This window comes from Pristis pectinata, chromosome 8, assembly GCF_009764475.1.
Source record: "Pristis pectinata isolate sPriPec2 chromosome 8, sPriPec2.1.pri, whole genome shotgun sequence".
NCBI lineage: Eukaryota > Metazoa > Chordata > Chondrichthyes > Rhinopristiformes > Pristidae > Pristis > Pristis pectinata.
In genome coordinates, this window is record NC_067412.1 from 12,035,265 (window position 1) to 12,179,443 (window position 144,179).

At 42.3% G+C, this 144,179-nt stretch overlaps 3 protein-coding genes across 3 annotated transcripts; 2 read left to right on the forward strand and 1 right to left on the reverse strand.

Annotated features, from left to right (window-relative positions):
• The first annotated feature begins 26,066 nt into the window (after positions 1 to 26,066).
• Positions 26,067 to 41,615, forward strand: antkmt (adenine nucleotide translocase lysine methyltransferase). Its single transcript, XM_052021136.1, has 6 exons — positions 26,067 to 26,107; positions 28,271 to 28,431; positions 29,174 to 29,278; positions 32,051 to 32,191; positions 33,485 to 33,535; positions 35,674 to 41,615. Exons 2-6 carry the CDS (start codon positions 28,273 to 28,275, stop codon positions 35,866 to 35,868), a joined length of 651 nt encoding a protein of 216 aa, XP_051877096.1. The 5' UTR covers positions 26,067 to 26,107; positions 28,271 to 28,272; the 3' UTR covers positions 35,869 to 41,615.
• A 2,665-nt stretch (positions 41,616 to 44,280) lies between these two features.
• On the reverse strand, positions 44,281 to 110,951 carry ccdc78 (coiled-coil domain containing 78). Its single transcript, XM_052021252.1, has 22 exons — positions 110,855 to 110,951; positions 109,020 to 109,158; positions 107,188 to 107,317; positions 106,094 to 106,296; positions 104,595 to 104,758; positions 101,968 to 102,111; positions 100,043 to 100,239; positions 97,439 to 97,613; positions 90,671 to 90,802; positions 83,752 to 83,883; positions 82,336 to 82,422; positions 74,939 to 75,118; positions 70,908 to 71,075; positions 63,722 to 63,810; positions 62,812 to 62,890; positions 58,459 to 58,584; positions 57,864 to 58,075; positions 56,774 to 56,948; positions 55,763 to 55,806; positions 53,724 to 53,805; positions 50,541 to 50,641; positions 44,281 to 45,566 (listed from the first exon to the last, which is right to left on the reverse strand). Exons 3-22 carry the CDS (start codon positions 107,307 to 107,309, stop codon positions 45,500 to 45,502), a joined length of 2,679 nt encoding a protein of 892 aa, XP_051877212.1. The 5' UTR covers positions 107,310 to 107,317; positions 109,020 to 109,158; positions 110,855 to 110,951; the 3' UTR covers positions 44,281 to 45,499.
• Positions 110,952 to 118,767: 7,816 nt separating this feature from the next.
• On the forward strand, positions 118,768 to 137,780 carry LOC127573231 (WW domain-binding protein 2-like). The gene is made up of 10 exons (XM_052021254.1): positions 118,768 to 118,826; positions 125,800 to 125,908; positions 125,990 to 126,128; positions 126,863 to 126,955; positions 127,728 to 127,883; positions 130,351 to 130,461; positions 133,642 to 133,731; positions 135,844 to 135,948; positions 137,296 to 137,400; positions 137,677 to 137,780. Exons 1-10 carry the CDS (start codon positions 118,768 to 118,770, stop codon positions 137,778 to 137,780), a joined length of 1,071 nt encoding a protein of 356 aa, XP_051877214.1.
• Positions 137,781 to 144,179: the final 6,399 nt, after the last annotated feature.

Consider the following 144,179-nt stretch of genomic DNA (forward strand, 5'->3'; position numbering starts at 1 on the left):
CTAAGACAAACTAACCCCTTCCTCCCACATATCCCCCTATTTTAAATTCCTTCATACGCTTATCTAACAATCTCTTGAACTTGACCAACGTATCAGCCTCCACCACCACCCCAGGCAGTGCATTCCATGCACCAACCACTCTCTGGGTGAAAAACCTCCCTCTGATAACTCCCTTGAACTTCCCACCCATTACCTTAAAGCCATGCCCTCTTGTATTGAGCATTGGTGCCCTGGGAAAGTGGAGCTGGCTGTCCACTCTATCTATTCCTCTTAATATTTTGTATACCTCTATCATGTCTCCCCTCATCCTCCTTCTCTCCAATGAGTAAAGCCCTAGCTCCCTTAGTCTCTCCTCATAATCCATAATCTCCAATCCAGGCAGCATCCTGGTAAATCTCCTCTGCATCCTTTCCAACGCTTCCACATCCTTCCTATAATGAGGCAACCAGAATTGGACACAGTACTCCAAGTGTGGTCTAACCAGAGTTTTGTAGAGCTGCATCATTACCTCGAGGCTCTTAAACTCGATCCCACAATTTATGAAAACTAACATCCCATAAACTTTCTTAACTACCCTATCCACCTGTGTGGCAACTTTCAGTGATCTGTGGATATGAACCCCCAGATCCCTCTGCTCCTCCACACTCCCCAGAATCCTGCCACTAACCTTGTACTCTGCCTTGGAGTTTGTCCTTCCAAAGTGTACCACCTCACACTTCTCCGGATTGAACTCCATCTGCCACTTCTCAGCCCAGCTCTGCCTCCTATCAATATCCCTCTGTAAGCTTCGACAGCACTCCACACTATCCACAACACCACCGATCTTTGTGTCGTCTGCAAACTTGCTAACCCACCCTTCCACCCCCTCATCCAAGTCATTAATAAATATCATGAAAAGTAGAGGTCCCAGAACCGACCCCTGTGGGACACCACTAGTCACAGCCCTCCAATCCGAATGCACTCCCTCCACCACAACCCTCTGCTTTCTACAGACAAGCCAATTCTGAACCCACATGGCCAAGCCTCCCTGGATCCCATGCCCTCTGACCTTCTGACCATGTGGAACCTTGTCAAAGGCCTTACTAAAATCCAGGTAGACCACATCTACTGCACTGCCCTCATCAATCTTCCTGGTCACCTCCTCAAAGAAACCTATCAGGCTTGTGAGGCAAGATCTTCCCTTCACAAAGCCATGCTGGCTGTCCCTAATCAGTCCATGATTCTCTAAATGCTCATAGATCCTATATCTTAGAATCCTTTCTAACAGCTTGCCCACCACAGACGTAAGGCTCACTGGCCTGTAATTCCATGGACTATCCCTACTACCTTTTTTGAATAAGGGGACAACATTTGCCACCCTCCAATCCTCCGGTACCATTCCCGTGGACAATGAGTTCCTAGCCAACGGTTCAACAATCTCCTCCCTCACCTTGCGATGCAGCCTGGGGACTATTCCGTCAGGCCCTGGGACTTATCTGTCCTAATATTTTCTAGCAGCTCCAACACATCCTCTCTCTTGATATCTACATGCTCTAGAACATTAACCTTACCAATACTGTCCTCAGCGTCATCAAGACCCCTCTCCTTGGTGAATACTGAAGAGAAGTATTCATTGAGAACCTCATCCACTTCCACAGCTTTCAGGCACATCTTCTCACCTTTGTCTCTAATCGGACCAACCTTTACCCTCATCATCCTTCTGCTCTTCACGTACGAGAAAAAAGCCTTGGGATTCTCCTTAACCCTACTCGCCAAAGACTTTTCATGTCCCTTTCTTGCTCTCCTCAGCCCCTTCTTAAGTTCCTTCCTTGCTACTCTATATTCCTCATGAGCCCTGTCTGATCCTTCCTGCTTACACCTTACATATGCTGCCTTCTTCTTCCTAACTAGTTGTTCCACCTCTCTTGTCACCCATGGTTCCTTCACCCTGCCATTCTTTCTCTGCCTCACCGGGACAGATTTATCCCTAACATCCTGCAAGAGACCCCTGAATATCGACCACATCTCCACAGTACATTTCCCTTCAAAAATGTCATCCCAATTTACAGTCTCAAGTTCTAGCCTTATAGCCTCATAATTTGCCTTTCCCCAATTAAATATCTTCCTGTCCTCTTTGCTCCTATCCTTCTCCATGACAATGATGAAGGTTATGGAGCAGTGGTAACTGTCCCCCAAATGCTCACTCACCAAGGGATCTGTCACCTGACCAGATTCATTACCTAATACTAGATCTAATATGGCATTTCCTCCAGTTGGTCTGTCAACGTACTGTGACAGGAATCCATCCTGGACACACTTAACAAACTTTGCCCTGCCTAAACCTTTGGCACTAAGCAGGTGCCAATCAATACTTGGGAAGTTGAAGTCTCCCATGATAACAACCCTGTTATTCTTGCATCTTTCCAAAATCTGCCTCCCAATCTGCTCCTCGGTATCCCTGCTGCTACCGGGGGGTCTATAGAATACTCCCAGTAGAGTAACTGCTCCTTTCTTGTTCCTAACTTCCACCCATACTGACTCTAGAAAGGATCCTTCTACATTATCCACCCTTTCTGCAGCTGTAATAGTATCCCTGACCAGTATCGCCACCCCTCCTCCTCTTCTCCCCCCCTCCCTATCCCTTTTAAAACATTGAAAACCAGGAATATTCAAGATCCATTCCTGCCCTGGTGACAGCCAAGTCTCTGCAAGAGCCACAATGTCATAGTCCCATGTACTTATCCAAGCTCTCAGTTCATCACCCTTATTCCTGACGCTTCTTGCATTTAAGTAAATGCACTTTAGCCCATGAGCTGTCAGCCCATGTGTGTCTCCTCCCACAACATGATGAGCCTTTAGATTGCCATTTTATCCAAACTTGAAGGACTTAATGACTTTTTGGAGATGTGTCAGTATATATACCTTATTCAAGTTTATTGTCACAGGCACACACACCCAGGGTATAAATGCCATGAAAATTAGCTTTTTGCAGCAGCACCACAGTTCATAACAAACATGACAAACATAAGTTAACATAAACTGAAACTAAAGTAAATTATACATTCTAAAATAAAACAAAAACAGAAAATGCTGGAAATCTGAGAAGAGGGAAACAGGGTTAATGTTTCAGGTAGATCATCTTTCATCAAAACCAGGAGCATTTTAGGAACTAGGAATTGTTTAAATTGCAGAGAAGGGGAAGGAGTGGAGAGAACAAAGTGAATGTCTGTAATTGGGAGGAGATGCAGAGAAAATGGATGGCGTATACTAGTGTTGGCTGAGAGAGAGTGGAGAAGGCCTGTTAATGGCAGCTCATCTGTCTAGAGAACAGGAAAGACAGGAATAAAAAAATGCTGGAACTGTGAGATACAAAACAAAGAAGTTTCTGGAAACCTGAAGTAAAGGGGAGTGCTGGAAAACATCCCAAAAGGTCAGGCAGGTAGAAAGGGAAGACACGGGTTCCATCAGAACTGGCCAGGGTCTGAAAATCAAAAGACATTGTAGATGTTGAAAATCTAATAAAAAACCAGAAAGTCGTATCATCAGGCATGATACTGAGTACAGGAACTGGGATGTCTTGTACAAGACGTTGGTAAGGCCACATTTGGAGTACTGCATACAGTTCTAGTCACCCTGCTGTAAGGAGGATGTCACTTAAACGGAAAAAGCGTATAAAAGATGTACGAGGATGTTACTGGGATTGGAGGGTTTGAATTATGAGGGTAGTCAGGGACTTTTTTCCCCCTGGTGTGTAGGAGGCTGAGGGGTGACCTTATCGAGGTTTATAAAATCATGATGGGCAGAGACAAGATGGATTTTCCCCAGGGTAGGGGAGTCCAAAACTAGAGGGCATTGGTTCAAAGTGAGAAGGGAAAGATTTTAAAGGGACCTGAGGGGCAACTTTTTCACACAGACAGTGGTCCATATATGGAACGAGCTGCCAGAGGAAAGCGGTAGAGGCAGGTACAATTACACTTAAAGGACACTTGGACAGGTACATGAATAGGAAAGGTTTAGAAGGATATGGGCCAAATGCAGGAAAATGGGACCAGCTCAGTTAGGCAATTTGGTCGGCATGGGCGAATTGAGCTGTATAATTCTAGGATTCTATGACGCCAAATGCTGGAAAGACCCAGCAGACCAGGAAGGATCTGCAGAGACAGAAACAGAGCTAACAGCCTAGACCAATGACAGCCAGCTCCACCACTACCACGAACAGTAATCAACCCAAAATGCCAACAGTGGCTCCCTGCCCACAGATGCCACCTGACCTACTGAGGACCCCTCGCATGCACCACTCTAATAGCAGAACTGACTAGTTCTGACACAAACTGGAATGGCTGGTTATCTGAAGTTGTTAAATTCATTGTTAAATGCTGGGAGCTGTAAGCAGAAGATGAAAGTTCCTGAAGCTTACATTAGACTCTGCTGAAATAGTGTAAGAGGCCAAACACAGAGAGGTCAGAAAGGGAGTAGGATGGCAAATTAAAATGACAGGAAACTGGAAACTCAGGGTCACCCTTGTGGACTGAAAGGAGGTGTTCTAAAAAATGGCCACCCAATCTCTGTTGGGTTTCCCCGGAGAGCATTGTGAGCACCAAATATAGAACACTAATCTGGAAATGTAAGTGAATTCCCTGCTTCACCTGGAAGAAGTGACTGTACCCCTTGATGGTGGGAAGGGAAGAAGTAAAGGGGTGGGTGTTGTATCTCATGCATTTGCTTGAGAAAGTGGGAATAAGAACAGGCATTGGTACAGATGAAGAAGTGAAGCAATGAGTCACGGGGGAACAATTCCTTCGGAAAGTTGAAAGGGGAAGAGAGGGGGGTACTAATCTGGTGGTGGAGTCATGTTGAATTTGGTGGAGCTTATCAAGGAGAATCTACTGAGTGTGGAGACTGAAGGGGTGAACATAGAACATAGAACAGTACAGAACAGGAACAGGCCTTTGGCTCACGATGTTGTGCTGAACTAATTACACTAGTAATTAAATGCCTAACTAAGCTAATTCTCTCTGCCTACACAGTGTTCATATCAATGTACATTCATGTGCCTATCTAAGAGCCTTTAAATACCTCTTTCATAAATGCCTACGTTACGACCCTGACAGCACATTCCAGGCACCCACCAGTCTCTGCGTAAAACAAACTTGCCACGCACGTCTCCTTTGAACTTTACCCCTCTTGCCTAAAATGCATGCCCTCTAGCGTTAGACATTTCTACCCCGGAAAAAAGATACCAGCTGATTACTCTATCTATGCCCCTCATAATTTTGTAGAAGTTTATTCAGTCTCCCCTCAGCCTACACAGCTCCAAAGAAAACAGCCCAAGTTTGTCCAGCTTATAGCACATGCCCTCTAATCCAGGCAACATCCTGGCAAACCTCTTCTGCACCCTCTCCAAACCCACCACATCCTTCCAATAATGGTGCGACCAGAATTGAATGCAATACTCCAGATGTGGCCTAACCAGAGCTGCAACATAACTTTCTGACTCTTGAGCTCAATACCTCGACTAATAAAGGCACCTTCTTTACCACCTATCAACCTGTGCAGTCACTTCCAGGGAGGGTGGAAGGTGAGGAGTCAATTCTTGCTCTGGCTATTGGAGCTGCCTAGAATGATCCAGTGATCAGGAAACGTGTGCACCCTGACCTTTAACCTTCACAAGAAGGCATAAGTGTGACCAGGGATCATTCAGCAGACTTCCACATGTCTCTGTTATTACGGGCTTATTGTCTGTGATTGTTCATCAGACAAATCAGGGTGGGATGTGGTGTCCGTGAAGATGGCCTGGTAATTGGCTCTTCGCAGACGGATGTGTCTGTGTCATCCAACCTTCCACGAGTGCCTTTTCCCAAAGCCTGCTGTGCTGGCGAGTTGCCAGTGGTTTCACCACTGAGGCACCCCTTGCTAAATCCTGCAATAAACATTAAAAAACCGCAGACTCTGGAAACCTGAAACAGAAACAGAAAATGCTGCAGACACTCGGCATGCCAGGCTGCATCTGTGGAGAGAGAAACAGGGTTAACTTTTCAGCTAGAAGGCTCTTGAGCAGAAATCCTGAAAAGCAAAATCTCCTCTGCTCACTTTGGCACAGATTGTAGACTGTGAGAGGTGTTGAAGCATCTGTTCATTGAGATCTCTGATAGCTTGAATGTAGCATGCTGTGTTCCTGGCTCGCTATCGCATAAAGCAACAATTGAGTTATTAGATGCACCCTTAACACTGCAAAAACATCAGGTGCACTAATGCATTTTGGAACATGAGGTGTCCGGTTCCGTTTTAGGATTGGTATCATTTCACTCAAAAATTATCGCCAATGTTATTTACTCAGTGTCAATTTTGGATTGTGTATCACTGAAGAAATTTCTGGGTACATAACTTAGTGTAAACTTTTATACTAAAGCGTAATGTGGGCAATAGTGAGATAGCAGTTCATTAAAGATCCTTTCCTGTTTTTATTTTCCTGGAAATAAAAATTGGGAAGTGATATTAAACATTCTGCCAACTCTATCATCAATTTTACACTCTAGCATTATGGGCATTCACTGGAACTTAGATTTGACAGCTTTCAGAGGAGTATATTAAACACACCTATTATTTGCAAACGTGCTTGATCTTAATGTGATTAATGATTACTGTGGGCAGTCACGCCACTCCGTGCTTCCCCTCGCATACCTCTGCACGAGGGAGATCTCCTCCTCTATCAGTTAGCACTGAAAGGTCAATAATCTTTACTGTCACTCCTGCAATCTCTTGGGAATAAACAGGTACAACTCAGTAATGAAGAGAATTGATATTAAAGGAATTTTCTGTTGTTTCTTATTACTCAGTGTTGGTGAATAGTTAATGGGAAGTTGCCCTTTAGTTCCTGTGATGTATTAACTTTCCACAATGTAAGGTCACACAGAAGAAACAGAAGCAGCTTCCAACATTTGACTGGTCAGCAGAGTAGGAAATACTCAGGGACCTTTCAGTCAATTCAGCGGCATTGTTGCTGGGTAGGTTACAAGATGAGCAAGAATCTCAGCAGGAGCACCAGGACTAATGACCTCTTAAAGAAGCATCAGTACCCATGTGTGCCAGCATCTTAGCATCCAGTGATGAACTGTATGTACGAGGCTGTGCTTCACCATCAGTGCACGTAATGGCTGCTGTCAGATTTCCACACCAATGGAACCTTTTACATCTTAACCAGAGGTGTCAACTGATTCAGATGGCATAGTGGTTCAGTTACTGCGCTAGTATCCAAAGGATCCAAGGAAATGTTTAAATGCCACCATATCACCTGGGGATTTTGAATTCAAGTAATTAAGTAAACCTGGAGTTTTAATAATCTAGCATGAACCTACAGGATTGTTGTGAAAACCCTACATTAATGGTCTTCAAAGCAAGAAAACCTCCCCAGTCTGGTCTATGTGTAAGTCCAGATCCACCATTGTAGTTGATTTTTAACTTTCTTCTGGAATGGTCCAGAAAGCCCAGCTGAAATGGATAATCAGTCCTGGGTCTGCCTGTGATGTCCACACCTGAATAAAACTGAATATAAAGCAAAAATGTCCTTCACTGATGTATTGCAGAGCAAATAGATTGCTCTCCTTTAACTTGCATGGTCTTGCTCTTGGATACAGAAATGATTGGAAGGCCAATTCCAACTTCCTATAGTATCTGGCATAGCTAGATGTGAAGTCCAGTTGAAAAGATTCCCACTGCTGTTTGCCTACCTATACACAATGTTCTTCCCTTTAACACAGAAAACATCACTGGTACAGACGGCATGTAGATACTGGCAGAAAATAGGGCAAATGCTTGTTTTTTGCCTTAACTGTACATTCAATTCTGGCCACTGTCTGTAAGGAGTTTGTACGTTCTCCCCGTGTCTGCGTGGGTTTCCTCTGGGTGCTCCGATCTCCTCCCACATTCCAAAGACATACAGGTTAGGAAGTGTGGGCGTGCTATGTTGGCGCCGGAAGCGTGGCGACACTTGCGGGCTGCCCCCAGAACATTCTACGCAAAAGATATACTTCACTGTGTGTTTCGATGTACATATGACTGATAAAGATATCTTCTGTTTCCAATATTGATCTGCGATTGTTAATTAAGAAATCAAAGGTCCTCAACTGTTCACACATAAAAGTAAAAAGTAAGGTATGCTCAAGAGCAAAACAGCCTATCAACTCCCCACAAGAGGCAAAAGACTCTGTTTGTGATATGTTCCTCTCTGTTCAATGCCACATTCTAAGAACTGTATAAGAAAGTCTCAGTGGAGGAAAACATATCGTTATTTTCAAAAATAATATACTGCAGGTGCTGGAATGAAACAGAAAATATTGGAAATCGGGCAGTATCTGCAGAGAGAGAAATAGAATTAACGTCTCATCATAACTAGAAAAATTGCAGTATAATGTATTTTAAAACATGGAGAAAGGTTGCAAGGGAAGGAGAAAGCAAAAGGGAAGGTCATGGAATAATTATCGTTTGGCTATCATGTTAACCAAGTAAATTTGCAGTGTTGGTTATTTTTATGGAGAAGGTTAATGTTGTTGTCAGTGTTCATGCTTGCTGCTTGCCATGTTTCTACATTTATTCAAAGTATTTAATTGTTCCTTTTTGCTGTTCATATTGTTGGAGCAATTCTCTTTTGTAAGAGTCCACCTCATCAACAGCAGCAACAACAGTTTCTGTTGGTGTAACAAACATCATTGCCTCTGTACTGAGAAGGATCTTGGAGATCTAGGACTAGTGTGGGAAGTAGTGATCCAACTTCTGGAAAAACATGAAGGATTAATGTTGGGTGGACCACCTGAAATCTTACAGACAGGATTCCCAACCCTCTAGAGTTGTTCCAGACTCTCTAAATATGGAAAATGCTTAGCATCCTATCCCACCCAGAATCCGGGGCCCATTGCAATACAGGAGAAGCATCACAGGGACATTGCACTTGCTTATTAAAATAAGATGGAAACATGGACCCTTTGAGAATCAGGAATCATTCAAGTGAGTAAAAAGAGAGTCTGCTTGATTCCCGATTAACACAGGGAAGTAAAATGCCAAGGAAATGGGCCAGTGATGGAGGTGGAGCAGTAGAAGTCAGGTAATGACATTTCCTGGAATAGGTCTACCCAAAGGCAACGACTTCACTTACAGCAAAGCGAAGAAAAATTTGGAGAGACTGACAAGAAATGTCCACATAAGCCTCGAGCCATACTGTTGAAAATCAAATCCCAGGAGGTTAGATGATGAGTCAATGATTTTATTGGCACACAGTCATGGAGAAGCTTGTAAAACATAACTGGGATAATGACTGCCCAGCTGTGACTACTTGCTGTGAGAAGATAAAGGTGTAAAACTCTTCTAGTAAAAACATAGATCATCTTAATATTTGAAAATTGGTAGTTATTGTTTGAGATATGTTTGCCTAGATAAGGGGTACCTGGAAATACAGCCATAGTAGAGAGAAGGCCATTTCTGATTTAACATTCAGTGCAAAGCTTGAGTTTATGTTCCTTGGATTGTTGCAAAAACATAAACAAAAGAAGCAAAGGAAGTCAGGGAGGGAGAAAAACCTAAGAGGAAATATTGAAAGCAAGGAAGACAAGTGAATCAGGAAAGAACAAAGGTTTAAAAAAAGCTTTAAAACTGCACGGGCAAAATTACTAAATGTGTTTAGCCAGATAAAAATAAATGTGGAAGTAATCCTTATGTCCATTGTGAGAGGATATTGACAGTGAAAATGATCGACCTCCAATATCCACAATCACCTTCCTTGGTGTGAGGTTTAACTCCAACCATTGGACTGTTTTCTCCCTGTTGCCCATTGACTTCTGTGTTATCAGGCCCCCTTTTTGTCACACTCAGTTAAATTCCGCCTTGATGCCATCTTATAGTCTGGAGTTCAGTTCCTTGGTCTATGCCAGTGATGAGGTTTGGAGCCAAGTGGGTTTTGGGCAGCAGTGAGCAGGCTATTGGTGAGGAAGTGACCCTTGATACCACTGTCAGCAACACCTTCCAACACTTTGTTGATAATTAAGAATAGACTTATTAGTAGTGATTAGTTGGACAGGATTTGTCCTGTGTTTTGGAACAGGACAGGCCTCGGCAATTGTCCATTGTGTCATGTTTTTGCTAATGCTGTAACTGTACTGAAGTTGTTTGCAGTATCTCTAGCGCTGGTCTTCAGTATAGTGATCCCATAACTTCTGCTCTCAGATGTTTCCTGATATCATGTGGCGTGAATCAAATTGGTGGAAGGCAGGCTTTGGTGATAGTGGGGATCCAAAAAGGAAGCCTAGACGGATTATCCGCTCAAAGCTTCTGGTTGAACATGGTTGTGAATGCAGGAGCCAGAGCCACCATGAGATGTAGACAACCAAGGGAAGGAAATGATGGCCACAGCTGGTAAGCCATCACAACCATAGAAGGTGAGCATCAGTGGGACAAAATTGTTTGGTTCACCCTATAATGGGAATAGTCTCCTTTTCAAACTAAATAAATTGCCAGTGACGTACTGGGTTTTAACTTTAAATATCGTTGTTGCCAGATGCCGCTGTAACTACAGCAACTGAGTTCTCTTATAATCAGGAGTTCTTAAACTGCGCGCTAGAATGTACTTGTCCATCCGATGGTTTTGGCTGTCAGTTAAGAACATCTACCTAAAGCAACACATAAACCTCTGGAGGAACTCAGTGGGCCAGGCAGCATCTGTGAGGGGAAATGGATAGTCGATGTTTCAGGACAAGAGCTTCATACGGATTGAAGGGTCTCGACCTGAAATGTCAGCCGTCCAATTCCTCCCAACAGATATTGCCTGACCCACTGAGTTCCTCCAGCACTTTACGTGTTGCTCCAGATTCCAGCATCTGCAGTCCCTCGTGTCAACATCTACCTGAATGCCACTTGTACTTCTTAGCACTTAGCTTAGCTAACAAAGACAGCGATTAAAGCAGTAATATTTAATTCATCTCCATTGAGTGAATGGCAGGAAGGGGTTAACATTCTACCAAAGGCTGTGTTGTAATTTCCTAGTGATTGACTCAGGGCATCAGGTCTTATCGATCTGTCCTTCGTTGTTTCTCCTGGATAAGTTTGCCATTACACCAAGTGCATGTTCTCAGGCATTTTCTCCTACTTTGTTTCATGGTTCATGGATTCTCAAAACCATTTGGATTACTATCTCAGATCTGTTAATTTTTCAAGATTCTGAAATGCCCTCTGAACCTTCCTGTCACTATGTGAGACATTTTACTGTTACTGTGTTTTAGACTGAATGATGTGAGTATAATTGACATTGCCAAGCATGCAGTAAACCAGTGGTGTCGACTTTCAATGTCTTTTCCTGATGTTAATGGAGCTGACTGACCTTGAAATAGGGTCAATGGCCTTATTTTAACAGTCAGAATACTAATGGGATCAAACACATCACAAACAAATAGATTACGCATGAGTAAAGCCTATCGATATGAAGGGACAGATTGATGTGGATCCGCGGGACAGGTGCTGAAGGACAACCTGCCTTTCACTTGGGTGAATGAAACGATTAAGAGTCATTGACTACAACAATAAAACCAACTGATTACAGAAGAATTCTTCACTGATAGTGATGCCAGGCCAGCATAGCTCAATGGGTAATACTCTCACCTCTGAGTCAGAAGGTTGTGGACTCCAAAACCATTCCAGAGATGTCACAAACAAAAACTAGGCTGACACTACAGTGTAATACTGAAGGAGTGTCACGCTATCAGAGGTACCACCTTTCCAAAAAGACATGAAATTAAAGCCCTGACTTTTCCCGCAGGTGGACAGGAAAGCTCCCCCAACATTATTTAGGGGAGCAGGGCTGTTATTCCTGGACGATATTTATCCTTGGATCTTTTACTAAAACTGATTGACTGGTCATTTTCAGTGTTGTTTGTAGCACTTGTTCTGCACTGTTTGATTATCATCTTTCCCACAACACAACAGTCAATGCACTTTAAAAGCCATTTGGGATGTTCTGAAAGGGGAGCGAAAATCATTTCAGAAATGTCGATCGTTTCCTTTGTAGGTGATTCCTGGTCCCTCTCCTCATTCTACTAACCTGGATGGCATGCACAAAGAGAATGACAATCAGTAGATTCTTTGCAGTCATGCACAGTACTACACAACATTTGTGTGTACAAGGGAATGCATTCTCCAAAAAGGAATGTATCCATTAAAGCAAAAGAGAGATCTGATAGCAATCCAATTAATGATGAGAGAGTTTGAGAGAACAAATGGCAGTCTGTTTCCACAGGCCAGGGGTTCAATAACAAAAGGTCAGAGATTTAAGATTATTGGCTAAAAATCCAGAAGCAATCTGAGGAAGAATGTTTTCAATCTGTTAGTTGTTGTGCTCTGGAAGGCACTGCTTGAGAAGATAAGGTATCTTTATTAGTCAAATGTACATCAAAACACACAGTGAAATGCATCTTTTGCGTAGAGTGTTTTGGGGGCAGCCCGCAAGTGTCGCCACGCTTCCGGTGCCAACATAGCATGCCCACAACTTCCTAACCCATACGTCTTTGGAATGTGGGAGGAAACCGAAGCACCTGGAGAAAACCCATGCAAACACGGGGAGAACATACAAACTTCTTACAGACAGTGGCCGGATTTGAACCTGAGTCGCTGGTGCTGTAAAGTGTTACGCTAACCGTTACACTACTGTGCCTAACAGCCAACCTTCAAGGAAAAGTTAAACAAATATTAAGAGGAATAGATAGAGTAGACAGCCAGCACCTCTTTCCCAGGGTACCAATGCTCAATACAAAAGGGCATGGCTTTAAAGTAATGGGTGGGAAGTTCAAGGGAGATATCAGAGGAAGGTTTTTTACCCAGAGAGTGGTTGGGGCATGGAATGCGCTGCCTGGGGTGGTGGTGGAGGCAGGTACATTGGTCAAATTCAAGAGATTACTAGGTAAGCATATGGAGGAATTTAAAATAGAGGGATATGTGGGAGGAAGGGGTTAGATAGTCTTAGGTGAGGTTTAAAGGTCGGCACAACATTGTGGACTGAAGGGCCTGTATTGTGCTGCACTGTTCTATGTTCTATGTAAATACTTGAAAGGGAAAAGGCCACAGAATAAGAGCAGGAGAGTGGGATTAATTGGATAATTGGAAAGAGCCAGCACAGGCATGATGGACTTCACTGTTGAGCAGAAATTTGTACTCAGTCCCACTAGTCAGTGAAACCAAATTTCAGAGGTGGAGAAGGCACATACACCACTACATCATGCATTTACTTTGTGAACTGAGGACACATTTATCCATGATTCAAAAATTCTATCAATAAACAGAGCCCAGAGAGCTACACACACAAAATGCTGGAAGAACTCAGCAGGTCAGGCAGCATCTATGGAGGGAAATAAACAGTCGACGTTTTGGGTCAAGACCCTTCATCAGGACAGCCCTCTGCACTTCGATATGCCCTACTTCTCATCTTGCAGGAGAGCTCGCTGCAAGTTCTCAATTGACTAATGATCGGGGTATCAATAAAATATTTCAATTGTTAGCAATGCAAATTAAGGAATGACTGGTTTGGTGGTTCGAAGAGAGGCTTAGGCCTATACTCAATGGAGTTTCAAAGAACGAGAGATGAGATCATTGAGATACACGAGGCCCAGAGAGGGATTAAAGAGCAGATGCAGGAAGGGTGTTTCTCCAGTTGGAAAGCCTACGAACTAGAGGGTTTAGTTGCAGGATATGGTGTTTGTCATTTAAAAGAGTTTCTTTGTGCAGAGAGTTGTCAGGCTTTGAAATTCTTTATTCCAGAGGCTTTTGACTACTCTGAGACCATTCTAGGCTGCAATCAACAGATGTTTTGGACCTCAAGGAGTATAGAGATTAGGTGGGAAAGTAGACAAGGCCCACAATCAACCAGTGTTTTCAATGATGAAGCAGGCTCAAGGGCCTTTATGCTCCGCCCACTTTCATGGGTTTTAATGATCTATAAGTAAGCAAGAACTAGTGATAGTTCTGAAGAAAGTTCATCAAACTGAAACATTAACTTTGTTTCACTCTCCACAAATTCCGCCTGATCTACTAAGCGTGCCTGGAATTTTCTGGTTTTACTTCAGCGGTATTTCTCCATGTTGCAGGAACAGTGAATATTTCCTGTCACTGTCATAGTTAATGTTCCCATGGTCAAGCTTGAATTCCTTTATAACTTAGGAATCAAGGATGATCTCTTCAGTTTTTGTATGGCTAATCATCGGAGTCAACAAGCAAGATAATGGAGCAAACAAAATGCTGGAGGAACTTAGTGGGTCAGCCAGCATCTCTGGAGGGAAATGGACAGTTGATGTTTTGGGTCAAGACCTTTCATCTGGACTGAGAGATAGAGGGGAAATAGCCAGTATAAAGAGATGAGGGGAACCGGTGGCAAGTGATGGGTGGATCCAGGTGAGGAGGGGTGATAGGCAGATGGAGGAGGGAAGAGTGGAGGTAGCGACAGAGGCTGGGAGGTGATAGGTGGAGGCAACAATGGGCTGTGCCAAAGTAAGATATTGGGTTTGTTGGGCTTTGATGATACAAAATAAGGATTGAATCAATCTGTTCAATTAACCAAGGTAAGCCTGACAGTAGAGTGTGACTCAAGACCAGAAGGGTAGTGTGCAGTCAGCAAAACCAAAATTAAACTGTAGGTCTGTATGCATGAAAGCACATGAATAAACACAAGTCTGCACAGGGCCAGAAGGTATTCATGTGAGCTTTAATTGTTCAGAATTTACACAAAGACATGATCCTTGAATGATGTGAAATAAAAGTATTTTCTAGTATTCTGACGTCAGTTCACTATCCATGAGCAATCATACCCAACTTGAGTCAGTTTGTATCACCACGTCTTTTCCCATAACCTACATCATTTCACATGAAAAGCTGCACTGAAATCCAAATATGCATTCTATCAAAACACGTATAATTACTAAGTACATACTTTAGTGAATAGTTACATTTAACTGCAAGAAAAAAATGAGATTGCAGCCACAGCATCAATATAGATGCAAAAACAAGGATGCCACACTAAACTTTTACAAATCTCTGGTCAGGCTGCAGCTGGAGAATTGCAGATAATTCTGGACGCCGAGGAAGAGGGACTTTACTCACATGGGCTTGAAATTGTACATAGGCGTTTAAAATAATGAGGAGCTTTGACAGAATAAATAGGAAGAAACTGTTTCCTCTGGTAAGTTGGTCGGTCCTCAGAGTTCATGGATCTAAACTAGTGGCCAGAAGAACAGGATAAGATATGAGGAGAATTTTTTTCACAGAGGCCTGTTAATATCTGAAGTGCATCACCTGAAAGGTATGTAAAATTAGATCCCACAGAAGTTATTAAAAGGCAATTCGGAGGAGGACTGATGTTTGGGTTTCAGTGGAAAGTGCCAAGATCTGGACATCTCTTCAGATTAGCATGATGTGATAAGTTGCTTCCTTCAGGGATGTTAGAGCCTATATTTGGAATTTAGAATCAGATTTATTATCACTGACTTATATGAAGTTGTTTTGCGGCAGCAGTACAGTGCAAAGACATAAAATTACTATAAATTACAAAAATAGTGCAAACAAAAAAAGTAATAACAAAAGAGTGTTCATGGGTTCATGGACCGTTCAGAAATCTGATGGCAGAGGGGAAGAAGTTGTTTCTGAATCGTTGAGTGTGGGTCTTCAAGCTCCTGTACCTCCTCCCCAGTGGTAGTAACATGAAGAGGGATGATGAGGGTCCTTAATGATGGATGCCGCCTTCTTGAGGCACTCCCTCTTGATGGCGGGGAGGGTTGTGCCTGTGATGGAGCTGGCTGAGTCTACAACTCTCTGCAGCCTCTTGTGATCCTGCGCATTGGAGCCTCCATACCAGGTGTTGATGCAACCAGTCAGAATGCTCTCCGCCGTACATCTATAGAAATCTGTAAGTCTTTGGTGACATACCAAATCTCCTTAAACTTCTACCAGATTTCTATCAACTGGGGAAAACAAAGTGGCAACTATTAGAAATAAAAGCATGAGGGTTATAACCCGTATAATCAGCAAGTTACTTCAGGTGAAATAAATGTGAATAAAATGCCAACAAGATTTGTATTCACACCACCTTCAGCAGCCGGGTGATTATAGAGCTTTCCAGTTCAGCATTGGTTAAAAGTATCAGTGGGGAATGAACCAATAATTATTGTAAACTAGCTACAGAGCAAGCAATAGTAACCTACAGCCAGCACGGATCAAATTCCTTCCAACACTCAAGAAATCACCAAACAATCCCTGTTGGCAGCCATCTCTATTTTCTTGACAGCTTCAGTGAACCATGTGCATTAAGGCACAGGCCAAAGTCAATGTAAATTGGTAAATTGGTAAACCGAGGTACAGTGAAAAACTTTGTTTTGCATGCCATCCATACAGATCATTTCATTACAACAGTGCGTTGTGGTAATACAAAGGAAAACAATAACAGAATGCAGAATAAAGTGTTACAGTTACAAAGGAAGTGCAGTGCAGGTAGACAATAAGGTGCAAGGGCCACGATGAAGTAGCTTGTGAGGTCAAGAGTCCATCTTATTGTACTATGGGACCGTTCAATAGTTTTATAATGGCAGGATAGAGGCTGTCCTTGAGCCTGGTGGTCCGTGCTTCCTTAAAATGTCCAAAGTAGGCATTAGAGTGCACACATCAACATCCATTTCTCCAGTGCTGACCTGCAGCAGGAGATTGAGCCTGCCCCACAGAACCAGCTTCCACTATCAGGCTACTACACTGCTGCATCTAGCTTGCTGCTGTCTCGATTGTTTGGCTGCATCTGTCACATCACACAGAGCAGCTGGACAAGTGTTTGTTTGCTTCTATTAGCCACCGTATGTCTGTATGGCACCTGTATTTCCTGGATCTTTTTATAGTACGAAGCATACAGATTTGCTTGTTACTGCTATTTGTTGCTTCTGTCCATTAACACGTCTGCATTGCTTATATTCCTTTTACTTCCCTTTCTGGTGGCACCACAGTCTCTAATGACCAGAAACTGACTTGCAAGCAAAGCAGACAAAAGCGACCTCCTTCACAGTATGGAATCCAGGTCTGGGCTGCAGTCGTACTCTAAATGCACCAGGAGTAATGGTAGAGATGCAGTTCAGGTTTACTGCTTCATGCCGCCAGGCAAGTCATCAACTATTCTGAAAGGCTCACCAGCACCACCAACAGGAACATGGTGATAGCACCATTGCTTTTGTAGAAATGTGCGTTGTTGAAATACATTTTAGTTATCAATCTAAAATCGAAGGGAGGCAATCAGATTGAAAGAGCGCAGAGAAGATTTATTAGTATGTTGCCGGGTCTTGAGGAGTTGAGTTACAGGGAAAGATTGAACAGGTTGGACTAGGAGCGTAGAAGAATGAGGGGAGATTTGATAGAGGTTTACAAAATTATGAGGGGTATAGACAGAGTAAATGCGAGTAGGCTCTTTCCACTTAGATTAGGAGAGATAAGTACAAGAGGACATGGCTTTAGGGTGAAAGGGGAAAGGTTTAGGGGGAACATTAGGGGGAACTTCTTCACTCGGAGAGTATGGGAGTGTGGAATGAGCTGCTATCTGACGTGGTAAATGCGGGCTCAATCTTAGGTTTTAAGAATAAATTGGATAGATACATGGATAGGAGAGGTCTGGAGGGTTGTGGACTGGGTGCAGGTCAATGGGACTAGCGGAATAAAGTTTCGGCACAGACTAGAAGGGCCAAATGGCCTGATTTCGGTGCTGTAGTGTTCTATGGTTCTAAAATATGAAGGGGAACCATTTGCAAAAACACTAACTGTATGAAATGGAAAAGGAATCAATAATGAAAGATAAAGTTTTCTGCAAATAGTGCATCTCATCTTTCAATTTATAGTTGTTAACAGAAATAATGTAACTAAAAATTTGGGTCCTGACCCAAAATGTTGACAGCCTGTTTCTCTCCACGGATGCTGCCTGGACTGCTGAGTTCCTCCAGCATCATCGTGTTTTTCATCTAGATTCCCGTATCTGCTGTCCTGTGTTTCTGTAACTGAAAATTAATTTGCGTTAGTTGGTAATTGGTTTATTATTGTCACATGTTCCCAAGATACAGTGAAAAGTTTTTGTTTGCGTGCCATCCAGACAGATCATTCCATACATAAGCACATCGAGGCAGTACAAAAGGGAAAAAACCAGAATGCAGAATATAGTGTTACAGTTACAGAGGAAGTACAGTGCAGGCAGACAAACAAAGTGCAAGGGCCATGATGAGGTAGATTGAATGATCAAGAATTCACCTTTATTGTGTTAGAGCTCTGTTCAAGAGTCTTATAACAGCGGGATAGAAGTTGTCTTTGACCCCGGTGGTCAAGCTTTTGTAACCTGCCCAAATGGTGGGGGGGGGGGGGGGTGGAGAAGAGAGAATGACCAGGGTGGGAGGGGGCCTTGGTTACGTTGGCTGCTTTCCCGAGGCAGTGGGAAGTGTAGGCAGAGTCAATGGAGGGGAGGCTGGTTTCCATGACAGACTGGGCTTCATTCACGACTCTCTGTAATTTCTTCCGGTCTTGGGCGGACTAGTTCCCATACCAAGCTGTGACAGATTCAGATAGGATGTTTTCTATGGTGCATCTGTAAAAATTGGTGAGGATCAACGAGGACATGCTGAATTTCCTTAGCCTTCTGAGGAAGTTGATGTGCTGGTGTGCTTTCTTGGTCATAGAGTAAGAACTTTAGCATAGCATCAGAACTTTAGCAAAACTACAACACATTAGGAGCTGTATCGTAAAAAGAGATTATGGTGCAAATATGATGAATGGCCTGCTGATATAGAAACCAGCAGATACCTGGATGGATTAATGAGATAAAAGAGTATCATTAACCACGATGTTCAAAGGGTATAATATATAGGTACATACCACATCAGAGATTGTCTTGAAACATTCAAAGGATGTTCATAACATCCAAATGGAATTTCTTTGCCTTTTTACATTTGTTTTTGCCAAAGGGCAACGTTATGATAAGTGTTTGACAGAGCAATTGGTTTTATAAATGAGTCATTATTTCCACACTGAAGGATTAGCACAATGATGTAATCAATAGAAGTCTACAGAGATAATAAATGGCTGATCACTGGAAAATAACAGTGTAGGTGTGCATTAGAACTTGTGCAAAAATAGCAAGTGTCTGCATGTAATAAATGACTGAAAACAGTTGAAAATACAATATTCAACAATCAGAAAAAAGAGAGTCTACTGAGATGTGCATTGAAACATCTGTTTACTTTGCATAATAAGAATGTTAATGTGGACAGACTTTTACACATTAAGCTATCAGAGGAGCTGATAACTGCAGAGGACTTCAGTAATCTCCATTAGCTTTCACAGCCAAATATCTGCTATCTCTTTCAATTTTCTTATTTGTTAAAACAAGATAAGGAGCTTAATTTTGTGGTTTTACTGTGTCAGTTACCTGCTAGTCTGTGTCAAAGTACATTTAATGAGTTTGAGATTAGTTTGTTTTTCTCGGCCTGTGATACAGAGTGATAGAGTCAGAGAGTTGTTACAGCACAGAAATGGGCCCTTTGACCATCATATCCATGTCAACCTTTTGTCCATCTGCACTAATCCCATTTGCCCGCAATAGGTCCATACCCTCGATGCCTTTTGTCTAAATGTCTCTTAAACATTGTGATTGTATCTGATTCCACCTCTGGCATCACATTCCAGATATCAACCACTCTGTGTAAAAACACTTTCTGTTCAAAGTCCCCTTTAAAATGAGTTATTTAAAGAAAGAAAGAAAAATCTCTATTTCTTTTTAGGAGTTTCTTAAGATCGTCAAGCTATTAAATCAAGTTTATTGTCATGTGCACAAGTACAGTGAGGTACAGGTGCAATGAAAAGCTTGCTTGCCACATCATCACAGGCACGAAGGTACAGACAACACACAGTACATAAATTATACATAAATTTAATATAAATTATACAAGACAGTGAAGAAAAAGACTGTGCAAAACAAGCCATTAGTGCAAAAACATATTTAGAAACGTCCATGGTAGTGCAAGAAGTGGTCCATAGTGTTTTGTTGCTGAGGTAGGATTAGGGTTCTGCAGGTCAGTTCAAGAACATAGAACACTACAGCACAGTACAGGCCTTTCGGCCCACAATGTTGTGCCGACATTTTATCCTGCTCTAAAATCTATCTAACCCTTCCCTCCCACATAGCCCCCCCCCCCATTTCTCTATCATTCATGTGTCTACTTGATGGTTGTAGGAAAGTACCTGTTCCTGAAACTGGTGGTCTGGGACTTCAGGCTTCTGTACCTCCTGCCTGATGATAGCAGCAAGAAGAGGACATGACCTGGATGATGGGAACTGATGAGAGATGCCACCTTCTTGAGGCAGCGCTTCACGTAGGTATTTTTGATGGTAGGAAGGGCTAAGCCTGTGATGGACCGGGCTGAGTCTGCTACTTTCTGCAGCCTCTTGTGTTCCCATGCCAGCCCATGATGCAACCAGCCAGGATACTTTCTACAGTGCATCTGGAAAAGTTTGTGAGTGTATTTGGTGACATACCGAATCTCCTTAAGCTTCTTAGAAAGTAGAAGATTTGTGATTGCCATAATGGCACGGGTTCAATCCTGGCCGCTGTCTGTAAGGAGTTTGTACATTCTCCCCGTGTCTGTGTGGGTTTCCTCTGGGTGCTCCGGTTTCCTCCCACATTCCAAAAAGACGTATGGGTTAGGAAGTTGTGGGCGTGCTGTGTTGGCGCCAGAAGCATGGCGACACTTGCAGGCTACCCCCAGAACAATCTATGCAAAAGTTGCATTTCACTGTGTGTTTCAATGTACGCGTGACAAATAAAGGTATCTTATCTTATCTTACATCTTTGTGCTGGGCCCAGGACTGGTTGTTGGAGATATTAATGCCCAAGATTTTGAAGCTGCCAACTCTCTCCACCGCCGACCCAAAAAATGAAAACTGGCACGTAGTCCCCTGACTCCCCTTTCTGAAGTCAACGATTGCTTCCATTCCATAGACGCATAAGAGTTATGGAGTCATACAGTGTAGAAGCAGATCCTTTGACCCACCATGCCCATGCCATCTATCAGAATCAGAATCAGGTTTATTATCACTGACTAATGTCATGAAATTTTGTCGGTTTGTGGCAGCAGTACAGTGCAAGACATAAAGACAGAAAAATTACTATAACTTACAAAAATAAATAGAGCAAAAGAAGAATAACAAGGAAATGTTCATGGGTTCATGAACTCATGGGTTCAGAAATCTGATGGCAGAGGGGAAGAAGCTGTTCCTGAAACATTGAGTGTGGGTCTTCAGGGTCCTGTACGTCCTCCCCGATGGTAGTAACGTGAAGAGGTCATTTCCCGGGTCCTCAATGATGGATGCCGCCTTCTTGAGGCACAGCCTCTTGAAGATGTCCTCGATTGCGGGGAGGGTTGTGCCCGTGATGGAGCTGGCTGAGTCTACAACCCTCTGCAGCCTCTTTCGATCCTTCACATCAGAGCCTCAGGCCAGTGAAGGATCTGCAGGCTCTGCCACAGTGGGACAGAAGGTGGCTAACAGAGAGGGATCAGTGGTTTGGGACATGACGTGCTCCTTCAATTTATCTATGCTGGTCTTCCACGTGCTCATGATGAAAGAATTATCATTTTTCAGTTCCAACCCAAGTCTCTATTTTAAGCCAGGGGTTCACAGGATTCAGTGAAGATGTTACGCATTTCCATTGAAGCTTTGAGGAAATCCTTGAGCCACCAGGTAACATCTTGCTGGGAACAGAGTCCCTGTTTTCAGGAATCTCCATCGGGCATACAAATGGCATGATCTGCCCAGCAGAACTATCTGTGTGTAATTAGGGCTGTTGGTCTGGAAGTGGACACTGATATTGGTTCACTTATCCTTCCAGTGGCTTGGGAGGATTTTGCAGAGACAATGTCAGTGGTTCCCACTTAGCAGTACCTTCCACAGGTTGTCCAAGTCACAGAAGCACACAGTAGGGCAAGGGGTCACTGCTGCCAGTTGCAACTCTGAAATAAAAACAGAAAGTGCTTAAAAAAACTCAACAGGTCGAGCAACCTCTATGGAGAGAGAAAAAGATTTAACATTGCAGGTCAATGACCTTTCATCAGTGAAGACTTAGTGAAGACATTTATATTACCACTGGCATTTTAGCAAGGTTCCAATATCTGATGAAAGCACATCCACTGGAATGTTAACTCTGCTTTTTTCCACCCATTGATTCTGCCCTGGTCTGCTGACCATATCCAGCATTTCATTTCAGATTTCCAGTATCTGCAGCATTTAACTTTTGGGCCCGAGGACAATTTCTTCAGAACTGTGCCTTGGAAGCTAAGTCCAGCTGTAAGAGCATTGTATCATATCATCTGAAGTACAGCTTTGAGTGCAGAGCACCCTTAGTGAGATACTGGAGTAGCAGCCTAGATTTTTGTGCTCAACAGAACAGAATGAGTGTAATTAGGGACTCAATACTGGGAATATTGACCTGGGAGAATGAGGTTTGAACCAAGTTGAATTTAGTGAAGTGATGACAAGGCCAGGTGATATGCAGGTTCCTGGCCATGCTCTTGCACAGTTCTGATATCTAAAATAACACAGGGCAATATTATCATTGGCTGTTTTGAGCATACGTAATGTGTCTACATTTCAAGCAAGATGGAAATCGATGATCTGTTCTGCCTTCATAAGGAGAGTAAAGTAGATGAGGGACAAGCTAATGGAATGTTACAGGAATTCAACTCAATCCCAAGGTCAATCAATCAATTTATGCTCACAGAAAGACATACTTCCACAGCAACAAGAACAAGTTGCATTAATATAGTGCTTTCAACATCCCGAAACATTTCACGGTGGGCGTTAATTTGACATTGATTCACATAAGGAGATATTAGGACAGAAGACTAAAGAACATCCTACAGGAAAGGAAGGTAGAGAGACTTAGGGAAGAGATACCAGAGCTTGGGGCCAAGGCAGCTGAGACAAGGCTGCCACTGGTGGGGTGGCACTATTTGTAGTAAGAATTCTTCTCCTGTCCAACAGGAATACACGGTGGTGTGCTACAAGAATCAATTACCCCAAGAACATTGCTCAAATACTCGCTGTTCGCCTGGGAGCCCCAGGTCTGACCAGTGAGACTTGGTGGGCTATTTGACTGTGTGAGGCAGTGCATAAGCTGGGTGCTGCCTTCTCCACTTGCACTCAGACATCTCGCACCAAGATTACGCAAGGGAGATTAGGAGCAAGAACCAGGGCCTGCTATTTTATTTTGCAGCTCATTAGACAGGGGCGGACACAGTAGTGTAGTGGTTAACATAATGCTATTACAGTGCCAGTGACCTGGATTCAATTCTGGCCACTGTCTGTAAGGAGTTTGTACGTTCTCTCATTGTCTGCATGGGTTTCCTCTAGGTGCTCCGGTTTCCTCCCACATTCCAAAGACATACGGGTTAGGAAGTTGGGGAGTGCTATGTTAGCGCCGGAAGCGTGGCGACACACTTGCAGGCTACCCCCCCCCAGACCACTCTACGCAAAAGATGCACTTCACTGTGTGTTTCGATGTACATGTGACTAATAAAGAAATCTAATCTAAAGGTTTTGCATTCCTGTTCTTCACGCTGCCTTTGTGAATGAACATAAATTCAAACCAAACTTGCAAAGCAGAAGTGAATTGTTTGAAGGTCAGCAAGGAGACGTGGGTGTATGTGGTGCTTCTAGAACAGGATGCTAGCTACAAAAAAGTAATGAAAATGACTATTGGAGTCTTGCCCTTTACCTCAAGGGAGCTGGAATTCAAAAGTTAGGATATCATAGTTCAGCTGCATTGAGACTTCATCAGACTCCATCTGTGTTCAGTTCTCCATGCCACATCTCAGTAAGGAAGTATTAGCAATGGAAAAGATTTAGTGCAGACTCATCAGAATGATAAAAAGCCTCAAAGAGTTTAATTATAAAGGCACATTGAATAAATTTGGCTTGTACTCCTTCATAATTTCAGTTGAAGAGTGATCTAAAGCAGGTGTTTAAAATGACTAGGGACTTGAAAGGGTAGAAACAGAGTAATTGTTTATTCAGATGCTGGGTGGAGCAGCCAGATGTTAAAGTTTTTTGCTGGGTCATTTAGAAGAGTGTTGGAGATTTGAAACTCACTCTCCCCTTGGGTTGTGGATGCCAGACCAATTAACATTTTCAAGACCGAGATGAATAGATTTTGGTGATGTGATCCATATCCATATCATTTAGCATCAAAGACTTTGGATCAAAGACCAGTTAGTGGAGTGAGGACTAAGGTAAGCTTTTAGGCAATTGTTTGTTAGAACAGACTCTAGCACTGAATGGCTTGTTCACAATCCTAAGATTTCTCTTTACATGTTTCTTTTTCTCTTGTAAGCTTATTAACTCCCGTTTCAGTTTTTAACATGACATTTTAGTTTTAACTCGACCATGCCCGCTGCCTGGAGTCGTCACCCATACAGCCCATGCTTCTCTGGGCTGGATGCAGAGGGATAATTGTACTGGCCTCTGTATCCTCAGCCCAAGAGCAGCAAGGTCCATGTGGTGACTTGGCTCCAGATTCAGACACCAGAACCTGAAAAACTCCCGACAGCTGGGGATGAGGCTCAGACTTCAGACAAAGCCAATTTTGATAGTTTTTAAATATCTCTGACATTTAAAAACTATTAAATAAGTAAGTAGGTAAAAGTTATAAAGAAAATTAAAAAACAAAGATTTGATTCCACCCACCACTATACAGGCAATAAGTCCCAGACTCAGTGCATGTGCAGATATCAGAATCAGAATCAGAATCAGGTTTATTATCACTGACTTACATGTCGTGAAATTTGTTGCTTTGACTCCATCTCCCTGGGAAAAATACAGTATGCATTCACCCTATCTATGCCACTTATGATTTTATACACCTCCGTATCACCCCCCTCCCCCCCCCCCCCCCCAGTCTCCTACGCTCCAAGGAATAAAGTCCTAGTCTGCCCAACCTCTCCCTATAACTAGGCTCTTCCTGATTGAATAGCAGTGAAGCCTTCAAGGGCCAAATGGTTAAATCATATCCTCAGGATTCCATACTTTTTCAGCTTCATCCCCTTTGTAGTTATTCACTTTTGGTTTAGTTTTTAGCTGTAAACACATTGGGTTGGATTTAAACCATCAACTGGTTAATCCGCATCTGGAGTATCGCATTCAATTCTGTTCGCCCCATGAAACGAAGGGCATGGAGTCTTTTGAGAGGGTGCAGAAGAGGTTTACCGGGATGCTGCCTGGATTAGAGAGTATGTGCTATAAGGTTAGACAAAATAGGTTTGAGCGGCGGAGGCTGAGGGGAGACCTGATAGAAGTTTATAAAATTATGAGAGGCATAGATAGAGTCAATAGCCAGCACCTTTTTCGAAATGTCTATTACTAGAGGGCATGCATTTAAGGTGAGAGGAGACAGGCGGGGCAAGTGTTTTACACAGAGTGGTGGGTGCCTGGAATGGGCTGCCAGGGGTGGTGGTGGAGGTAGATACAAGAGCTTGGAGATAGGTACATGAATGTGCAGAGAATGGAGTATGGACCTTGTGCGAACAAAAGGGATTAGGTGTCATTAGTTTAATTAGTTAGGCACAACTTCATGGGCAGAAAGGCCTGTTCCTATGCATTATTGGTCTATGTTGTAATGTTCATCGAAATATGTTATCAGGTCATCGTCACATTGCTGCTGGTAAGATCTTGCTACATGCAAATTCGCAACTAATCAGGAATGCAATGCTTCAATATATATGTCATTGGCTGCAAAAAGGCCCTGAGCTGCCCTGTGTTTGTGAGGGATGTTATATGGATGCAAGGATTTATTTTCAGATGTGTCCAGTAACTCGGGGTACATGAAGGGGCTTGTCCTTTGCAAAGTGACTCACTCGCCCCCAAGCACTTTCAGTCCTCGCTGCCGGGGGCGGGGTCAGTGGGACAAAGTGGACGCTTCCCCCCTGACTTCGGAACCACCGGGTGCGGAACCAAAGTGTGGGGCTTTGGGGGAGAGGTGCCGGCGGGAGCTTCCGGTCCGTCGCGGGGATCGGGAGGATCCGATGTGGAGACGGCGGAGCGGGATACGGTATTCACACCGCCCCCCCCCAGTCACCCCCCCCCCCCCGTCTCCCCCACCACTGTCTCACCCATTCCCCCGGTCTCCCCCCACCACACCCCCCCGTCTCACTCTCCCTCCCCCCCCGTCTCCCCCAACCACCTACCCCCACCCCCGTCTCACCACCCCCCCCGTCTCCCTCTCCCACCCCTCCACCGGTCTCGCCCAACCACCCCCCCACCAGTCTCCCCCACCACACCCCCCCGTCTCACTCCCCCTCCCCTACCACCCCCCCCCCCCCCCCGTCTCCCCCACCATCCCCTGGTCTCCCCCACCACACCCCCCCCCCCGTCTCACCACCCCCACCCCCCCCCCGTCTCCCTCTCCCACCCCCCCGCCGGTCTCCCTCCCCACACACACCCCCCCATCTCCCTCTCCACACCCCCCACCGGTCTCCCCCAACCAACCACCCCACCCCTCCCACGTCTCCCCCCCCCCCCGTCTCCCCCACCATCCCTCGGTCTCCCCCACCACAACCCCCCGCCCCCGTCTCACCACCCCTCCTCCACCACCGTCTCCCTCTCCCACCCCTCCCGTCTCCCTCTCCCACCCCTCCCGTCTCCCTCTCCCTGGTCCCCTTCATGCCTCCCCCTCTCTGACCTCCAGCAGCCCATTCCCCCCCAACCCCTCGAAACATCCATGCTTTTTACACCTTCGCCCTGGCTGCTGCTTCCCGGTCTGTGCAGATTTCTCACTTTAATACGAAAGCATTGTGCTCCAGGCTGTGTGTTTTCCCCTGACTGCAGCCAGCAGTAATCACTGAGCTTTCCATACTTTGCCCTGAAAAGTGACAGCTCATTGTTTTAAAGTGTTCCCTTACAAAAGCATTCATCAAAATTGTATGAAAGATGATAATTTTTGTAAGATTTATTGAAAAATTTTGTTCAATTTAACAAGAATGTGAATATTACTTAAAATTTGAGGGAAAAACACTCAAATTGATCCAGGTATTTGTAGCTCTGATAGTTCTGATGCTAAGGTAGCCAGACTGACCCAAGAGATCTTTGGTTTGACCACTGGCCTGTACTGAGGTGGTGCATCACAATGTTAGCTGGCTCATTCAAGACATTTTAAACCTGCAGCATCTCACCAATGCTGAGTACATATGGGAGCATCACAGGTAAATTATAATCTAGCTTCTGATGCCTCCATGCTGGAATAGTCTGTCAATCTTAATGGTCAAGTCATAGAGACAGTTAGCTGTGGTATTGAGGTGACCAATGCCTGTAGGATCATAGAAATTTGTGGCAGAGAGAAGGCAATACATGCTAGCATGTCCATCCTGACTGGAGAAGAGTTACCCAGGCTTATCCCATCCCAGTACTTCCTCCTCAACCTCATGAGTTACAGCATTTCTTAACTAAATACCTTCCAACTTAAGTGAGAATGAGATCCCAGGAAGACACAAGTCCACAGAAGTGCAAAGGCAACATGGGCAGCAATAGAGGAAGAAAAATTGTTCCGTCTGTGGTTAGGAGCTCTCATTTTTGCTCCTGATGGGATATAGGAGTTATAGGAGTTACAGGACTTGGATTGAGCGATGTTGAAGCAAGTGCAATTATGTTTCCAGTGGGGAATGATGTGTGACTTGGAAGGGACTTGCAGGCAATAGTGTTCCAGTATGCATGTTGTCCTTAAACTTCAAGGTGGTGAAGGGACAGGTTTGGAAGGTGCTAGTGAAGAAGCCTTGGTGTGTTGTAGTGTACTTTGTAGATGGTGCACACTGCAGCCACAGTGTGCTACTAGGTAAAAGGAATGAAAGTTTAGGCAAGGAGGCCCATCTTGTCCTAATGGATCCAAGCACACCAGTTGTTTCATGGGCCGAGGATAGACACGATGGGCTGGAGAGTTATTTATTTTGTAGTATAAGTTATGTATAGTTTATGTAATTTACGTTTGTAACGTACTGTGCTGCTGCTGCAAAAAGCTAATTTTCATGGCATTTATATGCTGGGTGTGTATGTCCATGACAATGAACTGGAACAGCCCCTGTGCCATACGTTTTAATGTTAACCTTGCCATTTGGCAGAATACAGTGTGATCACTGTGTCGCTCAGTGCTGTTCTGCTGTTTGAGTCTAATAACATTGCCTACCCTCATCCATACATTTCAACCCATTTTGATTTTCTTCAGGAATGGACCAGGATGACAGTGAAGGAGAAGCCATCCTCAAGAACCAGTCAGTTGGTGGCTGGGGTTTACTGCAGATTGCTGGATGCACAGGCTTAACTGCCTACGTAGTATGGGCAGGGATATTGATGCCCGGTTTCAGAAGGGTACCTCTAAGGTTACAGGTGGGAGTATTCTTCAAACAGCATTTAGCTCTATTTCATGCAGAGATACTAGCACTGAATGTGTAGTAAACTTCTCTTCTGTTAATCAACAGACAAATGCTGTGAGCTTCAGAATAACATTTTATATTGTGTCTCATCTTACTAACAATGCACAAGTTCCTCCCACTGTTTATATCCCTCTCAGTTTCTTGCAGAGATCACAAACTGAGAATGTTGTCCACAAATTTGACCTAGTTTGTCACTGAAGAGGAAATTGTAATAGTTGTGAAGGAAGATTCAAAACAATACCATCCTTTTCACGTTGTTTCTCTAAAGTAATGGAAGATTACGGTTTTTACATGAAAGATGTTTCAGTTTCCGCACTTACACTAAACTTTTGTTAACAGTGCATTCCCATTACTTAGCATTCAGTTATAATCATTGAACTGACAGAAAGAAATCCAGCCCGTCCCATATTGCATTGTAGCCTCAAGTGCTTCCCAGCCATTGCCAATCACCTGATCTCCCAGGAGAGTCTTTTCAGGGATAGAAAATTGCTATCAATCAAGTGACCAAGTGTCACTCTTGACTATATGGTGCATTGTACATGTGTTTTTTGTTTAAACTAAGGTCTTCAAACTTTCTCTTTTTGGGTGTTTTGTAGATTTTGCAATTTTTTTTCTCACCTTTTGAGGAAATTAAGATCTTTCCTCAGTGACATCAGTTCAGCAGAATAAGGAAATGTGGCTTATCTTTTTACCAGGTACCGTACATACCTGCAAGTCGCAAGCAGGTGCAGAATGTGATGACGTTACTTGAAGGCCGTTCTGGCAAGATGGTGGACTTGGGATCGGGTGATGGCAGAATTGTATGTAAACTCTTGCACTATAAACATCCCGATTCTGCAAACAGTACTTTGATTAACTTTTATAATTGGATCTCACAGCATAGAAAGTGTTAACAATATCATAAAGATCTTTTTTTCTGTAGCCAGATCCCAGAGCTCATTAAGTATGATTCACCTCATTTAGTAAGAGTTATTTAATCATGTTGTTTGATTAACTTTGAAGATGTAATTGGAGATTTTTGTAATTCTTCCTTTGGATTTCTGAACGTCATTCCCAGTTGCCAAAGTAGTAAACAAGCAGTGCCTTAGCTCCTGTCAGTTCTGCCCTGAAACTGCCCTCAAGGAATCATAGAATCATTGGAAGCCATTCACCTCTTTGTATCTGTGCCAATGCTAACACAGTTATTTGGGTTAATCCCAATTCCCAGCTCTGAGATCATCGTTCTGCGGGTTATAGTAGATCAATTGTTCATCCAGGTACTTTCTTAATGTGATGAAAGTTTCTGCCTCGACCACCCTTTCAGGTCATGAATTCGAGACCCTCTCCTTTCTCTGAATTAAAAGATTTGTCCTCAGAAACTCCTTAGAATCATTCTACCTTAAATCTATGTCCCCGGTTCATGATGTCTGTGCTATGGGGAAATAAATCCTTCTGGTTCACCCTTTCTAGGTCCCTCAATACTTTTACATTTCATACTAGATTACCTAGACCTTCCATGGAAAACAACCCCAGCCTAGCCAAGAGAAACAAAGGACTGCAGATGCTGGAATCTAAATGATAACCACTATGATGCTGGAGGAACTCAGCAGGCCAGGCGGCATCCAAGGAGAAAAGCAGAGTCCTGAAGAAGGGTCCTGACCCGAAACGTTGACCGCCTGCTTTTCTCCACGGATGCTGCCTGGCCTGCTGAGTTCCTCCAACATCATCGTGTTTTTCACCCAGCCTAGCCAATCTCTCCTCGCGCTTCAAATTCTCCAGCCTGTGCAGTTTTTCGATCCGAAACGTCAACAATTCCTTTCCTCCCCCACAGATGCTGCTTGACCCACTGAGTATTTACAGCAGATTGTTTGTAACATCATTATAAATCTCCTCTGTACCTTGTCTAAGAGGATGGGAGGTGCAATAACACAAAGTGGACAAGTTTTCTTCTGCTCAGCCCTCCCATTAAATGAAAATGCCATGCCAAATGGGAAAAGAAATTCCCACCAGCCCAATTCTCTTCCATGCTGTCGATTCATTAAAATAAAAGTGAGCGTTGGTGTTTCTATTGTGATGAATCTGTTGACCCAGCTTTCTTCAGTATATTTTAAAATGTTGGAACATCTTATTCTGTAGCTGCAAATTGATTTTCTGTGATAGGGTGAGTTTTACTGTCAGCCCCTGATTTAGCCAATACTGAACCTCACATAGTCCCTTCCCAAGGTTGCGCACCTGGGAAGAGTCAATTATTTTAGGGTGGATCGTGGGCTTAAGTCCATGTCCCGATGCATTTGTTTAAATTTCTCCTGTCTACTCTGTACCTAAAGCAAGCTAAAAGATTGTTTTATTTCTCATGCTGTACAGATGCAGCGCTTTAGAGAGAAGGGAGGAGATCTGATGTATTCCCAGGATTACTCATAAACTCAAATTCCTGGCTGATCGTTGTTTGGTTCCCTGGCCAGGAAGGCATAATGAAGGGAAAAATATGTTGTATTTTAATCTTGCCTTTTTTGTCTACAGGAAATGCCTGGCCCACTCATGTGGGAGTTTTTAATCCCATGTCGTTCCATTCTGTAGTTCTTAGTCGGGTGACCTCCCAGGTTTTAAGGAAAAGCAGAGCAAGTCCCTCTTGAGTACTTCCTAGTAACTGAATAGTACTGGCTCATCTGGTAAACATTACAGTTGGGGTGTTATGTGGGATGACTAACACATTGAGGTGCTTTTGTAGTGTCCTATCATTGTTGACAGTATCATGGTCATGCACCACTTGGCAAACAAAAATTGCATGAATTAGAAGAAGCTTGCAGAAGGTTGTTGAATAATATCATCTCACAGCCCAGAATGGGCCACCATTTGGCTTGTATCAATCTTACCACGACAGTGCGTAACAAAGAAACAAGCTGCTGCTTGTAACACTAAATGTTGAAAATTCATGCAAGATGTGAACTGCTTCATTATAAAGGCAGTGATCAATATTCCTCTTGGATCAAACAGCCCTGATGGTAACTTCCTGTGGAATTTGTTGCCACAGAGGGCAGTGGAGGCCAAGTCATTGGGTGTATTTAAGGCATTGATAGGTTCTTGATTGGTAAAGGAATTGAGAGTTATGGGGAGGAGGTGGGAGAATAGGGTTGAAAGAAAGCTGACGTGACTGAATGGCAGAGCAGACTCAATGGGCCGAATGGCCTAATTCTGCTCACATATATGTTAAAGTCTTCCCATGTGGCCTCAAACATTTCAGTGCCGCTTTGAAAGAGCTGGTGTTGAGTGTCAGCTTCTGAAGTGGAACTTGAATCCACCATCTCCTGATAAAGATGATGGTGGCCCCAAATGAGCCACAACTGATAATTAAAATGATGCAAGGCTTAAAAGTACATTGAGGAGGAAGCTTGTCTGAAGTATGGACACAGGCACAGAGGGCAGTTGGCCTGAATGGTTGTTTCTCTGCAATAAGTTCCATGTAATGTGAAAGAAAAATTGATTGCAGCTGTTAAGTTTTGGTTAAAATCGGGATGAGATGACATTTTCTTTTACACAACCCATTGAACTTTCCATTATAGTATTAATTCACAAAATCCCCTATTACTCCATAGGTTCTAGAAGCTAGCAAGCGTGGCTTCCACCCGGCAGTTGGCTATGAATTGAACCCATGGCTCATCAGATTGTCGCAGTTCCACGCTTGGAGAGCAGGCTACCTTGACAAGGTTTCCTACATGAAACAAGACTTGTGGCAGGTAGAAATAAAATCATTTTGACTTATTGAGAGTGGAAGAACTCCATCACTTGATATTAATGATTGTCCACAAGTTTTCTCAGTCTTAAATATGAACTTACAGAAAAATTGCATCTATGTGAAATTGCATTTAAGTGCTCATTTTCTTTTGGCTATCAAATTCAAGTATAGCAAGTATTATTGTGGTAGTTGCAAACAAGTAACTTAACATTTTGTTCTAGCATAGGGAATGTTTTTGGTCAGTTTCAATTCAGTCTGTGGGCTACCTACCTATTTGTTTAAGGAAATGAACTGATTTTATAGACGGATGTATCAAAAGATTGTCTTGTCTGAAAAGACCAACCATTGATAAGTAACTGCTTGGTCTGATTGTATTACACAATATAACTATCAACATTTGTGCAAGTGCTTTTTCAAGATTTAATATTAAAATTTTGCATTGACAACCATTCTAGTCTGAGGCATCATATAAAAAATATTCAATTGAAAAATATTAATTTGGAATTTGCAACAAAGTTGACTCATTATAGAAGCAGATCAGTGAAATGATAGATTAACCTGCCAGGGCCTTGCTGTAGATTTTGTCATGGGTTCACATTCACAGTTCTTGAAAAGCAGTCTCACAAAAAACAACTGGTAAAGGACATGAACACAGGCGCAGAGCATTTGGGCTGGATGGTCCGCTTCTGTGCTATAAATTCTATGGAATGTGAGTAGGAGAAATCATTGCACCTGTTAAGTTTCAATTAAAATCAGGGTATGGAGCAATTAAAAAAACAACTTGCATTTATTTGCTTATAAAGTGTAATACAGTAAGGCATTCTAAAGTGCTTCCCAGAGCTGCCTTGGACCACTGTTGCTCAGAGGTTAATATCCTCATCATGTCTTTCCTGCCATTACTCCTTTCACCTTTTGTTTTATTTCCATCCCACTCATCCTCTCTCTATCTCTGTACTTGCTGAAAACCTATTACATCTCTAACTTCCAGTTCTGACTAAAGGTCAATGAATTGAAACACTCACTCTCTCAACAGATGCTCCACGATCTAGTGCATACTTCCAGCATTTTCTGTTTTAATTTCAGATCTCCAGCATCTGTGCTCTCTCAATTTTATCCTGCAAGAGGAGCCGTGAGAGACAGGAAAATTACAGGAAAAGCATGGGCTATCAGATAAAGTCTTGTGTGTGAAATTGTTGTCCATGTTTTTTATAATGTTGTAAAATACACATATGTGATGCTCAGAAATAGACTCCTAAATACTGATGAAAATTGACATCATTCTTATTTTCATTAGGTTGATTTGTCACACTGTTCCAATGTCACAGTTTTCCTGGCTCCCAGTGTGGTAAGTGATATGCTATCATTTCTCTCTCTCACTCCACAAATACATTAATGTACATCTTTCTCATTCATGTACTTGCCAAGCTTCTCATTGTATTCCCAGTATTGTTAGAGTCATAGTTCCGAACATACATGTAACCTTTTTGTCTTTTGAATAACCCTGTTATTTCACTGGGTTTAGTGCAATTGGTCACTCTAATTAGACACTGAATCCAGAGAGTAATTTTGCCTGTCAAATCTAGAATATATAACGAAGTTTTGAATGGAAGATCCTTGTCATTACAGTGAATTTTATTGGATTATGTCATATAACTGCTTGTCTTTGATAGGCAGACCACTAACACTCATCAGATTCTAGAAGTAATAAAAACAACTTTATTGTAACATAACTGTAGTAATATCATTCATAATAGAACTGAACAAAAGGAAAAGATTCATAGTTAATGCACACCACACCGATCCCCTCAGAATTGAAACAAGAAAGGGACTTGTGCATTCTCAAAATAAAACTGACTTTGAAATAAACAGTTATTTTTTAAAACGCTAATCACAACAGTAATCTTGCTGTAGGCTTGTACCCTGACTACGTGAGGGTTCTTAGTCAAAACTGTGACAAATGTTTTCTGAATGCATTCCAGGTGGACTGAAGGGGGGAGCTTAACTGCTACTCAGCGAGAAAGCTATCGGCGGTTTAATAAAAGGAAATGTGCACTAATGAGAGATGGCTCGGGGTCCCTAATGTTTGATCTTACTTGAAGGAGAGTTTGGAGAAGGCATTAGCTTTTTCTGTGGGTTAGATTCATAGTCATACAGCACGGAAACAAGCCCCTCTGGTCCATGCCGACCAAGATTCCCATCTAAGCTGGTCCCATTTTCCCTTGCTTGACCCATATCCCTCTAAACCTTTCCTATCGCAAGTAGACAGGGTGATGAAGAAGGCATTTAGCATGCTGACCTTCATCAGTCGGGGCATCGAGTTTGGAGGTAGGGACATTGTGTTGCAGTTATAGAAGTTTTTGGTGAGGCCGCCTTGGAGTATTGTGTACAGTTTTGGTCACCCTGTTATAGGAAAGCCATTGTCAAGCTGGAGAGGGTGCAGAAGAGATTCACAAGGATGCTGCCTGAACTAGAAGGCTTGAGTTACAGGGAGAGGTTGGCCACGCTGGATCTTTATTCCTTAGAGCGTAGGAGAATGAGGGGTGACCTCCTAGAAGTTTATAAAATCATGAGGCTGTGGATAAGGTGGACAGTCATAGTCTTTCCCCCGGGACTGGGGAGTCCAAAACTAGAGGGCACAGATACAAGATGAGAGGGGAGAGATTTAAAAGAGACCTGAGAGGTAACCTCTTTACACAGAGGGCAGTGAGTACCTGGAATGAGCTGCCAGAGCAAGTGATTGAGGCAGGTACAAATGCAACATTTAAGAGGCATTTGGATAGGTACATGGAGGGGAGGGGCTTGGAGGGTTATGGGCCAAATACAGGCAACTGGAACAAGCAGGGAGGATGCTGTGGTTGGCATGGATCAGTTGGGCTGAAGGGCCTGTTTCCATGCTGTATTACTCCATGACTCTATCCATGTACCTGTCCAAGTACCATTTAAATGTTAATTTACCTGCCTTAACCACTTCCTCTGGCAGCTCATTCTATATACTGACCACCCAGAGGGTGAAAAAGTTGCCCCTCCTATTAAATCCTCTCATCTTAAACCTATGCCCTCTAGTTCTTGATTCCCCAACCCTGGGAAAAAGACTGTGTGCATTCACCCTATCTAATTCATCCCTCATTATTTTATACACCTCTGTAAGATCAACCCTCATTCTTCTAGACACTAGTGATAAAAGTCCCAACTTGCACAACCTCTCTCCATAAATCAGTCCCTCAAGTCCCAGCAACATTCTCATAAATCTTTTGGTTAAATTTTCGAGTTATCTCTGCGTTGTTTCCTGCTGAAGAGACTTGACTACTTATCCTTAGAGCAGAGTCTGGCAGAATTTGCATAAAGTCGTATTTTTATAAGTTAGGTTTTCTGTAACCCAGGGGCCCTGTGTAGTTGGGCTGCATAATGGATAATTTTTGTAAGTTATAACATTTCGGTGGGTTAGTCAGTGAAAGTAATTTAAACACACCCCTTTCTGTGCAGCTTTCTTTACTGGAAGCCAAGCTCTTATCTGAACTTCCGGAAGACGCCTGGATTGTTGCTGGTCGATTCCCTTTTCCAAGCTGGAAACCATGCTGCACGGTTGGCGAGGGGGTGGACAGAGCCTGGCTTTACAGTGCCAAAAGGCTACGTCAAGAAAATAAATCCCAAATCGCACAGGAAGGAACAGCAGTGTAACAGCAGCTGTCAGCCGCTAACTGCTGATGCGTGAATTAAAGAAGAGACAGTTAAATTATTTCTTTTATCTTTGTTAGCTACAAGCTGCATCAAAAATGTTTTTAGTAACCACAGCAGTGGGTTTTTTATGTAAATACATTTTTTTATTAGGAACTACCTATTTTCCATCATTCTTCTGTAACGTTATCAAATTAGCGTCTCCAGGGAAAATGGCTTGAATGTCTAGAAGCTGTAGGAATTGCACTTCTAAGGATTTCCACCAAGCTTTCCACACAGTTATAGCAGAAATTTAGAACAGCGCCCATGGAGTTGAGTTGGAATCTATCAGTTGTAAGTGAGAAGTTTTGCAATGTGGGGAAGGAAATTGGGGTTTGATGTTGAGCACCAAAGATTTTCACATTTTAAAAATTATCTGTTGATGTTCTGCCACTTTCTGTCATTGATAGTTCTTCTGAACTAAAGAAATCAAGAGTACCACGCCCTTTATTGTTCAAAATATATAACTAACCTTTATTGGTTTTAGGGATAACAGTTAAAACAGTGGCTAAGTTGATGGGTACGGATAACCAAGAATTTCTATGAAGCACAATGGGTTAAGTGGTATAGATATGTGACTGAAACCTTTTAGAGTAAACAGCTTGTCAAGCTAAAGTGGATTATGCAAAGATATTCCTTCAGATAATAAAATTTTAGATCAATAAACCCTGAGTATAAGAGTTATAGAGCAATACAGCACTGAAGCAGACCTTTCAGCCCAACTCGTCCGTGCCAACCAAGATGCCCATTTAAGCTAGTCCTGTTTGCCCACATTTAGCCCATTTCCCTCTAAATCTTTCCTATCCACGTACCTATCCGAATGTCTCTTAAATGTTGTTATTGTACCTGCCTCAACCACTTTCTCTGGCAGCTCTTCTCCATGAAGTTGTTGGCCCTCAGGTCCCTTTTAAATCTTTGCCCTCTCACCTTAAACCTATGTCCTCTAGTTTTTGATTCCCTTTCCCTGGGGAAAAAGTCTGCATTCACCCTGTCTGCTTCTCATGATTTTATACCCCTCTATAAGGTCTCTATCACTCCTTGGTCTCCTATAGTGCAAGGAATAAAGTCCAAGCCTGCCCAACCTCTCCCTATCGCTCAATCCCTCAAGTCCTGGCAACATTTTCTCAAATCTCCTTTGCACTCTTTCCAGCTTGATGTCTTTTCTATTGCAGGTTAACCAAAACTGCACACGATACTCCAGGTGCGGCCTCACCAATGTTTTGTACAACTGCAAAGTAATGTCCCAAGTACTATACTCAGTGCCCTGACTGATGAAGGCCAGCGTGCCAAACCTGTGACCCCACTTTCGGGGAGCTATGTACTTATACTACTTGATGGTGCTGCAGCCAAGAGTAAAGGCTCCTTGTAAAGTTCCCAGGGTATCCCTCCATCTGGGGTGAATGTAATACATTTTAGAATGAGTACTTATTATAAGTATTTATATGGCTCATCCACAAGGTTAAGTTGGGTGAATTTTCACAACAGTGGGTTGGGTTAGCTGACAATTATGTGTTGGAAAAACACAGGATCGGCTACAACCTCACTCCAATGTCCCAGGGCCCCAAAGTTTCCTCAGGTTTTAGAATTCACCCATTTGTTGAGAAAAAGTGAGATCCATTTATTGTACAGTTATTCGACAATGTTTGCCAGTCTACCCCAGTTGTTCTGTTTTGTTTACAATATATATATTTAACCTCTTAAGATAAACTACTGTGATTTCTAACTTAAAACTCACAAGATATTTGCATTTGTAAATAATAACTGTTTTAATGTGAACCCTTTAAGAATTATTTACCTTTCGATTTCTGATTTCATCAGCTTGAATTGGGAAACCTTGACATTCACAGAGACAGATTTAGAGCCGACAAAGATTTGTAGCAGTTCTTGTGTTTATATCACTTTGATATTGAGGACCATTATGAGACAATTGTTCAGTTTGATTCATTTACCCCTCTTTCCCATTACAGAGCCAAAGAATTTATTGTTAGGTTGACTTGCTGTATTTTTGTTCATTATGTGTTGGAAAAACACAGGATCAGCTGCAACCTCACTCCAATATCCCAGGGTAGGAGACCAAAGGCATCAGTGAGCTAGGTGGCTTTGTACAGCAGCGATCACCATTGTGATAGTAGTTTATTAAAGTTTTGTTAAATATAATCAAAATATTTCCAAGTGTTGTGGTAGGATTCAGACCTGTGTTTCTGGATCAACAGTCCTAGGTTCTGGATCCTAGTCCTATAACTTTAACTTAACCACTATTCTACCATGCCCCAGAAGACTGACGTTGTCTCTGCAACAGTATCTTCTCATTTTTGAAAGGTGTAATCTGATTTCCACTGGGTGCTTAATGATGTCCAGTTCTGCAAACTGAATTCATCCTTCGTTCTTTCTAACATTTTATTTCTTTTCATCTTCTGAACCGAGAGATGTGAAATCATATCAAGTAACCAATAAAAAGTGTTTGACCCATTCCTTTCCAACAAGTTGGGTAAAATATTGAATATTAAGGGAGAAAGTGGCAGAGCCTTGTTTGACCTTTTTTTAAAAATAATATTCATTTCAGTATATTTCCCCCTCTCCTTGGATGGTGTTGATGTTCACGTTTTTATCAGTTTGAAAGACCTGCCTATTGTCCCACCCTGGGAACCCCTTAACTATCACTTTTTGGCCCACAGTGTTGAAGGCCTACACTAGATTCAGGCTAATATCGTCATCTTGGCTTCCTCCATAACGTTTTGAGTATTGATGTGTTTCCATTACATCCAAGTGTAGCTGCTATTAAGTCCTAATGTCTGGGGCTAAAAATAATTGTTTCATACGATTTTTGAATATATAATGCACCAGTGGGCCTCTAGTTAATATTTTTAAGTACTTCTCTGCTTTCTGTCTTGACATTAGAACAGTGAGATGTGATAAAATATTTCTGGAGTTGTTAGGGTTTTAAGCCGGAAAGAAAGGTGTCCAGGTAGAATGTCCATGGCTTTAGGGTGAAAGGGAAAAGATTTAGGGGGAACATTAGAGGGAACTTCTTCACTCAAAGAGTGGTGGGAGTGTGGAATGGGCTGCCATCTGATGTGGTAAATGCGGGCTCGCTCTTAACTTTTAAGAGTAAATTGGATAGATACATGGACGAGAGAGGTCTGGAGGGGTATGGGCTGGGGGCAGGTAAATGGGACTAGCAGAATAATGTTTCGGCACAGACTAGAAGGGCCGAATGGCCTGTTTTCTGTGCTGTAGTTTTCTATGGTTCTAAGGCTAAAATTGGTTCTCTCTGGTTCTATTAGATCTTCAGTGGCTGCTTCATCACAGCCTGGTCACTTGTGTTGGATTTACCTCTGTCTTGTGCCTTCCATTGTTGTCTTAATACATTTGCAAACTTTGGTGGCTGCAGTTGTTAGGTATTTGACAGATTGTTTCTATTTGTGGGTTTTTGTTCTTCCATTAAAAGGCATTTATGCTGGTCCATTTATTGTTTGTCTTGCCAATTTCTCTCTCATTGAAGAATATTTGAGTTATTTTATTGAGAACTTATTTCCCTTGTGTATCTTTTTACTGGAAAAGTTAAAGAACCTTATTTTTTGACTCTTGCTGGAGCTATTTCAGTTATTACCATGTTTAGTTTTATAGTCTGTTAATATTTGAGTTATAAATTCAATAAGACTGCTTACTTTCTGCCTTTATTTTTAAACTTGTTCTGCCACTGTTATAAGTTTCAGTATCTCACTTTCTCTGTTATTGCATTTTGGTGAGCTCTGGTGTTATTGTTTACTCTTAGAACCTGATCTGAGGATTCATAATTATCATCACTTTGGTCTGTGTTCTGTTTCAGGAGCTATTACAAAATTTATCGTTTAACATTTCTTCCTCATTGCTATGATCTCAACTTTTTGTTTTATTCAAGATGTTTCGCAGCTTTCATTTCATCGCTAATTTTGATAATAACGATAGCACAACATTTGTACTTTGACTCAAGTTGTACAAGGAGATGCAATTCCTTATTGATTGCAGTTGATTCTGGCATTTTACTTTCTCTTTTATTGGTATTTTATTGAGAACTGCATGTCCCTGGAATACCTACATTCATTGCCCGTTTTTGATTGCCCTCGAGAAATTAGTGGTGAGCCACTATCTTGAACTGCTACAGTCCTTTGATGAAGATGCTCCCAAAATTGCTGCTGGGAGGGAGGTGCAAGACAATGGAATTATGATGTATTTTCAAGTCAAAAATGTGTGCCACTTGGAGTGAACTTGCAGCTTGTATTGTTATCATGCCTCTGCTGACCTTGTGGTAGATGTTGCATGTTCTGGGAGGCACTATTGAAGTAGGCTAGCTGAGTAACTGCAGTCCATTTTGTAGATTTTACTGAAAAACAGCCAGAGTTCACCAGTACTGGAGGGAATGGATGGAGTGCCAATCAAGTACGCTTCTATGTCCTGGAAAGTGTCAAGCTCTTGGACAGTTATTAAAGTTGCACTTATCCAGACAAGTGGAGATTATTCAATCACACTTCTGACTTTTGTCTTGAAGAGCATCGGGCAGCGATCCACTGGATACCAAGCCTTTAACCTGCTCTTATAGCCACAATATGTGGCTGGTACAGTTGGATTTCTGGTCATTGATGACCCCCGATTGTAGGTGGTGGGGGCCTCAGCTATGGTATTACTTGCCACATTATCAGCCTATGCCTGAATGTTTAACCTAATGCCACAAGACTTCATTGGGTTGTGGAGTCAATGTTGAGGATTCCAAGGCCTGCATACCATTGTCCCAGCAGCTTGGGAGGTGGGATAGGGTAAACCAAGAAGTTGCAATGGAAGAGTCAGTTATAACACGAGAAGAACTATGCTTGACTAGTCTGTGCATAACTGTCCCAGTTTAGATACCAGTACCCAGATGTTTTGAGGAGGACATTGCAAGACCAGGTGGGCTGGGAGTAAATTTGTGGCGTCTAAAATCAGTGCCTGTGTTGATGCCAGATGGCCTGTCTGGTTTTAAACTTTCTCTGTGTGAATCTAGCTGTAATAGTGCAACCGGGTGGCTCGTCAGGTCATTTCAGAGGATGTTTAAGAATTATCCACTGGAGTTAAACTTAGACCACAGATACAGTTATCAGGACAATAGTTAACTGAATGGGTTTAAGGCAGGGCTGTACCCTTAATTAGAATCAGGTAACTTTTGTGGTCATCATCAGGATGTTGTTGTCATTATTTTCCAAATTATCTGAATTTAAGTTCCACAGCTTGCCATTGTGAAACTCAGATCCCTGCATTCTTGGCTCAGTAATTTAACTGCCGCTCCATCGCCATTCCCATCCCCTGGGGATAGTTGATTTGACTCTCATTGCTCAGTTTGGTAAGTTAATGTCTATTGTGCTGCCCAGGCACACTTTTTATGGAATATTTCCAATTGCAGATTCCGTAATTATATTTAACATTTTCCTTAGTGACAAGTAATAGTATTGTAATTGCCTTTTGTATTGCATGTGATGCATAATAGGATTTAATGAATTTTTCCAATCTCTTGGTTTTGTGTACTTTTTGAATATTACTGTGCTAAAGTTCATTGCTAGGAATGCTTAATAATAGGCATCATTGATGGAGTATATTTAAGTAACATGGACATTTGAGATTTGCCCATTTATGCTGATTAAATGTGTCACCGTAAGGCAGCAGCTTCATCTTGAATTTCTAAATAAAACATTAAAGCTGAAGATGGTGGATTCTTGGACCTATTAATTAATAAGAGGCCATAGTGAATACATTAAGTCTAAGTGCTGTTCCGCCTCAAGACGTAATCACCCAGAGAGAAAAAAAGTATTTTAAGGCTTTTAGATGTGTCTATTCTAAAGCATTAATGTTTGTCAGGATTTTCAAGAGAAAATATTATTTGATGCTAAACAGTTCTGACTTCTCAAAACAAGAAAGCAGGAAATAATTTAAAGAGAATCTTGCCTGTGTCACTGCCACTTCATTGTTGACCGAAGTAAAGTTGGAGAAAGTTGCATGGTGGGAAGGATTAAAAATATTTTTCATCAAGTGGAATGGATAGAAAATCATTAAATGTTTGAGGAGGTGATATTACTGTAATTCTGCAATGGCATAAATTTTTGAGTGGAAAGAGGTGGGAATGAAAAATTAAAGCACTTACTGCAAAATTCAATGGATAAATCACATCCCACATCAAGCTTGTATGCCATTTATAAAAGACTGCACAAATTCCATGAGCACATTTATAAATGGTCATAAAAGTGCAAGACAGTAAATATTGGAAGGACTGATGCTTGCAGCAGACATTGCCCAGTAAGTAAGGATCAAAACTAAAGATTTCCCGATCTGCAGTAAAAACACAAGATGCTGGAAATGTCCAACAGGTTGGGCAGCAGCTGTGGAATGAGGAGGTTGAAGACCCTTAATCAGAACTGGAAAAGGTAGTTTTAAGTTGTAGAGGGTGGGGGTGAAATGGATATCTCTGAAAGGATGAGGCAAGAGTTGCTGTGCTTATACATTGCTAGATAGGTTAATGAGGGAACAGAAAGGTACAAATAAAAGGGACATGCATAGAGATAGTGCAGTGAACTGAAGCCAAAGGAGAATGCTGGAAATGCCCAGCAGATCAGGCAGTGTCTGTGGAAAGAGAAATACTGAGTTAATTTACAGTTGGGTAACCATTCAGCAAAATTAGCCAGTTTTGACACACAGGAGAGTTATCTGAAATTGTTGAATTTGATACTGAGTCCTGATAGAAGATGACATTATTGCTCAAGCTTACAGTGGGCTTCATCAGAACAGCGCAGAGGACCAAGGTCAGAGTGGAAGGGACGAGAATTAAAGTGCAGACAGCTGGAAGATAAGGGTAACCCCTACAGACAGCATGAAAGTTGCTGCGCAAAATGTCACCCAACCTGCATTTGGTTTCTCCAATGCAGAGAAGACAGCATTGTAAGCACCAAGTGTGGTACTCTAGTCTGGAATGCAGAGGAGACAGCATTGTAAGCACCAAGTGTGGTACTCTAGTCTGGAAAAAGTGCAAGTGCATTGCTGCTTCACTTGAAAGACTGTTTGGATCTCTGAATGGTGGAAAAGAATGAATAGAAGAGCGAGCATTGTATCTCTTGTTGTGTGGGAAAGTGCTGTGAAAATGGGAGTGATTGGTGAAAACAGAAGATCGGTCTAGGAAGTCATGAAGGAAACAATCCCTTCGCAGTGCTGAAATGGGAGAGGAAGATGTGTCTGGTGGTGGAACCTTGTCGCAACTGATAGAAATTGCAAAATATGATCCATTGAAATGCGGAGGCTGACAGGGTAGAAAGGGAACTCTACCCTTGCTTTAACCAGGATGATGACAGAAAATAGAACAGATGGTTCTGTCAAGTATTATAGAGGGGAAGCCACAGATAAGGAAACAGAAAGAAATCTCAGAGGAACCTTACGGATAGTCTCGTCATTGGAATGGATACAACAGAGATGGAGGAACCAAGAGTCCTTAAAGAAAGCAGCAGGAGGAATCTGTAGTCTTATAATGGATGTTTGTTGCTAACCTGTTCCGAGTCAGACAATGATGTCCAGAAGGGGAAGAGAAGAGTCAGAGATAAATGATTTGATGGAACGAGCAGGGTGGAAATTGTCATCAAAAGTTATGACATCTTTGGGTTCTGTATGAATGCAGGAAGCAGCACTGATACGTTGTCAAATAGTTGAAGGAGAATACTCAAGTAGGACTGAAAAGGGGGATGTTCCTCGTATCTCACACAAAGATGGGCATAGCTTGAGCCCGCACAAGCTCCCATAGCTAAAACTTTGATCTCAAGGAAAGTGTGTGGAGTTGAAGAAGTCATTCAGCTTGAGAACAAGTTCAGAGAGAGAAATGGATGTGTTGGTGGAAAGGAACTTGTTGGGCCCTCCAACCATCCTGATGTGGGATGGAGATGGGGAGGATTGTACATCTGTGGTAAAGTTGAGCCAGTTGGGAACAGGAAATTGGAAACTGTTAAGTGACAGAGGGCATCTGACTGTAGTTGGTTAGGGACCAGACCAGGGAATAAGCAATGGAGTCAAGGAAGGAAGAAATTGGGTGGGATGAGAGCAGGATAAAAAGTTGATCTTTGAAATAGCTGAAAATATAAATTGCCGAGACTATGAATTGCCTCTCACATCCAATACAAGTTGAATGCACTCTAATTTCAAATGAGCAGTAGAGTTAGCTTTAAGTCCCGTGGATACTCGGGCCACAGTTAACAAAGTAGTATGGAGATTGCAATCCCATATGAAGCTCAATTCTCAGTAGAGACAGGAAAAGGTACATCCTTGGAAATGGAGAAGGCCGCAAGAGAATGTTTTGCTTTTACTTTCCGTCAATTATATATTTAAATATTATTAGTACAAATTGAATTGTACAAACTAATTTTCCCCAATCAGTATTACTTTCAGTGATTAATCTTTATAAGCCACTGGCTACAATACATTTTCTGTTGATTATCAGCAGCCTTATAAAGCATCTGAGAGAAATCGACTGAACTCCAGTTATGTCTTCTTGAAGTAGGAAACAAGGACAAAAAATGGTTTTAATATTTTTGCATTCAGGAGAAAAACTTAGCATAATTACTATAATTGCTTTTACAATCTATTAATGATTATTGCAACACATTGCTATTCCCTGCAGTCAGTTATGGAATTGAAAAGTTCACTATAATTGTGCCTTAAATGGACAAGTGAGCATTATTGTGTAATGTTGATATCCACCATAATAAATAGTTATAAAATAGCCTCAATTTGTTGGGATATATGACAGTGAAGAATGGCTATAGAGGATTGATTTCAAGGTTGATCTCGTCCTCGAATCAAGCATAAATTGCTTATAGTTGTGACATGAACCACTCGATATGATTGCTGCACTGTAATGACTTCAAGCTATCCATTATTCTGAATGTAGACTAGTTTAGAAAAGTTAAAAGGAGTGAGGCAGAAAATGCATAGGGCTTCAATAAAGGCTTAATCTAAAATGTTTTGGAAGGAAATTATTTAATACAGATATCATCTTTTAACAAATGCTTTTTGAGTACTCCAAAAGTGTTTTGAAATAACTGATATTAACAAAGGAGATTGAATATAATCTCATTCAATATGTTCAGAATCCAGTATCACCATCTATGGGATATAGAGCTAATTAAAGCTCAGCTATTCAGGAGTGCTGTTTGGAAGCATTAGGAATGCCTCTGGAAAACTCTCTTCCCCAGAAAACTGTTGATGCTGGGGGATTAATTGAAAATTTCAGAAGTGAGATTGATAGCATTTTCTTAGGCAAGAGGATTAAGGGTTAACAAAACAATTTTAGTAAGTACTGTTAAGATACAGGAATATTGGAACAGGCCTTTGCTCCTAAATGGCTTCCGCCATGGTCAATTTGTTTGTAAGTCTATGGGAACATATTAAGACCAGGGGTAGGAAGTACTAACCTTATTGTGTAACATAGCCTTGATAACTTCACTGATCCCAATGTTTCCAGCACCTTGAAATAATCAGAAAATTTCTGACAACATTAGGATTTATTTTACTATTTCTCAGAGCTGAGGTTCTGGTGTTAGTTGTCTGGAGGTTGTCAGCATAGACCTCTTGATTCTTCAGTTCCAACAAGTTTTCTGAGGCGTGTAATCTCCTGTTTGTACCTGGAATTGTTTAAAACAAAGGTTAAATATACAATTTCAATAAGAAAATGGCATTGCAAGTTCAAGCATTAAGAAATACATTCAATAATATAACACATTTATTAAATATCCTTTTTTCAGGTTTCCTTATTCTGAAGGAGATCCAGCCTGGAAATATAGTAAAGTTGATATTGATAGACCTAAATGTTTTTTGCAGTACATTTTATAGTAAATGCTCTTTTTTTGGTCATGGATATGGGAGATTTACAGGAGGTCAAATGACATGTTTAAAAGTCATTTTTAAATAAATGTTCATAGTGAATTAATAATATATTATCTTGACACTTTACATTTTCAGGGTAGCAGAAAAGGAATAAGGGAACTGTGTTCCTACAAATGAGATCCCCCTCTGATTCTTCTAAATCCTAATAAATACAAGCCAATTCGCCACAATTTCTCCTCCTACAACAGTCCTGCCAATCCAGGAATCACTATGGTGAACTTTTGCTGCAATCCCTGCATGGTAAGTGTATTCTTTCTAAGGTAAGGAAACCGAAACTGCACATAATACTCCAGGTGTAGTCTCACCAAGACCCTATATAATAGTAGTAAGACTCCTTTACTCCTGTGCTCCAAACCTCTTGTGTTGAAGGACAACATACCATTTGACTTCATTACTGCTTCCTGCACTTCCCCATTTGCTTTCAGTGACTGTTGTACAAGGAAACTTGGGTCCCTTTATACTTCAACATTTCCCAATCTTTCACCATTTAAATAATACTCTGCCTTTCTGTTTTTCCTACCACAATGGATAACTTCACACTTATCCATGTTATACTGCATCTTCCATGCATTTGCCCACTCAACTTATCTGAATTGCCTTAAATCCTCTTGCATACTTCTTACAATCATAATTCCACCCAGTTTAGTGTTGCTGGCAAATCTGGTATTTACTGCCTATCCGACTTAGTTTATCGGATGTGGACCTTGCGGGCATTTATTGTCCATCACTTAGGAATCAGCCACACTGGTGTAGCAGGAGTCACAAACAGACCAGACTGGGTAAAGATTGCAGATTTTTTTTTTCCTTTTATGTCCATTAGTGAACCAGATGAGTTCTTTTACAACAACCGCAATAATTTCATGGTCACTGTTACTGAGATGCTGTTTCTTCAATAAATCTGAAACTAGGTTTAATTTCTGCAGTGGGAGTCAAATTTGTGTTTCTGGATTAGTGGTTAAACCTCTTGGAGCCCATTCCAGTAACTTAGCCACTATGTTATCAAAACGCCTTGCCCTTCGAGAACCTTTGGAGTCCGTGCTGTGAAGGTATTTTCACAGTGGTGTTAGATGGACCTCTCCAAGACATTGTTCTTCATTCATTGATGGTGCAATGATATATTCCCAAGTTAAGGTGAATTGAAGAAGGTGGTGTTCCCACACAGCTGCTGTCTCTGTCTTGGGTGACAGAAGGCCAAGGAAGCCTTGGCAAGTTACTGCAGAACATTTTGTGCTTGGTACATGCTGCAGCCATGGAGTGCTAGTGCTGGAAGAGGGATAATGGATGGGATGCCTATCAATTGTGCCACTTTGTCCTGGATGGTGTTGAGCTTCTGAAGTTGCATTAATCCAGGCAAGTGCAGAGTATTTCATCACGCTTCTGCTCTGTAGCTAGTGGACAAGATTTGGGGAGCCAGGGATATATTACTTGTTGCAGGAAACCCAGACTCTGACCTGCCGCAATATTTAGTGACTACAGTCTAATATATCCTTTAAGATACTTGAGTTCATAAGCATGAAAAAGATCAGGCTATAATAAATAGGAGAAGGGTCAACTCTGAGGAAATAAGAATGTAACCGGGGAAACAATTGTTCCGTAAAGTCCAGGATAAATAGTTCTGCTAATTAAAAAAGCTCAGCACCAATACATTGAGGGATGAATAAAGACACAAGGGGGAAAAAACAGAGCAAAGAAAGGTATACACTGAATACACAGACAACAGGAGAGAGAAAAATATAATAGGAGAAAATCTAAAAAAACATTAGATTCCCTTTCAGTATTCCTTACCTAAAGAGAGAAAAAAGTCACTATTACACACACATTTAATAATTTGTTAGAAAAAGGTGTAATGATAGGGCACAGAAGAAACCTAATGTTATACCTGTAATTAAGTGAAGAGATGGACCAGGTCCAGGTCATGTCAGACTGTCAGCTTAACAACAGAGGTAGTAAAATAATGGGATCATAACTAAGGGAGAAAAAAAAATCTAGTAACGAAAAATACAAGGCCAGTTCTTGCTAGTTTATGCCTGCAATTCAGAATGGAACTGCTTGGTTTTAGCCAGTGAAAAAGCGGTCTGCTGTGTCAACTACTGTTGATTGAACCTACTGACAGATGCAGGGCCCTGAATCTGCCAGTTCACACCACTTAAAAGTCCAGGATTTGAGGGAATTCAATGGGGATTGTAGATCTGTGGATTAGCAGGTATAGGGAAGGATTAAACATTATTTCATATAATGAAATATTAAATTGTTTTTATTTTTAATTATTCAAAAGTCTTCAATTTCAATAGTTCTTAAATGTCTCAGCTTGTCAGACATTTAAATAACTTTTTTTTAAGAAGTCGCTCACATTATGTGGCTGGCAAATCTGAATCACCTGTCAAAACCCACATGGTAGTTCTGGGGAGGCTAGTTATATACCTGATGCTGTCCAAGCCTCTAGAAGATGGGAGTTATACCCACTCCTTTGCAGCTAACTGAATGTAATTTAATTTTTAGTAATATTTGGCCTTTTACTTCATTACCCCAGTCTCATCAAATGAACATAAATGACTCCTTTTTAAAAGGGCACAATTGATTAAAGTAAAACTAAGGTATAAAATAAAGTTATTGTCACCCACATCAAATATGTTCATCAGTCTCCACAGTGTCTAATATTTACAAAAGACATCAAACCTGTAAGCCTAGATAGAATTGAGAGATTAGGATTTATTGAAATCCATTAGTTTTAATGCAAACACACTGCATTTCTGAAATCCAAACAGATTTACAGGAAACCCCAATTCTGGAAGAGCGTGCACTTAAAAATCATGAGGTAAACCAACAGTAAATCTCTGCTGACACCTTAAGGTGAATTTACCAAGTCCTCAACTACTGTTGCATTTGTTCACAAGTTTCAAGGAACCAGTTTCTGATACACACTTGAGACCTGACACGCACTTGAGATACACACATAAGATCCCTTCTCTTTGGTGAAAGAAGCAGTAGACTTTCTGCCTGCTTCAATGGAAATATTTTCACAACCGCATTTTTCTACAGTTCTAAATGAAGATTAAAATATCTAATTGCTTCAGCTTGGTAGCAGCATGTAATTACTTCAATTAAGTGAGTGTTACCCTCATGAATAAATTTGGTAGTGTGGCAACAGACACAACCACAGTAACTCCACCCACTCAATGGAGCGTGTATGCACGTTGAATGGAGAGAATATGGATTTTGATAAGAAAGAGATCAATAGCTTTGAGTCATGTCAATCAAGAGCTTTTCAAAAAAAGAAAATCACTAATCTGCAGACTAAAGTACTCCAAACTAATACAAAAACAGAAGAGTCAAAAAAAAAACTGCAGATACTGGAAATCTAAAACAATACCCGAAACTGCTGGAAATACTCAGCAGGTCAGGCTGCATCTGTGGGATGAGAAACAGAGTTAACGTTTCAGGTCGAAGACTCTTTGGCCTAATCTGCTGAGTATTTCCAGCATTTTCTGTTTTTATTTCAGATTTCCAGCATTAACAAAGGGTCTTCGACCTGCAACTTTAACTCTGTTTCTCTTCCCACAGATGCTGCCTGACCTGCTGAGCATTTCCTCTTTTTATGAAAAAACAGAGAATGCTGGAAGCACACAGCAGGTCTAGTAGCATTGGTGGTGAGAGAAACAGGGAATGTCTGTGATAGGATATATTGTCCAAAGTTATCAAGGTAACAATTACTGTAAAAACCAGCAACGGGAGACAGAGGGAGAGATAAAAGAAATAAATTGAAACAGAAAGGTACAGCTATATACTCTAAACTAATACTGTCCTCCATAGAAATTCCCTTGTGGGTTCATTGTAGATACATTCAGCCACTGCTAACCACTGTTTACATATCATGGACAATGTAATCTGCGAGTTTCCTTTTTTTTTAAGCAAAGAGACCAAGTCCGTAAAATAACACTAACTAAAAAATGGTATTACTTAACTTTCAAAATAATGTGTGTTTCTTAAATAGGTACAAGTCATATGTTTAGCAAGCTGGTTCCAGCAAGTTCTCTCACGCATTGCCAAGATAATTAATTGCTAAATTACTAATATCAGCCATTTTATTCTGAGAACTAATAGGTCCTATAACATTAAAGTATTTTAAACCTTCATTCATCTATGTAATAAATGTTCATTTTCTAACACTGAACTTACAACAATTAATGTCCTCTGGTACTTACTAATTAATATACTCACATGCAATCATTAAAAACAATAGGTTAATTCTGTAAGTGGCAGGTATGGGAAATTTAGATTCTTACTTGGTAGAAAGCTACAGAAATGATTTTCATTTATTTCATGCTTTTAGTAACTTTAGGGAAAATATACAATTCTGGGCTAAAAAGAGAGTCATTGTTGTTTCAAAGGCAGCACTGTGACCTGTTTAGAACCTTCGGACTGTTTATCAAAGATCCCCTCTCTTGTCTCATTCATCATAAAGAATAACTAGAATCTCTCCCCGGTTAAGTACTATTAATCAGTTTCAGGCTTCCATCTCATTTATATCTGCTTTAGGTTTTATGCTTGGGAAGGGCTACATTTCTCATGCCTCTTATTGTAGGGAGTTATCATTCAGAATAGACAGAAGGCAGCCTAATGGGAAATGACTGTTGGAGAAAGTTGGGAAAAATAGAGATAGATTTGCAGATACATTCAATTACATCTCCAAATGTTGGGTAGTCTGCCTTTACCTGACGAGATGTTTGTCCACATATTCCTGCAGTTCAGCCAGCTGCTCCTCTGCGATGGTGACCCGTGAATACAACTGAGCACGCTCACGTTCCAATTCTTCCTGTGAATAAAATCCAGTGTTGATATATTAGTAGTAGTCAACCTCTGTTTATCAGCACAATACTTCTAATTCCATTCAAAAATTTCTAAGTCTTACAGTGAGCAAAGTTAAGCCAATTTTCATTTGTATTCATTCATGGGATCTGAAAAACACTTATTTTCCATACTATGTGACCCCTGAATTAAGTGGGTTACCAGGTTACTTCAGAGGGCAGTTAAGAGTTAACCACTTTGCTCTGCATTTGGAGCGTTATGCATGCTGCATTTCTTCCCTGAAGAACATTAGTGAACCAAATTTGTTTTTAATGAGAATCTGGCAGTTCAGTGCTCAGCATTTTTGATTCTTGCTTATTACTCCACTTTTGTGTGTTGAATTTAAATTTCTGCTGGTGCTTTGGAAAGATTTGAACTCCTTTCTCCAGATCAGCAGTCTGACTTTCCGGATACTCAGCCACCAACTTCACCACACTGGTTAGGCCACATCTGGAATATTGCATTCAATTCTGGTCGCCCTATTACAGGAAGGATGTGGTGGCTTTGGGGAGGGCGCAGAAGAGGTTTACCAGGATGCTGCCTGGATTAGAGGGGCATGCGCTATAAGGAGATACTGGACAAACTTGGGTTGTTTTGAGGCTGAGAGGAGTTTATAAACTTATGAGAGACATAGATAGACAGCTGGTATCTTTTTCCCAGGGTCGAAATTTCTAATACTAGAGGGCATACATTTAAGATGAGAGGGGAAAAGTTCAAAGGAGATGTGCGGGGCAAGTTTTTTTTGCCCATACAGAGAGTGGTGGGTGCCTGGACTGCTCTGTCAGGGTTGGTGGTGGAGGCAGATACGATAGGGGCGTTTAAGAGGCTCTTAGATAGGCACATGAATATGCAGAGAATGGAGGGATATGGTCCACATGCAGGCAGAAGGATTAGGTGTCATTAGTTTATTTAGTCTGGCACAACATTGTGGGCCGAAGGGCCTGTTCCTGTGCTATACTACGTTCTATGTTCCTAACCCGTTCCATAAACCTATGCCCTGTGGTTAAGGACACTTCTGTTAGGGTAGATAGTAAGAAACTTTTCTGTTATCAATTCCTCTCATTTTTCTATAGCTTATTCAAAAGTTTTTTATGACTTATTCCCCTTCTCAACTCCATAAAAAGCAACTCCAGTCAATGCCTTCTCCCCTCATAGCTGAAACATTCCATCCCAATGTCCTGGTGAATCTTCCCTGCACCCTTTCCAATGCAATCACGCCCTTCCTATAGTGTGGTAACCAGAATTGCACACAGTACTCTAGCTGTGGCCTAACTAATGTTTTATACAGTTGTATCATAACCTCACTGCTCTTTTTCCATGCTCTGACTAATAAAGGCAATAAACCTTATTCCTTCTAAACACCACACATGCCAATGCTGCTGCCTTCAGGGATCCTTGAGCAGGTACACTCTGTTCATTAGTACTTCCTAGGGTTTTGCCATTCATTAGGCATATCCTAGCCCTATTATTCCTCCCAAAATCCATCACCTCGTACTTATCAGGATTAAATTCCTCCTGCCATTGCTCTGCCCACTTTACCAACATCATTCTGTAGCTGAAGGCTACCCTTCTTACTATCAACACCACCGTCAATTTTCGTGAGAACTGGAAACTTCCTAATCACATCTCCTAGGTTCACGTACAGATTGTTAACGTATATAACAAACTGCACTGGTCCCAGCACCGATCCCTTTGTACCTCATGGGACAGAGGTGTGATTGATGCCTTTAATGTTACACCTGTATACATCATTCCCCTTTTTGAATATTGGCAGCACACTGCTGGTTTACTGGTACTCTCCAGTGGCTCCTGCTGCCTTAAAATTATTAGAAATTTTGTCCCTCGTCTCTAAGAATGAATTTATTTAAGTTACTTTTGTCAGTCTAAGGCTTCTACTCCTTTTATATCTGCCTTAGCTTTTACTTCTGAGAAGGGTATGTTTCTCAAGTCTACTGTTGCGAATACTGTACTTATCATTCAGATTATTGCATATTTAATGCTCATACTGTTTTCACACCACTTTAATCTTGTAGACTTAACCTCTGCTTTGTCTTGCTACTATTGGCTCGAGCTACAACAATTGCCTCTGTGATCTGCTTTTAAAAGATTAGAGGTTTTAAGTTCATTCCATTTTCTCCCTATAGGATTTGTAGAGGTCATATTTCCTCTTATTTATGATTTATTCGATAATCCTTTTTTTTTCATTTTTTCCGGAATGGAGATTTCTGCACACACATTACTTTGCCTCTATGGATGTATAGAATGATCCTCTCCAACTAAGGTCTATTATTTGTTCCTTGAACTCCTACAGTTTGACTCTCTAAAATTATTTAATTGGTCTTTAAATGTCTCTGTGCCTCCAATTTAGCTGAGCTTCATCATGCTCACTCATGAGGAATGTTACAACGTCCATTTCCTGTGCATTTTATGCAGATGTCAGATCTAGGTAGCACCATTGCTCATTTGATTGCTCCCATGAAGAAGTTATGAAATTAACATTGCAATCTAAAACTCTTCTCCTATTTACACCATGCTGGTTTAACATTCCCGTTACAGTAACATTCTTACTGTCACATACATTTCCCATTTCAACCTATAGGTATTTAGCAATATGCCTTCTGATGGATAGAACAAGCCTTGTATCAGCAAGTAGCCTGCAGTGCAAACATCCTTGTTAATTAACTCCATGACTTTGCTCCTTCCACAGAATCAGTATATCTCTGACATGGACTATCACATTAGTCTCTTTTCTTTTTTGTGTCCTTTCTCTACAATCAATATTGTATTTATATTTTTAAAAAAGACAAGGATTAATATTGGTCTTAATCATAGCTGGCTTTTTTGTAGAAATTACAATCTCTTTTAACCATTGTATGGTGTGAGAAATGAGGAATGAAATTAATATTTCAGAACACTGCATCTTTTTAGATGGACGTTTGTAAAAATTGGAAAACAGAATTTTTTTTGCATTTCCATTCTAAGAGGTGACTATTGAATATTATAATACATCAGGGGTACAAACAAGTTCCACAATGAGCAGCATCCCAGACCTGTGTGGTAAATGTGAACTCTCTCAGCTGTTTCCTTAGTTCACTCCAGCTTTCATTATCAGATTTGCCACCAGTTTCCAACCTGAAAGTAGATGTGAAAACAGTAAGTTTGACTTACTGATTTTATTAAAAGCAATGACAGAAGTTTCAGCACCAAATGGACTATTCTTGGCTCAAGCAAACCAAAACAAATCCCACTCCCTTGCATTTATTTCCACAGCCCTAACTTTTTCTTGGCTTCAAGTGTTTCACTTGAGCTCCCTTAAAAGATGCACTGGTGTCTGGCTCAATTATTTCCTGGGCTAAACTATTCCATGCTCTAAAACCCTCTGAAACAATTATCTATCCTCTTCCTGTGATTTCAAAATGAATTTTCACATTGACAATATCTCATCAATTGTCTTATCAATCTAATTCAAAAATGCAGAGCATTTTGCCAACACTCTGTTATTTCAGTTTAATGGAGATGTGCCTGTGTGTTCGATCGTACAGTCTATTGTGCGGGGTAAATTTGCGGAGTTAAGTCTATTCAAACAGCAGAGGAAGCAACCTTTCCCTGAAAAGGCAGGTCTATTTCTTCAGAAAAATACAGACAGCAGAATTTCAAATAGAGTATATGCATAAAACTAATAGAAAATGCTGGAAATATTCCACAGTTCAGGCAGCTCATGTTGAAAGAGAAAAACAATGAATGTTTCATTGACCTGAAATATTAACACCCTCCCTTCTTTCTCTCCACAAATGCTGATCGACCTGCTGAGTATTTCCAGCATTTTCCTAATTTCAGATTTCCCAAATCTGCAGTTTCTAGCTTTTCAATCAGTGCATAAAATCAATCTCAGCCAGTTGTAGCAGTGTGGGCAACAAGCAGTTTTCAAAAGACAATTACCCAATCCTCAGTTCTTCCTGGCCATAATTTTGTCACTACATAAAACCTATTAAACTCTATTACACGAAAACAGAAATGCTGGAAGGACTCAGCCAGTCAAGCAGCATCTGTGAAGAGAGAAACCAGAAACCATTTCAGGTCGAAGATCCTTTATCAGAACTGAGAAAGAGATGAGAAGACCAATGCTGCTCGACTGGCCAGCATTTCTGTGTTTGTTTCAGATTCCAGTATCTGCAGTTTTCCAAACTCTATCACACCTCTGTTTAATTGAGATAATCCATAAAATTCAAGCTTTTCCTCATCCTGGCAATGACCTTTTGCATAATATTCAGATTTGATTTCCACCATCCCCGCCATCTGGGCCATGCCATCTTCTCACAGCTACCATCGAGCAGGAGGTACCGAACCCTGATGTCCCATACCTCCGGGTTCAAGAACAGCTGCTTCCCTTCAACCATTTGGTTCTTGAAACAACCAGAACAACCCTAATCACTACAGTTTAGCCACACTATGACAACTTTGCACTAAAATGGACTTGGATTTTTTTTGTTCTAATTGTGTTCTTTCTTGTAAATATTCTATTTATGTTTTTCTTGTGAATGCAGCATATCTGATGCTATGTGCATGTGATGCTGCTGCAAGCAAGTTTTTCATTGCACCTGTGCATACACGTACTTGTGCATATGACAATAAACTCGGCTTTGACCTGGATTCCTGTAATTTATGAAAATTACCCAAGCCCCAAGTACTTTCGAGCCAATTCTGGGACACTTCCTTCCCTCCCTCCCCCCTCACCACACCACACCACACTTCCTACATATTCTCCAGAGCACAAATACCATGGCCCAAAGGATTTGGGATCAATTGAACAAGGTTTGACCAAACCCAAAACTGACAGAGTACACTAACTCTAATCTACCCTACACTATCTGTAGATCCAGATCATGACTTTGCACTTAACATCCTCCTCTCTGTCCACCATTTCTTACTTCACTCATCCCAATCATCAAATGTCACCCTAATCCATCTTCAAGCAGTATCATTTGAGACCACTGCCTCTATTCTCTTATAAGGGGGACAGTATGCAAAACAATCTAAGAACGAAATACCACTACTTTGCCAAAAAGTTAAGAGTCGGTGCAATACTTACACCAAGGAAGATACAGCTGGTGCAGAACTCCCACCCAGTCTTATCTAAAAAAGAAACACAGATTAAATGAGTAAATCAATATGAAATTAAATATATTGAAAAGGAATACACTCTGAGCATGGTATTAAAGATAGCAAAATGGGATCCAAATGTAAAGGCAGTGCATCTGCCTGGTACCAAGATGTGAACTAATCATTGTGCAAAATACTTAATTTGTGATCATGTTTGCAGGCATGAAGATAGTCTTGACTAAAACATTCATTCATAATGGCTGCAGGCTGATGATCACTTTTATTGATGTCATTCATGAACCAGTTTGAGAACATGAGGGGCATGTCGGTTTCCTCCCACATTCCAAAGATGTACGGGTTGGGAAGTTGTGGGCATGCTATGTTGGTTCCTGAAGTGTAGCGACACTTGCGGGCTGCCCCCAGAACATTCTACTCAAACGATATACTTCACTGTGTGTTTCGATGTACATGTGACTAATAAAGATCTTATATAGATAGAACGAGTGCACACAATCTTTTTGCCCAGAGTTGGGGAACAAAGAAGTGGAGGGCATAGGTTTAAGGTGAGGGGAAAGATTCAACAGGAACCTGAGGGTCAACCTTTTCCACACAGAGGGTGGTATGTATATGAAAAGAGCTGCCAAAGGAAGTGGTTGAGACAGGTACGATAGCAGCATTTAAAAGACATTTGGACAGCTACATGGATAAAAAAGGTATAGAAGAGTATGGGTCAAATGCGGGCAAATAGGGCTAGCTTAGATGGGCATCTTGGTCGGCATGACAAGTTGGGCAGAAGGGCCTGTTTCCTTGCTGTATGACTCTATATCTATTACTGTGGGACTGGTTTTTGGCACAAGGCATCAATAAAATCTGTGCAACTAGTAACACCTGAACAAATACAATCAAATATGCATAATGTAGCTGAATGGAAAATGGAATCGTCTTCTGGTTTAAATGGAAGATTTCTTTCCCCCTTCTCTTTTCTCTTCAGAACTCTCACCTTCTCCCGAAGGTCTCGGAGTTGTACTTCTAGACGAGCTTTATCCTCACGTAAGCAGTTCAGCTCCCGACTCTGGCTGTTCAAAAGTTCACTGTCGGTGATCGCAAAGGTTATTTCTGAAGGGCCAGGATCCAAATCCTTGTTGGCCAATGATAAAATCTGTTCTCGCTGCATCCTGTGCCAAACAAGAATGGACTCAGAGATGTGAAACTCTGCTGGTAAGCCTACAATCACTTCAGCAACCTGGAACGTTATTTGTGCAATCTCCTCATCTCACCCCCTCCCAGTTCAAAGACAGTGAACATTACCACAGCATGGTTAACCACTTTCAGGAAGAGAATATTTCACAGAAGTCTATTGTAAAGCACTTAAATTACTCAGGAAACAGAGTCTATTTAAAGAACGGAGAAAGCAGAAACTGCAGCAGCCTCTCCCAATTCATGCTATCTTTCTAGAAAAATATAGCAACTGCGGGAGAGTTACACACAAATTATGAGCATAAAATCATTCTCATTCACTTACAAATGTGAGAGTAACAAAGTTGATTGGCAGGGGAATAACCCAATCATCTCCATCTGGTTGGCCACTGCATTGTCACTAAAATGCAGCCAACTTAAAAGGTTTAGTCAGTATGAGAAGACAATGAAAAAAATGGGATGTAGCTAATGTGAGGTTGCCTGTGCTTTAGGGCCAGAAGAGTTTTGAGAGTGAAAATTAGAAAAGTACAAGAACATGGAAATTCAGCAGATTCAACCCTATTAGAAAGGAAAAGTATTAAAGAACCACTGTGTCAAAGGAATGCATGGAGAGGATGTTTTTCCACAAACGGAGCCTTGTATTTTGTCACTGAACATTACTTATTCTCCCACCTTGAGTCTGGGTCTAAGTTTGAGACTCACAGGTTAATGACGGCAAGTTACTGTGGATGGCTGGTTCCAGCCTCCCTGATATAACAGGGGCTGACATCATGGATCCCAACACTACAGTAAACCCACTAAATTAACAAATCGTTAAAAACTTCCCACGTTAGCAAAGATGTGGGTTGAACTACTGTATTATCATGACTAGAATTTGCCAATTATTCTTTAACCTGTATGCGATCAAGAGATTTTCATGCTTCTTGAACACGTTCTGCATCCTTTTCTTGTAATTTCTGGCTGCCGTAGCCAACTGTTCTTCTCGTGATCTGTAGGCAGCTCGTATGTCCTTGAGCATGCTGTCCACAAACCTCTTCAGGTGAGGTGGGTCTGTTGAGGGTTTAGTGTTGTCATTGCCAGGTTTCACTGAATTATCCACGTAGTCCTTGCACAGAATATTGGGAGCAACACACCATTAGCTTTCCTTTCAACTATTTCCTTATGACGTAGAACGTCAACCTATCTATGCCAACTCTATTCCCTCTATCCTATTCTCCTCATATTCTCATCAACTTCATTCACCTACAGTGGCCAAATAACCTACCAATCTGCACCTTATTGAGGTGTAGGAGGAAACTGGAGCACCCTGAGAAACCCCCACGGTGCAAACTCCACGCAGACAGCACCGCAGGTCAGGAATGAACCAGGTCGCTGGAGCTGTGAGGCAGTGGCTCTACTGACTGTGTCACTGAGCTGCCCTACTATTGCAGACTCCTTTACACAAGCAAGCTCAAGTAACAGAATTACAGCATTCAATTAACTACTTACAGTAACATCTTCAATATAGCGGACAAGTCGCATGCGATATTCGTCATTTAGTTCTTTCAGGCGGAGCTGCAGTTGAGAGTTCTCGGTTTCCATCTCTTTCAGTTGACTCTGGGAACCTAGCAATGCCTATTGGGGATGATAAAAGTATAAGCAAGTTCATGAGGTTTCTATGCTTTAGGTATATCATTCCATATAAAAGAAATGGCAGGCAGATTAGTAAAAGTTTTACAGTTATGGTTAAACACAGCTCTTGTATACAAATTCTCCAACAACGCCAGTGTCGTTGGATGAATCACAGGTGGTGATGAGTCAGCATACAGGAGTTTCAAGAACAGCTACTTCCCTTCAACCATTCTGTTCTTGAACCAACCTGCACAACCCTAATCACTTCCTCAGTAAAGCAACACTATGACCACTTTGCACTACAGTGGACTTTGTATTTTTTTGTTTTGTGTGTTCTTTCTTGTATAGTTTTGTATGGTTTATGTCCAATGTATGTTTTTCTTGTGAATGTCGTCTCTCTAATGCCATGTGCCTGTCATGCTGCTGCAAGTCTCTCATTGCACCCGTGCATTCATGAACCTGTGCATATGACAAGAAATTTGACTTTGTTTAAAAATTAACACGAGCTGGTTGAATTATTTTCGCAGTTGGGTGGCAACACAGAACACCAGAAAATAGGAGTAGGCCATTCGGCCCCCCAAGCCTGCCCCACCATTCAATATGATCATGGCTACTCTATGCTGGCCTCAACTCCTCTCCTATGCCAGTTCCCCATAACCCTCAGCTCCTCGATCCTCCAAATATTTATCTATCTCCATCTTAAATATATCCAATCATCTGGCATCCACTGCTTCAGGGGCAGAGAATTCCAGAGATTCACGACCGTCAGAAGAACTGGAATGACAAACAGAATATTTGCAACGTAAGAGGGCATTCAACCCATCATATCAGCACCTATCAGAGAGTTACCCCATCCCCCCTGCACTGAGTTGGTAGCGCTGCAGACCAAGCCTTTTCAAGTACTGCACCCAAGTACTTTGTAAATGTAATGAGGGGTGTCTGCCTCCGCCAGTCTTTCAGGCAGCGAGTTGCAGACACCCTACCACCCTTCAGGTGAAAAGATTTTCCGTCCTACCATTACAGCTCTGCCCCCTAGTATCAGAATCAGGTTTATTATCACTGACATACGTCATGAATTTTGTTGTTTTGCGGCAGCAGTACAGTGCAAGGCATAAAAATTACTATAAGTTACAAAAATAAATAAATAGTGCAAAAAGAGGAACAACGAGGTGATAACGAGTAGTTTCTGACCCTTCCTATTTACTCTACGATTTAACAGATGTGTAGAATAAGGAAGCAATTGCTATTGCATTGAAGGACATGACATGGAAGTACCATCTCTCTCTAACTTTAAAGCAGACATGGGCCAGTTTCCCGAAAGCAGTCTCAACTGACAGTTTAAATTGGGATTCAGATTCAGATTAGGTCAGTTTATTGTCATATACACCAGGGTGCAGTGAGATTCCTTGCTTATGTGAAACTCACAGAGTAAACGGTATACATGGTAATAATAAATACAACAGATACAGCGATAGGTGCAAAACAACAGAATTGTGCAAAGTATCGCAGTGCAAACTGAGGTAAAGCAAAAAGAAATGCTAAAGTGACAATAACGGAAGAGGTAGAATTCGGGGTTCAAGAAAGTTGCAACACCACTGGGCAGGGGATGTGAAAGAGGTGATTGGTTCAGGAGTCTGACAGCAGTGGGGAAGAAGCTGTTCTTCAGTCTGGTCATCTGGGCTTTCAAACTCCTGTATCTTCTCCCAGAAGATAGAGGAGAGAAAAGGGAATGGCCAGGGTGGCAGGCATCCTTGGCGATACAGTTAGCCTTCCTGATGCAACACACCATGAAGATGGACTCGGTGACTTACCAGCAACAATCAGCTGTCTCTACACAAGACAAAGTACAACTGCAATTGTTATTCACAGGAACAGGCCACTTATCCCATCAGAGCTATGCCAATGTTTATGCTCAATAGTACCTCTTCCCATATTAGTCTATCTCACCATGACAACTTAATCAAGCTACTCAGCTCAGCCACTCCAAGTGGCAGTGAGTTCAGCATTCTAGCACCCTTCCAGAAAAGCAGGTGATTTCACTGAACTTATTAGTGCCCGTTTTATGTTTAGAAGCACCTCACTGAGTCATACAACACGAAAACGAGCCCTTTGGACCAACTGGTCCATGCCAACCAAGATTCCCATCTCAGCTAGTCCCATTTGCCCGTGTTTGGCCCATGTCCCTCTAAACCTTTCCTTTTCATGTACCTGTCCAAGTACCTTTTAAATGTTGGACCTATTTTGGATTCATTCACAGGTAGAAAATCTTCTCCATAAAGACAATACAGAACAAACCTTAAAAAGGTGTACAAAATTAATAAATAGAACATTACAGCACAGTATAGGCCCTTCAGCCCACAATGTTGTGCCAACATTTTATCCTACTTTAAGATCTATCTAACCCTTCCCTCCCACATAGCCCTCCATTTTTCTATCATTCATGTGCCTATCTAAGAGTCTCTTAAATGTCCCCAATGCATCTGCCTCCATAACCTCTGCCGGCAGTGCATTCCACGCACCCACCACTCTGTGTAAAAAAAACTTACCTCTGACATCCCCACTATACGGTACCTTTCTCCAATCACCTTAAAATTATGACCCCTCATGTTAGCCGTTTTCGCCCTGGGAAAAAGTCTGACTATCTATTAATCTATGCCTCTTATAATCTTGTAGACCTCTCTCAAGTCACCTCTCATCCTTCTTCTCTCCAAAGAGAAAAGCCCTAGCTCGTTCAACTTATCCTCATAAGACATGCTCTCCAATCCAGCCAGCATTCTGGTAAATCTCCTTTGCACCCTCTCTAAAGCTTCCACATCCTTCCTATAATGAGGTGACCAGAACTGAACACAATACTTAAAGTGTGGTCTAACCAGAGTTTTATAGCGCTGCAACATTACCTCGTGGCTCAATACCCTGACTAATGAAGGCCAACACACCATATACCTTCTTAACAACCTGATCGCGGCAACCTTGCAGGATCTATGGACGTGGACCCCAAGATCCCACTGTTCCTCAACACTGCTAAGAGTCCTGCCATTAACCTTATATTCTGCCTTCAAATTCAATCTTCCAAAGTGTATCACTTCACACTTTTCTGAGTTGAACTCCATCTGCCACTTCTCAGCCCAGCTCTGCATTCTATCCATGTCCTGTTGTAACCTACAGCAACCTTCTATGCCATCCACAACACCACTAACCTTCATGTCATCTGCATACTTACTAACCCACCCTTCTACATCCTCATCCAAGTCATTTATAAAAATCACAAAGAGCAGGGGTCCCAGAACAGATCCTTGTGGAACACCACTGGTCACCGACTCCATCTACAACCACCCTCTGTCTTCTATGGGCGAGCCAATTCTGAATCCACACAGCCAAGTTTCCCTGGATCCCATGCCTCCTGACTTTCTGAATAAGACTTCCATGAGGAACCTTATCAAATGCCTTACTAAAATCCATGTACACCACATCCACTGCTCTACCTTCATCAACATGCTTTGTCACATCCTCAAAGAATTCAATCAGGCTTGTGAGGCACAACCTGCACCTCACAAAGCCATGCTGACTGTTCCTAATCAGCCTATGCTTCTCCAAATGCTCATAAATCCTGTCTCTAAGAATCTTCTCCAGTAATTTGCCCACCACTGAAGTAAGACTTACTGGTCTGTAATTCCCATGGTTATCCCTATTCCCTTTTTTGAACAAAGGAACAACATTTGCCACAGTCCAATCATCTGGCACTACTCCTGTGGCCACTGAGGACCCAAAGATCATCACCAAATGCAGCAATCTCTTCCCTCGCTTCCCGTAATAACCTTGGATATATCCCGTCCAGCCCTGGTGACTTATCTATCCTAATGTTTTTCAAAAGTTCCAGCACATCCTCTTTCCTCACCTCGACATGCTCTAGCCTATCAGCCTGTTGTACACGATCCTCACAACTGTCAAGGTCTCTCTCTCTGGTGAATACTGAAGCAAAGTATTCATTAAGGACCTCCCCTACCTCTTCTGACTCCAGGCACATGTTTCCTCTTTTATCCCTGGTCGGTCCTACCCTCACTCTAGTCATCCTCCTATTCTTCACATACGTGTAGAAGAATGTAAATGTTAGAATAACATTCACATCACTCACAGAAATGGCCATGGAGAGATAATTGATATTACTAGTGGTGAAAACTAGAAAAGTCAGCATGATTGGTAACTATAACTGCAAACTCTTCAACAACTCACCACTGTTTGCTCTGCCAGTTTGTGCTGTGTGTTTCGAATAGCTCTTTTGGCCTCTTGAAGTTCTTTGCCCATCTTAACACTGAAGTAGAGGTTGCAGTGAGAATTTAAGTTCAACACACCATAAACCAGAGGTTTGCAAGCAGTTATACAGCAATGAACCAACAAAATCTCCCTTTTACCATCAAGTTGTACAAGTAGACTATGAAACTTACAGGCAAGCATACACTGGGATAGTAAAGGAGTTACGTTATAATGGATATCGAGTTACATTAAAGACCCAGTGTTTCTTCCCTTCCACACACCATCTCCCCAAACCACATTTAGTTTATCGATATGCTCCTCCCTTAGTAGGAATAAGATGGACCCTTGATCTCATAATGTACGTCATTATGGCCTTGCACATTATTGATTGTTTGTACTGCACTTCCTCTGTAACTGTAACTCTTTGTTCTGCATTCTGTTATTGTTTTCCCTTGTACTACCTCGCTGCACTGTTGTAATGAATCTGTATGGATGGCAGCCAAAACAGAGTTTTTCACTGTAGCTCAGTACATGTGATAATAATAAACCAATTTACTCTTTTCTATGTGTAGGCATGGATCACAGATCCCTGATCTGGCATAGTTAGTTGAATCTCAACCTTGGGGAGAAACCAGCGAGATGTTAAATAATGACCTTTTGGGCTGGGATTGACAAGAAAAAAAACATTCCCATGTGTTTTCGATTTAAGAGATTTCCACATATCTTGATGAAACAAGCTGTTAGAAACTTGGGAAGATTAAATGTGGTGTAAATAACAGCAGGCTATCAACCAATATCATTACTGCACAATGCAAATAAACTGATCTCATCTAATCATAACAGTGCAATCCTTGCCAGTTTGAACACTACCCCATCATGATGCACTTACATGCGTTCTTCCATTGCATTTTGCTGCTTTTCGTGGTTTTGCTTCATCACTTCTATTTGTTCTTTGATCTGATCCTGGTTACCTAACAACTAAGGTAAAAGCAAGAGTCTTCAGTGATTTTAAACAGTGAGAACGCACAAGACAAAAAAAGGCATGTTGTTCAACAAGTTCCAAAGGTAATTTAAAATGTACCGTCAGGCTGCCAAATATTTTAAAATGTCATACATTTTCTAAGTCATTTTCTCCAATCTCCCTCCACTTTTACAACCAATGGCTCCATTGCCCCTTTGTACAGGAGTCTTAAAGACCCACACTCCACGTTTTAGGAACAGCTTCTTCCCTTCCACCATCAGATTTCTGAACGGTCCATGAACCCATGAACACTACCCCCTTATTCCTCTTTTGCACTATTTATTTATTTTGTATCTTAGAGTAATTTTTACGCCTTGCACTGTACTGCTGCCGCAAAACAACAGATTTCACAACATATGTCAGTGATAATAACCCTGATCCTGATGCCACCAATAATCCCATCATCATTCCATACCAAATAGTATTTCTTCCCTCAGGGTAAGACGGCCAGTGATGGAATCCTTTGCCTGACCAACTGAGCCAGTACAATTTGCCCACCAATTTCCTTCTCTCTACTGCTTGGCAACCCATAAGGATATATTGTGCAACTAAATGACTTAAACATTTCTGGATATATATTCTCTCAATTCCTGATCATTTATTGTTGGTGAAGAATTGTTGTTGACAAGCCATGGCACTTGAAAAGGGCTTGCAATACAGTGCCAGTTTTCCCTCAGCTCGAGATGGAACTGTGACCTGTGACCTTTGATGACAAGTGTGTCTTGTTTCACATAAGCCTGAGCAGGCTTTTTCCACTTATTTAGACTTAAAATTTTGAAGCTTTTTAAGATTTAAAAGGATTGACTGTTTCAGGGCAAACATGCATATGAATTCAAAAGTTTTATGTTCTATGTTCTAAACCACTGCGGATACTGTATAGCTGAAATAAAAAAGGCCTAGTGGGTTAGGCAGCATCTGTGGAGAGAAAAACAAAGTTGAAGTTTCAGGGTGATGAGTTCTGATGAAGTGTCAATGACCTCAAACGTAAAATCTCTCCATTTGATACTGTTGAGTCATTTCCAGCATTTCATGTTTTTAAATACAAGTTGCAATCACTAATCATCATTCAAATAGTTTAGCACACAAAATGCTGGACGAACTCGGCAGGTCAGGCAGCATCTTTGGAGGGAAATAGATAGTCGACGTTTTGGGTTGAGACCATCAGGGCTGGAAAGTAAGAGGAGAGATATGGTTTATTTTCTTTTGAAAATATCGCAGCTCTGATTAAATCCAGAAACAAGTTACTATTACAACACGCACAAAATGCTGGAGGAACTCAGCAGGTCAGGCAGCATCGATAGACGCAAATAAACAGTCGACGTTTCAGGTCGAGACCCTTCATCAGGACTCATTTATTTCCCTCCATAGATGCTGCCTGACCTGCTGAGCTCCTCCAACATTTTTTGTGTGTGTGTGTGTGTTGCTCCAGATTCCAGCATCTGCAGAATCTCTTGTGTCTGAGTTACTATTATGTACTTCAACTGAAGCAGGCTGTATGAAACAAGTCAACCTTAAAGTGAAATTGCCACATCTTAACACAAGCGTTCATGCAAGGCAGCTACAGGTTCAGAAAAATGCTGCATTTTAACACCTTTCAATTAACACTTACATTTCTCTCAAGCGTGGCACACTTGTATTCTTTGACATCTTCATTCTTGACGTTCCATAGATGTAAAGGCAAACTGATTAACATCACTGCAAGTTTACTACCTAAAATACAACTGATTGGCTGTGAAGATTAATGTTTAATCACAACTGCAGAAACTTTCAGGAGCTTCAGTGGAATCTGGCAGAATCTTCATCTTAGAACAGGGAATCCACCGAGGCATGAGGCTTGCAATTTTGCCTCAAACTGTTAGGTTGCCACAGACTAACAATATTTCATTAAGGTCATAACTATGAAGAGGTCTGGTCTCTGTGTCTTAAAAAGAACCTTAAGGCGCTGAAGAAGGTGCAATAAATATTTACTGGAATGAAACCAGAACTGCAAGGTTATAACAATCAGGAAAGATTGAATGGGCTGGGGCACCTTTCTCTGCAAAAGGGTGACCTGATGTCTTCAATATTAACAAAGGCTACCACACAGTATTTGAGAAAATTAATGTATTAGGGGAAGAATCAGATTTATTATCACTGACATATGTCGTGAAATTTGTTGTTTTGTGGCAACAGTACAGTGTAAGACATAAAGACATAACACGAGGGAGAAAAGGAATAGCAAGGTGGTTGGGTGGCAGTTAATGCTACTGCTTCACAGCTCCAGCAGCCTAATGTTATCCTGACCATGGGTGCTGTCTGTGTGGAATTTGCACGTTCTCCCTGTGACCACATAGGTTTCCTCCTGCATCCAAAAGATGTGCTGGTAGATTAATTGGCTACTGTACATTAACCCTTCGTTATGTAAGTGGTAGAAGAACTAAAGGGGAATTGATGAGTGTGCGTTAGAGAATAAGTTGCAAAGCCAAAGGGGAACGGGGCGAGAATGGGGTTGCTCTGCTGGAAGCTGGCATGCACCCGTTGGGCTGCATGGTCTCCTGTGCCTTGATAAGGAAGGGAGGATCCATTGATGGGATTAGATAAAGGAGGTTTAAAGGGGGCTGCATGGTCTCCTGTGCCTTGATAAGGAAGGGAGGATCCATTGATGGGATTAGATAAAGGAGGTTTAAAGGAGGTTCAGGTGGTGCATACATACTAGCATTGACCTGATGGACCAAATGGCCAGTTTCGTAGAACATAGAGCAAATGTAGGCCCTTCAGCGCATCAAGCATGTACTGACCATCAACCACCTCTTTACACCTATATTAATCCTTTTTATTACTCTCCTCCCCAGAATCTGCCATTCATTTACAAACTCAGGGCAATTTACAGTGGCCAATTAACCTACCATTCCATTTGTCTCTGGAATGTGGGAGGAAACCAGAACACCTGGAGGAAGCCCACGTGGTCGGAGGGAGAACATGCAAACTGAACACAGACAGCACCCGAGGTCAGGATTGAACCCAGATCCCTGGCGCTGGGAGACAGCAGCTCTACAAGCTGCACCACTGTGGCTGATCCTCTGTCTCAATGCCATATTCCCACTTTATCTCCAAATTCTGTGCTGCCCTTTATCTACTGCTTTCTTAAATATACTCGGCTAGTTGATCTCCACTTCCTCTTCGCTGTGGCAAAGTTCCACACTACATCATCCTGTGAGCGAGGAAATTTCTTCCCATCTCCATCCTAAATATCCTACCCTGTATGCTAAGATTGTGACCATTGGTTTGAGACTCCAGCCACAGACAGGGGAAGCATCCTCCCTGCATCCAATCTGTCAAGACCTACCAGAATTGTGTTTGTTTCAACAAGATCCCCTCTCATTCTTCTAAACTCTAGAACAGGCCTATTTGACTAAGTCTCTCCTCATGCTACAGTCATGACAACTCAGGAATCAGGCTGGTGAACCTAATTTGCACTCCCTCCATGATAAAGATATCCTTTCTTAAGCAAGGGGAGCAAAACTGTGCACAATACTCCAGGTCTGATTTTATTAAGGCCCTCTATAATTGTAATCGAACATCCTTCTCTTACAATAAAGCCCAACATACAATTTGCCTTCTTAAGTACTTGCTTCACCTGCATGTTTGTTTTCAGTGACTGGTGTACAAGGATACCCAGATCCCCAAGTACATCAACATGTCCCTGTCTCACTATTTAAATAATTCTCTGCCTTTCTCTTTCTCGTACCAAAGTGGATAACTCCACATTATCCATGTGATACTGCTGCGTCTGCTGTGTATTTGCCTACTTACTCACTTGTTTCAATTGTCTTGAAGCCTCTCTGCATTCTCCTCACATCTGCACCCATTCAGATTAATTCAGAGAGATTTAAACCTGGAGAAGCACTGGGACCACTGTTTTAGTGCCATTTGCAATGGATTAAGAGGTGTTTTGCAGGTGGGAAATAAAGTGATAACGTAGTCTTTGTACAGGTCACACCAGGTGAGCAGGTTACAACCAGAGAACCTGCCCAAGAGAGAAGCAGTGCAGCTTGAGGTATGGAAGGGCTGCGGTTGACAGGTGTGTGATAGCTGCAGGCCAGACAAATTAATATTAAGGATGATGGTCAAACAATCAGAATACCACCACTGACTTCAAATGTTGTATAAATCAGCTCGAAACTGCCACCACTTCCAAGTTCCTGTTCAAGTCATGCAGTGTCTGTCTTGGAAACGTATCAATCTTCCTTCATCATAGGTGTACAACATTATCAGGGGTTTCCTATAGATTATAGGAAACATTTCCCATAGCAGAGGTGTCGAAAACTAGAAGGTGTACGTTTAAATCATAGAATCATACAGTACAGCACAATACGGGCCCTTCAGTCCACAATGTTGTGCCGAACTTTAAACCTCACCTAAGACTACCTAACCCCTTCCTCCCACATATCCCTCCATTTTAAATTTCACATGGTTGAAATCTGCCTGAGTGATGGCAGTACTTTAACAACATTCATTAAGTATCTAGATTAGCACTTGAATTGGCAAGGCTGTGGACCAAGTGCTGGTAAATGTGATTAGTATAGATAGATACTTGATGGTTGGCATGGACACAGTGGGCCGAAGGGCCTGTTTCAGTACTGTACGACTCTATGACTGTTCGATCAAAATCCTGGAACTCCCCACCCAACTGTACTGTGGGAGTATCTACACCACAAGGACCTCAGTGATGACTCACCATCAACTTCTCAAGGGGAATCTGGGTTGAGCATACGGGAAATAAATCTGAACCTTGCCATCATGATGCACACCTCAAAAAAAATGAACAAATGAAGAGAAAGAATGCAGGAAAAAAAATGAGGTACAGCATCAATTTTAACAAGCAACAGATCAATTCATTTTGTTTTGGACGGGAGATTATGGAATTTCACCAAAACTGACAATGGAGGTTCTGGACAATTTGGTGTCATGCACGCAAAGGAGTCAAAGGTTTCTTGGGTGTTGAAATATACAAAGGCAGGAAGGCAAACTCGATCTGCTAAAGTCAATGAAGACAGTACGTCTATGGAATTAGAGGCTAGGAGAATAGCAAATTCCATCTCTTAAAAAAAAATCAGCTGAGTTTGTTTCCAATATTTATGTGATATTAGTGTTTTTAATTAACTATCAAAATTTTTGTTGGGATTGTTGGAGAAAAAGATATAACTTTGAAGGCTTCTGATTTATACATTCTGGCTTTTATTTCTCTTATAGCCAGGAGAGCTGTATTGCTTAAATGGAAGGAAGTTACTCCACCTAGGCATGTTCAATGGTTACGGGATGTTATGTCACACCTGAATCTAGAGAAGATTCGCTGTTCTTAGACTAACTTAGACTTCCAAACCTTGTGGGGACCTTTTTTGAATTATTTTCAAAATCTCTGATTTGGTGACTAAAACACAGATATTGGCTGACACTGTTATGTTTTTAAGAGTTTTTCCTTGTTTTTTCCATCAAACAGCTTCGGTTTTTGGTAGTGGGAGTAGATTTTTTTTAATAATAAAATATTTCAATTTTTTTCTTGTATTAACTATTATATGTGATTATTTAGAGTATTGTGATCTTAAGTTATGATTTAACACAACGTATTCAGTAATATTTTTACTCTCTTTTGTGATGCATGTTCTCTGTATTTTTTTCATGGATTTAATAAAAATATTGTAAAATAAAGAAAATTTTTGAATTATTAAATGTAATTTTAAGAGCTTTTATGGGTCTCTAAATGTCCCACATCAGAACTAGTAATTACAGACAGATTTAGAGGGGATCTGAGGAAGAATATTTTCACTCAGAGGATGGTTGAAATCTGGAATGCGCTGCCTGAGAAGGTGGTTCTCTCACTACATTTAAGCATCATCTGGACCAGCACTTGAATCAACCAAGGCATAGTTGGCTACAGACCAAGTGCTGGTAATTGGAATTGGTATAGAGAGGTACGTGGTGGTCTGCATAGACATGGTGGGCCAAGTGGCCCATTCCTGTGCTGGATGGCTCTATAACTCTTGCATCTTTGATGGCCTAATCTCAGATTTATACCACAAATACAGTGCCCTCTAGAAACTACTTGACCAGTGCTTATTGCATTTATGCAGCCTTTATACCATCATAGAGTAGTACAGCACGGAAACAGGCCCTTTGGCCCAATTTGTCCATGCGACTATGGTGCGCACCTAAACTAGTCCCATTTGCCTGCTTTTGGTCCATCTCCCTCTAAACCCCTCCTAAGTACTTATCCAAATGTCTTTTAAATGTTGTTGTTGTAACTGCTTCAACCACTTCCTCTGCATGAAGAAGTTGTCCCTCATGTCCCTTTTAAATCTTTCACCTCTCACCTTAAACCTACACCCTGGGAAAAGACTATGCGTGTTCCCCTATTTATGCCTCTCCTGATTTTATATACCTCTATAAGGTCACCCCTCAGTCTCCTATGTTCCAAGGAATAAAGTCCTAGCCTGGCCAACCTCGCCTTTTAACTCAGACCCTCAAGTCCAGGCAGCATCCTGATAAATATTCTCTGCACTCTTTCCAGTTTAATGACGTCTTCCTTCTAACAGAGCAACCAAAACTGCACACAATATATCCAAGTGCAGTCTCACCAATATCTTGTACAACTGCAACACAACGTCCCAACTCCTACACTCAATGCTCTGACTGAAGGCCGGTATGCTACATGCCTTGTTCACCATCCTGTCCACCTATGATGCCGCTTTCAGTGAACTATGCACTTGCACCCCTAGGTCCCTCTGTTCCACAACACTCCCCAGAGCCGAACCTTTCACTGTACAAGTCCTACCCTGGTTTGACTTCTCAAAATGTAACATGCACACTTATCTATATTGAAAGCCATTTTGCCAATCCTCGGCCTGCTTACCCAGCAGATCAAGATCCCCCTATAATATTTGATAACCTTCTTCACTGTCTACGATACTATCTATATTAGTGTCATCCGCAATATCTAAGGGTGTGAGACTGGGTGGGCATAGGCATCCCAGTGAATAAAATGTGACCATGTTCTTAGCAAAGAGGTTGCCTTCACCTTCTGGTTGCTGAGCCTAGCCACGAGATCCTTTACTCTGCTTAACTCCACTGCAGCTTCATCATAGATGGCTCGTGATTTCACATACTGGTCCTGTTCCGTAATCAGGGAATTCCTGGAGTTGGCCAAGTTCAGGAGCTCCGTGCTCAGTTCATCATTTCTTGCAACCTGAAACAAAACAGATATTGCTCTTAATTAGCTCAATCCATCAACGCCTCTGGGAGTCAAAAGTCTATGGTAAATCTTAATAGAAATTTCACTATTTAAACTTTAATTCTCCTTTTTATGACCTTTTCCTTCCAATCTAATGTTTAAAATATTTATTATTTAAGTAATATTTTTAAAACTACCTTTTCTGTTCTTTCCTTGTATCTGATATTTAAATAACATTTCTAAAGCTTCAATTATACTTTCTTAAACTTTTCTTCCTGTCTAATAAAGGGTTTTTAAAACTTTAATTAGCTTTTTATACTTTTCTGATATTTTTAAAATTTCATTGTCCTTTTCAAAACTTTTAAAAAATGTAATTGGCTTTTCTTTACATTTGATATTTAAATAATGTTTGTAAAACTTTGTTTCAACTTTTCCTCGTATCTGATATTCAAGTAACCTTTTGTGTTCAAGTTTGCAAAGATTTAAGATTGACATCAGGGGCGGATTCAGACCTGGAAGTGGGATGCCTGATCTCCCCGTTGTCCTCAAAACCAAAAGTGCACTTCATTTCATCTTGCTGTCCAACTCCAGTAAATCCCACAATCCCCAGCACAACGGAGGCAAGAAATGTTGTCTAGGAGCATCATTCAGCAACCCCCAATCAAACAAGGTAATTACCCAACAAAGGTCATCGTGAATCCCAGCAACAGGAAGCAAATGGCCTCACTTATAGCATGCACAGGATTTATCTACAGGGTGAAGTGCTGACAGTTTTAACTGATGCTTTTAATGAATGTAAACGAATAGAGTGGAAAAAAAATCATTCTCAACTTTATACCAACCTAAAGATAAGATATCTTTATTAGCCACATGTACATCAAAACACACAGTGAAATGCATCTTTTTGTTTTGCGTAGAGTGTTCTGGGCGTAGCCCGTAAGTATCGCCACGCTTCCGGCGCCAACATAGCGTGCCCACAACTTCCTAACCCATACGTCTTTGGAATGTGGGAGGAAACCAGTTTTAACAGGTCATTCAACAATTTATTGCCAGAGGAATTGAAGACAAAAGTAGGGAGGTTATGCTTCATTTAGTAGGGGATTAGTGAGACCACATCTGGGAATGTATATACAGTATCGTTCTCCTTACTTAATGAAGGATGTAAATGTGCTGTGTGGAGCTTGCATCCCTTGCTTGTGACCGTGTGTGTTTCCCCCAGCTTCTACCCACATGCCAAAGATTGGTAGGTTAATTGCTGTAAATTGCCACTGGTGTGTAGGTGAGGAGTAGAACCTGTGGGGAGGGAGGCTGGAAATGATGGGAAGATAGGAAAATCAGTGGGGAAATAGGAATGTTCTGTGAGCAGGCATAGACACAATGGGGTAAAATTGTCTCCTGCTATGTCATAAGGAAATATGTAAAAATACAAGCCCCTGAGGGGTCTTGACAGGGTAGATGTGAAGTGGATGTTTTCTCTTATGGGAAAATCTAGGAGTTACTGTTTAAGTAAAGGGGTCATTCATTTAAGATGGAGATGAATTAAAAAAATTTCTCCCAGCAGGTCGAGGGTTTTTGGAGCTCCCTTCCTCAAAGGGTGGTGGGAGCAGAGTCTTTGAATATTTTTAAGGTAGACGTATTGGTTTATTATTGTCACTTGTACCAAGGTACAGTGAAAAACTTGTCTTGCATACCGTTCATACAGATCAATTCATTACACGGTGCATTGAGGTAGTACAGGGTAAAAACAATAACAGAATACAGAGTAAAGTGTCACAGCTACAGGGAAGTGCACTGCAGGTAGGCAATAAGGTGCAAGGTCAAACAAGGTAGATTGTGAGGTCAAGAGTCCATCTCATCATATAAGGGAACCGTTCAATAGTCTTATCACAGTGGGATAAAAGCTGTCCTTGAGCCTGGTGGTACGTGCCCTCAGACTCCTGTATCTTCTGCCTGATGGGAGAGGGGAGAAGAGAGAATGACCCAGGTGTGTGGGGTCTTTGATTATGCTGGCTGCTTCACCAAGGCAGCAAGAGGTATAGACAGAGTCCATGGAGGGGAGGCTGGTTTCCATAATGCGCTGGGCTGTGTCTACAACTCTCTGCAGTTTCTTGCAGTCCAGGGCAGAGCAGTTGCCATACCAAGCCATGATGCATCTGGATAGGATGCCTTCTATGGTGCAGTGATAAAAGTCGGTGAGTGTCAAAGGGGACATGCCAAATTTCTTTAGCCTCCTGAGGAAGTAGGGTATGGTGAGCTTTCTTGGCCGAGGTGTCTATGTGGTTGAATCAGGACAGGCTATTGGTGATGTTCACTCCTAGGAACTTGAAGCTCTCAACCCTCTCGACCTCAGCACCATTGATGCAGACAGGTGCATGTACACAGGTAGACAGATACTTGACAGGCTGGAGGGTGGAAGGTCACTGGGGAGTTGACAGCAATGTAGAGCCATGATCTCGTCAAATGATTGGGAAGGCTTGATGTACTGAGTGGCCTTCACCTGTTCCTAATTTGTATGTTTATAAAAGATCATTGCCTCGTGTGAAAGAAGTTCTTGATGTACTTTCCATTGTTACAAGATAGAGGTTGATTTAATTAGTGGGCCAGAATTTGATGGACCCAATCACTATATAAATGTAAATTGTTGTGTATTTGTGATCTGGGTTGTGCAGAGTTAGAATAATGTATACAGCATCTAGGAGCAGATGTCAAATTGTCCTGAATATTGTGTAAAAAAAACTAAGGTTCAAGGGTCTGTTTCTATTTTACAGTTAAAAGCTTTTGTAGTTCCAACTCAAACCCCTGATCTTTGCCAACACCTTGCTACTATTTAGGTATTTCCGCCCCTGAAGTCCACTATCTGCATCTTTTGTTTTTGTATTCACTCAGTCCTTGCTGATCTACTAAGTTCCTGTGCATAAGAACAATAGAAATAGGAGCAGAAGTAGACCATCTGGCCCATCGAGCCTGCTCTGCCATTCAATAAGATCATGGCTGATCTGGCCGTGGACTCAGATCCACCTACCTGCCTTTTCCCCATAACTCTTAATTCCCCTATTACGAAAAAATCTATCTAACTGTGTCTTAAATATATTTAATGAGGTAGCCTCTGCTGCCTCCCTGAGCAGAGAGTTCCACAGGTTCATGACTCTCTGGAAAAAGCAGTTTCTCCTCATCTCCATCTTATATCTATTCCCCTGAATGAGTGCAACATACACTGTGTAAAATCTAACTCATTGGCTGCTGGTATCTGCTCAGGCACTTCACTTAATCACTCTCAACTCATCAGATTCTCTAAATTTCCAACCCAGCCTTTCATTGTTACCTTTTCAGTGTGTCCCTTTGAAGTAACAATCTCCTCCTCACATCTCCTGTTGAGGAATGGGAGCAGCTGAAGGTTAATCATCAATTTACCTAATATGTATGAATATGGCAGTACAGAGCAGGACTTTTACAACAGTTGTTCTCTCACATGTAATCACGTCTCTCCAGTTAATTCAAACTCCAATGCAAGTGATTGCAGAAAAAGATCAATTTAACAATTTCATTTCAGAAAGAGTAACTCCACAGTCATCCACCACAAATTAAATTTACAGAACCGATTTGGTACACTACAGCAATTGCAAAATAAACTAATAGCCTCTAGCAACAGAAAAATTCCACAGCAGTAGCTCTTTTTCAAAAAAAATGTCATTACTACAGAAAAGGAAAAAGAAAATTGCCTGAGATGGTCCACTTAAGATCACTGTATTTTCCAGTAACTGAAAATTAATGTTAAGAATGTTTTGCCATGCTGACAAAAATCTGCTCAAATCGGATAACTTGAGGTACAGTGTATAATATTAAGGAACTCCACTAGACCACTAGTTAAATTCACCCACCTCATTTTCATGCCGTTTACTTAGTGCCATATAATTGCTCTTCAGAACAACATATTCATCTGCTAGTTCCTGACGATTTTTCTCCAGTGCCTTCAGCCGATTCCTAGCCATCTCATATTCATTCACACATTTGTTTCTCTGCCCTTCCAGTTCCACCGTTCTGTTTTCAAGAATTAAAATCTGCAAAGTGGCAACATCAGCATGATTGACCGTGAAATGCATCCCGCAATTGTTGTTTCAGAGTCCTGTGAAACGTGAGTAGTTGTAACTGGACGGTGATATTTATCTTCTAAACTGTGCCAGAAGTCAAAGCTTCTGCATAAAATTGACTGAACCAGCAAAGGATCGTGGAATATTGAACAAGTTATGCCAGTACATACAGGGTCAAATTCCTGTGATCTTTTAGGGGGGTTCAATAGTTAATTTGCCCTAAGCATTTGATAATCGAGTACAGGCCAGTTTAATCTAATTAAACTTGTGTGAGCTTACTAACAGGAAAAGTGAGAGGGAGAAAACCAGATACTGAGTCAGAAAGGAGAAATATAAATAAATAAATTTGCAAAGTTTTGGGATGTTTATGAGAGATATGAAAAAAAATCGAAACATCCCAAAACCTTTTCTATACAGTATTGAATATCATTTTTAAAATAGGAAAGTTTTTTTTTCTGCTGCCGCAAAATTATGCCACAAAGTTAAGGTCTTCTGAAGTGATACTTAAAATAGCGCAATTTAACCCTGATTTGCATATATTCAAAAGTATTCACCAGAATAGTATAAGGAGCTTAAAGAGGTTGCAAAATCAAATAAACGTTTCAAACTGAAAGTGCTGGCAGCACCCACTTACTGGTAAAGCAACAAGGTTTGAACCTGATAAAGAAAGGAAGACGTGTATTTATCTTGTGCCTTTTATATCAGAATGTCCTGAGGCACTTCACAGTAAATGAAATACATTTTGAGCAGTAGTGTAGGAAACCTGACATTCAATTTGCCAGTCTCTCACAATCTGCAATATGACCTAGGGGCGCAGGTACATAATTCCTTGAAAGTGGCAACACAGGTAGACAGGGTGGTGAAGACATTTGGTATGTTTTCCTTCGTTGATCAGGATGTTGAGTACAAGAGCTGGGATGTCATGTTACAGCTGTACAAGACATTGGCAAGACCACATTTGCAATACTGTGTGCAGTTCTGGTCACCCTGCTGAGATGTCACTCAACTGGAATGGGTGCAAGAAAGATTTGCAAGGGGGTTACCGGGACTAGGGTTTGGGCTGTGAGGAAAGGTTGGATAGGCTAGGATTTTTTTTCCCCCTGGAGTGTAGGATGCTGAGGTGGTGACCTTATAGAGGTATATAAAATCATGAGGGGCACAGATAAGGCAAATAGCCACAGTCTTTTCCCCAGGGTAGGGGAGTCCGAAACTAGAGGGCACAGGTTTAAAGTGAGAGGGGAAAGACTTAAAAGGGACTTGAAGGGCAACATTTTTTCCCCACACAGAGGGTGATGCATACATAGAGCAAGCTGTCAGAGAAAGTGGTAGAGGTAGGCACATGGATAGGAAAGGTTTAGAGGGATATGGGCCAAATGCAGGCAAATGGGACTGGCTCAATTAGGTAACTTGGTTGTCGTAGACGAGTAGGGCCGAAGGGCCTGTTTTCCATGCTGTATAGCTCTGTGACTCTATGATAATCACCGGATGATCTACATTGTCGCAAGGTGTTGGCAGGGGTTTGAATTGGAACTCTACTTCAATGGCTTTAGCTGCCAATGGTCTTGACAGAGGGGTAAATATTGGGATGGACACCAGAGACAATTCTCTGGTCTTTTGCCAAACAGTGCCATGGGCATTTGACCTCCACCTGAGGGGACAGTGGTGGCCTCAATTCATCATCTCATCCGAAAGGCAGCACCTCCAGAGGTGCAGTATTCCCTCAATACTTCACTGGAGTCTCGCTTAGGTTTGGGGCTCAAGTCTCTGAAGATGGATTTGAACCCACAACCTGCAACTTGGATAAGACTGTCAACCACAGAGTCACAGCTGATGCCAAGATGGGTGAGGTAAACATTCCTTTGCTGCAATTCAGAATGGCATCTAAAGAAAAGATTCTGGAAAACACAGCCTGTTTTTAGGACATATTCAAAAGGGTTTGTAATAATGCCCTTCACTCGTTTTTTTGTTCACTTCACTCACGTACGTTGCTTTATACTTGTATTCCGGTTTTCCACCACAGTTATTCTGTTTAGTGTTTGCTGTGGGAACAAACTGATGATTTTTCCCCTTTATTTCCAGATATTCTCCAGGTGACTGAATACACTTAATCTCCAGGAATCCAATTCTTTTGATGTATTATCTCTTTCACTGACTATACACACACAGTAAATGAACTCTTAACAGTCAGTTTTTTTCCATCAACGGTTAACACTGGGGGAAATCAAGATGCAATTCACAGCCAAATTAGCAGCAATGACTGAAGCTTAAAGATGTAGGTCTCAAATCACAGTGATCCAAATCAACTCTTATCAAAGGGAGTAATGCAAGGTCTCCATGTCAGTGGCTGCACTTCTAGTTGCTATGCAACCTACTAATGTCATGGAGAATTCGTTCCCTTTCTGCAGATTGTAAGCCAGGACTTCAGATCGCACTTCCCGCTTCTATTTCTTCCTGGCGGACTGACCTCCACCTTGCAAAGGCCAGGTGGAAGCTCTCTGACGCCTCTTTGTACCTACCCCTGGACCATGACCCCACCAACACCAGGCCACTGTCTCCTGCACTGTCACAGACCCCATCACATCAGGAGATCTCCCCCTCCAAAGCCTCCAACCTGACAGTTCCTCAACCCCACACTGCCTACTTCTACAGAACATGGAACGGTACAGCACAGGAACGGGCCCTTCAGCCCACGATGTCTGTGCTGAACATGATGCCAATTTAAACTAATCCCAACTATCTGCACATGATCCATATCCCTCCAGTCTCTGTCTAAATAACTCTTAAACATTGCTATCATATCTGCTTCCACCACTTCCCTTGGTAGTGCTTTCCAGGCACCCACTACTCTCTGTGTTTAAAAAAAACTTGCCTCATAAATCTTTAAACTTTCCCTCACTTTCTATCTCCTCCCAAGAATGAAAGGCTTAATGTATGAGGAGCATTTGATATCTCTGGGCCTGTACTTGCTGTACTCGATGGAGTTCAGAAGGATGAGGGGGGATCTCATTGAAACCTACCAGATACTGAAAGGCCTGGATAGTGTGGATGTGGAGAGGATGCTTCCATTAGTAGGAGAGTCCAGGATCTGAGGGCACAGCCTCAGAATAGAGGGATGTCCCTTTAAAACTGAGACGAGGAGGAATATCTTCACCCAGAGGGTGGTGAATCTGTGGAATTCATTGCCACAGACGGCTGTGGAGGCCAAGTCATTGGGTATATTTAAGGCAGAGATTGATATGCTCTTGATTGGTAAGGGGGTTAAGGGTTACAGGGAGAAGGCAGGAGAATGGGGTTGAAAGAAAAATCAGCCATGAGTGACAGAGCAGAATCAACGGGCTGAATGTCCTAATTCTGCTCCTACATCTTATGGTCTTACCCACCTCCCCTGTTTGCTTAAGATCTTTTACAAGGCAGATTTAGTGAAAGAAATACAAAAGAAAACTACCATGGATGCTGCTTGGATTGGGGAGCATGCCTTCGGGGTAAACCTAGTAATTTCTAAGGTAGGGACATGTTCATTACAGCTTTGTGGGCCGAAGGGCCTGAATTGTGCTGTAGGCTTTTCTATGTTTCTGTGGAGACTGGGAATCTGAAATAAAATCAGAAGAGGCCAGAGACACTCAGCAGGTCAAACCCACCCTCCCCTCACCCACCTCTATCACCCCAACCCATTCCCTCTATGCTCCAAAAATGTCCAGAAGTCCAAATAACCCAGCATCCACCATCCTCCGGGAAAGGAAATGTAAAGATTCAGAGCCCTCTATGTAAAGAAACCTCATTCCTAAATACCCAACCCCTTATCCTGTAACGTGGCTCCCAAGATTTAGATTCTGCAGATGTGACAAACATAGAAACAGAAGCAGAATCAGTCATTTAGCCCCTCATGCCTGCTCCACCATCCATTAAGATCACTGCCAATCTTTTACCTCAGCACCACATACCTGTACAAGTGTGAAGTGTTACCAAAGTAAGTTAAACCTGGGCAGGATTTACACGGTAAATGGCAGGGTCCTAGAGGCCGTTGTAGAAGAGAGATACCTAGGAGTATAAGTACATAGTTCCCTGAAAGAGGCGACACAGGGTGGTGAGGATGACGTTTGGAGTGCTTGCCTTCATCAGTTAGGGCAATGAGTGTAAGCGTTGGGACATCACAGTAAATGCAGGCTCACTCTTGAGTTTTAAGAATAAATTGGATAGATACATGGCCGGGAGAGGTCTGGAGGGTTATGGACTGCGTGCAGGTAAATGGGACTAGCAGAATAATGTTTTGGCACAGACTAGATGGGCCGAATGGCCTGTTTTCTGTGCTGTAGTGTTCTATGACTGCACTGTGAGACCACACTTGGAGTATTGTGTGCAATTCTGGTCACACAGCTATAGGAAGAATGCCGTTGAGCTGGAAAGATTGCAGAAAAGATTCACAAGGATGTTACCCAGACTGGAAGGCATGAGTTATCACGAGAGACTGGATAGGCTGAGACTTTTTTCCCTGGTGACCTTATAGAAGTATACAAAACCATGAGGGGCATAGTTTAGGTGAATGGTCACAGTCTATTTCCCAGGGTAGGGGAGTCTAAATCTAGAGGGCATAGATTTAAAGTGATAGGGGAAATATTTAAAGTGGACCTGAGGGGCAACTTTTTCCACACAGAGGGTGGTGGAACAAGCTGCCAGAGGAAGTGGTTGAGGCAGGTACAATTACATTTACAAGACATTTGGACAGATACATGGAGAGGAAAAAGGGCCAAACACAGGCAAATGGGACTAACTCAAGGAGGCAACTTGGTCAGTATGATAGGGCCTCTTTCCGTGCTGTGTAATTCTATAATTCTAATCGCATATCTCTTCATTCTCCTAAAATCAAAAAGTCTTATCAATCTCTTTTTGGAGCATACTGAATGTCTGAACATCTACAGTTCTATGGGTAGAGAATTCCAAAGATTGACTACCTTTTGCATGAAGACATTTCTTCTCATCTCAGTCCTGAAGAGCCTACCCCAGCCAGAGTAAATATCAACTCCTCTGTGGAGCCCCTTTACCCTGTAAACCCCCTTTAGAATCATGTGTTTCATTGAGACCACCTCTCATTCTTCTAATGAGCTACACTGACGCTTGTGAGAGAGGTGGGTACATTTATAGAAGGTGGCTCAGGCCATGGACTTCTACTCAGAAACCAGTGTTTTCATGCAGGGGAGGGTGGAAAACAGAAAATTTACTATATTAAGTATTTTTGCAAGTATTGTTCGTCCTTTCATCCATGCTACAAGTCCATAAGATACAGGAGCAGAATTAGGCCATCCAACCCATCAAGCCTGCTCTGCCATCCAATCAACGCCGATTTTTTTTCCAACCCCATTCTCCAGCCTTCTCCCTGTAACCATAAATCCCTTTACCAATCAAGAACCTATTAATCTCTGCCTTAAATACATCTAATAACTTGGCTTCCACAGCCCTGCATGGTAATGAATTCCACAGATTCACCACCCTCTGGCTGAAGAAATTCCTCCTCATCTCAGTTTTAAAGAGAGGTCTCTTTACTCTGAGGCTTGTGCCCTCGGATCCTAGACTCTCCTACTGATGGAAATATCCTCTCTACAGCCACTCAATCCAGGCCTTTCACTATATCCGCGTTTCAGCATACAATGTAGAGATGGTGGTTCACTTGCACTAGTTATTTCTACACTTGTGTGGATTGTTTCTGAATTAACGTCCCGCACCAGTAATTATTCAGTAAACATTCACACACCAGTTACTCAAGGAAAAGTCTGTCTGGACCAAGGATGCCCCAAAGACCTTACACAGAGTGTTAATCACAGTTTACAAACACACAAAGCTCCAGGCACAAAATGAAGCCTGACACTCCTTGCAACCAGAGGGTGGAGGGTGGAAAATTGACCCTAATGAGGAGGAGTTGATTCAGATCACATATCAGAATGGAAAAACTTAACTTTGGACCAGGCAACAGGAATCCCAATACTAACACCATAAAACACATGGCTCACTAAAACCTTTAAGGTAAAATTGTTATGTAACTGTCTTGTGACTGCTAAGCTCCAAGGAGCTTAAGCCTCACACTACACTTATCTCTACATATGATGAGTGCAGCATGTGTTGAGAACATGGCCCTTTTTTTAAACTAACAACATCAGCCATTATCCTGAACTCATACAGAAATGACCTGATTCACTTTCATTTTCTCAAACAAGGTTAAAGAAAAACCCCAAAAATATCAACTAGACAAGACTACATCTGAGCCATGCAAGAGCCTAGTGTCATAGCATTCTATTGACCTTTCTGAGAGGGTCGTTAGCAAGAGATGGAGGAGAAGCAACTTCTTGGCATCAGCCCTCTCAGAATATTCTATTTCTCAATAAGATCATTTCTTATTCTCCTAAACTGCATTGTTTGATATTTTAGAAACCTACTTCTCATCAACAACTTTCTTCTCAACACTTCTGACAAAACCCCTAGCTGATTTAATGAAAAGTTGATCCCTGAAGGCGATCAGATGGATTTCAAGAGATCACAGTGATGGAGAAGGTATTGTAGAGAGCTCTAAGACAGAGTTTGTGTCTCAGATCATCAGATAAGGCTTCCAGATTACCAGCACACATAACCATATTGCTGCCATACCCCAAGTATGATGACTATCAAGAGGGACTGATGATCGATACAGGGACAGACTATCTGTATCAGTCTGTATACAGATACAGACTGATGTTACACTGTATAATCCCCTGGTATTATACAGCGTAACAGTACCAGGGGAATGGTAGTGTAGAGATTATGTGAACTAGTTATTCAGAGGCCTAGATTAATAATCCAGAAAACTAAATTCAACTACTAACGCAGCTGGTATGCATCTTATAAATAAATCTGGAACCAAAAGCCTAGCATCAGTCAGGATGATCCATGAAGTACCAGACTGGTGCAAAAACTCATCTAGATCACTAATGTCCTTTAGTGAAGGAAATCATCCTCACCTATTGACTCCAGACCTAAAGAAATGTGGCCTGCTCCACAATGTCCCAAAAAGCCATACACTTCAGGGCTAATTAGGGATGGCAATAAACGCAGGAGAACACATATCCTCTGAACGAAAATACAACTGTGAATGAGGCAAAGTCACATGAGTTGATCAGCCTTCCATCACAGAAAAGAATAGGTGTGTTATATGGCTATAGTACCTTGTTCTTAAGTTCAAAGTTATCAGCTTCATATTGTTCTCGAATCTTGTTTGTCTGGATCTGCAGGTCAATCAAGTCCTTGGAAATCTAGATAGGCAAGAGGAATCTCTGGGAATGAATCAGCAAATTAGTCCAAAACAGATCAGGTGTAAAATTTATATAAAAAATTACATAGTTAGTTTGGAACAAAATTAAGATTTTCTGAAAACCAACAACTAAGTTATTACTGAAATTATTGCTCAGCAGACTGCTCAGGATTTGGGTTTAAAGTCACATGACCAGGCTGGTGCTATGTTCATTCCCTTCATTTACGCTGAGAAGGTAATAGGGGAACTTCAGCGGTGAGGGAGCCGGAGACTCATTCAAGGTTTCAACCCCTTACCTACGTGCAATGCCCCCTGCTGTAAGAGACATGTGCAAGAACCTCAGTTTAAAATAGGCCCTGCCTTGGCAATACCAACTATAAAGTCATTGAGGTGTAGAATCACACAGTGCCAACCATCAAGCCTCCATTTACACTAATCCCATTTTATTCTGCCTGTATTCCCATCACCTGTCTCCAGATTCTGCTGCTCACCCACATACTCAGAACAGTTTACAGTGGCCAATTAACCTGCATGTCTTTGGGATGTGGGAGAAAACCAGAGCACACACAGAAAACCCATAAGCAAACACTAACGACACTGGAAGTCAGGATTGAACCGGTGTTGCTGTGAAGCAGTAACACTATCAGATGCATCACTGTGCTGCTCCTCAAACCTGAACCTGCCAAAACATATGGGGAGAAATTGTACAAATTAGTAAATCATCCCAAGCTGCTAAATTGCCGCTGGATGTCCAATTGGCTTCCACAGCTCACTGGTAGTACATCAGTGCAACCCAAGTCCCAATTTAGAAAAGACTTTCTCCGCGACTTCTGTTGTGCACTTCAACAGATCACTTAGTTCAAGCTCAGCAAATGCCTAAAACCCCATTTCTATTCCCTTTCTGTCTGAGCTTACACACAGCTATTAGAAAATCCACCTTGGTGACATTTTTTAAAATCCTCTTCAGGATGTTTTCATGTCAATCAATTGTTACTCTCACCTAGCCTTAAAGAAGAGTCTTTGCAGAAAACCCAGAATGAAAAAAAATAACAGAGGTCATCACATTATCTGGTCCCTACACCATATCATTAAATCTTTCAGATGTGATGCTGGTAGGTTAATTAGACTAGTGTCTGAACTCCAGGATGAAGAGCATCCTGAACTGAGAGAAATGTTTCCATTTCTCTTGGTTCAGGATAATCTTCTTCATGGAATTCAGATACAACAACAAAAGTCCCAAACCACTTGCTGCTCTTCACCCATTGTTCCCATTCCACCCAAATTAACACTCGAGTCTGGTGGACTGAACTTTAGATGTTCAGAACCTCACCTTCAGTTTCTCCTCCTCACTGAAGACCAGTTTAGATGAAAGATCGGTCTTCGACCCGGCCAGCTGTCCCATCTTACCCTGGAGCTCTCCTAGCTTGGTGTATAAACGCTCGTTCTTATCACGAAGGTGCACCTGTAGAAACAGTAGATGTACCAAATCATGGCAGTGAATAACATTTCCTGGTAAAGGACTGATCACATGAAACATTGTCTCTGAAAGCAGGTTAATTGCATTTATTAGCCCTTCAATTGTCCTTAATTCGCTCCCACCTTTTGCTCTTGTTAAAAGAGTGATGAACTTTCCAAAGTGTCAACTTAGCTATTCCACGTTTACAAGATGTGGGGATATTGCAGCATTTATTGTGCCCCTAATTGTTCATGAACAGGGGGTTTGGAAGGCCATTTTAAAGCTTTGGGTCTGACCAGACCAGGTAAGGACAGCTGGTTTCCTTCCCTGAAGGATGGTCATAGACTTGTTAGTTAATTAACTGAACTTCAATATTCTAGTTGCAATGGGATTTAATATAAGCAACGTGTTCACTTGGCCATACAGGTCCTCTATTGATCCCACTGTTCAATAAGCAGATCTGACCTTTGGCTTCAGTTTCACTTTATTTGCTCCATAATTCTTGATGTCCACATGCTCAAGACCCTAAGTTACAGTACAATATTTCACATTATACGACATCAGGCCTCTATGGCAAGGAGACAGAGCATCCTATCTGGTCCTGCTCCCAAGCTCTCTGACCTGCCTTTCACCTGATGCTGAGATATCTGCCTTCCCTCTTGAATACTTCCAGGCTCCCCTCTCAACCACTCCCTGGCCCTCCCAGGTCCCCTGCCACCACCACCCATTTTGACTTCTCCAAAGCTCCACAGCTACCGCTCCACAGTTATGATTATACAGGAAAAAAATAATAATTAAAAAAAATTGCGGGTGTTGGAAATCTGAACTAAAAACAGAAAGTGCTGGAAATATTTAGCAGGTCAAGCAGCATCTGTGGAGAGGGAACAGAGTTAATGTTTTGGGAATGTTAAATTTATTTCTCCTGCCACAGATGACTTGCTGAGTATTTCCAGCTTTTTCCATTTTTGTAACATTAATTAAAGTTTTTTTCCATTCTTCTGCTAATTTATGGACATGCAAATAATTTTTCAGAGCATACAGAGTAGAAAAGGTGTGTATTTAAAGAAAGCTGAATTTAGTGAAATACCACTGTCTAGTAAAGTCCTGTAAAGTAGGGGCTGGTTTTAACAATGCATAAAGGAGCACTGTCAATTTCAAAGAACTAATTCTGACTAAAACTCTTACATTTAAATACCTAATTCAAATAATAGAACATAGAACAGTACAGCACGGTGCAAGCCCTTCAGCAGACGATGTTGTGCTGAACTATATGAACACCTCCTCCATGATCAATCTAACCCTTCCCTCCAGCACAGCCCATAACCCTCTATTTTTCTTACTTCCATGTGCCTATCTAAGAGCCTTTTAAATGTCTCTATTGTATCAGCCCCCGACAGTGCATTCCAGGCACCCACCACCTTCTGTGTAAAGAACCTACCTCTGCCATCTCCCCTGACCTTAAACGGATGTCCTCTGGTATTGACTATTGCTGCCCTGGGCAAAAGGTGCTGGCTGTCCACTCTATCTATGCCCCTCATAATCTTATATACCTCTATCAAGTCACCTCTCATCTTGCATCGCTCAACCTTTCCTCATAAGACATGCTGTCCAATCCAGGCAGCATCCTGGTAAATCTCATCTGCACCCTCTCTAAAGCTTCTACATCCTTCCTATAATGAGGTGACCAGAACTGAACACAATACTCCAAGTGTGGTCTAACCAGAGTTTTATAGCACTGCAACATTACCTCGTGGCTCAATACCCCGGCTAATGAAGGCCAACACACCATATGCCTTCTTAACAACCCGAATGCGGCAACCTTGCAGGATCTATAGATGTGGACCCCAAGATCCCACTCTTCCTCAACGCTGCTAAGAGCCCTGCCATTAACCTTATATTCTGCCTTCAAATTCAATCTTCCAAAGTGCATCACTTCACACTTCTCCGGATTGAACTCCATCTGCCACTTCTCTGCCCAACTCTGCATCCTGTATATATCCTGTTGTAACCTATGACGACCTACTACACTATCCACAACACCTCCAACCTTCGTGTCATCTGCAAACTTACCAACCCATCCCTCTACTTCCTCATCTAAGTCATTTATAAAAATCACAAAGAGCAGGGGTCCCAGAACAGATCCCTGAGGAACACCTCAGGGCAGAATATTCTCCATCTACTACCACCCTCTGCCTTTTGTGGGCAAGCCAATTCCAAATCCACACAGCCAAGTCTCCATGGATCCCATGCCTCATGACTTTCTGGATGAGCCTACCATGAGGAACCTTGTCAACCATTTTACTGAAGTCCATATACACCACATCCACTGCTCTACCTTCATCTACTTGTTTTGTCACCTCCTTGAAAAACTCAATTAGGTTCGTGAGGCACGACCTGCCCCCACAAAGCTATGCTGACTATCCCTAATAAGACTATGCTTCTCCAAATGCTCGTAAATCCTGTCCCTAAGATCCGTAAATCCATAAAATCCTGACAGCTTGCCCACCACTGACGTAAGACTCACTGGTCTATAATTCCCAGGATTACCCCTATTTCTTGAACAAGGGAACAACATTAGCCATCTTCCAATCCTCTGGTACCACTCCTGTGGCCAGGGAGGATGGAAATATAATATCAACACCCCAGCAATCTCTTCCCTTGACTCCCGTAGTAACTGGGGTAAATCCCGTCCGGTCCCAGGGACTTGCCTATCCTAATGTTTTTCAGAAGCTCCAACACTACCTCTTTCTTTACCTCAACATGCTCCAACACATTAACCTGTTCTATACTGACCTCACGTTTGTCAAAATCCCTCCCCCTAGTGAACACTGAAGCAAAGTATTCATTAAGATCCTCCCCTACCTCCTCTGCCTTCAGGCACATGTTTCCTCCTTTATCCCTGAGCAGTCCTACCCTGACTCTAGTCATCCTCCTGTTCCTTAAGTACGTGTAGAACTCCTTGGGATTTTCCTTAATTCCACTCACCATGGCCTTCTCATGTCCCCTTCTAGCTCTCCTAAGTCCTTTCTTAAGCTCCTTCCTGGCTACCTTATAATTCTGAAGAGCCCTGCCTGATTTTTGCTTCCTAAAGCTTAAGTATGCTTCCTTCTTCCTCGTGACTAAATATTTCACTGCTCGTCAACCATGGTTCCGTTACCCTGCCATCCTTTCCCTGTCTCAGTGGGACAAACCTATCCAGAACCCCGTGCAAGTGTTCCCTAAACAGTCTCCACATTTCTTCTGTGCATTTCCCTGAGAACATCTGTTTCCAATTTACGCTCCGAAGATCCTGTTAGCCCTCCCCCAATTAAAACCTTTATCATATTGTCTGCTTCTATCCCTATCCATGACTATGCTAAAGGTCAGGGAGTTGTGGTCGCTGTCTCCAAAATGCTCTCCCACCAAGAGATCTGAAACCCGATCAGGCTCATTGTCTAGTACCAGGTCCAGTATCTCCGAAATGCTTGCCCACCGAGAGGTCTGTCACCTGACCAGTTCATTGCCTAGTTCTAGATCCAGTATGGCCTCTCCTCTAGTCGGCCTGTCTACATACTGTGTCAGGAATCCTTCCTGGACACACCGAACAAATTCTGCCCCAGCTAAAACTTTTGCACTAAGGAGGTGCCAATCAATATTAGGGAAGTTGAAGTCTCCCGTGACAACAACTTCTGTTATTTTTGCACCATTCCAAAATCTGCTTACTTATCTGTTCCTCCGTGTTCTGGTGGCTATTGGGGGGCCTATAGAATACTCCCAATAGAGTGATTGTTCCCTTCCTGTTTCTGACTTCCACCCACACTGACTCAGTAGATGATCCCTCCACCATGTCCTCCCTTTCTGCAGCTGTGATACTGTCCCTGATTAGCTATGCCACTCCCCCACCTCTTTTACCTCCCTCCCTATCCCTTTTGAAACATCTAAACCCTGGAACATCAAGCAGCCAATCCTTCCCTTGCAACAGCCAAGTTTCTGTAATGGCCTCAGCATAGTAATTCCACTTACTGATCCGTGCTCTGAGTTTATCACCCTTATTCTTAATACTTCTCGCATTAAAGTAAAGAAATTTCAACCTATCCAACTGACTGTGTCCATGACCTATCCACTGAATAAAACATTTATAAAAAATACTGAACTCCAGCTTTGCTGGATTAGTTCTCTGGCAACTGGATCATTCATTTTTTTTATTACAACTATGAATTATCAGGACAGGTTTTGATGAGCTCTTTAAAAAATAATTCTTTAGAGTTTACAACATGCTGAGTTATTGTCAGCCTATGGATGGGTTTTACAGCAGGTCAAGGAATCAAAGTTTAGCTCAAAGAAAGAGTGCCAAGTGCTTGCATTCTCTGAACAAGTTCCAACTAACACAGGGATTTCCCTATATCGCAGGCTTTCAGAGACTGCACTCATGTCCTTGGTGTGCCTCCATGGAAATTTGCTGCCAGGAGAATTTGGCTTTAGCTCTGGAGATCCTGGTCTGCCCCCTGTGCTAAATCATTCCTCTGCCCTTCATTATTGAAATCCTAAGTTGGTAACATGTGCCTCTCTTGAATAGAAGATATCCCTCCTGTGGGTCCACGATCTGCATCTCCCCGTTGCCACACTTCAACTCCCTGAACCACACTATCACTGACATGTCAGTCCTCGGCCTCCTTCACTGCCAGGGGAATTCCAAGCGCAAACTGAAGGAACAGCACCTCATTTTCCGCCTTGGAACCTTGCATCCTAACGGCATGAACGTTGAATTCTCCCACTTTAAGTAATCCCCACCCCCCTTCCCCACAACACCACCACCCCCCCTCCCCCACCCCACCATGCTTCTTCTCTTCCTCCCATTCCTGGCATTTTTTTCCCCCCTTTTTCTCCTAACCTTTGACCCATCCCCCGGTGGATCTGCTCTCCCCTCCTCCCCCGCACCTGCCCATCACTATCTCTTACCTGCATCTACCTATCACCACTTTGTGCCCACCCCACCTCCCCTCTTTTGTCCACCTATCACTGCTCTGCTTTTCCCTCCTATATATTGGGCTTCCCCTTTTCTTATCTTCAGTGTTGAAGAAGGGTCCTGCCCGAAACATTGACCGCCTGCTTTTCTCCACGGATGCTGCCTGACCTGCTGAGTTCCTCCAGCATCATCGTGTTTTTCATCCCTCCTGTGGGTCATGTGATCGACCAGCTTCTTGACATCCCTGTCAGTAAAAATAGAATCCCTCTCCCTGTCCTTGGGAAGTACTGGGACAGCTACGATGAAGTGAACAAAAGCTTTCAGTAACTGGAAGAGAACTGGTGGTTTTGAGCGTCCTTACAAATTGTCAGCTACATGTCTAAGTGCTGGAAGCACTGAGAAATTTAACGTTTGCCAGAATTTGGCAGTACTGTTCCCAAAGCTCTGGGAATTGATGCTATTTCTCAACTGGTGCTGACGAATTCCATAATCTCTTAAGGACTTTAAAACAACAGGTTCAGAGAGCTATGTATTGACATTTCAAAAACAGCAGAGATGGATTTCAAGGCCAATCTGTTTCATAATGTTGGTTGAAGGTTAAATATTAGTTCAAGGAAGATAGCTGAGGTTTCCCTCAGAGCTTTAACTGAACACTGGTTGGAAAATCTGGACCCATAGAACCAAAACCCATCCCTCACACCTCATTCAAAGGGACTGCTATTATTACAAACACAGAAAATGCTGGATATGCTCAGCAGGTCAGACAGCATCTGTGGGAAGAGAAACAGAGTTAACGTTTCAAGTTAGAAATCCTTCATAGAACCTAAATGGAGACAAAAGCAACTCGTAAAGCTGCAGGAAGGTCTATTATTGTCCCGCTTTCTAAAATTTCTTCAAAAGTTACCCCAGATTAAAAAAATAAGCATTCCAAAGTTCCACATTTTGTTGATCATTTCTATGTTTGGAGCTGACATGACTGACAACAGATGGGTATTTCAGCACCACGACTCCTCTCCCAGTATTACTAAACGTGCCACCAAGAACACTGGAGCATTACTGATGCTGACTAAAACACTTACTTTGCACACTCAGCATTGCCAAAAGCAACTCCTGGCAGTGTGAAAGCACATGAAAATCAGTACTTCACGTGTGTCTGTTTACTTCTGTATAACAATTGCATAAATAGCTGAATAACACTGCCGAACAATGACTGGAAAAGATTCATTTCTATATAATTTCTGCATTAGAAGGAGGAAAGTTTTGCAATTATTGGTGGCTTTCATAATTTCAGGATCTCCCAAAATGTTTTACAAAGGAAAGCTTTTAGAAGTTTAGTCACTACCATAATGTAGTAAATACAGCAATAAATTCGCAGGCAGTAAACTCCCACTAACAATGTATGATTTTAACTAATTTTAAGAGTGTTAATAAGGGATAAAGTAGAGCTGAACGATAGAGGAAGTTCTTCTTCTTGTTTTCAAAGTAGTGCCATAGGATCTTTTATATCTGACGAGAATTAACTTTGATTTGGAGTCACAGCATCAGCCACCAGGTTCTATCTCAGATCACACCATAACCTTGTAGAAGAACAAAACTCAGTACCATGACTCACTGCGATACCCATTACAACAGCAAGAAATATAAATAAAGTCAATTTAGTGTTAAAAATATGAAATTTAACCCTTTTACACATAATGGTTGAATGTTTTCAAAAATAATGTAGAAATACATCATATTAATTGGGATGGGATTTGAGTCTTCCATATTCAGCTGGCCAACAATGGTGTGTTTGCCATTCGGTTTAAGACAGTTATGTACTTTAGAGCAATGCTCAAACTGGTATCTTACGTTTTCGTTGCTCAGTCGACGAATTTGATCCTTGAGTGCATTGGTTTTCTCACTCCCAGCCTTGGTGCCCATATCCTCGCCAGAATGGTATTGCAGTGCCAAGATCCGTGCCCGATACTGGGTCAGCAGTGACTACAGTCGATCGGAAAACAGAGTCAACGCATGCCCACACCCCTTCACGACAAGTCAGCTTGCATCTACAGGCAAGACTGAGTGCACAATCCCTCTGTTGCTATAAACAGTTTGTTGCTACCTCTTTTGTTACTCTGACTGGTTGGAAGCAAACTGCCCCCCCCACCCCCTTTCATTGAACCTTAAACAACACGGAGGTGGAGCAGACTGATTGAACTCCGGTTACCCGTGAGATGGCGAACCTGCTGCTGGAGGCATTGTGCTACAGACAAGATCTGGCTCATATTTTTCAAATAAAAGATCGTGTCATTGAGAAAGGATCACATAACAGATTCTATTGTGAGGGTGTAAAATCCTCATAAGAATACAGATCATACTGCACCTAAAATTGTTCACTCTAGTTCTACAAAACACATTCCAAAAATATATTCCCATGCCTAGAAATTCACCCCTCATCTGTAGGACTGATGTAGTGCCAGCAGATTGTACTCTGCCTTAAAGTTCAGTACCACTGGCAGGACACAAACAGGGCATTTAGTTTATTAGAGATATCTTTATTAGTCACATGTACATCAAAACACACAGTGAAATACGTTTGCGTAGAGTGTTCTGGGGGAAGCCCACAAGTGTCACCACGCTTCCGGCACCAACATAGCATGCCCACAACTTTCTAACCCGTACGTCTTTGGAATGTGGAAGGAAACCGGAGCACCCGGAGGAAACCCACTTTGGGAGGTCTGTGCTGGGATTTGTTGCACACTGGTCTTCTCCTATCCTGCTTCATCACCTTATCAGCTTATCCTCCTATTCCTCTCTCCATCATGGACTTACCTTACATACTTCTTCGCAATTCCTCGTTACCTCTCCATGTATTTGTGAGCTTCACATTCTGGCCACTGTCTATATGAAAACGATCCTCCTCAACTTGTTACATTTATTATTGACCGCATTCTGCTTATGACTCCTACTTCTGGATTCCCTTACAAGTGGAAACATTTTTATGTCCACCCTATCAAGCCCCTTTATTACTTTTAAACATACTTTTAGGTGACCATCTCAGCCTTCTCCAGAAGAGAGATCAGAAATCTAATAAGCTCTCTTCTGGTTCCATCTTGACAAAGTTTCTTCCATCCTCTTACTATGGAGAGGTGAACATAGGAGTGGTTTAGATCATGAAGTCTCTCAAAACTGCTTGGTCATTTAGTAACATCATAGCTGAACCTTTAGCTGATTTCCACAACCCTTGGCTCCTTCAATGCCCAAAAATTGGTTCGATCTCAGCCTTGACTTTGCCCCATGACTGAACAGCCACAACCCTCTGAAACATGGAATGACACATATTCATAATTTCCTGAGGGAAGAAATTTTTTCCTCATCACCTTATCCATTTGTTCAGCCACTCTCAATGAATTATTGACTTGGATCCCAAGATCCCTCTGTACTTCAATGCTATTAAGGGGCCTACCATTAACTGTATACTTTCTCCTTTCATTTGACCTCCCAAAGTGCAACACCTCACACTTATCCAAATTAAACTCCATTTGCCACTTCTCTGCCCATATCTGTTATGAATATTTTGCACTATTTATTTATTTTTGGTAACTTATGGTAATTGTATATCTTTGCACTGGACTGCTGTCGCAAAACAACAAATTTCACAATATACAAGTCAGTGATGATAATTCTGATCCTGAGTTAATCCCTTATCCTGTAAACATGTCTCCCTTGTTCTGGAATCCCCAAGCCGCAGGAAATAGCCTCCCAACATCTGCCCTCTCAATTCCTCCCAAGAAATTGATACATTTCAATGAGCTGACCTCTTGTTTTTCTAAACTCCAAAGCATAAACACCCGTTGTACTTAATCTCTCCTCACAGGACAGCTCTCTCATTCCAGGGATCAATCTAGACAAGGATATTGTTCCTTAGGGAAGGAGACCCATGTGTTGTCTCACCAAACTAACTCACCAAACTAAAAGACAACACCGCCAGTTTTGTCACACTCCAACACTACTACAGAGGAATGCCAGCCTAGAATTGTGTGTTCAGGTCTCAGGAATGGGAAATGATTCCAAGGGAGCCTAAAGTATGCAACCCAAGTTTTAACATCGAGGATTTATCATGTTCTATCTAAGGTAAGCTCACAGAACCACATTTTAATTCCACTTAGGATTCCCTGATTTTTTAAAAAAATTCATTCAAGGGATGTGGGCTTTGCAGACTGAGCCAGCATTTAATTGCCCATCCCTAGTTGCCCTTGAGAAGGTGGTGGTGAGCTGCTTTCTTGAACCTTGTAGTCCTTGAGGTGTGGGTATATCCACAATGCTATGAGGGAGAGAGTTCCAGGGTTTTGACCCAGCGATGATGAAGGAATGGTGATATATTTCCAAGTCAGGGTAGTGTGTGGCTTGGAGGGCAACTTCCAGGTGGTGATGTTCCCCGTGCTTTTGCTACCCTTGTCCTTCTAGCTGTTCGAGGTCATGGATTTGGAAGGTGCCATCTGAGGAGTCTTGGTGGGTTACCGCAGTGCGTCCTGTAGATGGTACAAACTGCTGCTATTGTGTGTCGGTGGTGGAGTGAGTGATTGGTTGTGGATGGGGCGCCTACCAAGTGGGCTGCTATGTCCCGTGTGGTGTCAAGCTTCTTGAATGTTGTTGAAGCTGCACTCATCCAGGCAAGTGGAGAGTGTTCCATCACACTCCTGACTTGAGCCTTGTAGATGGTAGACAGGCTTTGAGGAGTTAGGAGGTGATTTACTCACTGCAGGATTCCGAGCCTCTGACCTGCTCTTGTAGCCACATTGTGTACACGGCTACTCCAAATACCAGCTCTCAAGAAGGTGGTGGTGAGCCATCTTCTTGATTCATTGTCCTTCTTCTTGTGGCAGTGTTGTTCGGCAAGAAAATCCAAAATTGAGATTCAGCGACAATGAAGGAACAATGATAGATTTCCAAGTCTGCCTAACCAGCCATTAAATGGCAGAGCAAGCTCAACGTGCTGAATGTCTACTCCTGCTCCTAACTCATACATTCATACGCAAGTCAGCATGACTTAGAAGGTAACCTTCAGTTGCTGGTGTTACTGTGCACCTGTTACCCTTTAGGTTGAGAGATTGGGGAGGGCGGTGGCGGGCGGGGTGCAGTCAGAGTAGCCTAGACAAGCAACTGTAGTGCATCTTGCATACGGTACACAATGCTGCTACTGTGCAGTGTGGTGAGAAAGTGAATGCTTAGGATGGGGTGGATGAGATGCCAATCAAGCAGGAAGCTTTTTCCTGGATTGTGTTCTTGAGTGTTTTTTGAATTGCACTCATCCAGAGACAAATCAAGAGGATTCGGTGCATTATAAATGGAAGAAAGACTTTGGGGTGTTGGGAAATGAGTCATTCATTGCAGGATAGCCAGCCCCTCACCTCCTCTAGCAGTCACATTATGATGGTTGGTCCAGTTGAGTTTCTGGTCAATGGTGCTAATGGAACCATCATTTGTAAATGTCAGTGAATGTCAAGGGTAGGTGGTTAGACTCTGTTGGTGATGGAATAACGGAAAGCATACAGTTAATAGGAGTGATTCTGACTTTGCAATCGTGGATTTAAGGTTTGCATAATCTGGACTTGTGTTTTCCCCAGTATAGAAGATGAAGAGGGGATCTAATTAAGAGACTCATGGATCCAATGGAGATTATTTCCTTGACAAGAACTTAAAATTGGATGCAGACCATACAGGGGTGATATCAGGAAGCACTGAGGGAGGTTCAATCACAAACTTCAAAACAAAGATTGCTAAATTCTTCCAAGGCACGGCCTTTAAGGTTGCAGAGGACAGGTAGGTAGACAGACAGGCAGGTCAGATGTGATCCAACTGGTGCTACAAGGGCTAGATGGTCTCCTTCTTTTCCTATACAATATACCACACAATTTGTTTATATGTTATGACTTCAAATAGAAGTAAATGTTGGGCCATTTAAACAGACTGTTGATATGCTATTGCCTGTTTCACACCATAACAGAGAGTCAAGAAGTCTCCAATATCATTTTAAAGATTAAGTGTGATTCACAGAGAAAACATTCAATGAAGGAGCTGTGGCTTTTTAACTACAAGACATGGTTGAATGTTGCCATCTTCTGGATATCACATGCTCCTACAGTATATAAATCAGCAGCTCAAGGTGTACAGACGTCTCAAAGCCCAGGCTTCCAGTCACTTCCATAATGGGCGGTAGTGAAGGCAAGGATGGGAGGTACTGTTTCCCAGTAGGTGACTCCATCGGCGGGTTTGGAGAGCGGTGGATGACAACAAATTGGAAGAATCTAGCAATCTTTGTTTTGAAGTTTGTGATTGAATCTCCTTCCAATCTCAGTAGACTTTTCAGGAGGAGGAAGAGTCCCTGAGTGCTATTGCTTCCTGATATCACCCCTGTATGGTCTGCATCCCATTTTAAGTTCTTGCCAAGGAAATAATTTCCATTGGATCCATGAGTCTCTTAATTAGATCCCCCCTTCATCTTCTATACTGGGGAAAACACAAGTCCAGATTATGCAAACCTTAAATCCACGATTGCAAAGTCAGAATCACTCCTATTAACTGTATGCTTTCTGTTATTCCATCACCAACAGAGTCTAACCACCTACCCTTGACATCCACTGACATTTACAAATGATGGTTCCATTAGCACCATTGACCAGAAACTCAACTGGACCAGCCATCATAATGTGACTGCTAGAGGAGGTGAGGGGCTGGCTATCCTGCAGTGAGTGATTCATTTCCCAACACCCCAAAGTCTTTCTTCCATTTATAATGCACCGAACCCTCTTGATTTGCCTTTGGATGAGTGCAGTTCAAAAAAAACGTTCAAGAATGTTGACACAATCCAGGAAAAGGCTTCCTGCTTGGTTGGCATCTCATCCGCCCCATCCTAAGTATTCACTTTCTCGCCACACTGCACAGTAGCAGCAGTGTGTACCGTATGCAAGATGCACTACAGTTACTTGTCTAGGCTACAGCATTCCTCTCAGGAGCCACATCCAACAGATTAAAGAGATTCAATGACGTCACACGTGGACCAAGCTTCAACAGAGGTCTTCAACTCTGCAGCCATCTCAAGACCACCTTAGCACACTCCTCGTTCATTCTGAGTGGCCCCTCAAATTTCAGTAATTCCCTCGCCTGCGTTACATCTATCAGAATGCAATCACAGCACATTGCAACATCCCTCTCACTCTGGGTACATTCACCTCTTCATTTCCCTTCACATCTCCCACACGGGACCATCCTCTTCTGACATAAACAACCTTTAGTTATTGGATGAGGAAGAGAAGGCTGGGCTTGTTTTCCCTAGAGTGAAGGAGGCTGAGAGGTGACCTGATAGATAGATATGAGATTATGAGAGGCATTGATAGGGTAAATAGTCAAAATCTTTTTCCCACAGTAGGAGTATCAAGAACAAGAGGACATGGTTTCTAATGTGAGAAGAAGGAATTTTAAAGGGGATCTGAGGGATAAGTTTTTTTTAAACAGAGAGTGGTTGATATCTGGAACTTGCTGCCAGAAGAGGTAGTGGAATCAGATGCAATCAATACATATAAGAGGCATTTGAGCAGACGCTTAAATAGTCCATGCGTACAAGGATATGGTCCTAATGCAGGCAAATGGGATTAGTGTAGATGGGGAGAAAGGTCAGTGTGGGCGTGGTGCACTGAAGGGCCCATTTCTGTCCTGTTTGACTCTATGATTCTAACCACAGCCCATCACTGTGTCCATGCCCTTAGCTTTAGACCACCCAACAAGCAGAAATAATTCCTATCTACCCTACCAGTTCACCATTCCATTCCAAAGACTTCAAGCCTCCAAGTGAAGAAGCTTCTCTTCAGATTGATCAGATGGCCAACCCTTTGCACCAAGGCTTTATTCTAGCACCCCGATCTCCAATTCTACACTCTCCAAAGCAACACACAATGTGAGGGATATAAATAAAAATGATGGGGGTCTTCCGCACACTCAACCCACTGGGTCCCTAACCCCTTCCCCTACTGTTCCCATCTGCCCACCATCCCTCCCACTCAGCACTTCCCTTTCTTATCAGATTCCATCATCTGCAGCTCTCTGTTTTCTCCACCTATCACCTCCCAGCCTCTGTCACCATTCTCCACCCTTTCCTCCCCCACCTGGCACCATCTGTCCATGAACGCCTCCTCACCCAGATTCACCTATCACTTGCCCTTCACCTCTTTACACTGGCTATCACCCCCTTACACTGGCTATCACCTCTTTACACTGGCTATCACCTCTTTACACTCTCAGTCCAGACACAGGGTCTCGACCTGAAACATCGACTATCCCTTTGCCTCCACAGATGATGCCAGACCCACTGAGTTCTCCTAGCAGCTTGTTTTTTTTGTTCCATTTGTTATCTGCTTATTAACCCTTCAATTCTTTGCACATGCACCTCACTCCACCATTTCAGGCTGCAGTTTCCAGATGGCCACTTTAAATACCCAGCTTCTACCCGTCTGGCTTAACAAAACATCTGCATCACCAGCCTTTGGCGGAACATCCAATGGATGGTTTCAAGGCTGTAGGATGTAAAGAGAACAGTGTTTGGTGACTGCTCCGTAGTGACTAACGTTTCCCAGTGCATACCTCAACAAAGTGGTCATTTAACACAGGGAAATTTTTCACTTGAGAAAGGGTAGCACACGTTCGTAGGACAGCAGAAAGACGCTGAGTTTCCGGTTTAGGGGGCAGGCAACAAATAACCCGAGTCTTGCAGTTCCCTCCAAACGCATCTTGGGTCAGCTGAGTTAGTTTGGATTCACTGCAATGCACAAATACAGGAAGAAAGTAATTGATAATCAACATTCACTCTCACAATATGTGACAACACAAACAGTAATGATATAACTTTTTAAAAAAACCATAAACGGTTTGAGATTGCAGAGCTCTGAGATGCAGAGGGATCTGGATGTTCTAATTCTTGGTTCACAAAGGCTGGTTTACAGGTACACTAAGTGATTGGAAGACCCAGCAGAATGTTATCATTTATAATTGAGGAGTTGAATACAGAGGTATGTGGGTCTTTCTTCATTTATAAAGGCACTGGTGAGACCACGTCTGAAGTAATCTGTACGGAATTGGTTTTCTTATCTTAGGCAGTATGTTAATGCATTAGAAACAGTTCAGAGAAGGTTTACGAGATTAATATCTGGAGTGACGGGTTGTTTCATAAGAAAAGGCTGGACAGGCTTGGCTTGTGGCCACTAGAGTTCAGAACAGTGAGGACAACTACATTGAAACCTCAAAAATCCTTAACAGTCCTAACAGGGTGAATGTGGAGAGAACTGTTCCTGTCACGGGAAAATCTAAAACTAACAGTTACTATTTAACTTAAGACAGAAATGAGGTTAAAAAAAATCTCAAAGGGTTGAGAGTCTCTGGAACTCAAAGAGAGACAGGAGCTAGTTATTTGAATATTTTTAAGGCTGAGAGAGATAGAGTCTTGATAAGAGTCTTAATAAGGGGTGAAAAGATACCTCAGAAGTATCAGACCAGAGCTGAGGGCTCAATCAGGTTTACTGAGATTTTATTAAACAGTGGAGCAGGCTCCGGGGATAAGTGAGGAATTCATGTTTGTATAACACAAGTACTAAATTTCCATTGAACTACCAGAGGAATGGAGCTAGGTTTAATTTCTTGGGCATAACTTAACACCAAACCCAAGAAGGCAAACCATATCGTGCAAGACTCCAGTTGATAAAGCACGATACTTGGATCAGTTAAAGTCTCAGATAATGTTTACAATATATTGGCCAGAAAAAAAGACTTCTATTTATAGCTGATATTGCTCAGCTCTGGTTCAATTTCACAGACAACAATATACTTTCAAAATGCTGTTAACAATTGCTTTTATGGGCAAACATGGCAACCATTTTGCACTCAATGTGTAATTATTTATTTGTTCCTGAGATATAGGTTTCAATAGCAAGGTCACCATTTAATGTCCATATCAAACTGCTCTTGAGCTGACCTTGAACTGCTGTATTTCCTGTGGTGAAACTACACTCATAATATTGGGAAGGAAGTTACAGGACTTAGGCCCAGTGATAGCAAAGGACCAGTGCTACATCTCCAAGTCAGGATGGTGTGCTATCTAGAGAGGAACCTGTAGGAGGTGGTGTTCCCATGCACCTGCCACCCTCGTCCTTCTTGATGGTAAAGGTCACAAGTTTGGCCAATGCTGTTAAACAATGTTGTGTGTGTGTGTGTGTGTGTGTGTGTGTGTGTGTGTGTGTGTGTGTGTGTGTGTGTGTGTGTGTGAGTGAGATTTTGTGTGTATGTGTATGATTGTGTGTGTGTGTGTGTGTGTGTGTGTGAGATAGGTCTAAGCCTCTCCTTATGACCCAAACCCCCCCCCCCCCAGCCATGTGTGTGTATCATGAAGTCATAGAACACAAAAACAGGCCCTTCAGCCCATCATATTCATGCCAACTATCAAATACCCATCTATACTAATTCTACTTACCAACACTTGGTCTGTAGCCTTCTATGTGTTGGTGATTCAAGTGCACTTCTACATACTTCTTAAATGTTGAGAGAGTACCCGTCTCCTCCACACACCTGGGCAGTACTTTCCAGATTCCAGTCACCCTCTGGATGAAAAAGTTGTTCCTCAAATCCCCCCTAAACCTATTCCCTCAAGTGTTAGATATCCCTGCTATGGGGAGAAGTTTTCTATCTACCTTATATATGCCCCTTATCATTTTTTATACCTCTATCAGATTCCCCACTCAGCTTCCTGCGCTGCAAGGAACATGAACCCAACCTATCCAGTCTCTCCTTGTAACTGAAACATTCTGTCCCAGGCAATATTCTGGTGAATTTTCTCTGCACCCTCCCCTGTACAATCACATCCTTCCTACTGTGCGACGACCCAGAACCTGACACAGTGCTCTAGCTGTGGCCAATAACCTACCAGTGCATCTTTTGGGGCGTGGATAGAAACTGGAACTACTGGAGGAAACCCATGGGGTCTCAGGGAGAACTTCAACCTCCACAGGTACAGCAGCGAAGGTCAGGATCAAACCCAGGTCGCTGGAGCTGTGCAACAGCACTAATGTCAGATTTGATCATATGGTCAAATAAAAGGTGAAGTCTATTAGCAATGGTATTCCTCAATTCACAGCCATTTTGATATCAATCATATCTTTATTGGTCTCAATACATATTAAAGTATTACCCTGTTCTTACCTGTAGTTAATAACTCTGTCTGGATGGGGTGAACTGGCCAGATTATTCACTACTTGCAAGAAAGCAAGAAGTGATTTGTTAAGCAGGGAGCCTTCTTGAAAGTGTAAAGTGTTCTTGTCTTCTGCGAGCACCTCTGCTCCTGGTAGTTCAACGATCTGCAGGGTTGACTTGGTGGGATGGAGCGCATTTTGGTCTTGCTGCAGTATTTACATTCAGATATACAAATCAAGTGTCAGTAAAGAGAGCGGAAAATGGAGTATGTGATAGTGTATTGTATACATACAGCCTACAGAAATGTGATACCTCTAGGTGAGGAGAAGAAATGGACTGCTCTCACGGTACATTGGGTATGAAATAGTTAATAAAAGAATGGTTTCCAACTACACTTTGTCTCGCTCCCTGGTCAAAAAGGCAGTTTTATCAAAATGATCAAAGGGAACACAAGCAGGACTAGGCATGCCTGATCTGCCGTTCAATAAGATTATTGCTTTACCTCCATTTTCCTGCCCACTCCTCACAAACCTCGATTCCCATATGAAGTAAACTTCTGATAATCCAGGACTTTGGTGGTACTGAACCAGCAGATTTTCCAGACTGTTGGATATTACTCCTAATAATACCCCAACACACTATCGTTTCATTTTTTTTGACATGTTACACAGTAATAATTATTCCAGTGAACCTGGTGAGGTTAAAGGGAGTGGGAAATATACAAGTACTCCAGAGCCCAGTTCTGGCCACAAACACACCCACGTTCCTGATCTCTAAGAGTTTAAAGGGAGCGGGGAGTATACAAGCACCCCAACCCCAGATCTGTCTGCACACCCAGCCCTCAGTCCGGACCCCGGCCCTGGTCCCAGTTACACGCTGGACCCTCACCTTTGTCTGCACACCCTGCTAGCTGTCTGAACCAGCTCACACTCTAATGAGTGAGATGTTGAACTAATTGATGTCAGATTATTGGAGGTTTAGTGTTGTCCAAAACTCTCCCTATCTTTAATACACTTAACGATACCTGGAGCTTGAGGATTTCCAAATATTCACAATGCTCCGCAAGAGGAAATTCCAACTCATTGGTCTTGGCCTAATCCTTATCCAGAAACCATGACTGGTCCCATTTTAACTGCCCTCACCCCAGCCTATCATTGCCCTCTCCACGAGCCTTCCCCCAGTCAATAGATGTCTCACACATTGTTGGAGGCGAGGGTAGAAAGGGCTGAGAGGAGGGGTTATGATAATGATTGAGAACTTTAAAATAAAAAAGCTGTGGCCTCACTTTACTCTCCAGGATTATCCCGGAATGGTGAGTGGTTTGGACAGAAAATGGCACTCAATGTGTTCCAGCCATTACTGATGATGGGTGGTGCCAAATGCAACCAAGTTAAGATCCATTGACCTCAAGGAAGTGAAGCTGGAGACTATCCCAGAAGGAAGGCAAACCAATGGCTTTGTTGGTGATAAGGGAAGCTATGAAGGAATGCTGAACTTTGTGTTCATTACTGTATTTACAGGGATAGACGGTACAACAGATTAGCGATGCAGAGGTATGATCCAGAGGCAAGAGTTGAAATACCCTCCAGGGCAGCTGGGGACTTAACCAAGTAAATCAATTAAAACAATGGGATTCATGGAGTTGGTCAATTATTAAATAAAAGCTGTTTTTGAATGAACAGACTGCATAACTGGTGCTTTTAAGACCAATTTTAAAAGGAAAATTTCCTCTAAACTCTAAAGATTTGTGAACCAATTTATCAATGTACCTCTTCCATCTTTTGACTGGAGTCAAGTGGATGAAAGACAATTTCCCAATGACCCATCTGTGGAACGTTGGGAGCACTGTGCTTCCCAGCATCTGGGATGTGTCTCCAGTTGTAGTTACAGAACTTGAAGCAATCTTACTGAGATTAATAGTTCAGGGATCTCACCACCAGAAGGTTCAGCTGTGTCACAACAGTAGCATGGTTGGCCGCAGGTCCAAAGTCCGTTACAGCCCCTGTGCGACGCGCCCAACCTTGCCGGAAAATGGTGGTGGCATCGGCTGCTGAGGAGACGGTGATACGGTTCAATCCCTGAAATCCAACATATTGCAATCTTCAATAGTGCGTTCCCTTCCTATACACAATTACCTCAGTACCAAGACTTTTGACTGAGAAAAATGGCTTGACTCTTCTATATTCTTCAGCCACTTGTCATAGAACTATAAACTATAAGGAGAGGTTGGGCAAACTTGGGTTGTTTCCTCTGGAGCATCAGAGGCTGAGGGGAGACCTGACTGAAGTATATAAAATTATAAGAGGCACAGATAGTGTAGGTAGGCAGAGTCTTTTTCCCAGGGTTGAAATGTCAAATACTGGAGGGCATAGGTTTAAGGTGGAAGGGGAGAGTTTAAAGGAGATCTACGGGGCAAGTTTTTGTTTCACAGAGAGTGGTGGGTGCCTGGAACACACAGCCAGGGGAGGTGGTGGAAGCAGATACAACAGTAATGTTCAAGAGGCATTTGGACAGGCAGGGAATGGAGGGATACAAACCACGGGCAGGCAAGGTGGGATTAGTTTGATTGGCATGGTCAGCACAGACATAGTGGGCCGAAGGGCCTGTTCCTGTGTTGCACTGTTCTATATTCTAATCCTCTCATCCCAGTGAATTGCTTTTGGACTGCCTTTAATGCCAGTGTATCCTTTTTTAAAATAGGGAGACCAAAACTGTACACAGTACTCCAGGTGTGGCTTCACCAACACCTTGTACAATTGTGACAATACTTCTCTATTTCTAAATTCTAACCCCTATGCAATAAAGACCAATATGTCGTTTGCCTTCCAACCACTTGCTGCACCTGCCTGTGACATTTCTCCCATCCGTGCACAAGAACACCTCTAAATTCTGTCCCAGAGTCCCAATATCCTCATCAAAACATCGCCTCCCACCTATTGCAATGTCATCGGCAAACTTGGATACCATACACTTTTCCCCTTCTCCAAGTATACAATTAATATAAATCATAAATAATTGAGAGCCACAAGTTGATCTTTGGGGTACTCCACTAGTTACATCCTCCAGCCTGAAAAAGGCCTGTTTATTCCAACTCTGTCTTCTATGCAATAACCAATCTTCATTCTAATGCTAATACACTTTCCCTAATACCTTGGATTCTTGTCTTGTGCACCAGCCTTTTTATGAAGCACCTTGTCAAATACCTTCTGAAAATCCTATTACACCACATCTACAAGTTCCCCACTATTGGCTCTGCTCTTTACAACCTCAAAGAACTCTGGCAAATTTGTCCAACATACTTTACCTTTCAAAGAATCGTGTTGACCTTGTTTGATTAAGCTTCTCTAAATAACTAGCTATTTCTTCAATGATTATGGATTCCAGCATATTTCCAAAAACAGATGTTACACTATCAGGCACAAGAAATTCTGCAGATGCTGGAATCTGGAGCAATACACAAAAAGTCGACTGTTTATTTCCCTCCATAGATGCTGCCTGACCTGCTGAGTTCCTCCAGTGTTTTGTGTGCATTACGCTATCAGGACTTTTGTTATCTGGTCTTTGTCTTCCCCTTTTCTTGAACACTTCTTTCTTGTGAATGCTGCTTGTCTGATGCTATGTGCCTGTGATGCTGCTGCAAGTGCACCTGCACATACTTGTGCATATGACAATAAACTTGACTTTGCCGTTGACATTGGCGTTACATCTGTGGTTTTCCAATCAACTGGTGCCTTCCTGCAGCTTAATAAGGTTAGAAAAACCTCAGCCAATGGCTCCACTATCTCTGTAGCCAGTTTCTTTAAAACCTTCAGGTACAAGCCACTGGGACCTGGCAACTTGTCTGTCGTTAGTCTCGGTGATTTTTCCAATACTTGTCCCTCATGATAATGATTGTTACAACTTCTTCCATGTTGTTTGAAACTAGCCCATCAGAAGTCCTTGGGATACTTGCTATGTCCTCCACCATGAAATTTGATGCAAAGTATTAATTTAACATCTGCCATTAACTTGTTTCCCCAGTCTTGATCTCCAGGGACCCCACATTCACCCAAACTACCTTCTTGGTGTTTAGAGGTTTATAGAAGCACTTGCTATTTGTCTGGCTATTACTTGCCAACTTTTATCTCATGATTAATTTTCTCCCTGCTTATTAACCTTTTAGCCTCTTGCTGGTTCTTGTAAAATTCCCAGTCCTCTAGTCTACCACTAGCCCTTGCCACATTGTATGCTCTACCCTTTAAATATTTTCCTTGACCTTCTTTGTTCATCACAGATGATTCATCTTTCTTCTGGGATCCCTCTTTCTAAGTGGGAGAAATTTCTATTGAGCTTTGTGAAGTAGCTGTTTAAATATCTGCCACTGCTCACCCACTGACCTATCCCTGAGTCTATTTACTCAATGCGCGCCAGACATATCTGCCTTCATACCATTGTAATTCCCTTATTAGGGTTACGGACACTGGTTATAGATTTGCAGAATGGTTTTGCAGAATTACCTCTTATGGGTAACCTTTAGTGATTATCTGGATTCCAGGTGATGCTATGACCACAGCAACCATACCTTTATGAATGTACCATCCTGTGCAGTACATGCAAGCCTTAACGTGACAGGATCCAATCCACTAGAATGTAACAAATCCTTCAACGCCTCAGCATAAATCTCATACATAGACATCGATAGAGACCACATTGCGGTAACCTGTAAATTCTGCAAGTTTGGTTTACCTAGAGTTGTAACAGAAATAGAAACAAAATACATTAACAACAAAATTATGCAATCAAGTAATTTTGGTGGGAGGTGGGCCTATCTTATCAATAGAAAGACTAGCATGAAAACTCCAAATCTATATCACAATACTTCGACCCTGATGCATGGTCAAAGGGCCCAAGGTGCCCTGTTAGATTTAAAACGTCTGACTGACAATTGGATTGATCTATATGCTTTGTGTAACTTCCTCCAGGCGTACAACCCCGTGAGCTCTCTGCGTTCCTCCAGTCCTGGCCCTGGATTATCCTTGGTTGTAATCACTCTGCCGTTGGAGATTATGCTTTCGTAAAGTCATATAACTCAAAAACAGACACTTTGGCCCACCACATCCCTGCTGAGAGTCAGGCACCCAAGTACACTAATCCCTTCACTAGCACTTGGTCCGTAGCCTTCTATGTCTTGGCTGATTCAAGTGCCTGTTTAAATACCACTTAAATGTTCTGAGAGTACCCACTTACACTTTCCAATCACCAAGGGGAGACCTGATAGAAGTTTATAAAATTATGTGAGGTATAGAGCCATAGAGTAGAGAGCCGGCATCTTTTCCCCAGGGTTGAAATGCCTAATATTAGACGGCATGCATTTAAGGTAAGAGGGCAGCCCATGAGTGTTGCCATGCTTCCGGCGCCAACATAGCATGCCCACAACTTCCTAACCTGTACGTCTTTGGAACGTGGGAGGAAACCAGAGCACCCGGAGGAAACCCACGCGGACATGGGGAGAACATACAAGCTCCTTACAGACAGTGACCAGAATTGAACCCAGGTTGCTGGTGCTGTAATAGCATTACACTAACTGCTACACTACCGTGCCTGTCTGGAATGCACGGCCAAGGGTGGTGGTGGAGACAGATAAGACAGATGTTTAAGAGGCTCTTAGATAGACACATGTATGTGCAGAGAATGGAGGGATTCGTTTAATTAGGCGTTATTAGCTTAATTAGTTGGGCACAACATGGCAAGTCAAAGGGCCTGTTCCTGTACTGTACTGCTCTATGCTCTACACCCCTAAAGCTTTGGAATTCCCTCAACCCCTTTGCCTCTCGCTCCTTCTATAAGATTCTCCTTAAAACTTGCACCTTTGATTAAGCTTCCCATCACCTCCTGTGACATCTAATCTTATGCTGCTTGGCCTCAAATTTTGTTTGATGACTCACAACGAAGCAACTTGGGATGGCTTAATATGTTACAGGTGCTCTGTAAAGGCAAGTCACAGTCATGTAAATTAGTTATGCAAATTAATTATTACATTTAATGGCCTGGGTCTCTCCAAGTCAGAACCCAGCAACTCACCAAAGATGTAATCAATCGTTAAGGGTATGATTGCAAATCGGTCATTCTTTTCTCCGATCAATGTGTGTGACTTTCCAGAGTTGGTTTCACCAAACACGGCAACACATACGTTCATCCCTTCCGTGAACACATTGATCAGGGGCTCCACGGTCTTGGTGAATATTTCCCTAGTGGAAACCCTCTGGTCAAAGACCTCTTGAAAACTGGAGGATGGAAATGACACACAGTGAGGTTGACAAGAAGACTCCTGTGTCACAATGCTAACAGATAACCTGATGCCACTGGTCACAGATGGCAACTTGCAGGAGGGGAGAGGTACAGTTGGGGAGTGGGAGAGGACCACTGAGTAACTTGGGGCTGTAGAGCAGAGTAGTCAAGCAGATTTGGAGTTGCAAGAGCTCCCTGACCCCAAGGTAAAGCTGAGAGAGTAATGGGGTCACTTTTCCCTTAACTATCAAGGATCAAAGTCAAAGGTAGCCAAGGTCAAGGTCCTGATGCCAAGATCAGGATGAAGGCTGGTGAGAATGACAAGGTCCACTCTGTACAAAATATTCCAGGGCTTAAAACGGAAATGAGTCTAGAGATTTTTTTTATTTATTGATCCCCTGGATGTGTATTGCTGACTTAATGCCCATTGTTAATATTGCCCCTCAGCTGAGTGGCTTTTAGTGAGCAGTTCAGAGAGCAATGAAAATATCAATTACATTGCCATGGTCTGGAGTCACTTACAGGCCCACACAAGGCACTGGTGGCAGATTTCCTCCCAAGAAAGGCCAGATGTTTTTTTTTCCCAATAACTCAATGGTTTCATAGTCATAGCTTTGAATTCAGGAACTTAAATTCCCCAGATACTGTGGTAGGATTCAAAATCCTGTCTCTAAATCAGTAGTTCAGCCCTTTGGATACTAGCCCCGTGATATAACCTTCTGATGTACAAGCCTGGGATTCCCATTGAAATCAATGACACCTCAGATGCTGTGGGTAAATGTGTTTGTCTTTGTGAAATATTTACATCTTTAATTTCTCAATACTTTGTCTTGGCCATTAGAAATTTCACACATGGAGAAAATGCTTGTTCTTGGCCCACAATATACCTGCAAGAGGCTCCTCCTCCTAAGGCTGTGTATATTGTCCTGCCTTCTGCTGAGGTCTGCAAACTGTGGCCTTGTTCTGGTCTGCGAGCTGGTCGAATCCGGCCCACCACGTCGATGTTCATTTTGCAGCCTGTGAAGGGGCAGAGATAGCTGAATGAATGGATGCAGGTTGCATAAATCGGCCTCTGTTCATTGCTACTCCATTATGTTATTGCTGCACAGAGCCATTCTCCCAGTGCAGTGAATGCATCATTCAAGACATTCAACAACTTTAATTGTCTGTCCTTCGGTTTCTAACCTCAGCAAACATTTTGGGAAATACATGCCTGGAAATCCAGCCGCAGAACACTTTTTTGTTTGTGTTATGCAGTCAAAAATCACCTCTTTTTCTGGAGTGAAACACAATGACGGACATTTCCAAGTCATTTCACATCACCTGGAAAATTCAACTTCTTGTTATCAGTCCGCCTTCCTAACCCAGAACAATATCAGTGTCAAGCCTGCATGGATGGCATTGTTCTTCAAGCAATACCTTTTTTGGAGCCTTGGACCATATCATCCTGGGCATCATCCTTGTCCATGACAACAGGGCTTCACTTCCCAGCACTGGACTGAGATGTCTACAAAGTAAGTATCTTATTTATCTAAATCCTTGGGACCACATTCCCTACAGAAAGATGACCCCAAACTCCACCCCTGATCACCAGGTGGCAGGGCAACTCCACAAATTCCCTCACTTTGCTGACTGATCTCAGTCCCTCGAACGATCTGATAATCACTGATCTCCCACCTCCCTCCCCATATGGTCCAGGTGAATTTATCCACCAAGCTAGCCACCCTTTCAAGTACCTCCTCCTTATCTATATCCACCCATCCATTGCCTCTGCGACGTCCTCTCCACTTAAGAGCTTGGTGGAATGCTGCCAGTCCTCCTGTCCATTCTTGGCAGCTCTTCTCATTCGCCCCAGAATCTCTTGTAATTTGTGATAGCAACTTGTGACTTGGGGATGACGTCAGGGTCCCTGCAGGTGAAGAAGCTCCCTTCCCTCATACACGTGGGTTTTCTTGGCACAGCTGAGTGAGGTACCACCCAAGACTGCAAACCCCGGACAAAGTGCTCTGTACACAGAACTCAAGTCCAACCCTGAAGCAGGATTTCTAGCAATCAACTAGCATTGAGACTGAGTACTGGCACTAAATATGAATGTTGTTCTACTCTAACCCCACCACCACCAACACCATGTCCTCCAGCCACCTCAGCAGAGACCTGGTGCGTCGACCTGGAGTCATGAGGTTCAATCCCATCCCAGCAGCTGGGAATCTGAAGTGGAATAGAAAACTATTTAACATTGATGACCATGAAAGAACTTGAATGTTGTTTAAAAACCCACCTGATACACTGATACCCTTCAGGGAAGGAAGTCTGCCATCTCTACCTGATTTGGACCCAACCACTGTGATTGACTCCTAACTACCTCACCAGTACAGGAAGATTTCATCCTTGGGTCTTAAAAGAAGTGGCCAGTGGGATAGTTGAAGCACTGGTTTTAATTTTCCAAAATTCCCAAGATTCAGGGAAGGTTCCACTAGTTTGCAAAATAACAAATGTAACTTCTTTATTGTAAAGGAGAGGGACACAGAAGACATGAAATGACAGGCTTGTTAGCTCAACATCTATCATGAGGAAAATATTGGAAGTTATTACTAAAGGCATTATATATTAAAGTTATTATACAGGACATTGGTGAGACCACATCTGGAGTAGTGTGTACAATACTGGTCTCCTTATTTAAGGAAGGAAGCGGTTCAGGGAATAATTATTAAACCAATACCTGGGTAGACTGTCTTAACAGGAGGCTGAAACTGTATCCACTGAGGTCTTGAGGAACGAGAGGGAATTTGTAACAAAAAGGATCTTGAGAGGTCTTGACAGGATGGATGTGGAGATGATATTTCCTCTTGTGGGAGAATCTAGAATTAAGGATCACTGTTTAAAATTAGAACATAGAAAAACTACAGCACAATTCAGGCCCTTCGGCCCACACAGCTGTGCCGAACATGTCCCTACCCCGGAAATTACCAGGCTTACCCATAGCCCTCTATTTTTCTCAGATCCATGTACCTATCCAACAGTCTTTTAAAAGACCCTATCGTATCTGCCTCTACCACCGTTGCCGACAGCCCATTCCGTGCTCTCACCACTCTCTGAGTAAAAAACTTACTCCTGACATCTCCTCTATACCTACTCCCCAGCACCTTAAACCTATGTCCTCTTGTGGCCACCATTTCAGCCCTGGGGAAAAGCCTCTGACTATCTACCCAATCAATACCTCTCATCATCTTATATACCTCTATCAGGTCCCCCTTCATCCTCTGTTGCTCCAAGGAGAAAAGGCCGAGTTCCCTCAACCTACTTTCGTAAGGCATGCTCCGCATTCCAGGCAGCATCCTAGTAAATCTCCTCTGCACCCTCTTTATGGCTTCCACATCCTTCCCATAGTGAGGCGACCAGAACTGAGCACAGTACTCCAAGTGGGGTCTGACCAGGGACCTATATAGCTGCAACAATACCTCTCGGCTCCTAAATTCAATTCCCCAATTGATAAAGGACAATACACCATATGCCTTTCTTAACCACAGAGTCAACCTGTGCAGCCGCTTTAAGCGTCCTATGGACTCGGACTCCAAGATCCCTCGGAGTCATCTACTCAATTCACTGAATTCAAGAGTCATCCACTCAAGATGGAGATGGGGTGAATTTTTTTCTCTCAGGGAGTCTCAAGTCTTTGGAAATTGTTTCCTCCAAAAGGTTGTGGAAGCAGAATTTCTGGATATTATTAAAGTAGAATTAAGGCTACAGAGAGTGGTGGATTCGGTCAGTTCCATCACGGGAACAGCTTTCCCCACCATCGAGGACATCTTACAAGAGGTGATGTCTCAGGAAGGCGACATCCATCATCAGGGACCCCCACCACCCGGGCCATGCCCTCTTCTCGATGCTGCCATCAGGCAGGAGGTAGAGGAGCCTGAAGGCCCACACCTCAAGGTTCAACAACAGCTTCGTCCCACTGCCATCAGGCTCGTGAACCCACCTGAAAAATCCTAATTCCGCTTCAAACTATATTTCCCTCAACTTGCATTAATGTCATTATGTTTAGTTTTGTCTATTTTGTCATGTGAGTTAGTATAATTTATGTTAATCTAAGTTTATGTTAACTTATGTTTGTCGTGTTTGTAATGCACTGTGCTGCTGCTGCAAAAAGCTAATTTTCATGGCATTTATACCCTGGGTATGTGTGCCCATGACAGTAAACGTGAATTTGAGATTCATGGTAAACAAGGAGTGCAAAATTACTGCAGTGGACAGGAATGCGGAGTTGAGGTCATGGTCACATAAACCATCATTTTATTGATTAGTGGAGGAGGCGTGAGGGGTCCTAATTTGAGCTACATGAGCTCCTAATTTGCTTGTAATAAATACACATGCCATGAACAAATAGAGAAAACATTGAGGCCACTCTCGTGGCAAGCTAAAGCCTGTGGCCTAAAAGAACTCAACACAACCTGAAAGCAAAAGCTTCAGCCCCAAAAGCAACTCCCTTTGACAACTTCCTGTCCACTCCAGTCCACCGTGTATGACTAAAATTTAAAACAAATATAACCTTACCTTTAAGCTTTAAACTCTGCTGTTTGTAAAGGTTTCAAACTTTTGTCTCTTATTCCTTGGCTTCCAGTCACCACAATGTGTAATATGTGTTCTGCTGTTCCCCTGGCAACACCAGAAGGGAGAGAGTGAACCACCTCCTAATCTCAGTGGAAGAGATCCAGCCCAGTCCAATTGCTATAGGCTTTAGCTGCTCACTGGGGCCCTCTAGGCAGAATGATCCACAATCCCAACTGGAAGAGAAAGGTCAATGGAAATAACGGGAGAACAAACAGTTTCGGAGAAATATTTCGGTCCTTAATCCGGTGCCAGTCTGCGGCTAAACTTTCTGAGCCTGGTGTCTTTGTCGGCAATTCTGTTCAAAATGGGAAAGCAGAAGTTACTCGTGGGGATAACTTAATAGGCTAATTTGGCAATCTAAAATGCCACAGGCTGTAGCATTTGATTCCCACCTGATGAAGAACGTTATATGGTATTACATTTCATATACATTAAATTCTGTGGGAATTGATCAGCTCAAATCCAAGTTCTGTAAATAGTTATTTTTAACGTGATTTCCGAAAAGTGTGGGTTCAACTTGGCAGAAAGATCTAAGTGAGCTCTCCAGTGGAGCACGGAGGAAATGCTGCACTGTTTTCTGGACAAGACATTGTACTGGATCAGGTGGAAATAAAATGATGTCAGGAGAGGATGAGAGAGTTTTCCCCAGGGAACTGCCCAATATTTATCTCTTGATCAACCTTTCTAAAACAAATCATCTGGTCATATTTATGTTGATCACTGCATTTCCTACATTATAACAGAGGCTGTAATTTTTTTTAAAAAACCCTCATTGCTTCTGTAGTATCTTGAGACATCAAGAGTTTGTGAATGGTTCTTTATTAATGCAAATCAATCTTTCTTTAATAAATCTAAACTGGGCCCAGCTTTGTTGAATACTGCATTCTGGCTAGATTGGATACTGTCCAATCCTGAGTAACTTGTTGGGGCAATATCAGACTGATCCATCAAACAATCTGCTGGAAGAACTCAGCAGGTCAAGCAGCAGCATCTGCGGGAGGAAAGGAATTGTTGACATTTCAGGTTGTAACCCTGCATCAGAATCAATACAGGATTTCCTGGTAGCAAGGGCCGTGACTTGGAACAAGAAGCAGGACTCGGTGCGAGAAGTCGGAGCCACATAAAGAGGTGAGTGTCGGGACCCAGTTCTTTTCCAAGTAGCAAGGGCCATGACTTGGTGCGAGAAGCAGCACTCTCGGTCTCTAGTGCCTAGCTGAAGTAGTGACAATGGATCCAGGATCAGTAGTCTGTTCTTCCTGTCAGATGTGGGAGATCTGGGAGCTCTCATCTCCCTGATAGATGCATCTGCGGGAGGTGTATCCAGCTGCAGCTCCTTACAAACTGTGTTAAGGAACTGGATCTGCAGCTGGATGGCCTTCGGCTCCGATGGGAGAATGAGGAGGTGATAGATAAAAGCTACAGGGAGGCAGCCACACCTAAGTTGCAGGAGGCAGGTAGCTGGGTGATGGTCAGGAGAGGGGAAAGGAAAAGGCAGGTAGTGCAGAGTACCCCTGTGGCCATTCCCCTCAATAACAAGCATATCGCCATGGATACTGTTGGGGGGGGGGGGACAACCTACCAGGGGAAAGCAGTGGTAGGTCATTGGCACTGAGTTTGGCTCTGTGGCTCAGAAGGAAAGGGGGGAGAAGAGGAGAGCAATAGTGATAGGGGACTCTATAGTTAGGGGAGCAAACAGGAGCTTCTGTGGACATGGAAGAGACTCCCAGATGGTTTGTTGCCTCCCCAGTGCCAGGGTCAGGGATGTCTCAGATCGGGTCCACACCTTTCTAAAGGGGGAGGATGAGCAGTCAGAAGTCGTGGTACACATTGGTACCAACAACGTAGGCAGGATAAAGCAGATGAGGTCCTGAAAAGTGAGTATGGGGAACTAGGTAGGAAGCTGAAAAGCAGGATCTCAAGGGTAGTAATCCCTGGAATGCTGCCTGTGCCACGTGCCAATGAGGGTAAGAATAGGTTGATTTGGAGAATGGATGTATGACTGAGAAATAAGTGCAGGGGGCAGGGTTTCAGATTTGTGGATGATTGGGATCTCTTCTGGGGAAGGTACGACCTGTACAAAAGGGACGGGTTGCACCTGAACTGGAGGGGGACCAATATCCTTGCAGACAGGTTTGCTAGAGCTGTTGTGGAGGGTTTAAACCAGTTTGGCAGGGGGATGGGAACCGAGTTTTAGGTCAGAGGATGGGGCAGTTGGTGTACAGGTTGACCCAGCATGTAGAGACTGTGAGGAAGGATAGGCATTTGATTGGGCAAAATTGCAGTCAGTTGGGTGGGCTGAAGTGTGTCTATTTTAATGCAACAAGTATCAGGAACAAGGGTGATGAACTTAGAGCATGGGTCCGTACATGGAACTATGATGTTGTGGCCATTACAGAGACTTGGCTGTCACAAGGGCAGGAATGGCTGCTGGATATTCCAGGGTTTAGATGTTTCAAAAGGGGCAGGGACGGAGGTAAAAGAGGTGGGGGAGTGGTATTGCTAATCAGGGATAGTACCACAGCTGCAGAAAGGGAAGACATCCTGGAGGGATCGTCTAATGAGTCAGTGTGGGTGGAGGTCAGAAACAGGAAGGGAGTAATCGCTCTATTGGGAGTATTCTATAGAGCCCCCCAATAGCAGCAGAGACACTGAGGAACAGATCGGGATGCAGATTTTGGAAAGGTGCAAAAATAACAGGTTGGTTGTCAGGGGTGATTTCAACTTCCCTAATATTGATTGGCACCTCCTTAGTGCAAAAGGTTTGGATGGGGTGGAATTTGTTAGCTGTGTCCAGGAAGGATTCCTGACACAATATGTAGACAGGCCGACTAGAGGAGAGGCCATTCTGGATCTGTTACTAGGCAATGAAGCTGGTCACATGTCAGATCTCTCAGTGGGTGAGCATTTCAGAGACAGTGACCACAACTCCCTGACCTTTACCCTTGCCTTGGAGAGGGATAGGAGCAGACAGTATGGGAAAGCATTTAATTGGGGGAGGGGGAATTATGATGATATTGGGCAGTAACTTGGGAGTGTAAATTGGGAGCGTAAATTGGGAGCAGATGTACTCAGGGAAATGCACAATGCAAATGTGGAGGTTGTTTAGAGATCACTTGCAGGGGGTTCTAGATAAGTTTGTCCCACTGAGGCAGGAAAGGGATGGTAGGGTGAAGAAACCATGGTTGACATGTGGAGTATCTAGTGAAGGCAAAGAAAGAAGCTTACTTAAGGTTCAGGAAACAAGGATCAGACAGGGCTCTAGAGAATTACAAGGTAGCCAGGAAGGAACTTAAGAATGGACTTATGAGAGCTAGAAGGGGGCATGAGAAGGCCTTGGCGAGTAGGATTAAGGAAAACCCCAAGGCGTTCTACTCATATGTAAAGAACAGGAGAATGACCAGAGTGAAGGTAGGACCGATTAGGAATAGAGGAGAAAACGTGCCTGGAGTCAGAGGAGGTAGGGGACATCCTTAATGAATACTTTGCTTCGGTATTCACCTGTGAGAGAGACCTTGAGTTTGTGAGGACAGCGTAAAACAGGCTGATAAGCTAGAACATGTTGATGTTAAAAAGGAGGATGTGCTATGGAACTTTCAAAAAACATTAGGATAGGTAAGTCCCCAGGGCTGGACAAGATATACACCAGGATACTACGGGAAGCAAAGGAAGAGATTTCTGAGCCCTTGGCGATCATCTTTGCGTCCTCACTGGCCACAGGAGTAGTACCAGATGCTTGGAGGTTGGCAAATGTTATTCCTTTGTTCAGGAAATGGAGTAGGGAAAATCCTGGGAATTATAGACCAATGAGTCTTACTTCAGTGGTGGACAAATTATTGGAAAAGATTCTTAAGGACAGGATTTATGAGTATTTGGAGAAGCATAGTCTGATTAGGAACAGTCAGCATGGCTTTGTGAGGGGCAGGTTGTGTCTCATGAACCTGATTGAATTCCTTAAGGACGTGACAAGACACATTGATGAGGGTAGAGCACTGGATGTGGTGTATGTGGACTTTAGTAAGGTGTTTGATAAGGTTCCTCATGATAGGCTTATTCAGAAGGTCAGGAGGCAGGGGATCCAGGGAAATTTGGCTGTGTGGGTTCGGAATTGGCTCGCCCATAGAAGACAGAGGGTGGTGGTAGATGGAGACTGTTCTGCCTGGAGGTCAATGACCAGTGGTGTTCCGCAGGGATCTGTTCTGGGACCCCTGATCTTTGTCATTTTTATAAATGACTTGGATGAGGAAGTGGAAGGATGGGTTAGTAAGTCTGCAGATGACAGGAAGGTTGGTGGTGTTGTGGATAATGTAGAAGATTGTCGAGAGTTACAACTGGACATTGCTAGGATGCAAAGCTGGGTTGAGAAGTGGCAGATGGAGTTCAACCCGGAAAAGTGTGAAGTGATTCACTTTGGAAGGTTGAATTTGAAGGCAGAATGCAGGGTTAATGGCAAGATTCTTAGCAGTGTTGAGGAACAGAGGGATCTTGGGGTCCAAGTCCATAGATCCCTCAAAGTTGCTGTGCAAGTTGTTAGGGATGTTAAGAAGGCATATTGGCCTTCATTAGTCGGGGGATTGAGTTCAAGAGCCACAAGGTAATGTTGCATCTCTATAAAACCCTGATTATACCACTCTTAGAATATTGTGTTCAGTTCTGATCACCTTGTTATAGGAAGGATGTGGAAGGTTTAGAGAGGGTGCAGAGGAGATTTACCAGGATGTTGCCTGGATTGGAGAGCATGTCTTATGAGGAGAGGTTAAGTGAGCTAAGGCTTTTCTCTTTGGAGAGGAGGAGGATGAGGGGTGACCTGATAGAGGTGTACAAGATGATAAGAGGCATAGATCAAGTGGACAGTCAGAGACTTTTTCCCAGGGTGCAAATGGCAAACACAAGAGGACATAATTTTAAGGTGATTGGAGGAAAGTACAGGGGGGATATCAGAGGCAAGTTTTTTTTTTACACAGAAAGTGGTGGATGCGTGGAATGTACTGCCAGGGGTTCTGGTAGAGGCAGATACAATAGGGACATTTAAGAGACTCTTAGACACATGAATGATAGAGAAATGGAGGGATAGGTGAGAGGGAAGGGTTAGATTGATCTTAGGGTAGGCTGAGAGGTCGGCACAAAATCACAGGCCGAAGGGCCTGTACTGTGCCGTAATGTTCTATGTCCCACAGACGCTGCTTGACCCACTGAGTTTTTCCAGCAGATTGTTTGTTGCTCCAGATTCCAGCATCTGCAGTCTCTTGTGTCTCCAGACTGATCCATGTTGGGTCAGAGGGAAGTCATAGTGATAGCGGAATCGAAAATTCTGAGCAGTGTACTGAGATTTTCTATCAGAAATATTATAAAATTTTGTAAAGTACCCAGGATACATGGTGAAGAGTTTGTTTTAATTTCAAAAACAATTTAAGTAACCAGAGTCTTCATATAATCATTGGCCTGTCACAGAGCTGTAATGGATCAGGTATGCTGAAGGTGCAATCAATCCTGGGCCTAAATTGTCTTTAAAATCACACAAACAGCTGCCTCTGCACATCATCAATATTGACTTAAAGCTTTAACTTGCTAATATAGACTTCAGGAGAGCCTGCGATGGGATTGGTGGGAGAAGCAATCAGGAGGAAATTTGAGGGAGCGCTGACAACAGTCTACTCAAACCCAGAGAGAGAGAAAGAGGACCATGTGGAGCAGAAAGTGCATTTGCTCAGTGCCCACCTCACAGGACACTCAGCTGCCTGGTTTTGTCTACAAAACAGAAAACAGTCAGCAGAGTTCCAGGCCTGCAAAAGTTCGGCTCTAATGTAGATATATAATAGCAACAGCACAGAGCTTTGTGTCATCGCTACACTGACTGTATGGTGCTGAAACATTCAGTGCAGGGCTGGTGGATGTGAAAGGAATCGCCGGCATTCTGTCGCTCCCAGCTAAGAAAGTCCTGGATCTACAAAGACTCGTTGTAAAACTGGGAGAGAAGTCCGTGTATCTGTCACTCCTGCTCCTTCACCGGAATCTACATGGAGTCCCATGGCGGAGCCTATCTTGCCAACGTTCACACTGAGGAAACTCCTTGTGCGACACTAAGTCAGCCTGACCCAGCGTAGGACTGGAGTCACTGCAATGGGAACCTTACCTGGAGACTTGAAGGAAAAAAGGCATGCTTTTTTTCAAAAAAAAATTATTTTAATGCATTTAATTAAATCTTATTTACTCTGTTTTATTTCATTTTACTTTTTAAATATTGCAATTATTACTTTTTAACTATTTCAATAATTTTTAGATTTTACACCAACCAGGGTTTAAGGGTTACAGGGAGAAGGCAGGAGAATGGGTTTGGGGAAAAAAAATCAGCCATGAGTGAATGGCAGAACAAACTCGATGGGCCAAATGACCTAATTCTGCTATTATATTTTACAGTCTTATAGTCTTCAGTGAATATCAGAGACTCTCACATACTTTCAAACTGTTGTTCTGACTTTGAGACAATACCCAGTTTCAGCCCCTGTCTTGTTTCCCACTAATGGCTGTCAGGGAATTCTGGGAGCTGAGCCACAACAATGCCATGCCTGATGACTGGTCACTACTGCTGCCCCATAATGACTTTCCAGGCACATTCTGGGTGACTAGGGTCAGTTTAATTGCCCCACCATGTCCAACTCAGGCAAACTGTGGGCAAGCTGGCTGTGTTCAGCTCCATATGGCCCTTTAAAGTAGCCTCTGAAGTCAAGACTCAAGCCCACACAAGGAACTCCATGCACAGGGAACAGAAAGCTATGTTGCAGCCACAACAAGTAACAGGGAAGGAAAATGGCACTTGGAGGAAGGAAGTCTTGGTGCAGCTCTGAAGGGCTTTGAGGAGACCACACCTGGATTATTGCAATGACTTTTGGTCCCCTCGTTTAATGCAGGATGCACTTGCCCTGAAGGCAAGGTAGTGAAGGTTCACAAGACTGCTTCCTGGACTGAGGGTCTGATATGGAATAATTGAGCAGAATGTGGTTATACTTTCTGCAGTTTAGAAGAATGAGAACATTTGCAGGGTAGATATCGTGCACATCTTTCCCCTGGTTTAGAACCATGGTATTATAGCCAAGGTCAGGGGTTAGCCATTTAAGGCTTAGATATGAAAGAATTTCTGCTCTTAGAGGGTTGTGAATCTTTGGAATTCTTTCTCCTAGAGTGGGTGTTGAGTCATAAACTATATCAAAATCTAAAATAGCTTTTTTGAGTACCAGTGAAATCTAGTTTATGGCGATCAGAGAGGAAAGCCATCGCATTGAACAGCAGAGCAGACTCAAGGGGTCACAGGGCTTACTCCTGCATCAAGTTCCTGTGTTCCTGTTTTCTCCAGAGTGAAACTCACTGAGGGGAGGAGTTGTGTTTCATTGGATGGAAAGTTTGGCTCTGCACATCCCATGTACACTCTATGTAATTCAACAATGGTGAAAAGCCAAAACAATCTGAAGCCCAACTACATTACAATTTAAATGCATGGTAAAGACAATAGAAACTGTCATTTCTCACATGAACGTAATTTCAGCCACTTTCTATCTCTAAAGGGACATTGGTACATTCATGTCACCCTGAAATGACAAAATTGCCAACGTGCCTTTACCACTTTAAACCTGACTGGTGACATACCAGGGTGTAGCTGATTGTGACACACTGGTATGTTACATGGAGAGAGGCAGAGAAAAAGAGCCAGAGAGAGAGGAGGGGGGGGGGGGAGAAAGAGAGAGATGAAAGGGGGGCAGAAAGAGAGGAATGTCAGCAAAAGGAGGGGAGAGGGAGAAAGATAGAAAGAGAAAACAATGTTAACAGAAGCAAACATGAGAGGAGCTTGAAGAGAAACAGAGAGAATGGCACTTAACACAGTTCATTCCCAGAATGGAATGCCAGCTCTGGACAGCCAAGAAAGGTAAAGATTAAAAAGTTTAAACAGTTGTCTAAAAGAAGCCAATACCTACAAATATGTAGTAAATTAAACAGTAGCCCGTGAGGTGGCTCTGCAGCTTTTGATAACGTTAACATGTATTTGAAGAAGAGAAATCCAACATAAAATGACAGAATCCAAATGAAAGCAAGAATAAAAGTTAGAATTTAGCCTGAATTACTGAGGAAATGCTTATTTGCTTTCTATAATGCAGGAGCATCATAAAATGCTGTAAGGTATTTGAAACCTTTTAGAAACAAAAAATTGCAGTTATTAAGCACTTTTTTATTTCAGAATGTTCCAAACTGTTCAACAATTAAACATTCTCTTTAAGTGTTATTTAATTCTTTAAACATTTCCCTAAAAACTCTTCAAGTCACAAAGTCACACAGCATGGAAACAGGCCCTTTGGCCCATTGTCTGTACTGACCACCAAGCACCCATTTACAGTACTCACTGTTGTAATATAGGAAATACAACAGCCAGTTTTTGCAAAGCAAGTTCCCACATCAGCAATGAGATAATGGACAAATTATCTGTTTTTAGAAATAATTACACATCAGGAGCATTAAATCCTCTGCATTAGGGAACAGAAAGGCTCTCAAAATATTCAAAGGAAAAGGGATTTCAAATCTTTTTAGAAATTATTTTGGAAGGGTAATGTATGATGTTTCATCACCTACCTTAATAATCTGTTCCGAACTTTACTTAGCACTTTGTATGTTTAAACAATTAATTAAAATTTGTGCTTTCAGTTACACAGTCCATGAGAATTCTTGAACATGACGGGCTGCTCAGGCAGTTTCATGACATTATTGCTGCTCGGCACCATGAGTCCTCTGAACTGGTAGCGAGCAGCAGACAGTTCTCACTAGAGATCACTAGATTTCCGTGGGGATATGTCTTCGTGATCACAGCAAGCACCATAAGTATAAGGCTATTATGGAACTTCAGAACTGGATATTCCATTTGCATGAATAGCATTTCTTCAAGAAACAAGTACAGATTAAGTAAATTGAGATTTGGTGCATAAATTATACTATGTCCCTTAAGAGATCAGTTCATGTTCAGCCTAGGAGAATTAATTTTATTTTTCATCTCATTGTTTTATCTCTGGCCCTGTCATTTCCACTCCTCTAGCTATTTTCTACTGCTACCTCCCTACGCTGTCAAGTCAAAAAATTAGGCAGAATAGATCAAGCTTCACTTGTTTGCTGATTATATCAAAAATACCTAAGATTATTTTTACAACTGCATCCCATCAAATAGTATCCTGAAATTTAGTGTTCAGTAATTGAACAGCATCATAGACATTAAAAAAAACTACAAACAATAGTGAAGCATATTAAACGTTCTAATTATTATGAAAAACATTCTTAGAATTATTCATCTAAGCTGGGTGTATGCCATGAAATACAAAAGAACAACAGGAAGGTTGGTATCTAAATAGATACCTACAACTAGATAGCACAGTAAAAGTCTGGAAGCAAGAAGTGTGCAACTTTTTACTTCAGTTTATCTGATTGAATGGGTGATATTAATTTTTATCTCACAAAAATATATTATGTTCCTCATTATTTTACTGTTCCCAACTGTAGCAGGAACACCTCCACCAAGACTTTACCAATTTTAAGAAAGTTGCATCATTGCCAGATCATGGCAGAGGATAATATCACCTATATGCCCTGAACAAATAAATCCATCACCTCTATGCTTAATAACATGATCCCCTGAACAAATAAAGCCATTACTACCACTCGTACTAACCTGCTCCTCATTCAACCAATGAGGCATTAGTAAAAGCCACATTTATAGGTGGCAAGATCTCATCTGACCTGTTCTTTTAGCCTAAAGTTCAAGTGTTTCTGATTTAAAGATCTTTGGATACTTTATGCAGAAGTAGAGTGAAGTATCCAGACATGGCGGCAGATTTTTGTTTATGACTCATTGCTATGATGCACTGATAAATTTCAACAAGCAGCAAACATCATATCACAATGGATACTGTATGTGGTCGCTCAGTCTTAAGGATGAACAGATCTCTCACACAGGGCATGAGGTCACATTAGAGATGAGCAAGCATGAGTTTACAACTTTCTGTTTAGAGCCTCTGAAGTTTACCAGAAAGTCAGAAGACGTCAACACCCCTCAGATATCTGAACCTATTCTCCAACAATAAGATCACCCAACAGAAGGACAAATTACTAGTTGTCTTAATGAAAATTTTGTCTTGTTTATATCTGCCAATGTCTTTATTAACACAAAATCAGTCATAAGTGTTAGCATTTGTCCACAATCCTAAAATACTGTTTAAACAATATCCCATTTAGGTCACCTTCAGAACCAAAATTACCCACATTAGAATTTCTCTGATGAATTTAAGCGTACACCCCTATTATTAAATGTTTTGATGATTTTTAATAAAACAAAATGTCAGAGCACTATATTGAGGAATGAGTAGAGATTTAATCTTGCAGTCACAACAAGCTGAATATCAAGAAATTTGAAGCAATTTCCCATTCAATGATCATTCTGTAGTCTCAAGCTGATATATCAATGATCCACACTGTACTTAACTGCTTTTTCAACATACAATGTACTTCATTAACAAAAACAAACGACAGCTCTTCAAAATAGTCTCTCCTTCTGAGCCAGAAAATGATAATGACTACTGAACCTCATACTCAATTTCAATGTGCGATCTTGCACATACCAGTAATGGCAATGCACAGAGAGCGACAGTGTAGATCTGAACAGATGATGTTAGAACTCCATCACTATGGCCTCGGTAATTGTTCTGCCTTACATCAGTGATGACCTCAGAATCTTCTTTTATTAGGTCTTGTAGTTATTCTCCTGCATTCAGCCACCATTTTCCTTATTCAAGTAAAGTCAAATTGAGCTTAAGATAATTAAATAAGAGCTGCTCACAATCCTTTTCCTGAAAGAATAATTTACAAAGCCATTTACTCTTAAATGGCAATGCATCATACATTCTGTTAGCTATGAAAAGGCAATGCATCATTCAGTCACTGAGTGGGGGGAGGAGGAGTGGGGGGGTAGGAGGAGTGGGGGAGGGGAAGGAGGAGGGGGGAGAGGAGAGGGAGAAGACGAGAGAGGGGGGAGAGGAGAGGGGGAAGAGGAGAGGGGGGGAGAGGAGAGGGGGGGAGAGGAGAGAGGGGGGAGAGGAGAGGGGGGGAGAGGAGAGAGGGGGGAGAGGAGAGAGGGGGAGAGGAGAGAGGGGGGAGAGGAGAGAGGGGGGAGAGGAGAGAGGGGGGAGAGGAGAGAGGGGGGAGAGGAGAGAGGGGGGAGAGGAGGGGGGGGGAAGGTGCAGAGAGCTATAAATGCACTTTGGTCTGCCTGAAATTTGTGAGTCTTCCAGTGCAAGGAGATGTCCACACATGATTGCTGAAGATTGGCACATTCCAAGGTGTAAAGAGATACACTGAAGCCTGGTGCAGTCACCATGGACACACTGTGAAGAAAGACCATGCTTATAGGACCCATCACTGGACACTGAGAAACTGGGCTCTGTGTAATAACATATCGAACGACTCATTGATGGAATGCTTGGAGATGGAACATCAGTAACACGTTTACATGCAGAAAATATTGTGAGCGACTCCAAGGATATACTTTAAAAAAAATCCCCTGGATGCCACTTTACACTTTCTTCCTTATTCACAATCCCACCTGGTATAGTACTGTCAACAAACTTGACAATATGACATTGTGGTCCAAGCTCTGATCCCTGCAGTACTCAGTTCGTCATAGCCTGCCGGCCTAAGAATGACCCATTAATTCTCAGGTTTACAAACAATTCTCAATTCATGTCAGTATATCATTCCCCATTCCATGTGCTCTAACTTTGTTGACCTATATCCTGTGTGGGATCTTTTGTCAAAAACTTTCTGAAACTCCAAATACACCACATCCATTGGCCCCCTCATGTCTATTCTACGAGTAGTTTTGTCAAACATGTTTTTTCTTTCACAAATCAATGTTGATTTTGTTCAACACTATTAATTTTTTCCCTCCCCAAGGTGCTTTGTTCTTACATTTCTGGCATTGTCCCTACTACTAACAAGAGGTTATCAAGTTGATAGTTCCCAGTTGTCTGCAGTTATTACATAGAATTAGTATCTTAATTTTATTATAATCAAACACCAAAACAATCTTGTTTTCTCATTCATAAAATTGAATAATGTTAAAAGTTCTGAAGGTCAAAAAGCAATGGCAAGCATTTAAAGGAATAATTCAATGGATATGTGTTTTCACAGAATCATAGAACAGTACAGCACAATACAGGCCCTTCGGCCCACAATGTTGTGCTGACCTTTAAACCTCGCCTAAGACTATCTAACCCCTTCCTCCCACATATCCCTCTATTTTAAATTCCTCCATATGCTTATCTAGTATTCTCTTGAATTTGACCAATGTACCTGCCTCCACGACCATCCCAGGCAGCGCGTTCCATGCCCCAACCACTCTCTGGGTAAAAAGCCTTCCTCTATATCTCCCTTGAACTTCCCACCCATTACTTTAAAGCCATGCCCTCTTGTATTGAGCTTAGGTGCCCTGGGAAAGAGGCGCTGGCTGTCTACTCTATCTATTCCTCTTAATATTTTGTACACCTCTATCATGTCTCCTCTCATCCTCCTTCTCTCCAAAGAGTAAAGCCCTTAGTCTCTCCTCATAATCCATACTCTCTAAACCAGGCAGCATCCTGGTAAATCTCCTCTGCACCCTTTCCAACGCTTCCACATCCTTCCTATAATGAAGCAACCAGAACTGGACACAGTACTCTAAATGTGGTCTAACTGGAGTTTTCTTGAGAAATAAAACTCCTTTGGGGAATGGCTAACTAGAGATATCGAGGTTAATATTAGTTTGAAGGGGGATTAATTTGACAAAAAGAATTATAAGGTTGAGGATGAGGATTCAGCAAAGGTTTGACCAAAACAATGACTGTGACAAAATAGGACTTAGGAGTAAATTAGCAAGGAAGATAAAAAAGATTGTAAGGGGTTTTATAAGATGATAAAAGGGAGGGAGTTCCCTCTTATGTTTGGAAGGAGATGACATTTATTTTGCCAAAGAGCATTATGTATCTATGCAACTTATTGAGTGCTCTGAGCACTAAGGAGATCAGAGGATATGCAGATTGAACAGGATAATAGACTTGAGGTAAAAGATCACCCATGATTTTATTGAATGGTCAAACAGATTGGGGGTTTATCAAAATCAAAAATCCCAAAATTGCAGGGTATAACCATTGAACTAGAAAGGTAGACTTGCATTTATATAAGGGCTTTCATAACCTCAAGATGTCCAAAAGAGCAATACAGCTAATTAAACACTTTTGAAATAGAACATTATAGCACAGTACAGGCCCTTCAGCCCACAACGTTGTGCCGACATTTTATCCTGCTCCAAGATCTATCTAACCCTTCCCTCCCACATAACCCCCCTTTTTTTTAATCATTCATGTGTCTATCTAAGAGCTTCTTAAATTTCCCTAATGTTTCTGTCTCCACAACCTCTGCTGGCAGTGTGTTCCACACACCCACCACTCTCTGTGTAAAAAAACTTACCCCTGACATCCCCCTTATATCTTCCCCCAATCACCTTAAAATTATGTCCCCTCGTGTTAGCCATTGTCGCCCTGGGAAAAAGTCTCTGACTGTCCACTTGGTCTATGCCTCTTATCATCTTGTACACCTCTATCAAGTCACCTCTCATCCTCCTTTGCTCCAAAGAGAAAAGCCCTAGCTCACTCAACCAATCCTCATAGGACATGCTCTCCAATCCAGGAAACATCCTGGTAAATCTCCTCTGCTGCACCCTCTCTAAAGCTTTCACATCCTTCTTATAATGAGGCAACCAGAACTGAACACGATCCTCCAAGTGTGGTCTAACCAGAGTTCTATAGAGCTGCAATATCACCTTGCAGCTCTTGAACTCAATACCCCAACTAATGAAGGCCAACACACCATACGCCTTCTTAACAACCCTATCGACCTGTGCAGGAAGCTTGAGGGATCTATGGACATGGACCCCAAGATCCCTCTGTTCCTCCACACTGCTAAGAGTCCTGCCATTAACCTCATATTCTGCTTTCAAATTCGATCTCCCAAAGTCCATCACTTCACACTTATCCAGGTTGAACTCCATCTGCCACTTCTCAGCCCAGCTCTGCATTCTATCAATATCCTGTTGTAATCTACAGCAACCTTCTACACTATCCACAACACCAGCAACCTTTGTATCATTAGCAAACTTACTAACTCACCCTTCTACATCCTCATCCAAGTCATTTATAAAAATCACAAAGAGCAGGGGTCCCAGAACAGATCCCTGTGGAACACCACTGGTCAGCGACCTCCAGGCAAAATACGCTCCATCTACCACCACCCCATCTTCTATGGGCGAGCCAATTCTGAATCCACACTGCCAAGCTTCCCTGGATCCCATGCCTCCTGACTTTCTGAATAAGCCTTCCATGAGGAACCTTATCAAACACCTTACTAAAATCCATGTACACCACATCCACTGCTCTACCTTCATTGATGTGCTTTGTCACATCCTCAAAGAATTCAATCAGGCTTGTGAGGCTGTTACATTGGTTACCAACTTGAAATGCTTGAATTGAAATGCTGTTAAATTGGCTACCGACCAGTCAATTTGCACATGGGCATGACCCCACAAATAGCAGTGGGTCAATGGCCAGGTAGCATATTTCAATGATACTCCTAGAGAGATGAATATTTTAAAATATTAAGCTAGAACCATGGCAAGTATTAGAATAGACTAATCAAAATAAAGATGTGTACATGATTTTCTTTAGGACCAAGAATAATATGCATTTTTGTTCATTAATATTTTTATCTTTTAACGCCTTGCATAATGAATCTGTTCTATAAAATTATGAAGTAAACAAATGCCTTAATCTTTACAGCATACTGTTGAATTATAAAAACGTCCAGCTGACATTCCACGATATGAAGCCAATCCCCGATGTGATGAAAGGCAAAATGAAAGGAGAGGTATTTCTCATTCAGTCGAGGGTAGGTATTCTTAATCACATCCACAAAGAAATTGCTTTATTTTGTGCTGCATGCTGTCAATATTGTTTCTCTGTTCATCAGGTGATATTCTTGGCAAAAGATCAGTCCAAACCACTGAAATCTTTCTCAATGCCATTTCATCTCATTGAAGGACTTTCTGTTGAACAGGGCATCTTCTCTGCCAATTACATCAGGGGCAAAATTAATGCTCAGTCTGAAGGTAAGATGCAAAGCGATTCTGCTGCTTCAAAAATATTAAAATGTTTGTTCATTTGTTCCTATCTTTCTGAAGTTATGCCTGATCAACACAGGGGCGCAACTGTAATGGAACAGGTACCGCTGCTGTAGCCTGGATTTGATCCTGACCTCTGATGCTGTCTGCGTGGAGTTTGCATGTTCTTTCTCTGACTCTGTGGGTTTCCCCGTGTTATTTGGTTTCCACTCACATCCCAACCATTTGTTAGTCGGTAGGTTAAATGGCTCCAGCGTACCTGATGGCAGGAGAACTAGGGTGAAGTTAATAGGCGTGGGAGAGGAAATAGGTTACATGGAAATAAATGGGAGAATGGGATTGGTGGGATTACTCTGAAAGATGGCATAGACTTGGTGGGCCAAATGGCTTCCTTTCATGTTGTATGAAAATATGAAGGAAAAAATATGAAATGATTAAAGTTCCTCATTATACAGAAAATTCAACTGCCATTGGAAAAAATGTTGATTCTGTGCTGGTCAATATTTTGCAAGTAATATGCAATGCCTAGCTAAGAATAGGTTCATCAAAGGCCATCAATTACTTCAGGATAAGGTCTTGTCAGGCAGAGTTTGTAATTTAACTAATAAATACAGACCATGCAAACAATCAAGACCTGAAACTGCTGGAAAGAACCAGCAGTGATTTACTTATTTGAAGATGTGCGATACAAACCATTTCTCACAGTTTTGTTTTCTAAGCAGGTGGCTGGGAAGGAAAAGCAACTTTCAAATTGACATTCTATTCTGGAGGAGCGATTGAGTTTGGAAAAGCAATGATCCAAGTAGCCAATCATGGTAGGCAATGGGGATGATACCAACATCCCTCAGGGGCATGATGTGGGATGGGTCGCTTTGGGAAATGGTTACACGTCTCCAAAATTAGATACATCTCAAGAACCTCAGATAGTCGCAGGTGAATTCTCCCTTTGGTGTTGTTGGTTATGGCCGTACTATTCATGCTGGTAAACACTTCCCAACTTCCACACACCAACAACTTCCTTTTGTATAGCACCTCTAACAAGGTGAAAATTTCCCACAGCATTTCATGGAAATGATATCCTACGAAAACTAAAGCCAGTATGAAGGGTTTGGTCTCACATATTGGCCTCAGCAGGTAGAGAGGATGTCCTAATTAGTGAATTAGATATTTTTCTTAATGACAGAACAGTGACCTTTCAACTAATATCGATACAAGCTTTTTAATTCCTTTTTTTTTAAACTTGAATTTAAATCCCACAGTTACCATGGTGAAATCCAATCTCATATCCCCAAGCCAATAGTGCAGGAACCAGGATCCTGCCCAGTAACTTAACCACTTATGCCATTATACTCATGATATATCCGCTATGTTTACAAGAACATTCAGATGCTCAAAGTTATAATTAACACATTTTATCTCAAATGCTCCACAAACTGGATATTGGCACTTCTAAGTAAAACATAAACCTTATGGGACACCATGAAACTTGAGGGTACATTTCACTATAAAACATTGTTTTATGGCATTTGCTTATGATGTTTAATTGGTAAGCATGCTGTTGATTTCAATTTTAATTTGGCCTTGCAGCATCAAGAGGTCAATCACCTTACAGTCCTGTGGTCTATGTCTACGAATCAATTCGTGTGATACCATTAAGAAACAGAAACCTTTTTAGCTATTCTGGTCCAACTGCAGATGAGAGGAGAAATTATGCATACGTTCCTGGGCCACCACCTCCAGCAGGTAGTATCATTTTTAATCATTTGTTTCCATTGTCAGAATCTAGCATAATAGGTTAGATTGTTGATTCTCAGTAACATCTTCTCCTCGCTGACAATCAACACAGGCACACCTCAAAAATGCATGCTTAAGCCCACTGCTCTACTCCCTCTACACTCATGACTGTGTGGCTGGGCACAGCTCAAATCCCATCTATAAATTCGCCGATGACACCACTGTTGTTGGCAGAATCTCAGATGGCGATGAGGAGGTGTACAGGAGTGAGATAGATCGGCTGGTTGAGTGGTGTCGCAACAACAACCTCGCACCCAACGTCAGCAAGACCAAGGAATTGATTGTGGACTTCAGGAAGGGGAAGTCGGGAGAACACACACCAGTCCTCATTGAGGGGTCAGCAGTGGAAAGGGTGAGCAGCTTCAAGTTTCTGGGCGTCAACATCTCAGAGGATCTATCCTGGGCACATTGATGCAATCACAAAGAAAGCACGCCAGCAGCTCTACTTCATTAGGAGTTTGAGGAAATTTGGTATGTCATCAAAGACTCTTGCAGATTTCTACAGATGTACGGTGGAGAGCGTTCTGACTGGTTGCATCACTGCCTGGTATGGAGGCTCCAATATGTAGGATCGAAAGAGGCTGCAGAAGGTTGTAGACTCAGCCAGCTCTATCACAGGCACAACCCTCCCCACCACTGAGAACATCTTCAAGAGGCGGTGCCTCAAGGAGGCAACATCCATCATTAAGGACCCTCACCACCCGGGACATGCCCTCTTCACTACAGGGAGGAGGTACGGAAGCCTGAAGACCCACACTCAATGTTTCAGGAACAGCTTCTTCCCCTCCACCATCAGATTTCTGAACAGTCCATGACCCCATGAACATTCCCTCATTATTCCCCTTTTGCACTATTTATTTATTTTTGTAACTTATAGTAATTTTTATGTCTTTATATCTTGCACTGTACTGCTGCTGCAAAACAACAAATTTCACAACATACATCAGTGATAATAAACCTGATTCTGATTTTCGGGAAAGCCATTAGTTACTCTCCAAGCATTATCCCCACCAAAAATAACTATACAATGATCATCTCATATTCTGTTTCATTTTTCATAATTCCATACGACAGAGGAGGAGGCCATTTGACCAACTGAGTCTATACCAGCTCTCAGAGCAATTCCATCAATCTCTCCAATTATTTCCCTGTGACACATTTTCAATCTCATGCCCATCAAACCCTGATTCTTCTACCACGTCTTTGGGATAAGGGAGGAAACCCGAGCACCCAAGGGAAAACCATACAGTCACAGGGGGAATGTGGAAACTCCACTCCTGCAGCACTGAAGATCAGGAATGAACCCAGATCACCAGAGCTGTTAGGCAGCAGCAGTACCTGCTACACCATTGTTTAGTTTTTGTCCAAAAAGGTCCAACTTCACGGATCGCCTCCTTCGCTTGAAGTTATGCATTTAATTATAGCTATTGTTGTCAATCTCCTCATTTGCTAAAACTAGATTTCTGCAGAGTCAGCCCCTGATTACCACTTATGAACAGAATGTCAACACCACCTCGCAAAGAATAATTGAAACCAAGATATCTGGAGGTTTGTTTAAAAATTACTCACCATTAAAAATGGAGATGTCTGCAGTTAACAGTGTACAGGCATTTCATTTTGGTCAAAATATATTAAACCGCAACAGCTAAGCTCAAAAGTCTTTTTGACCTGAAGTATTAATGCCGTTTCTCTTTCCACAGACGCTGCCTAACACGCTGAGTGTTTCCAGCATTTACTTTTTATTTCAGAAGGGTGTAAGTGTTACTGGCCTCTACCCAAGTAACTCTGGAAGCAAAAGTACTGTGGGAAAATAAATACCAAATGACCTGAGGTAGATGGAAGCTGAGAGAACAACACCAGCAACAAAATAAATCAATAATATGGTCAGGAATAAATACCTACTGGATGTAAATACAGCCTAGTGAGCAACAGGATCTAACAATTTAAATGGCTGAACAACATTTGCCGCAGGAACTCAGCGGGTCGAGCAGCATCTGTGGGAGGAAAGGAATTGTTGTCGTTCAGGGTTGAAACATTGACAATTCCTGTCCTCCGATAGATGCTGCTCGATCCGCTGAGTTCCTCCAGCAGATTGTTGCTCCAGATACCTGCATCTGTAGTCTCTTGTCTCTCCAATTTAAATGGCTAACTTTGTGAGGAGGCTAACGATAGGAACCAAGGGGAATGGCTCCTCGCAAGATCGGTAGTTAAAGGGGAGGTGGGGTCTTTGATGGCAGGAGTGGAAAGAATGGGCAGAAAGCCCCAATGATTCCTCCAGAGGACTAGATCATGGTGGGTACCCCTAAAGCTTTAAGTTGATCTTGATGAAAGTGGGAAACCAGAAGGCCACCTGGCAGATTTCAGGGCTGCCATTTGCTCTGTGCCATGCATCAACTGAATGGTTTATTTTCTACAGGTGGTTACTATGTACCAGTTCCTTCAATGAACAGTCAGTATGGATATCCATCTCCAATGTACTATGGCTCCATGCAACCCTCTCCTTATTCTATTCCAACTGGAACTCCGGGTAAGAAATCTGTGTCATTTTGGGCATAGTCTGGGCCATTTCTCTCACAAGAACTACTTGCCAAATAACCCCTTCAAGATCAACATAATTTCAAACAAAATTAAAGGCAACTGGATTATAAGGTTATAAAATATTTATTATTGTATTGCTTTGGATGAAACATTATTCTAAGGTGCAGTGTTCCCTCTCAAATCAAATGCAGGGCATTATTTGAGGAGCTGGCAAGGTCTCCTTGGTGAACATTGTTTAATACTGAACTAATAACACTAAAGTAAGTCAACTGCCTTCTACATCTTTGGCAGCTTGCTCTGCACAAATTGTCTGCTCCACTCCAGTACTACAGAAGTATTTCATTAGCTGACAGGGACTTCGCTTTGCCCTAGGGCAGTAAATGTGGAAATCGAATATGGTCACATACATTTTGCTAATCCTACATTATAATGTAAACTTAGGGGGCAGAGGGTGGTGTAATAGATTTGGATCCTGCTTTCATCTCAGAGTCTGGAGGTCAAACTCTGACTGATAATAGAAAAGAGTTCTCTAACAGGCCAGTGATAAGGATGGTAAATGAAGTAATTTTGAGTAAATAAAGTATTAAAATGTCAACAGTGAATCTACAATTGTGAGTTGCAGTGAAAGCAATGGTTATTTGCTCTGGGCTTCTTGGAGTTCTGTTGGGATAGTCTCAAGGCAGTAGGTCATTGTATCCTGTCTGTGGTGTACTACACAAACTGGTGGTGTCGTTCTGAACATTAATCATTCAAATGTGGAACACTATTAGTGCCATTATGGCAACATTTATATTCATCACCCCTTCCTATGGTTCAATAAACATTAAACCCAACTGCAATAGTTTCCCTTGCACGGTTTCCTCTCTCGTTGTCACTGATGTCGCAGAGCAAGACACAGAGACAGGCCCCTCAGTCCACCAATTCCATGGCAACCATTTACACTAATCCTACACAAACACTTTTTTTTATTTTCCCACTTTCCCATCAACTCTCCCCAGTTTATACATAGAGTTAAAGAGTTGTACAGCCTAGAAATAGGCCCTTCATCCCATCACATCCATGCTGGCCTTTTTGTCCATCTACACTAATTCCATTTGTCCATGTTAGGTCCATATCCTTCTATGCCTTGACTATTCAAATGTCTGTCTAAATATCTCTTAAACATAGTCATTGCATCCAGTTCCACCAACTCCTCTGGCAGCACGTTCTGGATATCAAACACTCTCTGTGTATAAAAAAAAACTTTCCCCTTTAAAACCCCTTTCTTTCACCTTCAATGTTTTTGATACCTCTACCATGGGAAAAAGAGTCTGATTATCTACCCTATCCACACCTCTATCAAGTGACCCCCTCAGCTGCCAACGGTCTAGGGAAAATGAGGCTAGCCTATCGAATCTCTCCCCATCACTAAAGTCCTCCAATCCAAGCAACATCCTGGGGAATCTCCTCTGCATTCTCTCCAGCAGAATTACATCTATAGTCTGGTGACCTTACTATCCACAGTACTCCAACTGCGGTCCAACCAGTGCATTGTAAAGTTGCAACATTACATCCCAACTTCTATATTCCATGTTCCAACCTATGAAGGCAAGCATACCATATGCCTTCTTTACCAACCAATGCCATTTTCAGGGAACTATGGACTTTTGAACTCCAAGGTCCCTCTAATCATCAACATTTCTTTGGTGCCCTGCCATTTACTGTAAATGTCCTATTTGACATCCCAAACTGCATCAACTTGCATTTGACAGGATTAAATTCCAACAAACTGCCCAACTTTCCATTTGATATATATCCTGATGTAACCTTAGACAACCTTCTTCGTTCTTCACAGCACCACAATTTTTGTGCCATCCCCTATTCATATCCAACTCATTAATATATTTCACAAACAACAAAGGTCCCAGTACTGATCCCTGCAGTACACCACTGGTCACAGAATTCCAGTCAGTAAAACATCCTTCCACCACCAGCACCCACTAAGCCACCTATCACCAAGCCAATTTTGGATCCAATTAGCCAGCTCACCTTGGATCCTGTGGCATAACATTCTAGACCCAGCTTATCTTGTGGGATCTTGTCAAAAACCTCACTAGAGTCATACAGACAACGTCTACCACCCTGCCTTCAATCTTCCTAGTTACCTCCTCAAAAAAAGTTCAAGTTAGTGAGACCAGATTTCTGCCCGCACAAAGCCATGCTGACTATCCCTGATCAGCCCCTGCCTTTCCAAATGTACATAAATCCTACCCCTCAGAATTTTTTCCAATAATTTTCTGACCATTGACATAAGGCTCACTGCTCTGTGGTTATCTGGCTTATCCCTGCTTAAATAAATAAAGAACATTAGCTATCCTCCAGTCTACTGGTACCACACATGTGGCTAACGAAGATGCAAAACTCTGTGTCAGGGCCCCAGCAATCTCCTCCCTTGAATTCCCATAACATTCTGGGATAGACCTCAACCAGCCCTGAGGATTTGACTACTCTTATGCATTCCAAAACATCTAACAACATGACTCCAGTCAGGGATTGTGATCATCTGGGACACCCAGGGTAAACTCTAAACCTGTGCCTTCATAAACCATGGGAGATGCACAGTGGGTCAGCACAGTGGCGCAGTGAGCAGAGCTGCTGCCTCACAGCTCCAGTGACCCGGGTTCAATCCTGACCTCGGATGCTGTCACTGTGGGGTTTGCACTTTCTCTGAGACCACACGGGTTTCCTCTGGGTGCTCCTATTTCCACCCACATCCCAAAGACGCACAGGTTGGTAGATTAATTGGCCTCTGCAAATTGCCCCGAGTGTAGGTGAGTGGTAGAACATGGGGAGAGCAAATGGGAATGTGAGGAGAATAAAAGGGGCACTTGATAGCATGGAGTCAGTGGGCCAAAGGACCTGTTTTCACACTGCATGAGTCTATGGCTCCATCCAATTCCCTTTTAAACGTTCATATTGAACTAGTTTGCACCAATTTAAGGCAGGGTATTCCAGATCATAATTGCATAAGCAGTTTCTCATTATCCCTCTTGCTCTTTTAAAATGTATCAGTTCTGGTCACCATTTGTACGACCAGTATTTCCTCTATTAAAACCCTACATCATTTTGAATAGGAACTTTCAATGCATTGTTAGTTATGAAATTATGGATAACTATGTTCTCTACCCAGCCATGCCTCCCGTGAATATTGGTTTCACACCGCCAGTTTACACTGGATACACAGAGTCCCCTCCTGTGACCACTGCAGCCGGAACAGCAGGTAGGAGGCTATTCCTGTTTACCTATTGGTGGTCGAAAACAGATATAGAAAGAGGGGAAAACAAGAGGATGGAAAGGGCAAAAAAGAAAGAATTGCATTTATACAGTGAATTTTACAACTTCAAGAGTTCCAAAGTTTAACTGCACTGTGTAATGAATTGACCTGTACGATCGGTGTGTAAGACAAGCTTTTCACTGTACCTCAGTACAAGTGACAATAATAAACCAATACCAATACCTCAGAGTCAGTGCAGTACTGCTTGAAGTGTGGTCACTGTGGCAATGTTCAGAACTGGTAACTTGCATCGACAAGGACCTACAAGCAGCAATGTTATCATGACACAATCAATGATCAGATAGGTGACCGTTTCGCAGAGCACCTGCACTCTGTCCGTAACAGCAACCTGCATCTCCCTGTTACCAGTCACTTCAACTCCCCCTCCCACACTATCACTGACATGACAGTCCTCGGCCTCCTCCACTGCCAGGAGAATTCCAAGTGCAAACTGGAGGAACAGCACCTCATTTTCCATCTTGGAAACTTGCAGCCTAACGGCATGAATATTGAATTCTCCCACTTTAGGTAATCCCCACCCCTCTTCCCCACACCACACCCCCACTACCCGAACCATGCTTCTTCTCTTCTTCCCTTTCCTAGCCTTTTTTTCTACCACTTTTTCCCTCTTTTCTTACCTTTGACCCATCCCCCGGTGGATCTGCTCTCCCCTCCTCCCCCGCACCCGCCTATCACTATCTCTTACCTGCACCTACCTATCACCACCCTGTTTCCCCCCCCCACCCCCCACCTCCCCCTTTTGTCCACCTTTCACTGCTCTGCTTTTCCCTCCTATATATTGGGCTTCCCCCTTTTCCTATCTTCAGTCCTGAAGAAGGGTCCTGACCCGAAACATCGACCACCTGCTTTTCTCCACGGATGCTGCCTGGCCTGCTGAGTTCCTCCAGCATCATCGTGTTTTTCATCCTTCTCAATGATCAGACAGTCCATTTAAAGATTATTGAGCTGGGAGGTAACAGAAGGCTAAGGCCCTAATGGGATTGCTCCCTCCAAAAGGGGGGCTCAGTCCTTAAGCTATAAAGAAAAGCAAAGGAAAACTTAGATTCACATAGTGCATTTTCCAGCATTAGGACAGTAAAGAGTTCACATACTTATGAAATGTGGAACAGAAATCAGATCGCTGGAAGAACTCAGCGGGTCAAGCAGCATCTGTGGAGGCTAAAGGTGTAAGTCGACATTTTGATTCGAGACCCTCTCTTCCCTCTCAGACCATACAGTACTGAGAGGGAAAAGGAGAGATTGCCAGTTTCTAGCAGTACATGGGGGGGGGGGGGGGGGGGTAGAGGCTGATAGGCGAACCGGATGGGGAGGGGGATGATGGGCAGATGGAGGCAGGTGGGGGAGGGCTGCAACTGAACAGGGGCCGGTAGGTGACAGGTGGATAGATGCTTTGTTGTCTTCATACTTTTTTGAAATGTGATCACTGTTGTTCCATGGCCCAGAGATCTACCTATTTTCTTTAAGGTTAGAGAGAAACAAGATTGAAGATGAAGTTTTTGTGGCTGGTTATAACGATAAAGAAATCACAAACATGGAACATTATAGCACAGTACAGGCCCTTCGGCCCACAATGTTGTGCCGACATTCTACCCTGATCAAACAAGGGGTACAAGTTTGTGGCTGTTTTACCCAGGGTAAAAAGAAGACATCTGAGGGACAATTATAATGGAGAAGGAGTGGTGGAATGAGACTGACAGGATAGCTGCCTTTAGAGACGGTGTAGAATGCAATCAGCCAAATGGCCTTGTCTTTGCCCTAGGAATCTGTGATTCTATGAAGGATGTGGGCCTTCACAGGATCACAGGTTCTCCTCGTCAGTAGTTACACATGGCAATGTGATGTGGAGCCAGGCAACTGACTTAGCTCCCGTCCAAAGGGAATAGAAATTAAGGTCAGCAAAGGTACGGGCAAAAACACAGCTGAGAGCTTCATTGCCACATTATCCTTTCCATTTCTTGGCTTCCTCTCTGTGGAAGTAACCCCTGACCATCACGTACTTTACTTATGTTCTGTGCATATCTATTTATTTATTTACAGGTAGCTCAAAGTTGTTTTTACTTTCCTCAGCTCCTCAAACATTTACCAATGAGTCATCTTCACTGAGCAACCCGGTCCCTGGTACTTCAGCAACACCAATATCAAGTAAGAAAACCATATAGGTTTTACTCCGTTGGAAGCACTATGCACTCCAGGATTTTCAGTGCTCAATATTTCATTGGGTTAAGAATCATTGACAATCTGGCATTAATCACAGCAGCCCCACCCTCCACACCAGAGCCCCCTCACCACCAAACAGATTTCACATCCCTCTGAACCACTGCATGCCTTTACTTGCATGCTATCTAAGTAAATATTCTTGTCCCTACAATACGTTCCAGTAATGCGCTGCCACAAGATCTCTTTCTCTTCAGCGAACATAATATTCAACTCAAATCAAAACCACTAGACAACTTGTAACGTCGAAAAAGTAAAAGTTAAGGTTAAGTCCTGATATTTGGATCCTACGTTGATTCATCCATGTCATCTGGTTCATTTTAGGCTGGAACCACCTGGCACAAGACAGTTAAAGTCTTTCTGATCAGTAATTTGCTTTTACTGGCATCAGCGTTCCATCAGTAACTCACTGGATAGACTGGAACATGGTATTGAGGATACTCAGTTAGATCAGCCATCATCTTAGAAAATGGTGGAGTAGGTGCGAGGGGCAAGAGACCTACGCCTAAATCAGTGTTCCTAACTTCCCCTCCATCTCTAATTTGCCTTCTGTTTACAATATATTTTGCTAGAGTTTCACTGTCACATGTTTCTAACCTGTTCTATTATTCATCCTTACTGAAGTTTAGCTTGTAATTAGTGACAGATAAAGATCGATTTCTCCTCCCCAGCTCATTACATGCTGTCTAGCTGAGTGTGAGGAATATCTGATCGGTGTTGTGTGAAGTGTTTGATTCCATCAAGATAGCACCACTTTCCTATAGCGTAGATACAAAGTCATAAAGTGGCTGACACATGTTATAGAGTCACACAGCATGGAAATGGAAGGATAGAATGTTAAGCCATTTTAGATTAATCTTTACATCAGCAGGCTTGGGGACAAGGGTGTTGTAGTTAAAAAAAATTATTCCAGTGTAATCATTGAATGAACACCATAGAACCACTGCGCATATTTATACACATGTACAGCAAAACTCAAAAGTCTTCAGCCAGCATTATATTCAAGTTAACTCCTTCCGAATTTGCAATCCCTCACCAACCTGCAAAACCTTTGCTGAAATGCATACTTCTTTGATACAAAATAAAATAAAAAAATACATTCCCCACATTACTTGATTTAAATGAGCTTTTATTTAACTATGCTGATAGTTTTTTTTCTACTTGGGCTTACAGAAAGATTTTGCAGCTGTCATTTTAAAAACCTGATCTTGCAAATAGTGTTGCAACATGTACAGTGTGCAACATGACTTATTTCCATTGGTTTTCATTTCCAAGGTAATTTCAACCCATCCACTTCTTCAATGCAAAACTACTACATTCCTCCATGGCATTCAAGCATCGAGCAGCCCCAACCGGTTTCTCCTGCTGCTGAACCACCAGGTAAGATGACACTTAGTTTCACTTCCATTACAAACAAAACAGGGATTAAAGTTGTATCAGCATCAAACCTGCCCCTGAGTTCTCAAAGAGGTAGGGTGTATTGTTATGGTGAGATACACTCAAAGGAAAAATTAAATTTGAGAGCAAATTTCTCAATAGTTTGAATTGGAGCTCTTAATCATAATAAATTTCCACGCATCAGATACTGTAAAGCATGAAGAGAAGTTAATATTTCCATGGTACATTGTGATTTTTTATTTTCCTTTCTACTTCTAGCAAAGTATCAACAAATAAAGGATTTTCATTTGTTCAGTTTCATGACAAAGGAACACAAACATCAGGGCCTGAGCTTCACATTCTCAGATTATGATCAAATGTAATTTGTAATGTTTGGAATATTCACTTCAATGGATTTTTTAAAAATGAGATGCTTAACTTGAATTCTATAAATAAAGAGCTTCCTAACTTCTGTCTGTTGTTCACAGGGAACCCTGGACCCCAAAAGTAGATGTTACCAGAACTGACATATAATGTGACTTTAATGGTCTCCAACAAGTATGCACAGTGGTACTTGTGGTGTTATATCACTGCTTTCACAGCAATCGTGACTGAAGGGAAAGAAAATGTGAGGCATTTCTGAGATGCGGACATGCCAGTGGAGACTCCAGCACATTAAGACAACTAATAAAGGTTTGCACTCTCGGATATCTTTACATGGTTGCTAACTCCTCCGACCTTTTTGGTAAATGTGCACATACGTAAATGACAGAAAGGAAATGACTAGTTTTGTCCACCAAATCTGTCCCATGCAGCTGTGGTGCAACTAACATCATAAGAACATAAGAAATAAGAGCAAGAATAAGCCGTCTGGCGCATCGAGCCTGCTCTGCCATTCAATAAGATCGTGGCTGATCTGGCCGTGGACTCAGACCCACCTACCTGCCTTTCCCTATAACCCTTAATTCCCCTACTATGTAAAAATCTATCTAACTGTGTCTTAAGTATATTTAATGAGATAGTCTCTACTGCTTCCCTGGGTGGAGAATTCCACAGATTCACTACTCTTTGGGAAAAGCAGTTTCTCCTCATCTCCATCCTAAATCTATTTCCTGAATCTTGAGGCTATGTCCCCTAGTTCTAGTCTCATCTATCAGTGGAAACAACCTTGCTGCCTCTATCTTATCTATCCCTTTCATAACTTTATATGTTTCTATAAGATCCCTTCTCATTCTTCTGAATTTCAGCGAGTATAGTCCCAGGTGACTCAATCTCTCCTCATAGGATAATCCCCTCATCACCGGAATCAACCTGGTGAACCTCCTCTGCACCGCCTCCAAAGCCAGTATATCTTTCCTCAAATAAGGAGATCAGAACTGCATGCAGTACTCCAGTTGTGGCCTCACCAGTACCCTGTACAGTTGCAGCGTAACCTCCCTGCTCTTAAATTCAATCCCTCTCGCAATGAAGGCCAGCGTTCCATTTGCCTTCTTGATAACCTGTTGCACCTGCAAACCAACCTTTTGCGATTCATGCACAAACACCCCCAAGTTCCTCTGCACAACAGCGTGCTGCAATCTTTCACCATTTAAATAATAATCTGATCTTCTGTTTTTCCTTCCAAAGTGGATGACCTCGCCTTTACCAACATTATACTCCATCTGCCAGACCTTTGTCCATTCACTTAACCTATCCATATCTCTCTGCAGACTCTCCGCATCCTCTGCACAATTTGCTTTTCCACTCAATTTAGCGTCATCAGCAAACTTAGATATGCTACACTTGGTCCCCTCTTCCAAATCGTTAATGTATATCGTGAACAGTAGCGGGCCCAGCACCAACCCCTGCAGTACCCCCCTCACCACTGATTGCCAGCCAGAGAAACACCCATTTATCCCAACTCTATGCCTTCTATTGGTTAACCAATCCTCTATCCATGCTAATACATTATCCCCAACTCCATGCATCCTTATCTTATGGATAAGTCTTTTATGCGGCACCTTATTGAACACCTTCTGGAAATCTAAGTATACAACAGCTACCTGTTCCCCTCTATCTACTGCGCTCATTATATCCTCAAACAACTCCAATAAGTTTGTCGAACAGGACCTGCCCTTCCTCAATCCATGCTGTGTCTGCCTGATGGAACCACTTCTATCCAGATGTCTCGCTATTTCTTCCTAATGATAGCTTCAAGCATTTTCCCGACTACAGACGTTAAGCTAACTGGCCTATAGTTACCTGCCTTTTGCCTACATCCTTTTTTTAAACAGTGGCATGACATTTTCTGTCTTCCAATCCGTTGGGACTTGCCTAGAGTCCAGAGAATTTTGGTAAATTCTCAGAAGTGCATCTATAAGAACTTCTGCCATTTCTTTCAGTACCCTGGGATGCATCCCATCAGGACCAGGGACTTGTCTACCTTTAGGCCCACTAGTTTGCTCATCACTGCCTCTTTAGTGACAGCGATTGTATCGAGGTCCTCACCTCCCATCACATCCATGACATCTCTCTTTAGGATGTTAGACATGTCATCAACCGTGCAGACCGACACAAAATTGTCGTTCAAGGCTTCAGTCATTTCCACATTACCCAATATTAACTCCCCCTTCTCATTTTCCTAGGGACCTGCGTTCACTTTAAGCCACCCTTTTCCGCTTTATATGATTATAACAACTTTTACTATCTGTTCTTATATGTTGTGCTAGTTTACTTTCATAATCTATCTCCCCTTTCCTTATTGCTTGCTTTGTGGTTCTTTGTTGCTTTTTAAAGTTTTCCAAATCTTCCAGTTTGCTACTACTCTTGGTTACTTTGTATGCATGAGCTTTTAGCCTGATGCCTTCTTTTATTTCCTTCGTTATCCAAGGCTGGCTCTCCCCACCTTTACTGTCCTTGTTTTTAACTGGAATATACTTTTGTTGAGCACCGTGAAAAATCTCTTTGAATGTCTTCCACTGTTCCTCAACTGCCCCACCATATAGCCTGTTTTCCCAGTCTACGCTAGCCAACTCCTCCCTCATCCTGTTGTAGTCTCCCTTGTTTAGGCATAATACACTGTTTTAGATCGAACTATTGCACCCTTCATTTATATGAGAAATTCAATCACACTATGATCACTCTTTCCAAGAGGATCCCCAACTACAAGGTCATTAATTTTACCTCTCTCATTGCACAGGTCCAGATCTAAGATAGCATTTTCCCTCGTAGGTTCACTAACATGCTGTCCAAGAAAGCCATCACGGGTGCATTCTATGAAGTCCTCCTCAAGACTGCCTCGACCAACTTGATTTGCCCAATCTATGTGGAAGTTAAAGTCCCCCGTGACAACTGCTGTTCCATTCTTACATGCATCAAATATTTCTTGGTTTATTGCCTGTGCCACTGTAACGTTATTATTCGGTGGCCTGTAGACAACTCCCATCAGTGATATTTTTTCCCCTTTCCTAATCCCTACCCAGATGGACTCAACATTCTGCTCCTTGGATCATCTCTATCGCCCTGATCTCATTCTTAATTAAGAGCGCTACCCCACCTCCCTTACCTTCCTGCCTGTCCTTCCACATTACCAGATACCCTTGGATATTTAATTCCCACTCATCTCCACCCTGCAACCACACTTCAGTAATGGCCACTAAATCATACCCCCTAAATCATAATGTCATGTTCCTCAGTCCAATCATCAACCATGTCATCTCCTGGGAAAGGAGAACAAATAATGGACTGAAATATTCTTTCTAACTTTCTAAATCATGGATTTCAGCAAGGCGTTTGATAAGGTGCCCCATGCGAGGCTTATGGAGAAGGTGAGGAGACATGGGATCCAAGGGGACATCGCAGTGTGGATCCATAACTGACTGGCCCACAGAAGGCAAAGAGTGGTTGTTGAAGGGTCATATTCTGAGTGGAGGTCGGTGACCAGTGGTGTACCTCAGGGATCTGTACTGGGACCCTTACTCTTTGTGATTTTTATAAATGATCTGGATGAGGAAGTGACAGGGTGGGTTAGTAAGTTTGCAGATGACACAAAGGTTGGGGGTGTTGTGGATAGCTTAGAGGGCTGTCAGAGGTTACAGAGGGACATAGATAGGATGCAGAGTTGGGCTGAGAAGTGGCAGATGCAGTTCAACCCAGATAAGTGTGAAGTGGTTCATTTTGGTAGGTCAAATATGTTGGCAGAATATAGTATTAATGGTAGGACTCTTGGCAGTGTGGAGGATCAGAGGGATCTTGGGGTTCGAGTCCATAGGACGCTGAAAGCGGCTGCGCAGGTTGACACTGTGGTCAAGAAGGCATATGGTGTATTGTCCTTCATCAATCAGGGAATTGAATTGAGGAGCCAAGAGGTATTATTGCAGCTATATAGGTCCCTGGTCAGACCCCACTTGGAGTACTGTGCTCAGTTCTGGTCGCCTCACTACAGGAAAGATGTGGAAGCCATAGAGAGGGTGCAGAGGAGATTTACAAGGATGCTTCCTGGAATGCAGAGCATGCCTTATGAAAGCAGGTTGAGGGAACTCGGCCTTTTCTCCTTGGAGAGACGGAGGATGAGGGGGGACCTGATAGAGGTGTATAAGATGATGAGAGGTATTGATAGGGTAGATAGTCAGAGGCTTTTCCCCAGGGCTGAATTGGTGGCCATAAGAGGACATAGGTTTAAGGTGCTGGGGAGTAGATATAGAGGAGATGTCAAGGGTAAGTTCTTTACTCAGAGAGTGGTGAGTGCGTGGAACGGGCTGCTGGAAACAGTGGTGGAGGCGGATACGATAGGGTCTTTCAAGAAACTGTTAGATAGGTACATGGAGCTGAGTAAAATAGAGGGCTATGGGTAAGCCTAGTAATTTCTAGGTTAGGGACATGTTCGGCACAGCTTTGTGGGCCGAAGGGCCTGAATTGTGCTGTAGTTTTTCTATGTTTCTATGAAAATGAAATTTCTCTCTGATCCTTGAAGCTGATCAGAACAAGTTCCAGAAGATCACTTGAGTTACATCATCAAATATTTCACCCTTCTCTTACACACTGATCACTCAACAACAGCCAGGAATTCATTCAACTGACCTTTGCATGTTTGAAGTATTTCACATCATTGCACAGCCTGGAACTTGTTCTAAAAGTTAATAACCTTATGAAAGGGGAAAAAACTTCCTGCCATCAATTTTAAGATCAACATTTACACAATTTATGCAAGTTTTCCTGATATTCCCTAAATTTACTTCAAACAGTCTATGCATAGAAACATGATCTAATGCCTTCATTATTTAAAAAAGTTATCAATCAAATTGGATGACATAGACCAGATGCTTCATACAGTGCCCTTCTCTACCAATTAATTCCAACCAAAGGTCAATGCTTTTCTTAAACATTATAATATTATAAACCCATTGCCAGTGTATCATATTTTTATATGTGTACCTGCCTCATTTCCACCATCTCCAACAGGATTCAGCCGCCAGACACATCTTCCCCTCCCCTCTCGGCATTCCAAAGCAACTGTTCCGTCCACAGCTCTCTGGCCCACTCTTGCATCTCCACAGCCGCTCCCCTCTTGCAGCACATTCCCACGCAACAGCTGCCCTTTTACCTCTTCCCTTCACAGCATCCAGCCAGCCAATCAGTCCTTCTGGGTAAGACAGCAATTCACTCCCACTTGTTCCAATTCAGTGTACTACATTTGGTGCTCACAGTGTGACCTCCCTCACAATGGAGAAACCAAATGCAGACTGAGCAACCACTTTGCAGAACACTCCCATTGAGCTGCGAGGGTGACGCTGAACTTCCAGTTGCCTGACAGTTTAATTCTCTGACCCATTCCCAATCTGACCTCTTGTGTCTTTAGCCTTCAACATTGCTGCAATGATGCCCAACAGAAGCTCAAGGAAAAGCAGCTCATCTTTCATCCCCACACGGAAGCAGTTGGGACTTAATATTGGATTTAAAAATTCCAGGCATCAATTCCCTTTTCTTAAACTCTCTCCAGAGATGTGGCTGTACCTTTAAGCTTCAATTTGTTTCTTTTTTCACTCCAACTTTAATTAATTGTAATTAACTGTAAAGTAATTGTTACCTTGACAACCTTGGTCTGCACCCTATCACAGACATTCTCTCCTCTCGTCAACACGCATATTTTCTCTTTGTTTTTAGTTCTGATAGTTCAGTCTTTGACCCAGAACGTCGCCTTTGTTTTTCTCCTCACCAAAGATGCCGTCCAACCTGCTAAGCACTTCCAGCATTTCTGGCATTTGTTCAGAATTTCCTGCATCTGCAGTTTTTTGCTCCCTTTATATCTAGATAAGATGCTAGTTATTTTTTTCATCCCAGGTTCTAACATTCACACAGGTACCTCAATCAGCCAGGAACCTCGGAACAGTTGCACTGACACATTGACCCAAATCATTAAAGACTCAAGGACCACTGCCCCACACACTGACTCCTACAAGGTTCATCAATGATGGTGTCCATGCAGGATCTGATATCATTTTCAGAATTAGAAGGCTGTCATTAAAGGCAATGGCTCTGCTAGATGCTTATTGCTTGTGAACTATCACAGTAATCAGTATTCAGACTACTGATCTTCATGATGTTTGTCGATGAGTTCCGTGAAGAAGCTGGGGTAACCAGGGTTGTATCCTCTAGAATTCAGAAAGTTAAGGGTGATTACATCAATATTATCAAAAAATTATGGGGATGTGAGATTGTAGATGAGAGATACTATTTCCATGGCTGAGAGGTTTAGGACTCGATATAACCCAGCATTTCAAGATGAGATTAGGAAACTCTTTTCA

What these genes read in the sequence shown, in the direction of transcription:
- antkmt (XM_052021136.1), top strand. Translation starts at nt 28,273, where the DNA reads ATGGACCAGGATGACAGTGAAGGAGAAGCCATCCTCAAGAACCAGTCA. An exon ending in TGAAACAAGACTTGTGGCAG is followed by an intron (nt 32,192 to 33,484) that starts GTAGAAATAAAA and finishes TATTTTCATTAG; the next exon opens with GTTGATTTGTCACACTGTTC. An exon ending in TTTTCCTGGCTCCCAGTGTG is followed by an intron (nt 33,536 to 35,673) that starts GTAAGTGATATG and finishes CTTTCTGTGCAG; the next exon opens with CTTTCTTTACTGGAAGCCAA.
- ccdc78 (XM_052021252.1), bottom strand. Translation starts at nt 107,309, where the DNA reads ATGAACATCGACGTGGTGGGCCGGATTCGACCAGCTCGCAGACCAGAA. An exon ending in TAAATGACCACTTTGTTGAG is followed by an intron (nt 90,803 to 97,438) that starts GTATGCACTGGG and finishes GATCGACTGTAG; the next exon opens with TCACTGCTGACCCAGTATCG. An exon ending in AATCTCTTGATCGCATACAG is followed by an intron (nt 56,949 to 57,863) that starts GTTAAAGAATAA and finishes TGTTTGGCACAG; the next exon opens with GATGCAGCGAGAACAGATTT.
- LOC127573231 (XM_052021254.1), top strand. Translation starts at nt 118,768, where the DNA reads ATGGCACTTAACACAGTTCATTCCCAGAATGGAATGCCAGCTCTGGAC. An exon ending in TATTTCTCATTCAGTCGAGG is followed by an intron (nt 125,909 to 125,989) that starts GTAGGTATTCTT and finishes TCTGTTCATCAG; the next exon opens with GTGATATTCTTGGCAAAAGA. An exon ending in TATTCCAACTGGAACTCCGG is followed by an intron (nt 130,462 to 133,641) that starts GTAAGAAATCTG and finishes TTCTCTACCCAG; the next exon opens with CCATGCCTCCCGTGAATATT.